Source organism: Strigops habroptila, chromosome 2, assembly GCF_004027225.2.
Source record: "Strigops habroptila isolate Jane chromosome 2, bStrHab1.2.pri, whole genome shotgun sequence".
NCBI lineage: Eukaryota > Metazoa > Chordata > Aves > Psittaciformes > Psittacidae > Strigops > Strigops habroptila.
The window spans coordinates 10,000,001-10,110,260 of NC_044278.2; the positions used below are offsets into that span (position 1 = coordinate 10,000,001).

A 110,260-nucleotide genomic window follows, 5' to 3' on the forward strand; every position below is an offset into this window, starting at 1 on the left:
TTCTGTAAAAGAAAAAAGTATGTGGCCAAAAAAGCCCTAATTCCACAATCAAGAGGAAAACTTTTGGTAAAAGCTCATCCTGGGTTCAGTGAGAAAGTCTGTGGGCAAGAAGGAACAATGTAAAAAAAAACCCAAACCAAACCAAACCTGAAACATAATACATGGAAAAGGAGAAGGCCAAGACAGCACCCGACAGAAATGAGCCATTATTAGAATAGAGAAAACTGTTCAGGAGAGCTTTGTGGCTAGCAAAACCACTTAACAGGGGAAATCTGGTCAACAAATACTTCCAATTCCATATTCAGAAAGAAACAGGATGTGAGAGTCACATGAAAACAGCAGCTTCTATCCAGTACCTTAGTATCAAAGTAGGAGATTAGGCAGCATCTACTAGGGATGTGTATTTTTAAGCCAGCAAAGAAACAGGAATCCTAAAAGAGTTCACTAACAAGCTCTCTAGCCCATTGATTCTGATTTTAATTAAACTTGGGGTATTAAAGAAATACCTTCAGACATTCATGACAGTGCTCCCAAAAGGCAAATGAAATGACTCAATGTCAAAATGATGGAAAAGCTGTTGAGATGAAGAATTAGTGAATGAAAAATAAAACCTTTGACCCAAAGGTTTTATGAAATACAGGTTTTGTAGAAACACCCCCCTCCCCAACCCTAATTTCATCCTTAGATGACATCATTATACATTTGGTTTAACAAAGGGGACTGCATAGGTGCAACATACTTAAATTTTTGTAAGGCATTGACCTAGCACCATAAGTCAGAAAGATTTACTGTACATAATCACATACTAAGAGGATTAAGAAATGCCTAGCCTGCAAGTCTCAAAAAGAAGCTAATAAAAAGTTGCACTGAATGATGCTTTTCAAGTTAAGGTAGGTCAGATGCAATACAGCATTTTCAACCTGGATCTGAAAGTAAAAAACAACTGATACAGTTTGTGGGTGACAAAACTGAGAGAGCAGCGAGTAACATGGTCCGTCAGTAAGCCAGATGGACTTCACACAGACTGGGCTTCAGTAACAGCCTCATGTTCAGTATCTAAGAAATAAGAACTCAGACCATACCTGTAGAAAGAGGGAAACGCTATCACAGAAAACTGAGACTTTGGATGATCCAGGGATCACACCAGACAAGCAGCTAATGTGAGCTCCCATATAATGCTGTGAGAAAAGGGCAAACGCAATCCTCTGCGGACTTAAGGCAAAGGGGCAGGGGGACCCTGGCCATGGCACTGGGGCTTGAACACTCCATTCTGAAAGGGACGTTTTTACAAGATGCTGAAAAAATCTGACAAGATGTGGAAAGAAAGGACAAGAATAATTCACGGGCTGGAGGAAATCCCTTACAGTGGAAGACTTAAGGAATTCCGTCTATTTAGCTTGTATAAAAAATGGATTGAGAAGTGACATTACAGCGTTTAAATACCAGTCCAGGGGAAAAAGCTCCACTGTGCTTTAAGGCTCTCTGAATCCGCGAGATGGATGTATCCAGAACTAGTAACTGGAAACCAAAGCCAAACAGATCCAAAGGAGAAATTGGGCTTAAATATTTCAACAGTGAGAACATAAAGCCCTTGCATCAGGCTACCAATGAAAGGGATTCTCTGTGTCTCAGTGCCTCAAAATCAAGCCAATGCATTTTGTCAACACGTGCTTCAAATATATATTAGTTCTTGGGACTCAATACAGGATAAACAGGTTGAAATGTCACCTGTGAAATGCAGGAGCCAAATCAGGCAGCTTCTTCTGGCCAAATCTATTGATCTAACAAAACAACCATTTGCAGGCAACCCTGGTGACTAAATGCAGAGAAAAAGGTTTCTGCTGCAGGCTCCAGAGGTGCAGAGCACAGAGCTGCTCGCTTTCCTTGTGTGAACAGCAAGACTGCCCAAAGGCAGGCCACTCGCTCGGGACACACAGCAGCAAGATGCTCGTGCAGTGGGTCTGGTGCAGGGGGAAGGAACACACGTCACAGGGGCAGGGTGCTCGCAGCAGCACCTTCCAGGAGCCTTTTACACCGATTTATTTCTATACAGGTGGTTAAAAAAAAAGCCCCTATTGGTTGTTCATACAGAAATCTGGGATTCTCTAGGCTTTGGGTGGGCGATTGATTTTAAATCCCAACAACACATGCTTTTTTTCCCTTGCTTTCTCATTCTCTTCCGAGTCAGCCTCCATGATCCAAAGGAACTAACAAGTGACACACAAGACTAGTAGTCATGTGGACCAGTTATATATCAAAAAAAAAAGGGGGGGGGGGGGCGAGAAGAATTGAAGACGAAGAGAAAGGGAAAAACAAACAAAGATTGAAAATAAAAACTCGTCAGGATAATGCGTTTTATAAACACAGAGATAGAAACAGTTACAGCAAGGACAGAGCGGGCCAGGGGTGGGGAATAGATATTTATATATATATATATATATATAAATTCAAGGGGCCTTCAGTTTATTCTTGTTGGCTCCCCCTTCTCATTAGATTGGTCTCTCTGTGGGGATCTTCATCCCCTTCTCTCCACTGTCCACCTTTTGGGGATTCTGTCCCATGACCAGGGTCCAGAAGAGGCCACCACTGCCATGTGAGTCCAGCCCGTCTTGGCAAGAGGGAGCCTGGGAGAGCGCTCCGCTGGGAGGTGAGCAGGAGAAGCTAGCCTTTCCCTGCCTCCTGCTGGCTCCTTTTAAAGACTGGGCTATTCCTCCTCCTCCGCCTTCCCTTTGGGAACTGGGGCCAGGACAGGGGTATGAGAGTCAGAACTGCTTTTGTTCTGCCTTTCAGGAAAGGGAGTAGAGAGAAGGGTGATGATTATTTTGGCAGTCTCTTACCCTCCCTCCAGTTGCTTTTTGGTTTGTTGTTGATGCCTGCAGGCTTTTCTGAGGGGAGGAGTGGGGAAGCAGGCAGGAGGGAGAGGAGGAGGAGTACAAGCTGCTAGGACATCATCCACAACGGGCAGGAAGAGCAATGAGCAGGAATCCACATTCCTACGGGGCCTTGGCCACCATGCTGCTTGGACAGCTGGGAGAGAGAGGCAGCAGCCAGTTCAGACAGACTCCTCTCTATTGCTCTCCACCAGGGGAGGAGAAAGAGTGCAATACTCCACAGCCCTCGGGCAGTGTAGGCACGGTCCAGCCCAGAGAACATGCCTCACCTCTCCCCCCACACTGGTCTCACCTTCCTCTGGGGAGAAGGTTTCTCCCATCCAGTCCTTGGGGCAGGACGAGCAACCCCTCCTCCCTTTCACAAGCAGGAGGGACAGGAATGGATATTTCTCTCTTAGACACTCAAGGAAATCCTCAAAGAACCCCATCCAGCTATGAACCCTGCCACATTCTTCTGTGGCCTGCTGAAAACATGTGTCCGAGCCCCTGTACATACAAGGACCCTCTCTCCATCCCATCCACCATGCATGTCTCAACACGCACCCCCCCTTCATACACATCCTACAGTGAGAGAGAAGGCAAAACAGGGGCCTTTCTTTGGGTTTGAAAGGAGGGGCTTTTGCATGAGGAAGTGATCCCAGCACAGGAAAGGGGCTCTTGCACAAGGAAGCATCCTCCTACCGGGCAGGCTGTTGCACAGAAGGAGCACCCCCTTGAGACAGGCTGTTGTTCAAGGGGGTGCCATGAACAGGGTTACACGGCCAGAAAAGGCTGTTGCAGGAGGAGAGGCCGGAGACTGTTGCACGAGGAGGGCCGCTGCACAAGCGGTGCCCCTGGGCGCAGGCTATGCACAAGAGGCTTTCTGCTCCCTGGGTTGAGGTCTCTCTAGGAGCTGGAGAGGTGCTCCACTTGGATGGCGCTGGTGCTGACAGTGAGGCAGATGTCCTTGTGATGCTCTGAAGTCTTGTAAGGAGTCAGGTCAAAGGAGCACTGGGGGGGAGGGTTGGGTTGGTTAGTGTCTCCAGAAGGGCCCCCTGCTGCCCCCCCGCCCTGCGGCTGGAAGTGCTGCTGCTGCTGAGAGGCTTGGGCTTGTGCCTGAACCACCTGCTGCTGTGGGTCAGGGATGTTGTGTTTCCGCATGTGCTTCATCAGGTACGTCTCCTGCAACGGGAAGAACGGCGGTCACAGGAGAGGAGGACGTTCACCAAAGCCAAACCCAACGGGAAGGCACATGACAGCCCAGGCGGCTGCTCCCGTTGGATCTGGAGAGGGTACGTCCAACTCCTGCTACTCCCCAGAGCAGCAAACACTCACCGAGGTGTAGGCCCGGCTGCAGATGGAGCAGGTGTAGACCTTGGCGTGTTTCACCGTGTGCGTAGCCAGGTGTACCTCCAACGAGGCAGCATCCGTGTATGCACGGTGGCAGTTGTGGCACTTGAAAGGTTTGTCTTTGTTGTGCTGCCGTCTGTGGGACTGGGGGGCAGCAGCACGGTGGAGGGAAGAGAAGGCAAGCACAAGGGAGGAAGCGAGTATTAGTACCACAGAAGGCTTTACCTCCAATACCCTGTTCCAGCCAGGCCCCAAGCTCCCTGGGTCCGCCACCTGCTGAAGGAGGTTTGCCTGGCTCCTGCTGCAGGGGACAGAGCTGCTCCCTCCAGCCCACCACATCTTCCCCACAGATGCCCTTTTTCCTCAGGCATATTAGGCACTTGAAGAGCAGAGACTCCCAACTCTCCACAACCCCCATCTTCTCAGCCCCCCCCTAACTCTTTCTCAGCCTTTTCCTTTTCTCTCCTCTTTTGCCTCACTACACATTTGCTCCCAGCATCTGTCACTGCCCTTCAGGGCAGGATCTGCTTTAACTGCTCACAAGCAGTTTACAGCTCTTTGCCATTTGGCACACGCTACAGTTCCCCTCCTCCAGGATACTGCAACAAGACACACACCACCTCTGCTTCCCTAAATCCCTGAATGTCCTCCGTTTCATTGCAAAACAAACAGAAAACCCAATGAGATACCCAGATTTTATTCAGTATGACATTTAGCAAAAGTCTTGCCCCAGCTAAGTTAGAAAACTCTGCAGAACAGATGGGAGGAACTTTACCAAGGTCTCACTGCTTTCGAGTCAAGTTTACAATATTACGGGATGTAACTCTTTATGTGACTTCTTTGGGTCACTAGCGCTACAAAAGCCAGCAATCTCTCCCCTGCCTAGGGCTTCAAGAGCTTTTCTGTATTCTTACACTCTCCTCCCAGCTGCCCCAATTTCTCCATCCATTCTACCACAGGTGAGCAGCCTCCCCTACCACTTGACAGCTGCCCTTGCCATGCCCTTGCACTGGTGAGCAGGACAAGCCCGGCCCCTTACCTGCAGGTTGGAAAGCTGGGTGAAAGCCTTTTCACACCCAGGGTGAGCGCATTTGTAGGGTCGGTCCCCGGTGTGGATACTGTTGAGAAGGAAGAGCACAAAAAGGAGGCAGTGAACAGGCAGGTAGGGCAGACTGCCAGGGCCTGCTGCTGTGATCGAACCTCAGAATCACTCAGGAAAGCAGGGAAGGGGATCATGTTGCCTCCAGATGCTGTTCTATCTGGACAAAGAGAGCTCTGCCCAGCTCCTGTGTCCAGCTAGAAGTTAGAGAAGACAGGCAGTCAAGCAGATTTCAGAGAGTGACTAGGACCGAGGAGCAAGAGCTTATGAATGCCTGGCCAGCTCGGCATTATGTGCCACCTGAAAATGGGTTGGGAAGGGGTCTGGAGGTCCAGGCTCCCTGCTCCAAGCTCAGGAGGCCCATATGGCCAAGAAGAGTCTGTTCTCTTGCTTCTGCAGTGCCAAGAAAACAGCTCTGTTCCTTCTCAGGAACAGACACTCCAACACTTTTCCCTTTATATTATCAAGCTGAGATCACCTACAGCATTCATCTGTCCCTGTCCCCCTGCAATGCCAGGAGAAGCTTCCACACACTCAGTCCAACCCCCATGGTGCCAGGCTGGGATCCCCTATGGCCAATGCCTCTCTTCTCTATGGCTCTCTCTCTCTGTGCCCCCCGCGGTGCAAGACCAAGGATGCCCCAGGGACAGCACGTGCCCACCTCCGCCCTGACGTGGTCAGTGTCTCCTGCGCAGCCTCCACTCCGTCCACTCTGGGGGGGTCACCTCCTTGCGAGGGCGCAGCCGGCCGCGTTCCCCGCCCGCCCCCCGCATGCTTGGCGCGCGTGCTCCACTGGTGCATGCCGGCAGCGCGGGGGGGCCAGGGCCAGGCCCCCAGCCTCCTCTGGCCCTTACCGTGTGTGCTGCTGCAGGTGGGAGAGCTGGCGGAAGGCCTTCTGGCAGTAGCGGCAGGTGTAGGGCTTGGCCCCCGAGTGGATGCGGAGGTGCTGGGCCAGGTAGGATGTGTTGGCGAAGCTCTTGGAGCAGTGAGGACACTTGTGCGGCTTGACAATCGCCGTGTGGAGCTTGGAGTGGATCCTGCCGAAGAGGAGGAGGAGCAGCAGCAGTTGGACATGACCGCCATCTGGCTAGTGCTGATGGAATGAGGGCACAAAGGGGGTGGGACAGCACCACTCTATCTGCTACACGGAGGAACTCCAAACACGGCATGAGCTCGCTCGGTTTCAAACCGTGCTCCTCTTGGATTCAAGAGACCATGGTCTGTCTGCACCGGGGGAGGATCCAGAGAGAGGAACTATAGAGTTTGGACTGAGGGGCATTGGCAGAGCTGTGTGTGGGAAGCCTACAGCTGAAATAGCAGGGGGGCTGCAAGCCTGGACTGAGACGTTTGGCAGCACTACGCTGGGGTGACAGGGAACAGTCCTCCTACACCCACTCTCACTTTGACACAACCAGCCCTACCCTCCGTCAGAAAGCATCACTCCATTGCAGACACCCCTTAGGGTGAGCAGTGTTAACCTCTGTGCATACCCAGCCCCTCACAGCGAGTGACAAGTCTCACATGTCAGATACCACTACTGCCCGTTTGTTGTGTACGAGACCTGACCAGCCTGTGGGAAACAAGCTTGGTCTCCCCAGGCAGTCGCCCACTGAGGGTGCTCACAGCATGCTGGGATGACGGCAACATGCAGTGTGGAGGGCCCCCAGCCTCCTCTGGCCCTTACCGTGTGTGCTGCTGCAGGTGGGAGAGCTGGCGGAAGGCCTTCTGGCAGTAGCTGCACGTGTAGGGCTTGGCCCCTGAGTGGATGCGAATGTGCTGGGCCAGGTAGGAGCTGTTGGCGAAGCTCTTGGAGCAGTGAGGACACTTGTGTGGCTTTGTCTCCGTATGGGACTTGGAGTGGATCTGCATCTCCGACTTGGAGTAGAAGGTCAGCGAACACATCCGGCACCTGGGACCGGGGCGAGGGGAAGAGACAGTGTCACATGGGGGTGAGCCCCAATATGTATCAACCCTAACTGGATGGGGTCTTCCACACTGAGTGAAGGGATGTTTTCTTGCTATGTGGCTCTGGGGAGGTTTCACCCGGGACACTGTGCTTGGCTGCAAGTACTCCAGTCCCAAGGGGACAAACTTAAGCTAGGAACTGGCAGAAGAAACCAAACAAAACCTTGCAGCCAGACAAGTAAAGGTCTTGGAAGAATCAAAGAGGTTAATTTATTAGACCTACAAGGGAGACAGGGCAGCACTTTGGAAATTTTCCAACAGCAGTCTGAAGGGGACAGAATAATAATTCCCAGACAAAAACCACTTTTTGTTCAGCTATGATTTATTTCAGTCAAAAAAAGGTTGGAAAACCTGGAAATCCCAGGTTAAGGTTCATTTTCATCATAAAAATTAACTCCATGTACTGCGAAGTCTGCAAAAGCAGTTATGACCAAATCCACTTAACTCTGCTCCCATTTTTGAAGAAGACACTCGAATATTTAGAACACAAAATGCTGACACTAACAACAGTGCTGCTTTCCTAGTAGGTGTCACAAAGATACTCTGGATATCAAATGTGGGTATTTCACTGGTCTAATGGGCTTTCATAATTTCAACCTTACTGATGTGATGCAAAATGTTTTGTCTAGGAGCTTGGATCCATCTGTTCCCATAATGATCAGAAATGTATTTGGTAACACACAGACTCTTTGAACAGGAAGAAGCAGTTGGCATCTATCTGCTACGGATGCTGCTGTTAAAAACTGTTCCTCCATCATTACACCACGCTGTTAAGAGAAGCTTGCACTGTTTTACAATTCAAGATGGTAAAAGCTTTTGTGGATGATAATATAACAGAGAGATAGCAGCAGCAGCCAAGTTACTGGACTTTTCCTTATCTTCCCCCTCCCTCCTCTCCCATATGTGTGCCAAGCAATGGGCAGAGTTAAGGTTTCTTTGAACTTAAGTTTTTCCATTTGCAGACTTTTCAATTAAACAAGACAAAACTGAACCTGCACTTGGAACTTTCAGGGTCACAACTGAGAGTCTGGCTAACACAAATTCAACCTTCACAGCAGGCTGACTGCAGTTTTTGTCTGGGAATTTCCTCAGGTTTTCAAGTGTTTACGAAACTGCTCGATGACAAAAGTCTCTGCAGAGCCACAGAGAATTATCCTGCTCTTCCCCATATCCATCTCCTCCCAGGAAGATACTTCATTACATCTGCTACTGTGACTGTTTACGCTGGAGCCAGAAGCTTTAGGAAGTGTGCAGTCTGATTAGCGTATGTAATGTGGGCAGTATTTATTCAGCACCTCCTTTAACTTCCATAGGCCCTTCCGAGCCACAGCTTGATTTTAAGCCATTTAGGTGGAAGCCATGCCTTCCTAGCAAGCACTCTACCACACACTTGCCGTAACACTTTCTTCCAGTCCATCCCTGTTCTTTTACATTCATTATCATCTCTAACAGTTGTTTTCATGTTTCCTACCTTCATCTTTCTCTTAATCCACTTTAATTGCAAACCCTAACAGAACATGCAAGCTAAATGCATCCTTACGTAGATCTCACCTCACACACACAACAAGCCCTTCTGGAATCAACAACCAGAAGCAATTTGGCTGTTTAGGTCTATTTGAGATACAAGGAGTAAAAAGGAACATCAGAATCGTTTGGTTTTTTTTTAAAGGAGCCATCTTTAAACACTTGTGCAGTTTGTTCCAGACTTTCTGACATGTTTAAAGCTAGACTTGAATACAGCATGTGCATTTTGCAGTTATCAAGTCGTACTTACAGGACAAGGATTGTATCCTTGAAAGCAGCAACGTTAGACAGAACTTTGAGCTGAATACTGAACTGAAAAACACATCTGAGTGCCCAAGTCCAGTTCCCTGCTAATGCAAGCAATTATGGCATAACCCCATCCATGACTTTCATCAAGCTCCTCAGCAGATTCTTACTTCGATTACTCTCAGTTGAACTCTGTTCCACAGTATCAGCCCTCTGATAAGGAACCATTCAATTGAAAACAAGCTCCCAGTGGGATGCTGTGCTAATATGGCTAACCATACCAAACCAAAGGGGAATAGCAGGGATCGTTTTTGTAAAGAGGACTAGTGTGACTGTTCTTGCAACAACGTGTCTAATTCTGAGGTCCATGTAAGTCGACAATTATTGAAAAACTCAGACAAATGCAGCAAACTTGAAGAATGCTGGCGTGTGGAAAATCGACTTCACAGTGAAGATTCACTGAGCACAGCCTATCTAGGTTTGGAGAAAGGCTTGAAAGATAGCTTGGTCAATACCCATATAAATCTATGTAGGCAGAAAAATATCAATTACTAGGGGCTTGTTTTATGAGCCAAGAAAAGAGAGAATGAGAAACAAGAACTGACACTAGAAGCCAAAAAATCCAAGAGGAAACAGGATCTTTCCAATGATGAGAATAATGCATCTTTGCAACAATGCTCAGAGGCTATGGTATGGTCTTAATCACTTGTCCCCTCCAATCAGTAGTTTGAAAATCCATCCACCTTTCTGAAATACCTTTCTGAATGTTTTGCTGTAGTTTAAATACAATGCTGGGCACTTATCTCTTCTGTGCTGCACACATGACTATATATTTTAAACAGTCTATTCGGGTCTGAAAAATTCATGAACTTTTCTATGTCATCAAGTCTAAGTAGTCCCATGCATGAAACCTGTACTGCCATAAAGCCATCTACTTTATGGTCCATAACTTCTTGTGCATCCTTTCCTTTACTTATTTGCTTTGTCAGGTATCTGCCTTCAGGTCAGAAACTCCCCAAAATTAATGAAGAGAAATAGACTGAATGTCCTTTTCCATTATCAGAATAAAAGGATAAAGAAGGTAGTTCAAAACCTCTCTTGCACTTGCACAAAAATGGAAGATAAATCTGCCTGTTAGCAAAAACACCCTCCCTGCACTCCCCAAACCCGAACTCCTCTTGGCTGAATTCAGCCGCTCTCGACATTCTAGTACTGTTTTTCAAACAACATTTAACAAGAAAATCTTGCAAAGACTCATTTTCCAATCATCTAATTAGCATCAGCCCTGAGAGGGCAGGAACCGTTATGTAGCATTAACAAATTCATGAGCCTTATAAGTTAAAAAAAGCCCTGGAATACAGCAGAAAGCTGCGTTTCAGAGTTTCGCATTGTGTGGCATCAGGCATTTTCAAGGGAACAAATGATCCATTTAATTAAGGGCTTCGCATTCTGCCTCAGACAACATCAAATATTAAAGGGGAAGATGCAATCAGCCCTCTAGTGGGCAAATACAGATTCAAAAGATGTTAAATCCATACGGATAATGAGAACATTGCAGCTGACACTAAGCAGCGTTTCACTATTCTACTTCAGTGGAATCCTCCTGGCTCGGAAGAGGAAATGTTGGGAGTGCTCCTTGCTAAGCATGAGCAAAACTCTATATGAAATAATTGATTTTTTTTCCCTCTGCTTAATATCCATTTTTAATCTTTTCTCCCCACTGTGCCTCTAAACTACCACTACTTTCACTGTATTCTGAGAGCAAGTAACAGAAATGACTGCAGCGTTCCCGTCAATAGTGTGATACAACATCCCTATAGCTGCTTGTTATGGCTCTGCAAATTCAGACAGCCTAGGAGAACATATTCTTAATAACACAGAGGTTCATATAAATAGTTAATTTAGTACCCAGCCATATGCCAGAGATCAAAAGTAACCCCTTCCAATGTTGATAATCCTTTCTTTTTATAGGGAATCTGCAGGGAAATAAAGTGAGACATTCAGAGAATGTTCATGTTAGACAGAAACACCCTCAAAAAATCATGAAATGCCAGTAAAAGGTGGATGTACAATTCTAATTCTGCTCCCATATGAAAGTCATCACGATGACTCATAAACAAAATGATGCTTATAGCAACTAGACTACAATTCTGTGGCCCACAGTGCCATATTTTTTTCCACTTTTCATGGAATGTTCCGCTTCATTCATCAGATGCTGTTATGAGATAAAATACCATCTGAAACACCAGCTCATAGTAAAATTTGCCCATAGTGGATTAACAGCATTCTTCAATCAAGTGCTTAATGAATCAGTATCACAGTTGTGAAAACTATGCAAGCTTTTACACGGCTTTGAGAATTCAAATTCCTAGTATCTACTGAGATTAGTCTTAGTAGTTAATTGAGCCCTTGCTCCTTCTTTTAGTCTATAAATACAAGTCTGTATTTGTATTTTTTCAACTCACAAGTTAAAAAAAAAACAAAACAAAAAACCAGCCAACAAATCAGGAAGGTCTGAATTTAAACTAGATGATAAGAGTAAGTTTAGGCTGTTGAAGTCAGCAGTTCATTTAGCAAGGAAACAAATGTACTACCTTTGCAATGCAGAGTTAATGAAGTAACTAATGCAACCAGAGCATAATAATGGATGTACAGTTCATGATAAATGCTATTTTAACCCTCACATTCCCTGATTTATTTTGTTTAAAGCTGAAGTTAAACATTTTCTTGCTAGTATTTTCAAAGAGGCAGTGTAAAGGAGACAGAATTAGCACACAGCTAGAAAAACTGGGTAAGAACTAAATAAAGCTGGCGAGCACAAAGATGCCAAATGCAAGCACATGAATTGCACCTCTGCTTCCACACTTCTCCACCCAGCACCAACTCCTATTCAGAAGTTAACACTGTGCTTCCTTTTACCATTTTACACTACTGGCACGTATACTGCCAAATCTATCAGCTATGCTCAGATATCTTAGTCAGCTTGCTTCCACAGTCCTTCAGTCGCTTGGTGGCTTGCTAAGGCTACAAAAAAGCATATTCTCCTGGCCGGGCAGCAAGTGTTTTTAAATGCTCTCACCATACAGCACTTTTCCAGTTCTCAGATTTTAGGGCATTCCTGCATTTTGTCCATTTGTTCAAATGATCTTAAAAATACCAGACCCAGAATGTTATGGTATTTCAGCATGCCTCACAAGTTGCCTGTCTTCTTTTAATGACTCCGTCTATGCTTTTAACAGTTGCATTTACCCTCTTCCGTCACAGTCTCGCACAGGGAGCTCACATGATGTCACCCCATTCCTAAAAGTCTTTTACAGTCATTGCTTTCCAGGATACTGTTTCCCCATGTTCCTTATCTTTATATCAAAGACATTCAATTGCATCTAACAGGCCACTTCTGTCTGACACTGCGCTGTGCCCAAACACCTAGGCCTCAATCCCTGACTGCTGGAGAATTCCAAGTATTATCCAAAAGGCTAAGTCTTCCATTGGGCTGTATTAAAATACATTTTGCTTGAATAGTTCCAGTTTAGCAACCACATAAAGCTTCCATATTTTTTTTTAAAGCTATCCACCAGCATTGCTTCCATCTGTAAATTATCAGCCATGACTTTCTGTTGACCTCCAAATCATGGAACAACATCAGGCCTAAGACCTTGTCTACCAATTTTAGAAGTCAGTCACCATTAGCATAAAAGACCAAAGAAACAATAAAATACAATAAGGTGTTTCCTAGCAGAGTGATAACATGCAAAAGCTAAACCTAAAAGAATACAAAAGGCCCATGAGAAAGCACTAGCTTTGGAAACGCCAGAATTAAGGTCACCTATGGCACCATAATTTGGCTCCGCAATGCAGATGCATTCTAATACAGCCTTATTGACTGTTTCCACAGAAGTGCATCCTTATTATGTTGCACAGATATTTAACAAGCAAGCGTTCAGGTTCTTTAATCTCCACTGTGTACAACCTCAAGCCTCGTCGACCACATGCAATTCCAACCTCATGAAGCAGAATCACTCATCTGTTGTACCCACCACACAAGTATCAGTGCTCCATAAGCACTCATCTACCCCCACAATGTCCCTGGGATTGACAAAAGACAGGAATGAAAACACAGAGGTACCCACTAAGCCTGAGTGGCCAAACAGATACCTCTGACCACTTCCTTTCCTTTAAAGGAAAAACCATATTATACACATTCAAATTACAGCTCCTATAGATTTCTATGCTACAGCTATGAGATGCAATGCTTCTGCGAAGCAAAACAGGATCTGATGTAACAGAGGATTGTTCAATAATGTTTGAGGAGAGATTAAGAGTTTTGGGAATACCAAATGTTAGTTATTTCAGGATAACTGTGGTCATTTTTAGCCTGTGGCAAATGCAAATCCACAGGCTAGACCTAACTCGTATTTGCACACGCTTCAAGGCAAGATTATCTGCAGGCCTGAACCACATGGCGGTAGGATACCACAGCACATCTGCAGCAGAGGCAACCAGAATCTACAATTCTTCAGACTAGCAGCCCAATAAATGCCCTCCCCAAAATCATCCTCCTCAATTCTGCAACGCCATGGTAATGGTTTGTGGGGTTTTTTTAAATAAAAATTTAAATTTCGGATTCTCTGAGTAAACATGCAGGACTCTGACAGGCCATCATGTACACAGTAACTACAATCACACCATCAAGGATGGTATCAAGTACCTTGACTCAATAGGGCCAAATTAAGGTGTGATCAGATGTGTGACAAGAGTTTTGAAGTTCTCCCTCCCCGATTGAAACTGTAATGGTCCCCCTCATTCCATTGCACACATTCATTCCATTGACATGTGCTAAAATTAAAACTCATGACTGCAGAACCTTTACTGTTAATTCCCTCTGCTTGGCACTATGATGAACTGAGAGCGCGCGCACACGCACAGCTACAACATCTCAGCAGAAGAGAGAGAACTTACCGTAACCCAAGTGTTTACCTCATTGTACTCTGAGGCATGTGGTCAATCTTAATTCTGACATTTTCTAACCTCCAAGCACAGCATTCACATACAAAGCAAAGCTTATGTGTACAAACTGCATGTGTGTCTACGGATGTGCATATGCACCTGTGCTCCTTAAAGCCAATTTCAACCAAATCTGGGAAAGGGGTAAGGATCTTAGGAGTCACCACAAGTCTCATAATAACATACAGCTGAGGAAAGAAGAGAGACCCTCTTGGAGCCCCTTGCTGAGGGAAAGGCTAGGAAGCTCACCCTTGATTAGACATCAGAGAATCCACACAGGAGAGAGCCGCTGGAAACCAGGCTTCATTAGTTCCGCTGCTCACGGAACTACTTGTTAAAAAAAGCAAACAGAAATTCCAACATGTGGCATCATACTGACACCCACGTTGGTCATCAGCAATCTTAAGATCCACTGCACAGACCTCTGTCACTGCAGCTAAGATGATAAATGATAGCAATGGGAGTTTGTCACCTTTTCCTAGCCTTAGAGGGGGATGAGGTTCTTTGCCAGAGGAGGTCACATTCTTGTGCTGACATCAGAGACGTGGCAAAATTTGCGTTTAATATTTCTAGGCTTTGGAGGGAATGTGGTCAAACTTTCTGCCTGATACTTCAAACTTAATTCCCCCGTTGCCTTTAGCCTTCCAGCCTGTTGCAATCCCCTCTCTCCTGCACTAAGACCCAGGCCCAAACGCTTTACCCACATGTCCCAGTCTCTTCATCCTCTATTGCAGTAGCTCTTACCTATTTCATTCCCTCAATTACCTAACATTTGTCTCCTCTCCTCCACGCTTCTATTTGTCTGTCCATATCCCATACTCTTGTCCCCAACTCTTTTGCTAACTCTAGGTATCTCCTCACTTTTCAGCCCCTAGCAGATCTGGTTCTCCCCTCACTCTTGGCCCTTTATAGCTTATCTTTGCGTCGTCCCTCCCTTGCAAATAGGCTCCCATCACATCCTCTCCTCCATTCCCTAGTTTGTAGGCTCTTATCTTTTCTCTCTCCTCCCTTCTGATTCCCATCTCTGCTCTACCAGTTTCCAGACTTCTGGACTCAATCAGCGAGGGTTATCTCATTCTCGTCCCTTCTACATTTGAACCAAACAGTGTCTTCTCCCACATTGCCTTTGTGCCCATCGGGGTGGGAGGTTAATGTCAACACTGGGCACAAAACACTCCCTTCTGAAGCAGAAGGAGGAGCACTTGTGACTGAAGGAAAGGCATGATTGGCCCTTCAGCACTAGTCTAGATGATGCTTATTGCTGCAGAGAGACTATACATGTAGTTCAGCCTCATATAGAGGCTGAGAGAGGTTAGAGTGTATTTATCTCTTCTGTAGAGACAGATACTCTGCTCAGTGCCTGGAGTTATACAAGCCTCAAGAAATGTCAAGGAGGATACAATCTTTGCATATTTCAACTACCAAACCATAAAGCATCAAAGAGCACACTTAACAGATATTTTTCAAGCTTACAACTTGGCCAAATTTGACCACATTTCACAGATATATGTGGCTTACAAAAGCCACAGCACCAGATTTCAAATCAATCCAAAACTACGGGTAGTTCAGCAAACAGCAATGCTGAATCCAGTACAGGGTAGAAAAAGCAGGCTTCAAATGAGACACGTATGAGAACATGCCCACCTGCTGTAATCAAACCACCAGCTCCCCTTGTGTGCCTAATGTCCTCACAAAGCAGGCCTCCATCCAGCTTCTTCACCTTCTACAGCTCAGCTCTGCTTCTTGCTAAGACTTCTAAGGCTTCTGTACACTTTTGCACCCTACACTCATCTCAGAAGCTTCCTGTGTCCCTCAGCTGCTATTGTCTCCCGCATCCCCTGCTGTTCCTGCAACCCAGTCAAAGTAGGGAAATGCAGAACCAGGGGTGGGGAACACAGTGGTTTTTGGTTACAATGAGATGGCAAAGCCCTTCTCAAGCCTACGACGTTTCTGTTGGTATCCTGGGCTCTAAAGCACAGTTTGCAAAACTATTCCAGACTATAAACTGATATTCATCCTAGCTTTTACAACCTTAATACTGGAACCAAGCAATGCAAAAAGACAGCTCTCCTCCTCTTGCAAAGAAGAAACTATTTAGAGAACTGCTCATCTAGAACTGATGATCTGGCCCAAACAGGCTGAACCACTTCATCAGCCTTGAAGTCCACTATTTGCACCACACCACAAACTTCTAGAAGTGCACAGGAACAGGCACCACAACAGTACCAAGAACGGTATCACTGTCTTCAGGACCTACACTCGCTCTCTCTTCCTCAGCATCTTTTAAAGCACAGAGGAGAAGCCATGTGCTTCTCACTGCCAGCATCTTTCTAGAAAGGCTCTTGATGCCAAGCTCATTTTCAACAGAAAAAGAGAATTCTACGAAGATGCCAGGGAAGATTAACAAAGAGCTGACAACGAATCCGGACACAACTAAAGTGACATTACTCATGAAGGACAATGCTTCCCAGGATTGGATTAGATGCTGTCCCCTGGAGGTGCAAAGCATTCTTCTGATAGCACAAAGCAAAGCACCGAGGACTCTGCCAGACTAATCCTAAGGCTAGATGTCCAAGATCTGCAAGCAACACCACCACTGATAAGGCAAAAGCCTTGCACCTTTTCTTACAATGAGAAACCTGGTCACAAAGATTCTTGCACCACTTTTACAGCAGACTATGATTCACTTCTAGAGATGATACAGAAGCAAAACAGCTGCCATTTGCAGGAGCAGGAATCTCTACATTCAGTAGAGAATGGGATGGGCTGTGATACGCATATCACCTCTGTGCTCCAATTCTTTCCAAGTCTGCCTGGCTGTGCTGCCCATTGCTTTGTCTTCACCAACACACTGGGAGTCAGGAATTATGGCAACCAAACACCTGCTCAGGCACTCAGGACAGGAGAGTTCACAGAGCTCAAAAAGAAACTTACAACCAACAAATGATTAAATCTGACAAAATAATCCTAGGCTTTAGCAATTGGGTATTAAAAAGATCCCCAACTCATATTGATCGATGTAGTACAACTCCTTCAGGCACCCGACTAGCTTGTCCTCAGTGTATCATCATAAGAATCAATGAAATCATACAAATGCAGATGTATAAATACCACAAGCAACTCCTCCTCCAGCCTGAGAAGTGAGCAGGAGTAGATAAACCTCGCCCAGTCTTAATTTAGCTCGGATATGCCTGCATACTGTAGTAACGGGAACTGCCCAAATCATGCTCTAGAATACAGCAGGAAACCAGGAGTCCTCAAAGTTTTAACTTGCAAGTCTGTCCATATGCATATTATGGAGATACAATTCTCCTGTATTTCACAAAGGTTTTCTCTGCCACAGCTCCAAGAGGAGATAGCATCTTCCTTTATTTTTTCAACCCTCACTTTTAGTTCCAAACTTGCACATAGAAAGCATCAGCTAAAGAGGAGATCCCAAGGAGGGCAAAAGTGGTCTTCCATAAATCTCAGTTTAGCTACCTTGCACTGCAGCACTTCTCAAAGGCTTGCTGGGGATGGTGGCTGGAGAAAGAGGCAGAGGTACCCCACTCAGACTGAACACGAACACAGGAAATCTTCCTGATTACATGTTCCTACATACAAGCTCATTCGGGTTTTCCCTTTTTCATGAGCTGTTACACAGACGAAGCATGTTCATAAAGTTTCTGCTGAGTCACTCCACCTGGTCTTGGGCATTTTTTTCCCCCCAAATTTACAAGTAAACAAGGAGCTATAATTAAAGCCTTAGTTCAGCTTTAATTCTAGTGCTCACTGCCAATTGTGTCCCCTGTAAATACACATTTAACAACCTAATTAGCAACCCAGACTGTAAGCAGCTTGAGTAGTGTGGAATTGTGGCTAAGGCCCAAAATAAATGGTGGGATTACAAATAGCAAGCTACCTAACACTCCCACCCCTCTTCACCATACGCTGATTATATTTTCAAAGTGGAAGAACTGGGACATTGGCTAAGAGAATAAAAAGGATGAGCCAAGCTCTGGGTTTGTACTCATTTAACTGTATTGATTTGAAAATGTAAACATTGAAAAAATAATACAGTTAAAAACGAAACAGTGCCTGGGGTGGATGCACTGATCCTGGATAGATGCCTTCCTATTGTTACGACTTAATTCCAGAAACTTAACTAAATCTGTATGAAGAAAGAGGGTCTAGGATGGTAAAAGGGAAACCGAGACAGGATCGTGGGCACATAGCAAGGAAGTGAGAAGAGCTAGGGACCATCTTCTATTTCTGTTTCCATCTGGCTACTACTTTGCCTCTTCCTGATCTTAATCATCCCTCAATAAACACTAAACACCCATCACTAGATCACCCATACACGTTCCTGGTTCCCAACTAAGAGAGACCATTGCATTCCATCCCTAGCACTTGCCTGCTCTGTCCGGCTCCCACCTTCCCTAAAACACCTACACTCCATATGCTCTGGTTTAAGTATTCCCTCCTGGTTAATCTCTCCCTCTTCCACCACTCACCTGTGAACTCAAGCCACATCCCTCCAAGCTCAGAAACCCAACCTCAGGGCTCAGAACTCTCCCCGTTACCTCAGGGCTCAGAAACACTCTTATACCAAATTCAGAAATACACCATTTTTTTTCCCTGTTTTGTTGGGAATGCTGAAATAGGAGATCACAATGCACACAGGAGCATCACAGTTCACTTCCTGCTCTGTGTGTCTCCAGTTTGTAGTATTTACACTGGACAGACTGGAGTCTTCATTCACTGGGATGCTAGGGGTCTCAGCTGCACGAGACAGTACTGCATTCTGCAGCACACCAGCCATATTACCTGGCTGTGGCCTGAAGGGTATGGTTTAGCCTCCATAACATCCTGGTCATTAACTAACCTGGTAACATTAACATCTGGATAGTCAGAAAATCAAGGCTGTCCACTAAGGAGATCTTTAGTTTTGGGTCAACCCACCAGCTTGCAAACATTCCTGATAAGAAAGAAAAACTCAACTCTTTCTGCAGCTGAAAGATTCTCTACTCAGGGACACTACATGGAAAAGGCAGATCTCTCTTCTTCCCCATGTAACCCTCTGAAGGGTAAAATACACCCCCATCCCCATGCAACGCTACAGTCAAGGTTTAAACCCGCTCCCACCTGTATGTCTTGCCATCCTTGTGCTGGTCCTCATCATCCTCGTTTGACAGCACAAAGGGGTCGCTCATCTCTGGCAGCCCCGACTCCTGCAATCGTTTCTTCTTCCGGCCCCGAGGCGGTTTGGGGGCAACTCCCCCACCCCCGCCACCCCCACCACCTTCAGAGAGGGTGGTTGTCCCTTTCTTGGACAGGTCAGGAACCACCTGCAGGGCTGCCTGGGAGCCAGGGGGTAGCGCAGAGACAATCATGGGAGCTGAGATGGGAAAGGTTTGGGCAGAGGCGGCTGTGGTCACTAGGGAACCTGATGGGGAAGTTATCACCAGACCAGGACCTGCAACAAAGAAAGATGGAGGAAGTCAGTTATTATATCTCTATTTATGTCCAACCTCCTTATCCCACAGAAGCAACCTTCACACACCTACTTTTGACTACAATGCAAATGGAAGAGTAGCTTACCCTCCCCAACACATTCCCAATCTCCATTGCTGGAAGTCAAATTTCCATAAAGAGGGTGAAGGAGTGCCTAGAGATTCACCATGAATCATGGTGAAACCATGCCAAGGCAGTCCACACCATCAGTAAGGTTAGGAATAATCTACAGCCCAAAAAGGATTCTCCAGGACCCTGTCCCCCCATCCCAGAGTCTCCTTTGGATGCTGTCAAAGTCCTTGGAGTCCCCTACCTGCTGTCATGAGCCCAGCAGACTGCACTGGTACCACGGTGATGTTCTGAGTCACAGGGGCTTGGCTGTGTGGCGTCAGCTGCTCCGGCTTGGTGTCTGAGTCCATGGAGATACCAGTGGGTAGGGCCACGGAGGTGGGTACTGTCAGCAAGGCAGGGTAGTGGGGGGGAGCCAGGCTGCAGCCCTTCTCTGTGGGCAATAGCTGCTCCTTCATCTTGTTAATAAACATGGTGTTCTCAATCTAAACGGGTGGGAAGGACAGCTTTTAGCATACCCTGGCTGACCAAGAAATGCAACAGAAATGCTTAGCATGCACGAACTTCTAACAGGAAGCAAGACCAGCACCATAGGTTGGAAGACAAAGATCTTACCTGTCCCGAGACGGTGGGCACTGCTGGCCAGAAGTACGGGGAGGAGTTGAAATGAGATTCTTCCATCCTAGCTGGGCACAGCGGGGAAGAGGAAAGGGGAAGGGAAGAGGAATGGAGGAGAAGGAAGACGGACAGACAGACACACACACAAAAAGAACATTAAACCCAAAGAGACTCCAACATGGAACTGACTCAGTCTAATGCTGTGACAGTTCCTTAATCTCCCCTGTCTTATTTGAGCAACTTCTCCCCACTTTTGAGCTATCTGCCCAAATCCAAAAATTATTTTCAGAGGAAAATGGTGTCTGCTATTCCCACAGGCTTGGGTCCATCTCAAACGCCTCTTGCCCAATAGTCCTCCATGCAAAAAAGGGACTGACTACAAACGCAGAACACCTCCAGAATTCCCCAATTATCATCCACCCAAGTACATGGCATTAATGACGAAGTCTGTGCATCTGCAACCAGACAAACACAGCTGAAAACCATTTTTCACTGTCACAGGCAGCCTGAGCCCATGAGCAGTGAAAATGTTGGACTTTGCCTGTCCTTCCACCCCAGCTCAACAGTAAGGGCCCAGATGCAGCAAGGGGACATTAGCATTATGTTACACAGGAAGAAAGACAGGCAGAGAGAGAGGAAACAGACTTGCCCAAGATAACAGACAGCCACAGCAGAACAAGAAGTCAAACTGAGGGCTCCTAACTTCCTGCTGCCCACCGCGTTGCCCACCCAGCCCCACTCTCAAAAGAAGCCCGGAAATATCACTTAATATTCCTGACAGGCAAGATCCTCTACTCTCATCCCACTGGATGAGACGAGGCAGTGGGGAAATAACCTGACTACCCTGCTCCTAAGATAGCGTCTTCCCAAGTGAGATCGCGTCACAGCTCTCTATTGCCCATTTCTATTCCCTTCTTTGGGATGGGATTCTGTAGGATTCTGTCCTCAGTCAAGTGCCCACTGCTCCATCTCAACTCTTTATGCAGCCGAAGGACCAGTCAGACACCAAAAGTTAGCCCTCTGAATACAGAGGCATAATCTCTTTAGGAGCACCTGGCTGAAGAAGCCCTTCCCTTTCTAAGCCTTACACTCCCCTCTGTAATGGTATTAGCAGAAAAGTTTGTTGCGCTCATGAAAATGCTATTCAAAACTTAAAGAAATGAAAGAAAAGGGAATATTTCCTGAAGCAGAAGACACACCTATTCCTGAACGAGCACAGCAAAACCGGTAGGTAAAACACATACGATAAAAAACGATGCTCAGAGAACATCTGGCAGGGCAAGCTGCTTAGAGAAAGCAACCACTGTAGGTTTCTCATGCAGCTACCTGCAAATTGTCCCACTTCTATTCCTGCTCTGATGTGGCAGTAGTCTAATTAATGAGTAAATATTGTTTCTGAAGGGCCTATTTCAATCATCAGATAAGCCGAGGAGCATGCCCCGAGTAGCATGAAACACTTACTTTCCAGAAGTATATTAGGGCAGAATAAATACATGTGGAATTGCTGTGGGTGAGCCAAAATGCAAAGGTAATTTTCCTCTATGTGAAGCAGTATTTAAATGAACCAAATTACCTGATAATTTTGTTTTTATGAATTGCTCACGCAACAGCAAAGCCAAGTATTCCTGCCTCGCTCACTCACTCCAAATCAACCCATAAACACACTTGAGGATGAATTATTTACCTTGCATCGGTGGCATGCAGTCAGACTGCTAGCTGCCTGCCTGAATTATTCGGGATTTACACTGCTGTGATTCAATCAGGACCTGATGGAGCAAGACTCTTACCTTCCTTCCTCAGCTTTCTTTTCTGAGCCAAATTAATTATTAAGTACGCTGCCCACAGCAAGGCCCTATGTATGCAATGCTTAACTACATGACTTTTTTCTTCCACAGGATGGGCACACGTGAAGAGATAACACACTCTTGGCAGCCGAGTACCTCTTGAATCAAGAGAGGGGTTTTGTTTGGATTGTCAAGTTTGGGTTTTAGGGGGTTTGTTTGTTCGGGGGTTTTTGTTATTAAAATAAGCAAGCCCTTACTTCCTTCACTTCCACATCAAAACCATCAAAGTGAACCTGGTTCTGTAGAAACATAAAGTCTCATATAATCATCAGATGCATTTCCCAAATAAACTTGTCCAAGACTCCCTTGGATTCAATGGCAAACTTCAGGCGTGAGACAGAAAGATGCCAATTCAAACAAAAATCTCACAACAGCTTTCTTATTTAAAGAGTACACGGAATGAAAGGCAACTCCACTTCCAGGTTCTAAAATCCACACTAGCACACGCCAGGGCACTCAGTCACTGTCTGTCTCCATCTACTCCCCTACCAGAACTTCGCAGAGCACCTAACTTTTGTTTGCCCAGTTTACAAAGTATGCAAGTGAAAATAAGGCTCTTATTGATTCTCAGAAGACGACTACGCTGTTTTCCTTAAACTCTCTTAGAATCCACTTCCCCATCCAAAAATCTTCCTGCTAGAGCAGATCTCAGGCCTCAAAACTTTCGGCGTGAAGGGCTGAAGTGTGGTGAAGTTATAAGAATGTGGAGGGAAAGGAGAAATGGTGTAAGAATTGAAGCTTTCATGCAATCTCACTAGCAAGCCAGTCTTCCAAAGGGAGAGAACAAAGGTAAGATTCCTCCACCAAACGGCTGCCCTGATGCCCACAGCCGTCCCTCCCCTTCCCCGCCTTTAAGGCCAAAGGATGTTTTGAGAACATGCACCCCTGTTTGCAGCCCCCACTTTCACGCTGCTCACACTTACTTTACCAGAACTCTGCACGTAACCCTTCCAATTGCTCTATAACTACCAGACATGGGCTGGAGCTTCAACCCTGTACCACCGCACGTTCCCACTGCAGGGCCTTCATCATCCCAGCTTCCACAAACAGGCCAGAGATGGGACCTTCTTCCTATTCACCAGTCTAGTATCAGACAGATGTCAACGTACCCTCCTGATATAAACCAAAAACACCTTCTATGTACAGACCACAAATGTACATACACCAAATAAACAACCAGAGTGAACCAGAGAACTCACAAGGGACAAGGAATCTGGAGTTTAGCTCTCAGAATACTTCACAGAATCACATACTTAACGTGCTGGACTTATACTTCTTTGCAGGTCATCGCTTTAATCATAAACAGAGAGATAAAAGCACGTGCAAGTATACGGTGAGGTAGAGGCTGTGTTTCTGGAAGGCACAATCAAGGTTGGACACGCAGGTTTTTAAAGATTGACTTTTAATGCTTTTTTTCTTATTATTCTCCAGATCCCTAGCTTGTATTTTCTGTTGGATATGGAGTTTTCAGCTGACAAAAGGCCCCGAGTATGACACTCGGGAATGATTTACAATGTCATTTTGTGTCTGCCCAAGATCTTTGTTCAATGACAAGGAGCTTTCAGGCTTAATCACTGCAAAATACTAAGGATGCTGAAGGCCACGCAAGCTGCTAGATCAAATGCAAAAATGCTTCCACGAAGCTCAGAAGCACCAGAAAGTCCAAGCGCTGCTACATCTTTAGAACAAGTACATCTGGATGCACATCAGGAGTACCCCAAACATGCCGGACACAGCCCTGAGCCCCAAACCCGCACACCCAAGCTAGAACAACTTTGGTGTCGTTCCCTGACATATGCGCAGCCTTCACCCAGACAGAGCAAGCCTCTGTCTGCCGGGACAGGGGCCTGGCAGGGGATGTTCCCTGCACCTCAGCTCCTTCTGGGCAGTCCAGCACCTCTCCAGCACGCTGCAGCTCAAGCCGCTTCAGGCCCCCAAGGCTGGACCTGTGTCCCACCCCACCCCACCGGCGCTGTCCCCCCGCAGCGCGGCCGGAGGGAGCCCCCGAGGCGGGGGTCAGTTCCTTACCCCTCTCACTCTCCCTCCTCTTGCATTTCTCCTCCTTCCAGGGCCGTCTCTGCAAACAAACCGCCAGGGTTACCGGGCCGCCCGGGGCCCTGCATGACAGCGGGCGATGCAACACGGGGCCCCGGGACCCGCCGGCCGCCTCCGGCCCCCACAGGAGCGGCCATGGGCGGAGGAGGGCGCTCCCCACGGGCACCGGCCGGGATAGGGGAGGGGGGGGCCCGGACCCACCTCCCCTCGCGGAGCCCCGCGCACACACGGCGGCGACGGCCGCGGACAGGGCGCGCCGCCCGGTCACCCCCCGCGGGGCGGGGCCCAGCCCGGAGCGCGGCTCCTCCCGCGGCGGAGCCCCCGACCCGCCGCCGGGACGGGCGGGCGAACAGACAGACAGACAGACAGACAGCCTCCTCCGTTTCCGCTTCCGGATCGCCTGGGCCCCGGAAGTGCGGCGGCCCCGGTCCCCCCCGTCCCGCACACCCGCCCCCCCCCCCGCCGGTTACCGGGCACCTCCCCCAGCGGCGACCCCGGCCCGACTCCAGCAGCGGCAGCGGCCTCCTCACCGGAAAGAGGAGCGGCGAGTCGCTTCCGGGTCAGGGGGCGGGGCGCGCCTCAGCTCTTCCGGGGCACCGAGCCGAGCGGAACGGCGTCATCGGGCGGCTTCGCTTCAAATAAAGGCGGAGCGGCGGCAGCCGCCGGCCCGGGGCGAGGATCCCCTTCAGCGGGGAAGGCGGGGGGGGGGGGGCGGCGGAGCGGAGGCACCGGCGGGGCGCCGCGGGACCGGCGGGGGCAGTAGGCGGGGTGGCGCGCGCGCTTACCGGAAGCGCGGGGTGGCGGGAGCGCGGGCTGGAAGAAGGGCGGAAGTGGCGGGGCGCGCGGCGGCCCCCGAGCCCCCCGCCGCGAGACCGCTTCCGGCCGGGGCGGCCTTCCCGGCGTGACGTGCGCGGCGCGGCGGCGGGGGGGGTGTGTGGAAGTGGGAATGGCCGCCGTCATTAATATTAATGAGAGCTCATGAATAATTAATATCCTGCTGCCGCGCTTCCTGCGCTCGGCCCGCCGCCCTCCCCTACCTGCGGGCGGGTGTCCCTCCGGCTCCCGGCTGGGCGGGCGGCGGTGCCCGCGGCTCCCGGGGTCGCTCCTCCGGCCCCGCGGCCGAGCGCCGGCCTGGCCTCCTGCTGTGCCGGGGTGTCTGCGGCCGGGCCCGCTGGCAGCGGTGAGGGAGGCTCCGGCTCCGGCCCGGCGGGATGGGGCAACGCGGTTGTCGCAGATGAGTTGACCTCAAGGCCGGGTGCCAGCACCTGGGGCGGGCCCAGCCCGGTGCCTGCTGGCTCTGGCGCTTCCCCGACCAATGCTGGACGTGTTTGTCGTGCTAACCCAACAGAGAGGGCTTGAGCAAGCTGGTTCGCTGCCAGGGCGGCGAACTGGACCGCAGAAGGGAACAGGAGAGCAAGGGCAGGTGCAGCAGGGAGCGGGGTAACATTCCTTCCACAGCTGCAAGCCGGTGTCTCAATGCTAATACACCCCAGTACTAATTCATTTTTAATTGTATTTGTAACCGTTCACAAGTTGACCCCAGACGGGGCTGCAACTCACCGTCGTTCTCACTCATTGAGAATTCAGTTTCACAGATTCAACCCACCTCAGTTTTGGCTGGCGGTTTCCCGCTGCCTCCCGTGCGCTGGCACTACCAGGCGTGTTGCTGCGCAGCGTGAGTTACTGTGCTGGAAGCAGCAGGCAGACCCCGAGCCTTGGCCGTGGGGCAGGAAGCGCATGAGGCTGTTCCTGGAGAAGACAGAGGTGCTCTGCAGGGCTGCTGAGGCACCCCACGAAATCCCCAAGCCAAGCGGGCTCTGTGGACTCTTAAAATTTAGGTGGAAAGAGATTTTTAGATACCATCTACTTCATTCCATCACTTGTGGCAGGGCTATCGTTGGCACTGGACCCACCTGCTTGCTCAGGTTAGATTACCTTCCTCACCCTTGGCGTTGGTCCCTGGGCGTTTGGCTGAGCTGTTTCAGTGCTCTGACTTAGGAGAAATCTCCTTTTTCAATCGTTGCATGAGTTTTCTGCCAACTTGGCATGCTGGAACAGCTCTTCCGAGCCAGCATGAGTAAGAGGGTGGGACCAGGGAGAGCACGACTGGAGCAGCCAGCGGTTAGATCGGCTCCGGCGATCGTGGAACCGCAACATCCGGAGCAGTGGGCAAAGGGAAATGTGGCTGCTGAGAACCGCAGCGCCCGCCCGTCCACACAAGGTGCTGGGGTATTGGTCATCCCAGGCAGCACAAAACTTCCTCCTGGGAGGAGCCAGGATTAGCTCTGAGCTCTTCAGCAGGAGTCACATGGAGGCAATTGTTGATTTATTTAAATAAAAGGAGTTGGCAGCCTAATCAGTTTGGAAATTAATTTCCTTGTTAATTCGGGGGTTTTGACTTGCTCATGAATATTCACAAATGCTCATCTCTCTGTTTGTGGTGGTTTGTTTCTTTTTTTTTCTCTCTGTGTAATTTATTTTTGTGATTGTCAGATCACCTCTGAAGGTGACATTTCCCTCCTTGTTCTGCAACGCAGCAAATGTATTCAACCTTATGCCTTGGAAGAGGAACTCTGGCCTGGCGCCGATGTCTCTTTTGCCTCTTCTTTGCCCCTGTAGCCTCTCAGCTCTCCTCCTTCCTCTCTGTGTGCTCCCTAGAAAGAAATGAGACTGAGAGTCTCCTCCAAGAAGAGGGCTGGTAACCAGGACAGCTTGTCAAGATGCCCTATGCTGGACAAGGAAAAGTGGTACTGCAAGCTGAGGACAAAGTGCTTGATTTTTTATTATTGTGCCTAGGGTTTTCTGCTCCCCCTCCCGCCCCACGCTGCCAAGCACCCTTCAGCAGCACGTGAGGCAGCGTGACTAACATCTGTCAGAGACGCTTGATTTCTCTTATCTCCTTAGGAGGAGGCAAAATCAGAGAAAACACGGGTGTGTGTCTCTGGAGAGTAGAGCTCATCTCTTCACCTTCTTTCCCAGCTCTCTTTTGCCTCCCTTTACTTCTCCTGCCTGCCCTGCCTCCTCCTGCACGCCAGGGAAGAGCATCCTGGCTGCCACCGCTGTTTTCTCCAGGATGAGGTGTGCCTGTATCCCACGTGTATGCAGGGATTCTGGCATTTCATAACACCTACCAGCTGGGCTTGACTGAGGACTGCAGCGGTTAAAAGCATGGGTATAACCGCTGGTGTTGAGGGCATGAGGGGCAGTGTGGGCAGCAGGGGGATGAAGAGGTGCCCTCCTTCCCCTATGCTTGTGCACAGGGGCAAGCTTGGCTGGGCAAGTAGCATGATGCACGTAGTGGAGACCCCCCTATCCTGCTTCCAGACTGGCTTATTCCTTTAGAAAACTCAGCTTTGATACAGTCTCCATCTATACAACTTGTTGTTCAGAGCGTGCCATCGCAGGGCTGGGAGCTGTGCGAGCCGTGGGGTTCACCCAGTGGCACTGCCAGCCCAGGCTGGGAGCTGGAAAAGGGGTGACTGAGAGAAGTTTACAATTGTGTGGCAAGAAAATAAGCCAGCAGCAACATAAAGCAACTATAGGAGGTAACTGAGCCCTGGAGGGGGTGGGTGGTAGGTGGAGGTTAGTGGGGCCTCCCTCCTGGGAGCTGGAGCATGCAAATAGCACCGCTGGGTGCCCACTTCCTACTGAGTGCACCAGCTCCTAACAAGCTCAGCTGAGCCTCAAGTTACCACAGCAGTTGCTCTCACAGCCTTTGTAACAAGGTCTTCTACACATCTTTGACCCAGGAGGGTGGCAAACACGCACCTCCACGTTGGCTGCCTGTTCCACCTCCCATCCTTGATACCTCCTCCACAGTCACATCTGACTGTCACGTTCCCACCTCAGCTCTTCCCTTCTTTTTCTGCTCATCCGATTTCTTCCTCTCTCTCCTTGCCCGCCATACTAACACAGGGCACCTACCTCTAGATCTTCAATAATGATTACACACCATCCACTCACGGTGCTGTTGTATGCCCTGTGCTCAAACACCTTTTGTGTGCTGTGTGTAAACTGCACTGTTCACGGTGGCCATCCCAAAGATAGAGGTGGCACTTTGTGTTGTGGGATCCTGCTTGGCTGGGAGACCTGGCCTGACATGTTCAGTAAATTGCTTCTGAATTTGCTGGGAGTACCTGACCAGCAGACAGAGATAGATGGGCTTGGAAGGTGTGATGATGTAGTGACACACGTTTTAAGGATGGAGGCTGTTCATTCTTGCCCAGATTTTCGTCTGCTTGTGGGACAGTATTAGGTTTATCCTGAAGCTGATATTTTAATCTTGTGAGTACATTTCTTAGCAAGGCGTGTTGTCCTCACTCTTTCAGGGAACTGACATCTTTTTGGCAATCGGCTGATTAAATCCCCTGGCAGCACACAGCACAGAGCATTTCAGCACGTCATTCCTGCCTTTTTTTTTTTCAGCTGCATGGAAATAGATTGCATCTTGCTTAGTAACTTCTCTGCTTAGCGTTGTTTAAGGTTTGAGAAATACACGGTAACAGAGTTGTGCTGCACATATTTGCTTGCCTGAATCATTGCATTATAGTGCAAGAAGCAGAAACCACACACCTGGGATACACTTTGGAATTGGAAGCGCATGCAACAACAATCCAGTACTTTTGCATTGAAAGAAGTAGGTCGCTCTGGAACCGGGGACATGGGGGTCCCTGTTGGGCAGGAACATGGTAACCTGGGATTGATCAGCTTTAGCCACAGGCAAAGTTCATTCGGCCACTGCAGTAAGGACAATTAGTTACCTGACCCGGCCAATGTGCCATGAATACAAATCCCATCATTTGGAAGGAAGAAAAATTATCAGTGGATGTGTCAAGATAGCTGGAGGGGCTGTGCCTGAGGACCTTCAGCACAGGGCAAACATCACAGCCACATCAGAAGCGCCTGAGGGGGATCTCTCTTGCATGGTCACAGCCAAAGCGCACCACATGGGCACAGGCAAAACCTGCTCCAGTGGGGTGACAGCTTCTCTGTGGCAGTAATGACACAACAGGATTAAACCAAAATGGATTTTATTAGATCACCACAAAAAGCCTCAAGAAGCATTTTGAACATGATTCAGCAGCCAGCCCTTCCAGCAGTGAAGGATCCCTGCAGCCTAGGCTGCATTAGCAAAAGTGTCGTCAGCAGATCAAGGGAAATTATTATTCCCATCCACTTGAGAGGTGTAGGGCCCCATCTAGAAGATTACACGCAGTACTGGCTCCTCAGTATAACGTGGGTGATAAAGAACTGCAGCATAGCCAGCAGAAGGGCCCCACAGTGGAGGGCTGGAGCACACAATGCACAGGAGACGGCTGGGGGAGCTGGCTTTGATTAAGAGAGAAGGTCAAGGAGGAATCTAATTGCTGTCTGCTCCTACCTAAAGGAGAGTTGTAGAGAAGATGGACCTCACCAGCTCACCTCCATGTGTGTGTTTCTTCAAAACTGGCTGAGGAAACTGCAGTTTTGGGAACAAAGATTTGCAGCATATCCATCAAATTCAGGGTAAGCATGCCAGGGCTGGAAAAAGGGAGCTGTATTTCAGGAAGAGAGAAAACAAAGTACTCTGGGCAGCTGCAAACCCATTAGTCTAGTCTCAATAGAGCATAAGGTTAAGAACGAATTACAGAAGGAAAACAAAATTAAAGCTACAGCAGTAAGTGGAAAATGGAATCAAATGCAGAATGGGTTTATCAACAAAAGCACTGTATGCCCTTAACTTGATCCTTTTCTTTACCTCCTTTCCCTTACCTGGATGGAAAAAAAAGAACTCAGTAAATCTAATCTAGCTGGATTTCACTAGGGCATTTGGTACAGTAAAGGCTGGAAGGCAGCTGGACCAGCTGAAGGGAAAGGAATTAGTAGGAGAATTTTAGGTGCTTAAATGCAGGGAAAGGCAGATGATGTGTGGAGTCTGAAGGGAACTGCCACCATGGAGGAATGTTGCTGGCCTTGGGAATAATTCTGTTTGCAGTAATGGCTCTAGCTCAGCAAAAAGCACCATGAAAAAGAAGTTTGCTGATTAAATGCATTTAGAAGAATTACAGTCTGGAGCGGAGAAGTGTGAGGTCCTGTTCTTCGTTCCTGCTAGCAGGCATGTCTTTCACAGAGAGATTCACTGGTTAGAAATGACAGAAGGAAAGACAGATCTGAGTGCATTTATCATTCACAAGATGATTATAAAGCTCTGATGCGATCACAAAGACAACAGCCTTAAAGAGATCATTACGTTAATCTTATTTAGGATGCTATATACAATTTGTCACCCATATTTGGAAGCGGGCTGAGGGCTGGAAGCATTGTGGGGGAGCCAGAATAACAAAGTCTGTCTCCGTGCCTCCCCTTGCTCCCTGTGTGAGTGGACATGGAGAGGGCTTGTCTTCTTTAGCTTAGCAAAAGGCTGAAATGGTGAACTTCTCTCTAAAAATCCATTTTATATACAGGGTTGTGCCCAGCGAAATGAGCCATTAGACAAGGGAAGGAGCTTGGCCATGATTGACTTGGGTAGCCCCTTTTTCTTCAGAGTTTGGCTCTTTTTAAGGCACAGATTTACCTCTTTCTGCAATTAGCTTTGCTTCCTTGGCAGGCAGAGCAGGTCAGCACAACGAGAAAAAGTGCTCAACACAGGCCCACAAGCCCACATTGTCCTACCACATCTCCTAAAGAGTTTTAGCTTCGAGGGTAAGAGAATAGTCCAAATCTTAAGTTCTCTATGCAGGTGACTGCTTGATGTTTCTCCCACATAATGCCCATTCCCATAAGCCCTCTGAAGAAGGAAATGTGAAAACCAGCAGCTCAGAAAAGGCTTGGTTCTTTGGAGAAACACACAAAAGCCCATCTGAACTACATGTACCACACAGGCCTGTGCAGACAGCAGAGCTGAAAGGTTTCATCGTGCTGGTTTTCATCATCTGGGGGCGTGGGGGTGTGGGGGGGTGTGTGAGTGATAGGTCCTGAACGTTGTGTACACCTGGATGGGGTTAATGCTGATCTGATGTCTGACTTGGGGGGGATGCAATGAGGACAGTTTGCTGCGGCTTGCTTCTGCCAATGGTTTCTGAGGTTTATTTAATTTAATTGGGGGACATGAAATTGGGACAAAACCTCGGGCAATCCTCTAATTCATCCTCCTGACCCAGCGACAAGATTAAGTAAGCACAACTCATCCCTGACAGATATCTGTTGAACCTGTTCTCAACAGCCTCCAGTGACAGGGCTCCCTTGGCCAATCTCGTCCAGCATTTTATTGCTCAATGCTTTAAAAAGCTTTTCCTATCACACAGCTTAAGCTTTCACTGATGAAGATGAATCTGTGGATTTCCATGGCCCCATTGGAAAGAGCCTTCCCACTCTGACAGCGCAACCTCCCCAAACTAGCTGCATATTCTTTTTGGCAATTGCATGCACCTTTTGGCCATTCTGACTGTGGGGGTTTTTCCATAGTTTGTTTATGAGAGCTTTGTGCCTTTCACTGTATCAAAAGCCTCAAAGTCAAGACATATCACATCTACTACATCCCCCCCAGGTCCACGAGGTCAGTTACCCTGTCAGACAGCGAGGTTAGATGGGCTTAACATGATCTTCTTGATGAATTGACATTGGAGGGGGTTGTTTTCACATTTGAAGAACACGTTGGAGGGGAAGCTCGTTTATACATGCAGCTGCTGCTGACAGGGGTGCGAAAGGGGCTGCGGGAGAGAGGCTTGGGGTTGTGGGAAGGTGAAGGGGCAGGAGGCAAATCCAGCCAGGATAAAATGCAGTGCTGGGATTCTGGGCATAACAGGGTCTACTAGGAGCCCTTTGGGTAAGCGCCAAAAGCGTGGAAGGATGGTCTGCTGCAAGTGTTTTAACAGTCTGTAACATCAGACACGCATCAAGTCTGTGCACTGTGAACCCCTCTGGAATTCACTACGGACTCAGACACACTGCCTGGTTTTTAGAGTAACAGGCTTGGGCTGCAGCACTCTGGGTGGCTTTACAGATTTCAGCAGCTCTTGCCCCTTTGTTGTATCCCAGATTTGTCCCAGCATCTGGAGCAGATCCCTTTGGGCAGGGCTCCCAAGTTTCAGGTGACCATAATGTTCAGGGAAGTAATTTTTCACATGTGTTTACATCATCAGGGAACACTCACCGGCTGCTTCGCTTCCTCTCACTGCACCGTGGACAGCTTACCTCCCAGGATTACTTCATTGTCCTCCTCATGCCGTAGTTCCCTCAGAGCTAAGCTCAGCAGCAGTAGTGTTACCTTGTCACAGCACATCTTGCAAGCTTTCCACTGTTTCTCAACCCGTATCACATACCTGGACGCTTCTTTTTCCCCAATAAGGCAAGGCGTGTAGCTGTATAGCAGGAGCGAATGGCTGCTGATGAGAAGCAGAGCAGGTTACAGCTTCCCCACCATCACATTCTTCTTCCCCATACCAGCTCCATCCTTCCCTCGTTCCACCTGCACTGGGGCAGGAAGTCACTCTGCTCCTACTGCAAGAAAGCACAACTATGGGCAGCCTCAGACTGCCATCTCCTGAGCCGTGACTGTATTAGTGCTACAGAGTACACAGCCCCGGGACACCGGGCTGAGTGGCCACCACTGAAAAGAGCCTGGCTCCTTCCTCTTTGCACCCTCCCTTCAGGTGTTTATACACATTGTTAAGATCCTCTTGAGCCCTCTCTGTTCCAGGATGAACAGTCCCAGCTCTCTCAGCCTTTCCTCACAGGGGATGTGCTCCAGGACTTTAATTGTCTTAGCAGCTCTTCATTGGACTCTCCAGTATGTCAATGTCTCTCTTGTACTGGGGAACCCAGAACGGGACACAGGACTCCAGGTGTAGCCTCACCAGAGCTGAGTAAAGGGGAAAGATCACCTCCCTTGACCTGCTGGCAATACTTTGTCTGATTCATCCCAGGATACCATTAGCTTTTTCTGCTGGCTCCTGTTCAACTTGGTGTCCACCAGGACTCCAGGTCCTTTTCCGCAAGCTGCTTCCCAGCTAGGTGGTCCCCAGCATAACACAGAATCATAGAATGGTTAAGGTTGGAAAGGACCTTAAGATCATCCAGTTCCAACCCCCTGCTATGGGCAGGGATGCCTCACACTAGACCGTGTCACCCAAGGCTCTGTCCAACCTGGCCTTGAACACTGCCAGGGGTGGAGCATTTACCACTTCTTTGGGCAACCTGTGCCAGCACCTCACCACCCTCACAGTAAAGAACTTCTTCCTTATGTCTAACCTGAACTTCCCCTGTTTCAGTTTGAACCCATCACCCCTTGTCCTATCGCTACAGTCCCTGATCAAGAGTCCCTCTCCAGCATCCAGTCGGTGCATGGGCTTGTTCCTCCCCACATGCAGGACTCTGCACTTGCTATTGACCTTCATGAGGTTCCTGTCAGCTAATTTCTCCAGCCTGTTGAAGTCCCACTGGATGGCAGCGTGGCTCTCTGATGGATTCCTACTCCTCCCAGTTCGGTGTCATCAGCAAACTTGCCCCATCAACCACATCATCAGTGAAGATGTCGAACAGGACTAAATCCAGTATTGTTGAGCCCTGGTGTACAAGGGGTCAGTAGTAGGTACTGGCCTCCAACTTGGCTTTGCACCTCTGATTACCACTCTCTGGGCCCAGCCATTCAGCCAGTTTTCAATCATCTACCTCACTCTCTGCTTAGCCAGCCCATACCTCAACAGCTTGTCTGTGAGGATTTTATGGGAGACAGTGTCAAAGGCCCTACTGAAGTGGAGGTAAGCAGTATCCCCAGCTCCCCCTTTGTCTATTAGGCAAGTCATTTCATTGTAGAATCTTATCAAGTTGGTCGAGCATGACTTCCCCTTGATGAATCCATGCTGACTATTCCTGATGATTTTCTTGTTATCCATGTGCTTGCAATGGTTTCCAGGATTATCTGCTCCAATATCTTCCCAGGGATCAAGTTGAGGCTGAGTGGCCTGTAGTTCACTGAGTCCTCCTTCTTGCCCTTCTTGAAGATGGGAGTGATGTTTGCTTTCCTCCAGTCTTCAGGTACTTCTCCCAGGTGCTATGATCAATCAAAGATTATTGAGAGTGGCTTCGCAATGACATCTGCCAGCTCCCTCAGCACTTGTAGGTGCAATCCATCAGGATCTGATGTGGTTCTTCTGTTTCAGTGGCAAGGAAGTCCAGCTGCCTGTATCTATAAGTGTTTTCTGTCTGTTTGACAGAGCACTGGCCTTTTCTCATTTTGTACACTCCATCTTTATGTCACTCACACTTCACAGTGCAGTCTGGTTTCTGGGTAGTTTTCCAGCATTCAAGTTGAGCACACAGTAGTTGCAAATTTGTTTCTGGGGCCTTTTGATAGACCCAAAAGCTGAGCTCCTGGATTATTTACCGTTTCTCCAAGTGGAAGCACCTCTGACTTTAAACATGACTTTGGGGAATCCAGAAGTTGTCAGGTATTCTGCCTGAAGGGATATGGGACCCAGAGGCACACATTTCCTGCCCAGTGCCTCATCAGAAGCAGCAAGTCCCTGGGTCAGGCTACAGCAGTTAGAGCTCTGCAGGTCCAAGTGCCTCCTTCCCATTTGGCATGGCCAGCTGCTGGGTCAGCAAGGGCACCATTCTAGGCAGAGGGCAGTTCCTACATGTAAAAACCTATGGAAAGTAGACAATAAATGTAAGAAATTTTGCTTGACATCCCAAAACTACTGGAGGTCAAGAGATCAACACAAAGTCTGGTTAGACAAAAGGACACTGAGCAGCCTGTCTAGGGCAGAACCTGATTTGTGGGCTGCACTTTGTACTGAACCTCCTGTAAGACACCGCTTAGGAAAACGTATCCAGCAGCAAAGACTGTCAGAAACTTGTTTAAGTATTAGGAGTTTCTAAAGCACTAATGGTTTAATGCGGTAAAGAAGGTGAGCTGGAAATGGCAGCAGCATGGATAATTGGGGAGGGGTGTAGAGAGGGAGTCCCTCTAGCCATTAAATAAAGGCTTCTGTGCTTGAAGTTTCTGCAATCACTGTGTATTAAAACTGCAAAAATTTTCAGCCCTGGCTCTTGTGTGCATCTCTGTGGCCCTGTTACCAATTACCAGTCCCGGCCTGAATTCCCTGCTCCTAATATGGAGAGCCCAGGATGGGGCTGAAGCTCACGGCAACCTCCTAGCATCCTTCACCTTAGGCACAGCAGCCTCCATGGTAGAAACAGCATGGTTTCAACTGCCCAAAAGGGCAAACAGCTTGCTGCTGCCAGGAATCGCATGAGTCCTTCTCTCCTGTGGGAGAGCCAAATCTGCTGGAATAGCTAAACTTCTGCTGGAGGCGGCTCTCCCCCATTCCCGTGCCTCTGCAGTGCAGTGGGTTGGGATGTGTTCTCTCGGCCAACACTGGGGCTGTTCTTCCCAGAGCGCTGATGCCACAGCTGTGGTTTTATGAACTGACGCCTGCCTGCCGGTTCTTCCTTTCAGTGCTGTTGCAGAATGGAGCGCCTGGTGAAATCTTTACCCCAGGACGTCCTTATCACATGTCACATCCTCTGTCCTTGGAAGTGCTGCACTGAAAAGTGCCTGAGTATCCCATGGACAGAAATGTTTTGCCTTTCGTCATGGCGATGGGAGTCAGACATGCCCCCATGCCTGCCCTCAAGGGACTGGCTCTCCCCTCCTCGCTCATCTGCTCCGGTGCCCTACATGTCCTACAACATGTCCCACAACATGTCCCAGGTAGTGCTCCCTCCAGTTGTCGCAGAACACTCTATACTTGACGCAGTGAATGCAGAGGGAGAGCTGGCAGTCCCTCCGGCAGAAGTAAGGTTGCCTGGGCATGTAGTTTAACTCTAAATGTCCTGTTTTTCCACAAGTTTGCTTTTTGATGAACATAATGTTCTGGGAAGGAATGAGCTATCAACCAAGCAACATTAACTCTGTGTTAACAAAGGGTTTTGACATTGAATTTAAGCCTGAGGACAATGTTGGCACAAGAATAAATTCTCACAGGCTGGGCCATGGCTACACTGAGGTTGGAAATCAGAAGGAGCTTGCTACCTGCCAGTGCAAGGATCTGGAACAGCCTTTCAACAGCATCAGTGCGGCCAGGAGGGTGAACTTGTTTTGGGAAGACTGGAATTCTCTGAGCAAGAGTGTGCAATGGGGCTGTCACAGGCCAGGAGATCTCTGCCAGTCCCCCCTCCTTATGCAACTGCAGGACATTTTCATAACAACTTTGCTCTTAAAGCAGCACAAGCCAAGCCGGGTGCCCGCGGCTCACCTGGGAATGGTGCTGGCTGGCTGGGGTTGTGGGGGTGCAGTGCTGGGAACACTGCAGAGAGTGCTGCAGGGCTGCAATTACCCGATGAGTGCAGGATGCGCATCCTGGCCGCCTCCAGCACACAGCACAGAGATTGGAGGGGACAGTGTGTGACAGGCAGGCCCAGGAGTGATTGCCTCAGGAGACGGCTGGGTGCTTTGCAGATCTGAGGGCATTTCTGCTGAGTAAAAGAGGGCTCCTTGTCACCGCAGCCCAGGGGAGTGTGTGCCCTTATGAGCTGGGTGCTCTGGGGCTTTGAGGCCAGCTCCTCCACTGTCTTCACTCATCTTCTTCAGCTGAGGCTTAGTACCCAGCCTGGGTACCCATCATTCACCCCGTTCCCAGAGAGGGCAGTCAGTTGGATGAGACCAGCTTGGCACAGGATTGCCAAAGGAGATGAAAGAAGGGGATGCCCCAGGAGCGGCTGTCAAGGAAAGATGTCAGCAGTTCTCCCAGGCCAGCCACAGGCTGGGTGCTGTAGTGAACCAGCTGCATCTGCCTTGGAGCACCTCCTGCCTCGCTCCCTCCTGATGGCAGCCCTGGACACCAGCAGCTCTGGACACCAGCAGCCCTGGGATACGGCACACAGCTCCCAGCCATCCCTGCCTGTAAGCACCCATCTACACTCAACTGCCCAAAGCAGAAATCCTTGCATCCTTCACTGCCGGGTCACAGTAGATGATACAAGGCAGGGATAAAATGGGAGTTACAGCAAACTCAGTGGTTGACTGTCTCTTCTCTATTTTTTATTTCAGTAGAAGATTAAGGCATTGCCAGAGTGACGTGTACATCTTCCTCAATGGTGAAGGTTAGGGGTTTCAAGCCTAGCTGCTGACTCATAACCAGGCAGAAGAGAAAAGGGAAAATTAGCATGAAGAATGTTGCTGAGATGGCTTGTATGTGTTCAGAGATTAGTGTAGATATTGTATCACTGCCTGTGTTATGGCTGGTGTGTTTAATAGATGTTTTTAATGAAACCTGATCTTTTTAAGAACATGGGGCACCTGTAAGTAGAGCATTTGCCTGTATCTGCAGATTCACTGCCATAGAAGGCAGATCTTTAAGAAACAAGGTCCTTCAGAAAGCAACTTTCATTCATGGAGTTGTAACACCATCCTTTTTTCTAAGCCTAGATGCCTTTGGACATTTTAGTGAGCTATTGAACCCCTGGATGGCATTTCACTGTTTGGAGTCTAGCCTGGCTCTGCAGGGATTAAAAATCATCCCCTGTGAGTGCTTGTCTGCGGACCCTTCTGGGACACGAGTCTGGTGTTCCAGCTTCCCCATTAAATACTTGCTCTCCAACTGCACTAACCGGCCAACTCAGCAAAGGCCTGGAATGTGACCTTCATCTAAGCCGCATCACCTCCAGTGCACGTTGCCTCTGGATCAAGGCAGAGGCAGGCGGGTGAGGCTCAGACTGCTGCTCCGGAGATAACTGGAAGGATCAGGAAAGCTGGGTGAGTGCTCAGCCTAAACAATGGCTTCGGAGTCAGAGCTGTGATCAGACTCAAATTAACTTCAAATATGCACAGGAACACAAGAAGCAATTTGCATAAGACGTCACATGGAGTCGCCTGCAATTTCACATATTTAAACAAAAAAAAGCACAGCTCGGGTGGGATGTGAAATCATCGGTGCAGCGAACTGTGCAGGGAAATGACCTGGAATTACCAGAGAAGAAAACAAATGGCATCAACCACCCAGGATGCAAAGTCAGCTCAGAAATTGTGAAACACCAGCCTCTTCCTTCATCTGCCATCCTGATGGATGCTTGGATTCACATTATCATTACATGAGCTTGTGCTACTTTTCACCAGGCCCTTCTGGTGCAGAGGATGGTGCTCGCTGTATCATGTCACTAGTCACTCCTTCACATTTGCATCCTTGGCTTCATCTTTGCAAAACACTTTCCTCATGCGTCATTCTTCCTGGGCTTTGCATCTCCAAGTCTGAGGAATTCCTCTTTCATCATGCACCACTCCAAGTGCTGCTGGTCTTGCCCTTTAGTGGTAACGGCCAGAGGCCAAAATAGTGGCTCTAAGAGCCCAAGAGCAGACACCAACTCTCTCATTTTTGGTTGTCTTAGTGCCGTGTGTGTGCAGAGTGCAATGCCTGTGGCTTAGTTCTTGGTGTCTCTGCAGATCAGATGATGTGACCTCCATCTCAGCTCCTGGAAAATGATGACCAAAAAATTGATATTATAAAAGGAAACTGACAAGAAAAGGGAAGCATCATCCTTCAGGGTGAACATCAGGAGGGCTGAGACTTTTAAACCTGAAAAAGGGACTTTTACCCCCTGACCTACATTTTATGACAATCCTGTATGCCTGACACGTGGGCTGGGTCTGCACTGCAATAGTGAGGCTGAGCTCTGAGGGCTGAGCTATGAGCATGGACAGCTGCATCTGCTTCCCCTTCCCTCCCCAGGAGGCAGGCAGGAGAGGATCCGGCTGCTGCTCCTGAGGCAGCTGAAAGGATCAGGGGAGCTGGGTAAGTGCTTCACGCTAAACCAGGGCTTTGGCATCAGCATCACCCCAGTACCCATGAGCTCCCAGACCCTTGTTTCACCCATCTTGTCTTCATTTACGCAGCTCTCTTAAAGCCACCTAGTTCTCAATGTCCATCTTGATCCTTCCTGTGACCCTACTTCCCGTTCCTGTCCCTTCTTTTAATCCTAGCTACAATTTCTGGTTCTGCCCACTCTCTCTTCATCCTGCCTTTTCCTGTCCTCCCTCATGTTCTTGCTCCCTCATAACTCTTTAGGTTTTCGCTTGACAGCTTCAGCTCCTTGTATTTTAGTTAGGCAATTTGTTTCTCTCTGCAGGACTGCCTGAGCATCAGCAAAGAACTGTCACCAAAACCCTGGAAGAGGCAGTGTTGTGCTTCATCACCGTTTCATCCCAGCCCTCCTCTAACTTGCAGGTACTAGGGAAAATGTGTCTCTTCCTCATTTGCTGCACTCAAAATTACTGCACCATGCAGTTAGGTGCAAGTAAGCTGGTCAGCGTCAGTAGCTACAAGAAATCCCCTTTTAACCAGGACGGCCTTTTTGGTCTTCAGTTTGGTCATGGAGACCTGGATGCTTGGTGTAAGAGAAATCTCACTGTAAAGGAAGGAATGACACCTCTCTACCACCTCTTACAGTTCCTGCTGCATATCCGGCCAACACGAGGTAACACTAAACAGAGCCTCAGCCCTCATTTGCGTGATGTTCACTCACATGCAATATGTCACACAAGAAAGGAACTGGCAAAGCAGAAAAAGGCATCAAAAAGAAACCCGTTTCAGGCTTAAGTATCTTATCCTGGTGTTGCCAAATGGGTCTGTATCAATGTAATGAGACTGGCACAAGCCTCCACTGTAGGTGTGTTTAAGCACTGCACTCATGTTTTGGTTAATAAACAGATTCAACTGAAGCTGTGTGTGCTCACAGTGCGCTAACCTGGCTAGACTGATTGATTCCCATGACACTAGCAGAGGACACCCTCCACTGACTGCTGTTGGGTTCGGAAGGGTGCAGAAGCCTTTCTGGGTCACTTTACCAAGGCTCGGATGGTACCCGGGAGAATTGCAATGCCTGCCCAAGCACCCTTCCTTAGGCAATCTAACTGGGAAACCAGCTGTCTCTTCAGCCAGGCCAGGCTGTAACAGAGGTTTGACCTGTGCATGCTGGAGACATCAAGCTATGTTCTTCTGATGTTCAGAAAATGAGTCACACAGGCTTGCTTGCTTGCTTGTTTGTTGAACCCTCGTGGTATGTCCAGGCATTGATGAAATCTGGGCTTCAAACTAGATGGGCTGGCCTAGAGCATCTACTCTCCTGCCACTGGAGCTCTAACTAGGAGCCACAGAGATGCAGGACATGGCCCCAGAGCAGAGACTGGCATTTGTTTCCCTGCCAGATCCCTTGTGGGGATTGATCTGAAGTTGAAGATGGTTTTGCTTGTATTCTGGTCACTCTCAGATAAAGCTGGGCTTTGGATCAATGTGGAATGCGTCACTGAATGGCCTATTATTCACTGAGTGCAATGTGCACTCAGAGACATAGCAGCCCTCAATAAAGATTCAGTTCTGCCTCTGAGGATCAAAGCAGGAGTGAACCAAGGGAACTACTCAGCTTCCTTTACATGATGCTGAAAAGAGTGGTTGCTTGTTTCAGGGCGATTCTTTATGGCAGTTTCAAGTTGTGCATTGCTCCTAATTAAATGGCCATCTACACAGCCACATCCCTTTAGAGGGTATGGAGATACCTCTAACTTAAGCTGTCCATCCCCTCTGCACTGAGGCTTACACTTGAGTTAGCACAGCTTGTACATGCTGCCATGCCCAGTCCGCACCATGGCCCCAAGGAGCACAGGGATGGCCACAGCTCCACGGTGCTTTCCCACCACTGCCCTCATTGCCCACAGTGTCAGTCTGGCTCTCTTGCTGGGCGTGCTGCGATGGAACACCAAGTGCAAATAACCAACAGGACAGACCTGGGGAGTCGGGCAGAGCAGGAGCACACAGAGTCCTAACGTCCATCCCCAACTCTGGAGAAGCATCTTGAGCAGGGGAGGCAAGCGAGCGCTGTAGCTTGCTGCCAAATCCCTGCACTGACAGGCGCTTCCAGCTGACAGTTGCCTGGGTTGGGGTTTTTTTTCCTCTCATAATGGGATAATTTATTGCAGGTTATAGAAGGCGCTCAGCTGGAGGGAATCCCAGCTTTGGGAGATGTTTTCATAATGTTTTTCTGAAGTGCTTTCTTTCTCAGGAAATCACAGTGGTCAGCGATACCTCATGCTGGTTTTTGACCGTTTGTTGGGTGATTTTCCTATGTCTTGATGTGGTTGTACAGTTTTTAGGTGTTCTTTTTTGATTTAAATGCTTGCATCAATTTCTCCCATCTCTGCTCCCCTCATTCAGCGTGCAGCTCTCCATTCTAGCTCCCTGCTGGAGAACAGGATGCTGGAGAGATGCTGGGGAAGGAGACAAAACTGGAGACCAGGAAGGAAGGGAGATGCTGGGGAAGGAGGCAGGGCTGGGGCCAGACTAGAAGGATGGGAAGTCAACAAGGGCAGGTGGGCAAGAGTGATGTAGAAGGGAGTGGTGATGGGAAGGGACTAGTCCAGGAACTCAATGTTTCAGGAAGCCAGAAGAAAAAGGGGGCAGCTTATGGAGCTTCTCCTGTGAGGCAGGGAGAGAGTCCTGGTGAGGAAAGGGAATGTCTGTCTGAGCGCCTGCAGCCTCAGCCTGTGCGGAGAGGGTACCGGAGGAAAAGCGTTTGATGACAGAAATCAGCAGGAAGGGCTGAAGCTCTGGCTGGAAGCACATGAGGTTAGTGCAAGACATTTCACTGCACTGATGAGTACATGAGTCTGTAATGTCAGCACAGTGAGAATTTATTGCCTTCTCACTCAAGTCTCTCCAGCCTGCTCAGCCCCAGAGCCGCTGTATGTGCCTGTCTGCAGAGGATCAGCCAGGGCAGCAGGTGACCAGCCACATAAAGCACCAGGGGTGAGGGATTCCATCCTCCCACACTTGACATAGGGGCAGAAGAGGTGCCGTTAGCCTCTCAGCCTTCAGCTCACACAGATCCTGCCCAGGGCACAGGGTGCCATGTGGAGGGTTCTGGCCCTCTGCGGGCGGTGGTCCTGGGTCCTTCCAGTGGGCAGAAACTCCAGGACAGGCCTGGTCTGGGGACCCTGCTCCTTCCTCCAGCAGTAAAGCAAAGGATCCTTCCAACGCCCAAAGGAGTGGGACACCAAGTGAGAGGGAGCAGGGGCCAGGGACCAACCCCAGCACCCAGAAACCCTCCTGCCATTGCTGGGGAGTGGCCCTTTGGAGTGGCCACTGTGCCTGATGCTGGTCTCCAGCACCCCCTCTGCACTCACCCCAGCACCAATCATGGCGGGGCTTGCAAAGTGGAGGAGTTGCAGGAGACAAGGATGCTTAATTACAGAGCAGCCCTGGAAACCAGCAGCAGCAGCAGCGCTGTGGCCAGGAGGGGAGGCAGCAGGGCTGTAAATAGAAATTGCGGAGGCAGCCGCGGGGAACAGAGAGGGAGGCTTCTGTGCCTGCATTGCTCCGTCTCCCTACCTTCCCCTCAGCTTCTCTCACCTCTCCTGGCCACCCTGGCTCCCAGCATGAACCTGCATGTGACAAGAAGCCCGAAAATGTGGCTGGGATGCAGCAGCTCCGGAGGCAGAACAGCTGCTCTGGGTGGAGAAGTGGGTGTGCAAGGCCTCCTCCATCAGCGGCCACCTCCTGTGGAAATGCATGAGGAGGGCCAAAGCGCCTCTTTGGCCAGCAAGAAGACCATGGCAAGATGGACGTGGGACCAACTGGCCCCATCCACCACCCCAGAAGAGACTGTGGGTTGCCATATGTCTGAGCCCCCATCCCAGAGGGGGCTGCCCAGGGCAAAGTCCCTCTCATCCCACCCTGACATCTCCATTGCAGCCTCTTCCACAGCAGCAAAAACTGTGCTTTCAGTATTTTGCAAAGGTTTATTTAAAAATGTTGAAACTAACATCCCACAAGAATTGAATATTTCACCACGAGGAGAAGAGAAATCCTACAAAAATATATATCACAGCACACAAGGGCAGGGGAGGGTGAAGAGCGAGACTGAACGGGGAAGCAAGAGGGAGGACAGAGGGGAGGATGGGAGCCGCAGCAGAACGAGACTGAGTGGCAAAGGGAGAACAAGAGAGGAGTAAGGAGAGCGAAACAGTAGGAGAGCGGAGATAACCAGGAGGGAGACCATGGTACAGGACAGGCATGGGAAATAGGAAAACAATGGGAGAGGAAAAACAACGGAAAAAAGGAGTAGAGAGCAGCAGTTGGTGTAGGAAGGGGGCCCCCCTCTAAGATCTTGCCAAGGTAGGGCCAGGACTACAGTGAAACATCAGCAGGGATGCAATCAGGGAGCTGGAGTTTGGCCCAGGGCTTTTGTGCTGCAGGACTCGGCTCTAAGGCTGTGCCATAGACGTGGTTTGTCAGAGTGAAAAAACAAAACCACAGTTTAATTCAGAACAGTCTGGAGGTGATCGTGTTTAAGAACTTGCAGGGAATGAACAAACCGTTCCTTTCCGAGCATTTTTCCTTATCTGGAAAGGGAGTGGGGAATGAAGGGACCAGATTTGCAAGGGCACTTAGGTGCCATTGAGGAAGAGGTAGATAGCCCTCTCAGAAGTTGTGGGGTGCTTGGCTGGATGTGAGTCCCTGGAAACTGGACCAGAAGAGTGGAGTGGAAGCACACACTGGAGGTCTGCTCCCTTGTCTACCAGTTGTAAGCAACCAGATGGGAAAGCCCAAGCAGGATTTGGCTTTGTGACCATACCACTGTTGGGTAAACAGGGGGAGACTCCAGTTCTTGCTCCAAAACAATAAAGGGCAGAGGGGAAAGATTCTCCCTCTGGTGTTCCCACTGCACTCACAAGAGAGACCACCCTTGTGTTAACAAAGCCAGGACCCTCCAGGAGCTCAGCAGAGATATGATTCCTTCAACTCACCCAGCCCACCTGGACTTTCCCTTTTAATTGCACAGAAATGTTGGGTGGGCTCAGCACAAGGCCAAGAACATTTTCAGTCGGTTTCCCCGCACACCTTTCTCTGTAAAATTTCCGCTGGAAAAAATTAATCCAGATCTTTCTCCTCCAGTCAAGTAGAAGACAGGGAAACCTGATGGGCTGTGACTGAGAAGGTGCTGGCCTCTGCCCTCGCTTGGTACTTGGTGCTGTCAATCCGTCTGTAAGTGCATCTTGTAGAGTATTAGCCTGTGCCAGGGAGGACACTGTGGGCATGCTCTGGCTCCAGTCTACATAGGGGAAGATGGTTTGTAAGGCTCCAGCCATGGAGAAAACAGATCCAGTGAGATTATTTATTGACTGGAAGAAGCTTGTGTGTCCACACGTGTTTTGAATGTTTTGTTCCAGGGACAAAGAGTAGCAATGAATGTTTGGGCAGGACAATGAAGTTGTTTCCCTTACCTAAGCTGTTTTGTGTGGGAGAGTGAATGACTGTCATAAAGACATCTTTGACTAGAAAAAGTGGTCTTGGAAAAGATATTTAGCATATCCAAGCTTCTGTCATTGTAAGAGTTTTCTCTACAGCATTCCTCAGCTTCCCCCTTACCACAGTATCCATGGAAGGCTTCACTGCCTGGAGATACAAAAACAGAGATGTGTTAAAGGGGGAGAAAAAACTCCAAACCAGCAAAATCTGATTTGTTCGCAGAGTTCACAAAAGCCAGGCCAGCAGAGCACAGGGCTTCCCCACATCAAGTGTTGGAAAATGTTTTCACTACGCCTCCTGCAGTGCCCTGGCACTTTCTTACAGACCTTCTCCCCACGCAGCATGTGGAAAGGGAAAGTCCAAGGACAGCCCTTGAAGTGCTAGAGTCTAAACTCTGGCCTTGTTTCAACAAACACTATTGATCAAAGAGCAATCTAATTAATCTGGCCTGGAAGATTACTTAAACCAGTTCAAGGCATTATATTGTAAACTGCCCGCAATAAGCAGTGCAGCCTCTTGCAGACTGCATGCAGATGTCCTTCCCCAATGCTGATGTGCCAGCAAGAGGGGGAACAGTGGGCAGGAACAGCCATCTGCCCCCTTCTCTGCCCATCCGCAGCTTGATTGCCCACCAAAACCTTGAATGGAGCCTGAATAATGAAAAGGCTCAATAATAGACTGATCTACGGTAAAGCAATAATATCCGCTGCTACAAGCGGAGGCTCAACCTGTGCTTAGACTTGAGACCTCCGGAGTCCTTTTCAGCCTACATCTTTTAGCCATTCTGTGCTCTTAATAAGCCAGTAATTTTATTTGACCTGTCATTTTCACCAAGTCTCTACTGGTTTTTGCAAAGCTTATTACAATTTACACCCTCATTTAAATGTCCTTTACGGTGAGGCAGATGGGACTGGAGATCACCTAACAGTTCAGCTGGGTAAATGGGCAGAACCAGGCCTCTCATGAGATTCCCTGTGCTTTGTCCTATAAAGAATAGGCTTTTACCAGAGAGATAAAAGGTGAAAAGAGCCATTTCCTTTTCTCCAAGATGACTTTTGTCAGGGACCTTGTATGGTGCATTAGGGCCTTCATATTGTGGGTGAGTTTCCTGTGTCTGGCCACATCTGTGCAGCACCTGAAGGTGTTTGTACAGTATAGGGGCAACTTAACCAAAATCTGCATCATTTCAGTTCAGTGACTGTCATTGTGGAGTCTGTGACCACAAAAGCCAAGCAAGAGCAACTCTTGGCATTAAGCTGAAATTTGCCATTCCACCCTTCCTCAAAGTGACACCCATGGGTCCACACATTGGAAGAGGTTGAGACACACTGATCTTGCTTACACAAGTAACTGACAGTGTGGCTGCTGGCCTTACAGACCACCACAGCCCTGAAGTACATGCTCAGGCAACCAGTTTGCACCGGCACCTGTGCCACTGGTTTTGTTCCCCAGCCAGCTGGGGCATAACTTAGGAAGGTTGTCCCCTCTCTCATGCCCTTGGTGAGCGTTGCCTCATGGGTCCCCAGTCACCTTGCATTCCAGGAGAGACCTATCAGCATTACGTGGCAACCCTTCAAATATTCCCAAGGTCAAGCCTAAATTGTTCTTTGTCATCCCAGGCACAGAGAGTCACGGCTGCTGCTTGTTGCCTCTGGCATGAGTGTCTAGATGCAATTCCCTGCCTCAGCCCAGCAACCCTCAAGTCCTTCATGCCCAGCAGTATCTGCATGCCATGCTTCAGCTGCTTCAGCAGTATCCCAGTGTACAGGATGCTTCCTAAATAACATGCTGGGCAGAGGGCTTCACCTCAGATTTTCTGAAGAACATCACCATAGGCTGATGCTCTTCAGGAAAACCTTGCTGAAGGAGACTGAGGGGGTGGAGGGGGACAGCAAGGAGGCTTCCAAGAGATCAAAACATTTGGAAAGCTAAAGGAATCTTTTCCAACTTTAACTGGCAAGAGAAGTGGCAGGGGGAGGAACTGAGAGAAAAAAATTGGGGACAGAGAGATGACAAAATATACAAGCTGAAGAGAAAAAACTGAAGAGTGTTAAGCAGAAAGAAAATGGAAAGATGTGAATATCTTCCATCTAGAGGGGAGATAATATTTCCTTCAAGGAAGTGGGTTGCTGAGGGGGCCCAGGTGCTGTGTAAGCCTCTTCTGCCCAGGCTTCACCCATCCTTGGGACCCTCGGCAGGGCCAAGAAGACCCTGCCATCACCTGAGTCCCGGCTGAGGGGAGACCAAGCCCCGGCGGGCAGTCCTGCAGCCACTGAACTCCAGACGTTCACTTCAAAACACACGACGCGGGAAGGGACACACAGAGGGGTTAGGGCCCATGGGGACAGGGGTACGCCTTTCCACCTTGCCTACCCCCAATGCCAGGCATGCACTGGTGAGAGAGTCACGGAGATCCAAGTGTGTGTGCTAGGAGATGGGCCAGGGAGGCTGAGATTTCACACCACCACCAGCTCTCTTCCCTCCCACCATCCTGCTCTCTCATCACCCTGTCCTAAGCAGGCCGGGGGGGGTGTGTGTCCCCAGCCTTCCCCCAGCAGGAGGCTAAGGAGGCCCAGCTTGTCCATTTGCCCAGGCACATCCTGGTGGAGCTAGTTAATGATGGTGGTGGTGGTGGTGGTGGTGGGCCGTGGCACAAGGAGGTCATTTATTCCTGGGGTAGCAGAGGCGGCGGGAGGCTGTGCTTGCCAGCTGTGACAAGAGGGTGTGGGGAGCCAGCTCTGCTTCTCCCGTGAGCATCACAGGTTCACCAGTGGGATTCTGGAGGGAAAAGCGAATCGGAAATGAATTAGCAACAGGCACTTATGCTGCTCCACCGTTCCCGCTAATCGACCGGCACCTTTGTCCTGCTCAGCCTGCCTGTCCTCTGTCCCCTGCCACCACCTCCTGCCCCAGCTCACCAGCCACTCACCGGTTCAGCTGGAAGGCTGTGCTCTTCCCGTGGCCCCCCAGTTTCTCCTGGCCCTGCCTGGACTCCTCCGCCTCGGGTGTGGGGGCCAGGGAATCACCATATGGCCCCAGGATGCTGACAGTGGTGGGGGAGAGGTCTGCGAGGGGCTGCTGGCTCTCCTGCTGCCTCCCACCGCTTTGCTGCCCCGAGTGACGCCGGCGTTTCTGGTTGCGGTCCCAGCTTTGGAAAGAGACAAGGGGTGAGGTAAAGAGTGCTTCCTCAGACACTCTCCAGCCCTTGATGACAGAGAGGTTCACGGGACCCATCTATGCCCAGCGTTAGAGCTCAGCCATGTGCCAAACCTCTCCAGGGCTTGAAGCACCAGACCTGTACCCTTGGGACAAACGGGTCCCAAGCCCACAGTCCTCCTGCCTACCCATCTGCAGACACCAGCATCATGAAAGCCTCCATCAGCCCAAACCCCACTCACCAGAACTTGAATATGATCCCAGTGGCAACCAGGACAATGATGATGGAGATGGTGATGGTGACGTACAGCTGGGGGTCCACACCTGCGATAGAGAGTGGGAGAGGGGGGTGTGATGGCCACCACCATCGGTCCCCGGAGAGCAGCAATGCAAAGGGGGGTTCCTGCTGGAGCCCCAATGAATTCTGCAGAGGGACGTGCCCCTGCGGGGTGGGGGGTGAAAGAAGCAAAAGGCAGGTTTACCTTCCCCCCGGGGCCCAAACAAGAAGGGCCGCAGGGTGGCTGGGGTCTCACGCAGGTTGAGCCCCGCGTTGTGCAGGAGCGAGTGGGAGTTGGGCTGCGCCGTTGCCATCCCATGCGGCGAGACGAAGGTGTATCCCAGCGGCGGGAAGCCTGGGTTGGCCGAGTTGGCGTCCCCTCCATCCTCATCTGACACCGTGGGGCCCCACACAATGGCCCAGGGGTACTGGGAGGAGGGCATGCCGTCCTCAAAGCCAGACGGGGTGGCCGGGCGGGCGCCCGCCGCCTGGCGCCTCAGCCGCACGACGTGCCGCAGCTCTCCCCCCCGGGGCGGCAGGGCACGCTGGCGCGGGGCGAGGCGGGAATCCCTCTCCGGCAGCGAGGTCCTGTCCCAGATGCAAATGGGCCGTGGGGCTGAGGGGCTCCGACGGGTACAGAGAGGCCGAGTGGCTGCCGGGCCCCGAGAGCGAAGAGAGCAGACGCCAGGAGGAGGGACGGCCGAGACCAGGAGGAGGAGATGCCAAAGCTGCAGGGAGTGGATGCAGAAGAATGGAGGCATCCTGCTGCGGGGTCGGGGGGGAGGAAGAAGAAAGCCATGTCTGAAATGTCCCTCCTGTCGAAAGGACAAGCCCGGAGCAGCCGGGAGCATCCCACCACCCACACTCCTGTTGTCTTCCCGCGTCGCCAGCGAACGTGGGAAGCTGTGAACCTACCAGGCACTGGGCTCCATCTCAGATGGCACAGCGTCTTTGCTCAGCAAGGATCCTGTCTCATCTTCTTCACTGGCAAACAAAAGGGTGAGGTGTCAGTGTCCCTTCACCCAGCGGCAAATGCTGTCTCCCTGGAGGCAGTGGGTGCCACCATGCGCAAGCTCTCTGTTAGGAAGGGCACCTGGGCACCCATGCACCCACATGTGCACCCTCTCCTGCTTTTGTGCTCTCCTGCTCGGAGGTGCACCGTCCTCCCGACCCCAGCAGCACACAGAAACACACGCGTTAGCGTATGCACACAAAAGCAAAATGCCATCTCTGGGGCACACGTGCAGAGGCACATGTGCAGCTTCCCAAGGGACTCCCCCGTCTGAGGGCTGAGAGGGGGATTCAGCATCTTTGTTTGCTTATCGCTGGAACAAGTTAGAATCTTAATTCCTGTATTTATTTATAGTGTAGAGCGTGTAATCCATTTATTAAAAAAGAGCCTCTTCATTGTGTGCCAGAGTGACGGAGCGAGAGGGGAAGCACGAGAGTGATAAACCAAGAAGACTGAGAAAGAGAGAGTGAATCAGCGAGAAAAGTCCAGCCTTGCTAAAGCGTTTAAGAGCAAAAATATGCCTATCAAATATTTAGTATTTACTTACATCTTAGCTAACATGGAACTACCTTCCCGCACTCCTTATCTTAGTGTCCTCTGCGCTGTCCCATCCTTCCCTCTCTCCCCTATTCCTCCCCTTTCTCTCCCATTCTTATGGCCGAGCAGCACTAGGAAGCATCGGTAACACGGAGTAAGGGCTGGTCCCCCCGGCTGGATTTCTGCACCGGCCACACGCCACCCTCTGGCTTCAGTCGAGTGGTAGCACGTCTGCCCTTCATGCTGCCTGCCCCTTCCCTTGGCTGGGCACAATGCAGCGCCAGCCCTTCCCTGGTGAGCTCTTATATGCCTGACCTGGGATCCTCTCCACAAGAAGACCTCACACACACGCACACACACACAAAAATAATTCAAGATATTCAGCTTGCTCCTTCATCACGAAGGGGAAAGCATGAACACCGATAACCCATGGTCATGCCCTTCTGTGGCTGCTGGGATGGGGAAGAAACGGGGATGCTTGGCCGAGGGAGTCAATGCAGAGGCCAAGACTGCACCTCCAGCCCTGAGCCAGCTGCGTTGCACCTCCTCGCTCCCAAGGGGTTACTGCCGTTCCCTCCCGCTCAGCCCATGCCCTGAACTAAAACTGCAGCCCCTCCTGAGTGGGAAGCTTCCTCTTGCTGGGGGAAGAGCTTGCTGTGGTAAGGAGACTCACGGCCCTGATGTACACCTGAGGAGAGGGGCCGGGAGGAAGGGCACCCAAGAGTAAGTAGCTGTCTAGCTCCTGCTGCATTAACCAGGGATATTTTTAGTTTCCTTCTGTTAAATATTTAAACAAAGTTCACAGAAAAAAAGGAATTGTCGGCTAATGTGCCCTGCCCTTCCCTCCAGGGCAAGATCAGTCTCTGGAGGGATCCTGAGATGAAGATGAGGAGAAAAGAGCAGCTATTCTCAACATTTCTTTGTACTTTGCTCCTGAACCTCTAAGCCTTGAAGGGGACTCTATTAAAATGCAGCTCTGCAGGGAGGCAGCAGAATGGAGCAAGTTTCTTCCAAAGCCAGATGCTGGTGAGGCCTTGGCCATCTGGATTATGATCATGATGCCATGGAAGATCATGTCTGGCAATGCAAATCCATGACAGAATTTCTTTTGGACTTTGGAAAGGGAAGGAATTCCAAGTGTTGAGGAACTCCATGAGTAAGTCCCTGGGCTAGAGGGCACACAAACCACCCAACTGTTTTCAAGTTGGCCTGGAATGCCTGGGGCTATGCCTGGGACTCATCATGGGATACTGGTGGATCGGGGGCTGTGGGATGTTTTACATCAGGCAGCAGGAGATGTGGATCTGGACAGTGCCATCCCAGGAGTGGAGACCTCCAGGTGCAGGTAGACCTCAGTGCCAGTCACACAGGGAAGTGTGGTACCTTAGGGGTGCACATGTAACCACTGGCGCTCCTCCTAACATGGATGGCTCCACTGGCAGAAATGTGGGGGTTGCCCAGCTCACTGTGCTCTTCTCACTTGTTGGGATGTTTCATAATGGAGACCTTCCCAGCTGAGATTGTGAGCTCCAGCAACACAATCCTGGACCATAGATTCCCAGGGTCTAAAGCCTGGGAATAAGAAAACCTACAGAGAAAAATCCTGACTTGCTTTCACACCTAGTGATCTAAATTTCAGCCCTATGGAGCAGGTGACTGGAGCTGAGGGGAAGGAGTGAGCCCCAAAGCTGACCTCCTCGTGGACACATGATGCTGTGGAAGCAGCAGCCAGGACATTGGGTGTAAGCCTCAGACCTGAGACACTGCTGTGCACAGGTCCTGCTGCCAGCAGTGAAAAGCAGGTGAATCATCATGCCCCTGCCTCAAAGAGGGCTCCAGGTGAATGCAGGAATGAGGCAACATCCATCAGTCTCAGTCAACACATGCTGGTTTGCTAATCATATTGTGGCTGGAGACTGAGAGTGCTCCCTGCACTAGCACACCCAGGCGTGGTTGTGGAGGACCTGAGGGAAGCACAGAGGTGTCTCCTATGGCATGAATGCCATGAGAGCAAAGGAAGGTTTCAGGTGGAAGTGCCAGCCAGTGAGGGCTGGACTCCACTGTGCACAGAGCACTCGTGTTCAAAACAGAGCATGGGTGTCTCTGTGGCATATTGACAAAGCAGCAGATAGGGCACGTCTGGGGCACTCTGCAGTTATCACTGACAGTGAGAATTGTGTCCTGGGCACAGATCCTGCTGCGTTGGAAGGCAAGTGTAACAAATGCCCTTCATTCAGCTCTGTATGCGGCTCCTGGTCTGGATGCTGAACAAACCGGTAGATCTTCAGAGACGAGGAGGGGATGCCAATGCTCTTACTACCTGGATGTATAAATCCCAGTATCTATGCGCCTTAAACCATTCAAGAGGCCTTCGTGTACCAGAGCAGAGAGACTGGATTTCTGCACCAGTACCACATGGCATGGCTCTTGCTTTCAAATCTATTTCCCAGGTCTAATTGTGATAAAAATAGACAGGGCTTCTCCCAGGGTCCAAAGATGTACCTGTGTATTTTCACTCTAGGTACAGAGCCTTCATCGCAGTGTTCCAGTCCTGTGATGCACAGATGACAGAGTGTGAATGACAAAGCTATTTCCCCAGGGCACTTCATTGAGCTCAGTTTGTGAATCTTGGTGCTTGAAAGCTGTGAGTAAGAATTACACTGCTCTTGTACTGCTCTTGTACTGCGTATGGACCTCACTACTGATCCAGACTAGCGATCCCTGGGGCTAATCTACTAGTAGCTACTTTCATTGCATTTGCAGGATGGAAGCACGTATCCTGCTGCTGTTGCCCAGCATCAGGGACCCAGCCGTGCTTCCTCCCTCTTTGTAAGTCTCCCACAGCATAGACCCACCGCTGCTGGGACATGAAAGAGCGGGTCTTGGTAACCATTCCCTAGAGCATGTATCCCCATTCACCAAGGGGGCTGGCAATTTACATCCTAACTAGTGGCTAGGAGCAAAGCCTGCTGCACTCCTGCTCTGAGTACGGAGCACAGATTAAACCCTGAATGTGGCACCCTGAGCTGCAGAGTTCAGATGCTACCGTGCCCCGGGGAAGCCCTAGGATTTGCTGCCAATAACTCCTTCTCCATGCCCAGCACTCCTGTATACCATGGTCCCAAAGATAAATCCTATCCAAATGTAAAAGCTATCACAGGAATAAAAGAGCCAAGATGCCAGCCGTGTGCTGGCAATATCCACGTTGTAGCTCCCTCACAGCAAATTCAATCTGTAACCTTCTGTTACAAAATGCTGAAGTTTGACAAATTCAAATGAGGAACAATACTATTAATAAAGAGGGTCACACTCTAGCACAATTCACCTAGGCAGGTGGTGTATTCCCTACTGCCTGGAGCCTTCATGTGGCTCTATTTCTAAAAGAAACGGCACAGTTCCACCAGAAGTTATGGGCTTGACGCAGGAAATGAAATTGGTGAAATTCTCTGGCCCATGCTCTGCTGTAGGTCAGAGTCGATGATCAAAATGGTCCCTTTGGCCTTAAAATCTGAGAATCTCTCAGCTTTCTCAATGCCTAGCCGAGATCAGTTCTGGCTGAAGAGCAATCGGATGAAGCCGAGCACACACAAGCCGTGTTAGTGAGAAGTGGGTAGAGTCTCCTTCCACCCAGGGATGGGGAAAGAGTCGCACCCGATCCTGGCTGGCTCGGCTGGTAGATGATGATCTATCTGTATTTTTGTTACATCTCCAGCTTGACTGCTGTGATATTGTGCCTCTAGGAATGAAGCTGTCTGCTCTCAGAGCGCTCCAGCTAGTTCAGAATGCAGCAGTCTGTTTGCTCGGCGACTCAAGCTGCCGGGAATGCATCACCGTGCCCCTCTGCACCCCATATCACCTCGCCTTTGAGCACAGACTCCAGTTCAAGGTCTCCAAGACAGCATTCAAAGCCCAGCATGGGACAGGCCCCAGTGACCTAAGCAATCAATCACCTCTCCTTATGCAGCGATGACCTCACATGACGGATATATTCCACTGGAACAATGAAATTGCCAACCAGTTTGGGGAGAGGGGGAAGGGATGGAAGAAGGGGAAAGACGCTGACGACCCTGAGGAACAGAACATTCACAGGAGCAGGGCCAAAAATTACGGAACTTAACTGCCGGCTGAAATAATGCTCACCATTAGCAACCCTGCAGCACCGAGAGCTTCATGCAAATCCTTTCCTTCACCCAGCTCCCCCACGGCAATGATCCCACTCAAAATAGTGATAACAAAATCAAAACAAACCTGGGGAGGACCCAGCCCTCCTAGCAGAGAAAGAACGCTAGGTTGGCTGTCATTTTTTGACTCCCAGCCAATATTAAAGGCTACGGTGACAGCTCTGATATGAGACTGTGATCTGGGACCATGGAACCTAGCAGCTACCTCCAAGCATGGAGCACAGCGAGCTCAGGCACTGGCAGTGAGACCCCCAAACACACCGCCTGGCACCCCAGGCACCCTATGCCTGTATTTTTCTCAGTAGCCATGAACATCCCAGAGTTCATGGTCCAAGAGGCAGAGATGCAGTCATTACTGGTTTGGTAGCAGGAAGCCTGAACCCCCCAGTGCTGGTGAAAAGGGATTATATATGTCCTGCTGTATTCAGCTGGGTGGGGATGAGGAAAGGGAGGAATCCCAGAGCAGCTGCCCCAGGGAGGTAATTCTGCTACATCCGGAGGAGTTTCCTCAGCTGGGAGCATGAATGTGAATGCTGGTCCCCCGGGGTGGGAGATGCCAAGCCCATCTGGGGAAAGAGTTCCCGCTGTGCACGGGGCCAGGGACGGCAGCTCGCAGAGCAGGCTCAGTGTGGGGCTGGCAGCCTGAATGCAGTAGCTCACATCAGGCTGCTCTACCTGGTGTCTGAGGCTGGGAGGGTTGGAGGCAGTGCCCATAGGGATCCAGCAGGACCATGGAGGGGCTGACACTGCTCGCCCCGTGCCACTGCGGGTCGGGCAGTGTTTGGTGACTGCCGGTGGGAATTCCTATGCCAGGGTGCCAGGGTGAGCCCTTATGGGCTGGGTATAGAAATCCTGGGCTGGGGCAGAATCCAAGGCTGGAAGGGTGGTGGTGCATTTGGACATTTTGGTAGCTAGGTAATGGGTCTGTGAAGCCCATCAGTGGTCCTCTGAGCTTCAGTCTCCCTGCATTTGGGAACTGTGTGGCCCCATTCCAAGCAGCACTCTAGGATGCCAGTCCCCTGCCATCTAGTGCCTGCCTGCAATACATGTCATGAGTCTGCCAATCTTCTGCCTCCCAGTTTCCTACTGTTCCCGGGCATCCGAGTGCTTCAAATGCTGAGTCTCCACGTCTGAATTGCTCTCTCTTGCATGGTGCACCCTTGGCCAGGCAGGAGGAGGGATTGACCCCTCCGTTTCCTTTCTCCAGCTGCGCCAATTTGGCTGAAGTCGCCTTCCTCAGCGCAGGCTCCAGTGCTCCAGCACAACAGGTCTGTGATGGAGCCCAGAGCTGGAGGGCAAGAGGCAGCGATGCCTCGGCTGTGCCCCCTCCCTCCCAGCCCCTCGGGTATCTCCTGCCCCAGACTGAAAGAGCGGGGGGGGGGGGGGGGGGAGGGGGGGAGAGGAGACAGCGGCTAGAAGGAGACTGAGCACCTAGATGGGGAGAGGGACAAGATAAAGGGGGGGAAAGGACACAGGGAAGGAGATGGGGAGAGATGACTTGGAGATGGGCACGCATCCCTTCCTGCCCCTGCAGCCCCATCCCCACCCCGTTCCCCAAGCCCGGGCTGAGAGGATGAACTTACCTTGCGGGCAGACGAGTGGGGCGCAGCCGGGGCGGCGGAGCAGGGGGCTAGGGGAGCACAGCTGCTGCTGCCGGTGCCTCTCATGGCCAGGACGAAGGAAGGAGAGGAGGAGGAGGAAGGTTTGATGAGGCTGAGCCCTGGCTGCGGGAGAGGGAGCGAGAGATGCCTTGAAATAAACAGCTGCCGAGGACTGGTCCAGCCCCTCTTTCTCTCTCTCTGTCTCTGTCTCTCTCGCTCGCTGCCTCCCGTTAACCCCATGGCTGCTGGCACGGGCGCGTCCGACACCGTGGCCCCGCTGCAGCCGGAGGGGCGGCCGGGGGAGCCGGGCTAGGGCAGCGGCCGGGCGGGGGCACCGCGTCCCCCCGGCCCGGGAGCCCCCTGCCCCGGCAGCCGGCGGCGAAGGCTCCTCCCGCTCCCTGCCCGCCCGCGCTGCGCTCCCGCAGCCCCGCGCCCGCCGGACCTGCCCCCCGCCGCCCGCCGCCGCTGCCTGCTCCGCTCGGCTCCGCTCGGCTCGGCTCCGCTCCGCTCCGCTCCCCTGTCTCGTCGGTTATTTCGGGATCTTCACAGGAAGCGATTAGGTTGCCATGGAGAGAGGTGTCTCCAAGGGACCAGCCGCTCCAGCTCGCTCCGGCGAATGCCACCCCCGGACGGGTCCGTCCTTGGGGGCGGAGGCCCCCCGGGATCCCCCTCCCCCGGGCCGCCCCCCGGGCTCACCCCCGCCGCCGCCCCGCAGCAGTCCCCTCGGGGAGATGCCACCCCCCGGCCGCCCCTCGCCGCCGCGCCGGTCCCGCCCCCCGTCCCCGCATCCCGCATCCCCCATCCCCGAGCCTCGGTGCCCCGGCCCCCCTGCGCGCCGCGGTACCGGGCATGGGGTAGGGGGGGCGGCAGGCGGGTGCCCCCGGCAGGGCGCAGCCCGGGCGGGCGGGTGGCGGGGTCCGGGCGATCCTCAGGGGCAGAGTCGAGCTGCCCACGAGTGGGCTGGGTGGGAGACGGGGGTGCTGTGGGAGCAATGGGGGGGGGGGGGGGAGGGTGCCCCCTCAAGGTGGGTTTCCGCGCTGAGGGATCACCCAGGTCGTTTGAACGTGTCCCCAAGCGTGTTTCTGCCGGGGATCGATGGGATGCATCTGGAAATGGTAGGGATGTGACAGCGAAATTGAAGACAGAAGCAGATGTGCCTTTGAAGGGCCGGGTGTCTCACGGGGAAGATCTCATCCCACCATCAAGTACCAAACAGAAAGCACAGTCCAAATCAGATGGGAGCAGCTGAGCAACCAATGGGTGAGAGAAGTAAGTCAATGGCAGAAAGACAGTTTCCACTCCAGGGTCTGAAATATGAGGAAGCAAGAAAGTAATTTCCTCAGATTCTCAGAAACAATCAAACTTTTCATCATAAAGCAATGAGGAAAGACTGCGACTGACCCTGAGAAAAAAGAGAGGAATAGCAGAGACAGTGCTGAGCTGTAAAGCAACCTGCCACTGCGTCAGGAATGGACACAGATAACAAATAGACACACAGTACCAAACCTGAGCACAGCAGGATGCCTGGAACACATTGTACCAACTTTGGACAGACACCTGAGGGGGCTGAGTCTATGGTTCTTCATCAGGCCTCCCGCGAGCTCCTGCGCTAATGAATGAGGTGGATCCTTTGGAACAGTTGAGTCTTGCGCGTGTTTCTATGAGTCTGTTTGGGAGAGTCAACAGGTTTTTCACCATGTTTGGGAGTAATGTTGTTGTATGTTTGGACATATTGGCATGGGGATAAGGTTGTGTTAAGGCTTATGGTTAGTGGGAGGCCAGGGCATGGGATAACAGCACCGACAGGAGAGATGTCACAGTCTGGGTTTGTGTGAGATGCAGCGCCATTGTGTGTCAACAGGCGAGCACACGGCTGAGCCCCCCGGCTTTTGTCCCCCTCATGTACATGGGGCTTTATGTCAGAGATTATCTAGGCTTCTGTTGCATTCTCCAGCCTTTTCATCTCTAGCCCTCCCGGGAGTTGTACTAGCGACCCGTGCCAAGCTCGCTCACCGAGCCCTCTCACACTCATACCAAGAAACCACCTGCACAGACACAGCCGGGGACGCAGCGGTGAGTCACGAGCCGGTGTTCAGCTTGTCTTGCCCTCTGTGCTTCTCCTCCTGCTTTCTCACCTGGGAGCAGCAGAGGGTAGAAAGCTCTGGAAGGGGCTCTACATCAGCCACACGGGCTCTTTCTGACCTTTTCAAATCCTGACAAATGTGTTTAGAATAATTGGGAAGCACAAAATAGACGAGAAAATTCAGCCAGGGAAAGGTCAGTTAAAGGGTGAAAATCCAAATGACGCAAACACTGAAAATCCCCCTGAAGAGCAGAACTACAGAAGGAAGCAAAAGGAGCCAGAGATATGAGAGAGAAAAAGGAGGAGGATGTTGTAGGGACCAAGAAAGCCCTGAGGCATGGGGTCGGGGAGTCAGGAAAGCCATCAAGGTGATGGGAACAGCGAGCACAGGGGCTGATGTTACTCATCTCACTCTTATGTGATATAAGGGGAATGGCTTGTTTGGTTTGGAGCACAGGTTGAGACAAGCATAGTTTTAGTGGCAACTGGAAGTGCTCTGGATGGGGTGGGCTCAAAAGAAAGCTAACATAAAATTACAGGGAAATTTGAGGGGAGAAATGGAATCAGATGGGCTGAAGGAGGAGACATTGGGTAGCTGTGGAAAGAGGATACAAAAGTATGCCAGGGATAAAGTATTACTCTGAAGGTGTTCAAGTGAGAGTGATGTGGTGACGGAAATAAGATGGAAATGTAAAAAAAAATCTCTGGCCAGGATTTGGACCAGGATCAGTGTATGTCTTGTGTGGACAGTGAAGTACCTCCCTGCCCAGCCATACCATGGAAGGAGATGAGGCCGTTATTTCTGTCATCATGTACAGACCATTTGCACCCAAGAGTCCTGAGGCCAACCAGAACACTGCTGCTGTTTTTAGTGTTGTTTTCTAAGGGCAGAGAGACCTGTGTGGTTGCCCTGCTATCTGCAGAACTGTCTGTCTGTCTGTTAGTTGCCATGGTTTTGACAAAAGAACCAGAGTCTAGAAGGTAAATAATCTCCAGTAAGTTATATGAAACCCAGCAGCCTGATAGAGGAGGGAGATGCTGTTGGTGCCTGTGCTGGTAGAGAGCCCTTAGCCATGCTGCTGGGCAAAGCCCCACAGGTCCATCCAGCAGGCCAAAATAATTAAGCAGAAAACAGTGGGAAAGCTGTGTTTGATAGAGAGTGGTGGAGGAGGAGACTATAGACCCGGGGAAAAGGGCTCACAGATGTGGCAGGCTGTGGAAAGGGTGTCATCAAGATACCCCAGTGGAAGGTATGGTATAGTATATGGTATATACTATATACTTCCCATATATGGTATATAGGGGAAGTATAGAATATACGGGAAACAAGTCCATAGAGAACCCAGTTTCCTCAGCTCTGTTGCTCACCAAACAACCGGTTAATAAGCTCTGGAATATCAGAGACGTCCCAGAAGGCTGGAAGAGAGCTGTGCCCTGCCAATATTTGTAAAGAGCAAACAGAAGACCTGAAAGTTTCTCAGCAAAGCAACAAAGAGCCAATATGAGATTCTCCAGTTAATGCCAATCAGCCCAATTTGGAGGAAACCGATCTTGCTGCATAGACTTGTTTTGTTCTTGTCAGTCTTTGATGTGACTACAGGTTTGTTTGGAAAAGGTGATGGCTTAGATCTATCCAGGCTTCTGGAAGCATTAATATCCCAAGGCATGCCATGAGAAAAAAATAGCATTATGCAATATTAACAGAGCAGGAGGTTAAGTGAGCTGGTTGACTCCATTTAACAACCTGCAAACACGAAGGAGGTCATCCCTGAAAGCCCACTGTTGGGCAGCAGTGTTTCTTACATGGATGCCCAGGAAGGAGTCCTTGGTCAGGTATGACTCACCATTTTATTCTGTGCTTGGTGAGCAGATACAGTTCATTCTGACACAGTTTACTGAGGTCACAAATATTGTTAGAGTGCTAAAAATAATGAGGATGGGACCAGCACAGAATGACCTCCCACATTCAGTAAGGCTGTCATTCTCATGAAACTTCTTAGAAGATGGTTGAGAGCAAATTGCACAGCCATAGACAGGGAAAAGTGTCCATATACACAGAGAAAAACTTCCAGTCCTGAAAAGAGGTGATCTGGAAAGGTTTGAGAGATCCTGACAGGCAGAAAACCCGACACAAGGTCAGTGGGCCAAGCTGCAGCACTGGATCTGAAGTGATCCCTGGCCATGCAAAGACAGAGGGAGATGATTAAACCTCTCTCTGTGTCTGGGTAAGTCCCATGCTGGAAAACGGTACGCTGCTCCATGCCCCATATTTTAAAAATAACTTTGAATCAAAGGTGACCCAAAGGCTGGAGATCTCAGTAATTTAAAGAGGTCAACCTGTTTAATGTATCGAAAAGCAGAACGAAACTTGCTTGCAGTATCGCTTCCTTCCTGGGGAAAAGTTTACCAGGTATTCTGGCAGAACATAACAGGAGCCAGTCACTGGAGAGAGATTGATCACAGAAACAAACTACCAAGCGAAGTGCAAGATCCTCTCTTCTGGAGTCTTTGACTCACAACTGGAGGCCTGTCTGGAAGAGAGCTGCTTGTTTGCAAAATCCATAGGGCTGTGAGAGTAAGGACCCTCAGGAGGAAGGAAGAGTTACCACACAGTTACCCTCTCTTTAAAGTCCTCTGTAAGCACCGGATACCAGACTGCCTTTAGGTGTAAGGAGGTACGGGTATCATGACTCTGTGTGCATTAACCCAGCACAAGTTATAGGTTTGAAAGCTTTCTGGACCATGCTGGTACTCGAGTGCTTCACCCCAGCCTCCCTCGTCCTTTGTTTTTGTCTTAGAGTCTGTGTTACATACAGTTGTGAAAAATCATCTCAGAAGATGTGACCCTCGCTATGTTTAGAGAAGGACTGGGGAAAAAATACCATCAGTGTTTTGACAAGTTATTTGGATTCTGCGGTGGTGAGGAGAGAAACAACCTAGAATGAGCCAATACAGCTCTACAGGCTTTAAAGTGGGACAGTGAGCACGTAGGAAAGAAGGTGGATCTGTAGCATGAAGAGAATGGAGGATTCTTTCTGGAAAGATCAGAGAGAGATCATAAGGGAGGGATGATGCTAGGGGTGGTTACAGCGAGGATTAGAAATCCCAAACATTCAGAAATAACCATGCAGAGCCTCCCCATGCCACAAGATTTATCTTGAGATTATGAAAGGTAAAGACTTGCTTTCATCTCACTCTTTGCCTCCTACTTTCAACTCTTTAGGTTACATGAAAACCACTTTTCACGGTTCCCCTGTGACCATAAAAATAGGCGTTTACTTTGTGAACAAAGTGAAAGTATGGGAGTTAATGGCTCCAGGAGTCTGGAATTAAATCTCAACCCCCAGCACCCTGATCCAGGGATGAAGCATAGACTTTGCTACATTACAGGGATGTTACCATGCACTCCCACAAGAGTTTGCGTATTTTAGGAAGAAGATGGCCTTCTTGTTTGGAGAGCTCAGGATCTGATGCATTCAAAGGACTTCCTGGTCTTTGCCCTTGGTTTAGATCTAGGCAGGGCAAAGGGAGCAAATAAAAACGTGGGGACCCAGCACACAGGACCTAGGGGTGGGAGCGGAGAAGGAGGACAGAGAGACCATCATGTAGCTAGGATGCTTGGGCTGCCTTGCTTTATCTGCCTAATAATGAAAGGCAGCAAGTGTGTCAGAGAGTGTGAGGGAAACAGATCAATAGGGAGATAAAACTGAGATGGAAGGAGCTGGCAAGGGGGTGGGGAAGAGAGTAATAAGCCACTACAAAGCAGCAGGGTTACATTTGAACCCGATTTGAATGCACTCTGAGCTGGTGTAAGTGAATACAGCAGGCGTAAGGCTACAGTGAATGAGACCTAAATACAGAACAGAGAAGGGAAATAAGAAGGAGGTAGTCCTCTTGTTAATACTGCCCTGCAACCTGCCTCCGCAGCTCTGGCCCAACCTTACAAGCCCTGCTTCTCCTCTAATCCTGCTGTATGGAGAATCCCAGACCTTGCTAGCTCTGAAAAGAGGCATTGATAGTCTTTCCCTGCTCCCGTGGCCACCATGATCTTCAGCCCATCCTGAAGATGTGTCCATTGGGTAAAAAGTGTCTCAGTCACATTTGACCCCACCAAGCGCAATGATCCTTACCACCTCGTTCAGCGGGGACCCAGGGCAGGACAGCTTCTGACAGTGCCCTAAACCAGTGGGTTTGGGCACTTTTCTACCAGAGATGATACAAAAGCTGACCAGGGAAATCTTTTTGCTCAGCTCTAGGTTTTGGAGGCAAATGACTGAACATCCCAAAGCTAAGGGGGGCATAAGAGCATGTAAATGAAAATGTGCTCTAGCCAACCAGGGCTGAGGGTATGTGTGCCTTCCCCTGTTTGCCTCCCTGGCCCAGGAGCTCAGAGCCATTTTGCTCCTTCTGCCTGGAATTAGTTTTGAGGGACATCTGCCTAATTCTAGTGGCACAACCATTAACACTAGAAGTTCAGTTTTCCATCTCTGTCCACACCGCTCCCTTCTTCTGTCAGCAGCCTCAGCGTGGAGACCAAGCACCAAAGAAGCCTCAAGGACCGAAGGGAAGGCATAAGGACAATGCATATGGCTGTTCAAATGAGCTTGGATTAACCTCTCACTGGGAGACAAAATGACCTAACTCCCCAAGGCAGCCATGGGTTCTATTTCCTAGCTCTAAAATTGTACAGTACCTCAAAGGAGCCTTCTCCACAACTCAGCCACAGCAGCTGTGTGAGAAGAGCTAGAGTCAAAGCAAGCAGCGAGGAGAGACTTGTTGATACTGGCAAGTAAAACCTTAACAAACTTAGACTTTACCCAGATGAATATTTCAAGATGTTATGCTTATTTCAAGATGTTACGCTTACAGAAGTCTGGCAAAGCACAAGTCAACTGCCTTTAATTACATGCTAAACCAATCAAGCTGAAGACCGATTATCTTGCTGGCAATCACGGGCTGGAGTGAAAACTTGTCCTGGCAGCACTAAGGTTTTAACATGCTCAAACCATGTTGCCTGCGCATGGTTTGGGCTCCCATCAATGTGTTGCCTCCTTTGCTTTCATGGAAAAGCATGTCTGATTTCTAAAGGAGCCAGCCATGAGGTTGGTGCTGGACTGGAAACTCTTGGCCAAACACCTTAAATACTGCATATCGAAATGAGTGTTTGTGACTGCGCTCCTCCCAGTCCCCCTCACAACTCACTTCCACCTACCGTGTGATTTACACAAGACAAGGAAAGCTAGGAAGGGGTTTTTATTTCCCAAAATTACCCCCACTTTTTATTTCCATCGTTCTAAAAACAGCTCTTTCACGTAGCAGAGGGAAGCGTGCCCTCGGTGATGCCTTCTGATCGCATTACACTTCGTTTGCCCACGAAGAGATACTTAAAATACACCATAAACATTTCTGTCCTTGTGGAGTGTTTAAACTTATCTTTTTATGGCCATGCCCTGCCTGCACTAGGGATGCATTTCTTGGCAAGCACGATGGTTAATGATTCAGCAGGTAGTAAAGCGATTTTTCCATAAGAATGAATGCTGTAGAGGAGGGGATGCGCACAGGGATTGATGAAATGCATCGCTTAAATACCTAAGTACAGCGCTTTGCAGCATAAGGTCTTTTACATTTACATATCCCCAAAACACTGCCCAAAATAGCGAGATCTTAATGGTGTGACAGCAGAGCAAAGGCTGTGTAGGCACACACGAGGTATTTGATGCACCTCTTCATTCTGGCGTGGTGCTTGTAGGATGTATCACTGAAATAGAAGAAAGATGGTGCCATACACAAGGGTATCTCTTATCTCATGGGCTGTGTTGACACGCTGCACAGATAAAGAGCAGATATTCCCCAAAATGGGTGCAAAGACCCACAAATGCGGGGCTGGGACACGCGGCGCCGATTCACCGCTCCGGCCGGCGGCGCACACCCCGCCCGGCAGGGGGCGCCCTAGCGGCGGGCCCGCCGCGCCACTCGTCCTTCTGACGGACCAATGGGGAAGCGGCGGAGGCGGGCTTTGCCGCCGCCTCTACCAGTCGGAGGCGGGGCCGGGCAGCGTCAGCACCCGGAAGCGGCCACTCTGCGCTTGTGGTGCCATAGAGCAGCGGTGGCGGGGCGGGGTGGGGGCTGAGCCCGGCGGCGGGGCTAGGGCCTGCGGGAAGGCGATCGCGGCGGGGCCAGAGCCCCGCGGGGGGCGGCGGCGGCAGCGCTATGGCGGCCGAGGGGAAGGTGACGGGGCAGAGCCAGGAGCAGTTCCTGCTGCTGGCCAAGGCGGCCCGCGGCGCCGCCCTCGCCAGCCTCATCCACCAGGTGCTGGAGGCGCCGGGCATCTACGTGTTCGGGGAGCTGCTGGACATGCCCGCCGTCCGGGAGGTGAGACCGGACTCGCGGCGCGGAGCGGCCCGCCCCGGGCACCAGGCCCGCCGGGCCCTGCCCGGAGCGCGGCGGAGCCTGACCGTGTGTCCCCGCAGTTGGCCGACAGCGAGTTCTCCCCCGTGTTCCGGCTCCTGACCATCTTCGCCTACGGCACCTACGCGGATTACCTGGGTGAGGCCCGGCCCCGGGGGCGCAGCGCGGTTCACCCCGCCGCCGGGGGTGGTCCCTCGGTGCGGAAACCGAGCCGGAGCCACGGGCCCTGGTAGGATCTCCCTCAACCTGCTCCCTGTGCAGGCAGGGCCGGCACACGCCTGGCCGCGGCTTGAGCCCCACACCACTGGGGTAGTAATTAATAGCGCTGGCAGTAATTAATGCTCCATTTGGCAGCGGAGTGGGGAGTTTTGAAGAACCTCTTGATAAAGGCGTTTTTGAGGGGCAAAGGGAAAGATTTGAGTGTCCTCTGGGATGCGGGGACCCGTGTAAATAAGGCACAGGACAGCTAGAGAGGATGCCTTGAGGTTGAGGGGAGGAAAGCTGCTCAGAAAGGGTCTTTTGAGCCGAGAATTAGTGGGGATGGCTTGGCAAGACAAAGCATTGTTTGGGGGATTGGTGTGCAGATGCTTTAAGAAATGGGTACAGTGCAGATGCTTCTGTGCAGGGCTGGGAAATAGAAAAAGAGGCATAAATTCTTACACCCTGTTCTTTCCCCTGCCAACAGCTGAAGCAGCAAACCTCCCTCCCTTGACAGAGGCTCAGAAGAACAAACTGAGGCACCTGTCAGTCGTCACTCTGGCTGCCAAGATCAAGGTAGTGGCTCTATTTTTCCCCAGTTCCCCCTTCCACTGGGATTACCTCATGCTAGTTACCACCGTGTTTCCACAGTGCATCCCCTACTCGGTGCTGCTGGAGCAGTTACAGCTGAAGAACGTCCGACAACTGGAGGACCTTGTGATCGAGGCCGTGTACGCGGATGTGCTGCGAGGGAGCTTGGATCAGCGGAACCAGCGCCTGGAGGTGGATTACAGCATTGGGAGGGACATCCGGAGGGAGGAGCTAAGCACCATCACCCGCACATTGCAGGAGTGGTGAGGAGGAAGCCCCCAATACTAACACCCAAAAAAGGTTGCAGGAGTGGCTGGGTGGCTTCCCCGGATCCTCTGTGTGTCGCTGGGGGGTACTGTTGTAGGGGATCTACTCGGTCCCCTTTCCCGTACTGCAGTGGGAAGTAATATTCCAAAAGTAATTTTCCAAATTCCTCTGTCTGTGGCTAAAGGGGTGACGAGACTGTAGCGACCTTGGCACAGTCCTGGCTGCTGGCGGGGGGCTTTCTGAGCCTGCAGTTCCTAAGCTAGTATCACGTTGTTCTCTGCCCCCCTCCCAGGTAGTAGCGTCACGACGCACATTATGACATTGGAGTCTTGCTCCCGTGTCCGCCCTGCCTGGTGTCACTGACACCTCCTGGTCTTCTTGGCCTCTAGAGTTGAAAGCTGCCATCTTTCACGTCTCTTTCTATGCCGTGTAAATTACCCGGCCTGTTCAGTTCCACATCTTCTCTGCAGGTGCCAGGGCTGTGAAGTTGTCCTGTCAGGCATTGAGGAGCAGGTTAGCCGGGCCAACCAGCATAAAGAGCAGCAGCTGGCACTGAAGCAGCAGATAGAGAGTGAGGTGAGTGGGACGAGGAGGGAGCAGCCAGTGCCCCTCACTTTCGAATAACTGGGACCAGTACCCTGCGGTTGTTACAGGCTTTGCTCAAGTAAGGCATTACCTTTTCCCTAGGCCAGGCCAGCCTAGGGCATCATGCCTGAAGAAGAGTCCTGAATTAGCGTAACATTCTTCTGCAGTGCAGGGGTCTGGGCAGCTCTTAGCTCTTTTATTTGACCTGAGCTTGCAGCTCTGAGCTCCAGAACTTGGCTTAAAAAAACCCCAAACAAACCAACCCAACCCTCCTTCCACCCCCCCAAAAAAAACCCCCAACAAACTAAAGCAAAAAACCACCACAACAAAACAAAGTACATACCTTGGATAATTCCTTGGTTCTTGTTTTGCTGCTGCTGCAGGTGGCAAACCTGAAGAAGACCATTAAAGTGACAACAGCCGCTGCTGCAGCAGCCACATCCCAGGACCCGGAACAGCACCTAACAGAGCTCAGGGAGCCGGCCCCTGGCACCAACCAGCGCCAGGCCAGCAAGAAGACTTCCAAAGCCAAAGGGTGAGGAGTGGGGGCACATGAACAGAGCCACTCTGTGTGTGTGTGTGTGTGTGTGTGTGTGTTCAGGATGGGAGCTGAGGGGAGCCCTGTTTCAGGGCAGCGAGGCTGCTGACTGCAAGGGTCTGCTCTCTGGGCAGGCGATGGTCAGAGATGTAGTCCCAGCTGAGGTTTTCTCCTGCTCACTTGAGGGGAAATCTGTGTAGCTCTTGACCTGAAGCAGAGTTCATAAGCCTTCCTTGTGTTCTGCTTTTGCTCTTTGTGTGCATTTAGAGAAGGAAGTTGAGGATGAACCTGAGTGTCCACCCTGATTTTTTTCTTTCCTCTCTCTGCAGGCTGCGGGGCAGTGCGAAGATTTGGTCTAAATCAAACTAGTTGGATCTCCCTTCACAACTGGGAGGGTGAGAGGAAGAGATATGGGGGATGGAGGGGTGACAAAGGTCCCAAGTGTGATGCTTCTGAGCTCTTCTCTGAGATCCATCTTGCCAGCTAGTTCTCCTGCATGTTTGTTCTCTTTCCTATCTTCTTTACTGACTCTCCAGGCAGTCTCTCCCACCTTTTCATCACAGCATTTCACACTCAAAGCTCCCAGTTGTATGTGTTGCTGTTTCCCCTACCATTCCAGCCCCCATCGCCTCGGCCATGTGTTTCTCTCTTTCTCTCTCCCTGTCTTCTGACAGGTCAATTTAAAGAGCCATAAAACCGTGTCAGTCACCGTCGCACCCACAGGGCATCACAGAAGCTTGGAAAGAGTGTGCTGGTGCTCAGCAATCATTTTGGCTCTGAGACCCCTGGGATACTTTGCTCCAGGATGCAGCTGCCATCTTTGATTGTTTAATCTTCGTTTTGCTAGGTGGGAGGGTAGGTTTTGAAGGGATTCTTTTAAAAATATATAAATATATTATAAATATATATAAAACAATAAAAATATAGATCTATGGACATATCTGTACAAACTCCTGCTCCTGTGATGATGTCTCTTTGTCTCATATACTGATTCTGGATGTTCCAAAATAAGTCATGATATTGAAAGCCTCTATCCCATTTCTGGTTGGAATATCCTCAAAACATTCACTTCCTTTTCCGAGGGCAATGCCAGGGTAGCTGTCCTGGGATGAGAGCCCATAAGTCAGGAATGAATCATAAATCTTATTTAAGGAGTTTCTTGTGTGATTGATTTGCACCAGGAATGTTCAGAAGAGGTGCTTTTCAAGTAGTCCCAGAGTCCTCAGAGACTGAGGGAAAAATGGAAAGTGATGTGGGGACTTGGCTGGCAGAGTTAAAGGTACCGGAGTCCGTGCCCATCTGGGTGAGGTTGCACAGCATTGATGATTGATCGCTTTTGGGCAATGCTGAAGCCTGGCTGAAACAAGAAGTTGCAATGAAAGTGGATCCTGTGAGATGCCCAGGAAAAACCAGCAGGTTCTTCAGAGGCTGCATCCTCGAGACCGGCTTGAAGCTGGGTCAGACGGACATGAGGGTAAGGCCGCTGGTCCATGAGGGTGTACACTGGTGCTTTCCACCTCTGCTTGGTTCTGCCTCTTGTGCCAGTGCTAAAATGGATTCCCTGACTCTTATGTTTCACTGGCCTGGGTGAGCTTTCCCCTGGGTCAGCTCCCAGTGCAGGCAGGTGAGAGCTGGCGATGGGGCAGTGTTGGTAGGAGCCTCGTTCAGGCTGTGGGGAGGCGGGTGAGATGGTGCTTGTTGCAGTGGTAGCCGGGTGTGATGCCATCGCAATACTCGACCACCCCCAAGTGCTGGTTTGTGCAATATTGCTGGTTTACTAATTCCAGGCTGCTGTCACACAGCACTGACGCTCAGTGGGAAGCCCTGTCACCTGAACCCATGAATCCATACAGCTTTGAAGCAGCTTCCTTCCCCGTGTGTAAAGTCACAGCACACCAGTCGGCGGTGCTGGGGCTGTGCCAAGCTGTCCCAGGGTGGCTGCTCTTACTGGCTGAGGTCTCCAAGAGCTACAGCAGCCCACCCGTTCAAGGCCCTTGGCTGTAGTCCTCTGGCACAGAAGTGCCAAGTAGGAGAGGTTTGGCATGAAGCTGTCCGGAGGAGAGAGGCAAATCTGGCTCCAGGAGCACATAGGGAGGCAACTGAGCTGGGGTTGTCTTAACCCTCCTAGAGAGGTCTGACTGATTGGCAGCAATAGGGAGTCTACTCGATGAGTCCTGTTTTACATAAGTTGCAGGGAAGGGATTGTGCCAACACTTCCAGCTTTTGTTTAAATTACCTTGAGCCTTCCTCCCTTTGCATCACATCACCTTCATCTGTCTCGGTGAGGAAAGTTACTGTGCTTGCTGTGTTTGCGATTGTAAGAAGCAATAAGGTCCATGCACATCAGATTCTAGCACTCCGTTGGAAGGGAGGTGCCAGCAGAAGAGGTGGTACCTGGCAAGCCCCAAGCACCTGCCAAATGTCTGGCACCTCATGCCCTGTGCAAGAGGAGCTGCTTACAAAGCTGCTGGGGTGTGATGTGAAGGAGTGAGGAGAATCTGCTTGGGATGGAGGTGAGGAGCAGGACAAAGTACATGTCCTAACCACCAGCTGTGGTCCAGTGGGAGCTGGGCTGGAATGGTGGCTGTAAGAAGGCTCCAGGGAGTTGAAGTTACCAATAATGGAGAAGGATATCTGTGCCCCATAAGAGTCCTGTTGCTGAATAAGAACAGCTATAACAGCTCTTTGTCCCAAGTGTTGTGGCTCCCCTCTGACCCGTTGGGCTTTGCTCTCTTTAATTGCACTGTGGCTATTGGGCACAAAGGGTCTTTTTAAATACCCTGAATCCACAGTTTAAATCCAGGCTGCAAATGCTGGGAGTGGAGTTGGAAGCATCCCTGAGGCAGCATTGAGATCTCCACTCCAGTTGCGTGAGTGCCCTGCACAGTACGTGGTAAGGCAGAGCAGCACCTGAGCTCTGTACACACACTGAGCACAAACCCTATGAGCAACCAGAGTGTGGATCAACACGGGGTGCTGCAGGGACCCACCACACCAGCCCTAGGCTGTGCTGAAGCCCCAGGCTCAGATCTTCACAGCTAAACCACAGTCAGCACGAATCTGCTGCATCCTTCTGCCATAACCTCATTTTGTGACATTTGGCTTGAGCCCCTCTCTGAGGTTCAGCTCAACTCTCCAGTAGTGGCATCTTCTTATTTGCCACTCTCAAGGCTGGTTATGTTGTGGATTTCAGAAGAGTTTGGGATTGAACGTATTTGACTAAGGGGCATCTGCACAGGTCTTTCATTTCGCTCACTTTTCAAAGGGAACACCTTTTAAGACCTCCATTAAAAAAAAGAAAGAAGCAGGAGGTAGCACATAAAATGCCTTCAGACCTTTGTTATGGCTGAAAAATAGAGTTGTGCGGTGCAGAATAAAAACACTGCTGCAGATTGCCTTGTCAGATGGCAAACAGAGGGCAGGAGCATAGGTTTCCCTTTGCCCTTCACCTGAAAACCACAGGTTTTTTTCCTGCTCACTTCAGCTGTAATACTGAATTTCAGAGAAGATGTGAAGATTAATTCATTAGTTAACATTTATAAATCACTTTGAAGATGGCAAGAGTGAGCTAAGTACTGAGCATCATTATTATTATTAGTTTTCATTTTAATTTTAAATGTCTTTGTTTTTTAACCCTGTTTTTTCCTAAAGAAAAGGCTGAGAAAACAGAGCCTGAGTAGAGCAGAACAGAAATACCTGGACACATGACAACCTAAGCCAAGGAATGAGGTTTAGGGAATTGCAGAAGAGACGGTATGGAGAAGTGTTCATCCCAGCTTGAAGAGCAGGAGACCTGCCAGCCCTAGCATGGAAACTGTCATGACTCTTGTGCAGTAATTCATTGCAACCCCCTCTTTGGATATTTGGCTTCCACATTTGGATTGAGGAAAGGGAGGAAGCAGGACACAACCTGAATAGCTTCATCACTGGTGTCTCACTTTTGCCAGCCTCCTCCAGCCATCCTGTGCCAAGAGGTAACCATGGACTCTTAGCTGGGGTAATGATGGTAATTTCTTCTTACTGCATTACTGGGGTACAGTTTCTTCTGTGCTGGGGGTGTTGGGCATCATGCTGCCCATGGCCCAGCACCCGCTGCAGTGCCCATCTGTACCTGGCGAGTGAGGAGAAGTGTAACTGGCAGGCAAGCACCCTGCAGGACTTGTCCCAAGGTCTCCCCATCCTCCAGTGCTTTGTGCTGAGGGACCTTTGGAGGGAGACATGGTCTTTGTGCTTAACGGCCCTCAGCAAGGCTCCCCTCACAGAGCCAATATGTTGGTTACTGAGGGTCCTGAGGCTGCCCTTGTCCCTGTTCCCCAGAGGAGGCACATGAGGAGGGTTTGGTGTTTGGTGAATGGACAGGCTGGTGTGTATCAGAGTGTCTGTCAAACGTTACCAGGGCTCCTTTGTGCTGGGCCCCTCTGGCTGGGGAAGGGGGACGTCTCATGACATAGGTTTCCCCAGGCTGGTCTGGGGTGGTGGCAGCCCTGCCTCTGCCCAGCAGCAGGGCACATACCCACTGCCTCCATCCTGCCGCTGGTCCCCAGTGCCAGTGGAGGAGTGGGTGCTGGGATGCTGCAGAGGTCACAGCGACGCCGTGCTCCCCTTCCGTGGGATGTTCATGAGGCAGCATGGCCCCCCAGAACCTCATGTGGAGCCTCACCTCTGCTCCAACAAGGCGTTGGGTCACCTCCCCTCTGAAGGCTTGTTGGGGGAGGTGGGTACCTGGCGATCTGGTCTGTTGGATGAATGGACACAGACAGATGCGTGTCCCGCTTCCCATGGGGCCGTGCCTTCTCTCAAAGGCGCCCTGCCAACAGCAGCCACTGAGGGTTGTACCTGTCCCTGGCTGGACCAGCCCCTCTGGGATGATGGCTCTGTAGGGTAGTCAGAAGAATCTCACAGTCCATATCAGCAGCTGCAAATGCATCTCTCAGATCACTGACATCCTTCTTGTCTCCTTTTTATGCCCTGGAATAGCTGCTCATTTTCCTTCTATGACCCCTTTCCCTCCCTGACATCCTGTCGACTGCTGCCTGTGCTCCCACCTACAGGGCTCTTCGTTCCTCATCCCTTTTCCTAGTACCAGTCACTGCTTGGCTGCAGCACTCAGAAAACTCACCTGCTTTCTTTCCTGGTTCCTCAGCCACCCACCCTTTGCGTGTCTCTCTTTGGGACTGCTGCAGTTTTCCAGGAGCATCCCTGCGGGCGCAGAGGGGAATGGGGCTGGATTTGTGTCCGCCACCTCTGCTGGTGGCAGGCTCTGCCAGGGAAAGGAGTTCATTTGCAAGAATTCCCTGTGCAATGTGCATCACATTGCGAAGAGTTCAACAGATACTGAAACAACAGCTGGATTCAGGAGCAGTGACCATCATACAGGTAACAAGAACGTCCAGAATCACTGCAGCAGTTGTGTGTGTGTTAAAAGCAATTCTACACTCTCTTGTTCCAAGGCACGAGCGAAGCCCCAGCCTTTTCGAATTCTCTTGTGTCGGTGCCAGTGCAGCTTTAGCTCAAGCTGTTCTTCCTCCCTGCTGTTTATTTCCCTTGAGTATAGACTTCAATTTACTTAACTAATCGAACCAGCCCCCTCATACACTGGGAGCTCTCCCTAGCTTGCAGGCTATCCTACAAGCTTGCTCTTACCTGCACTTCGAATTAAGCTTTCTTGGCTAGAAATGAGCACAGTTCTTTTCCACAGGTGAAGTCTGATCAGCACCTCGCATAGCAACAGCAACGCACATCTGTAGCTACCAGAAATGCCTCCAGGACTGTGTGTGTCTGCTCCTCCATGCCTCAGCAGGTGCTTAGTTACTATATGATTCACTGGTGACCCTGAGTGTTTCTTGTTTTCTGCTGTTTGTAATCAAAGAGGCTTCAGTTTACAGCTAAGAAATTCTTGATCTTGGTCCTGTGTGCCTTTTCCCTTTTACTTTGTGCTACTCACTTTAGCGCAAAGTAAACTAACAGAGTCAGATAACAGAGTCCCTTTGCTCTTCCTGACACCTACAAGGCCACCTCCGTCCTCCTGTGTGATACCCTCATCCAATTTGGCAACGTGTCTGGGTTTTGTTTATTTACTTTTATACTTTTTGCAATCTTTGTTCTCCTTTTCTCTTACTAGTAAGGGATGGATACCGTGAGGCTGGTACCTCTGCTTCCACCTTACCTCGGATCAATAAGGCACCAGCAGCTGAAGGCAGGTAATGTCTATTCTATTTCCCTTCCTTTGTATCTCCTTTTTTATCTTGCTTTATATCCCTCCCTAAGTTTGTATTAAGCACCCTCAGGATTTCTAAACCCAGGCAGCCAGAACAGGTAGATGTGAGGAGAGAGTATAAGTAATAATAACCTCAGTGGAGTTTCCTCACGGGGACATTTTTTGAAGTACTGTCTTTAAAAAAGAAAATTCCCAGGAGGAAGAATAAAAAGTTACATTTAAGACAGGGATGAAAAATTAAAAAAATAAAATCAATTATTTTAGAGTGTTTCATAGACAAGTAGAAAAAGGTTGTAAAATCAAACGAGATTTTAACCTAGACCCTGTATTGAGGTCTGCATTAAATCTTCTTGTTCCTCAACACTGGTTTTGGTGCTGCAGGACTGGCATTTGCCCGTGGGATTTTTCAGTCCTGCCCCATGGAATTGCACGTCTGTTTCCCCAAAACAACATTGTGCCCACAGAGAGCTCTGGTTCCTGCAGCTCACTCTGTGTTCCCATGTGTTTTGAAGTCTCAGCCAGGTCACCAGGTCTCTTCTTCCTCTTCCCACCCTCCCCTGCAGTCTAGCATGGTGGCAGCCTGCTTTCCCCTCTGATTCAGAAATGTTAAAGCCTGAAGGGACAGCTATAACCACGTCATTTGGCTTCTCAAGTGGCCAAGAACGACCTCATCCCGTTCCTCTCCGTGCCCTCTCTCCAGCTTCTCTTTGAGGCATCCCAGCTAGGTTTGGAGCAGTGAGAGCTGGAAAACCCAGGTGTGCTCTAATCATCACGCTCTCCCATGAAGATCTGCCTCTCGTTTCCAGCTCCATCATTAGGTAGCAGCAGGTTTTCTGCTAGGTTGAAGAGCCCTCTACTGTCAGAAGCCTCATTCCCACATAGGTAGCGCCAGTCTGTGCTCGCGTGGAATGAGCTCAGGCACAAGAGTCTTGATTTCGTGTAATCTTGTAGCACCAGTCAGTGTTTCCAGGCTTCAAGTCATCCCTGTTGCTCCCTTCTTGGGTTCTTCTAATCTTTGGTGTCCTTTTTAGTGTCGTATAATCGGATTTCACACAATGGGTTCACTGTTGTGATATAGGGGAGAAACTTCATCTCCCTTGTTGGTGAACACAGGCTAATGCATCCTAGCGTGGCCCATTTCCACAGATGAAGAATTATACAAGTACCATTCATTTCCTTGGTCATCTCCTAATCGTCTAATTCTCTGTGGATTTGCCAAAGTTTCCTCCAGAGTCTCCAGAAAACAGTCCAACGTCTTGAAAGATCACAGGCTATGTTTGTGTTCCTGGATGCATGTCCTGCTGCTTTCAGTGCAGCCAGCAACACTGTGTATAAATAAGCATCACACCAATACTTAGGGACTGCTCTGTGCATCTCATCTTCTTCCATCATTTATCACTTTAATTGTTCCTTGGGTCCTCTGAAAGCTTCATCAGCCCTGGTTTAATACCTTCTTTCAGGTCATTAGTCAAGTTACTAATGAGCACTGGTTTCAGAACAGCTACTAGAAATAATTCTATATTCTGGGGTCCCTTTTCCCCCTCATTACTTGAAATCTATCAGTGAGATAAAATTTATAATATTGGCCCTTTGGTTGTTTTAATAATTCTTTATTTATTTGAAATCAGCACATAGCCTTGTGCGGCTCAGGAGGGTACCTTGTGCCAGTGCAACCTTTCACTTTAGGTTGCTCTACTGCCTTTGTTAGCCCAATCTATTTTTAATCAGAAAATATTACAGCTGATAGACAATGTTGAGAAAGTGAGATCAAACCCATTATAAAGACTGATCTATACAATGCATCCATTTGTATTTTAAAATGTCGTGCATTTTCCATCTCTCATCTTGACTTAATGCCTGGTTTACAGCTGTGGATATCATCTCCTTTGCTGTTTACAAGCCTTGGCACAAGGTTGGCTTTCCCCATTACTCTACAGTGCTTTCAGAAGTGCAGCAGAAGGTGCACAGAGCTTCAGGGCTACTGACAAAAACATTTAAGAACAAAGTTCCCAGTAGCTCCAATGGCTCTTGTTTTCACCATACATTTTCAAAAATGGAAAAGTGAATATACAACAAACCAACCCCTTCGGTTTCTATTGTTCTATTTGCACGTAGCTAATGCACTCTCACCTGAGGGGATGGCACCCATCTTTCCGGCAGTATTCCCAGCTTCATTCTGCCCACATCTCCTTCCCTATTACCCCCATTTTAAGCATGGCAGGCCCCTCCATTTCACTCCAGGGGTCTTACTTGCTCCTTAGGAAGATCCAGAAGCACCACTGAACTGCATTGCTTTGGTGCTTCATCTGGTCCCATTTGAAGGTGACAACTGTGAGGAGGAGTGAGAATGGATTTTGCCGCCATCGGATGGATGAGGATGACTTGGAACCACTCCCCATGCATCTTAAACAAACACTGCTTTGCCTTTCATGTTGGGAACATCCAACCTTCTCTTTCTCCACCCTGCTGGAAGAGCTGTCACAGACATCTCAAAGTCAAGAGACTCAACCCACAAGTCCCTTTGTCCTGACTTTCCATGCTTACTTTTTGGTTTGGGATCTCCAAAACTCTTTCCCGGGCTCCTGTCTCTGCTTCCCAGCCTTCACACAAGGTCATCCTCTAACTGAACCTCTTTTCTGTTTCCCTAGACCACCACAGCCTCATCACAGCTGCAGGAGGCCAAGATCTTGGAACCAAACGTACAGCAGTTAGCGAGGCTCAAGCACCGGGTAAATGACACCCCCGCCACAGAGGGGAAGAGCATGTGAGAGTCCCAGGTCCATAAGCAGGGCAGCACTCGACAGGGTGCAGAGGCTAAATTCAGATAAAAGGATTGGGGATTAGACCAAGATCAGGAATTCCATGCCCAAAGAGAAATGGATCCCCACATCTTAAAGGTCCAAGTTAATCCCCACTGCCTCCATGCCCATCTCCCTGTTCTCTTTCTCAGACATTGCCTCAAAGAATGGCCAGGACTTTACAGCTGATTACCACCACTGGTTCGATGCTGTGAGCACCTTCCTGAGCTCACCTGGTTCTTCACTGGATCACACCACCAGGTCCTACATCTTGTACCAGCTTAAAACTACCACTGAGATGGCCGCTGCTGTTGCGCCAGTTCTTCCTTTCAAAGTCTGGCAACCCCAAGATGACTTGTCTGCCACTAAACCTTCCCCAAGCCCTCCTTTTGCCAGTGCAGCTCCATTAGCTACAGCTCTGCCCTGTGCTTCCTCGAAGGGTGAAACACACACAAACTCTGCCTGAAGTTTTCAGGGGCTGGTTTCTGCATCCCTTTTTCAGGGCAAGTCCTCTGCCCTCTGTTATTGCCCATATGAGCAACATGTGGATACATGGTAAGATCCCAGCACACCGCTTCGAAATTTATGTCACCCATCCTGCCTTCTGTTCCAAATGAATTGATGGAAAAGTTTCCATAAGGGTGTGTGATGGAGCAGAAAACCAGCCCAAGAACCCAGAAGATGTCCCCTAGTCCTGTATTCTTAATGCCTCCCATTTCAGCTAATACTGAAGTTAAGAAAAAGTCATTCCTAACAATGTCAGCCTCGGCTGCAGAGAAATAAGAAGAAAATAACAGAAATATTCCCTGGCCATAGAAGAGCCCCCGAGGCCCAATTCCAGGCTGCGCAGATGGCCAGGCAGCAAGAAAGACCAACCAATCTCCTTGGAGTGCACAGCAGAACTACAGCTGTTAAAGGGTATTGTTGCCAATGGTGGGTTCCTCCATTTCCAAGTTGAGCATTATCTCACTTTATAACTCTATGGGAAAGCTATAAAGCTATTTTCTCTAAGAAAATTAAGCCTCAGAATTAAACACCAAGTTTCTCCTCAGCAACGTCCCAAGGATATGAAAGAGGTTACTCAATCCCACAGCAGGCACCATCAGGTCAGCTGAAGGTAAAGACTGATGCAAATGATTCTTTACAGTTTGTTTCTTTATTCAGTAAACATCTAGTTACAAGTTTCACAAATTAAAAAAAGTGGGGGAGCTGACTGAAGAGGTGTCGGGGGGCCCACAAGGCTGATCCAGCTTTTGTTCTGCTCCTCCCTTCTCTAACGCACACATCCTTCTGCTTCTCCATAGCTGCACCAAGGAGCAGGAGGGGAATCGAAGCCTCTGTCCCAGTGAGGGGACTGACATGGGGTTCTAGCAGAATTCCCTCCTATTTCTTACACAGGGGACTAAACATAAACGTCAGAACCAGCCCAACCCAGCACAGAAGAGTGGAAAGGATGGAAGAGGAAAGGTGGCAGCTTCTCATGCTCACCACTACCGGCAGAAAGAACAGAACTGAGGGAGAGCAGAAGGGGAATGGGCAATGAATGCGTTCCTTGCACATTGGTAACATTCCCCACGCCCCACTGCAGCACCCGAATGGGGCAAAAAAGAGCAATGCAGAAGATTAGTTGCTTTGTTTCAAATCTTTAAGTGGGAGGGAGGTTAATAACTAAATTTGAGTAGGGTCCGAGTGGTGCTTTGAAGGGGCTTCAGAGTTTCACTGTCTGTACCTGGAAGGAAGGGAAACAGAACATGAGAAGAGTTAAGTGGTGATTAGGAAGCAGCACAGAGTATCAGCACAGAATACAGATAAAGACATGTTTAAACCTGATGTCTAGACACTAAGAAAAAGTCTCTTTCCAAGCACTTGATCACATCCTAGTGAACCCTATTCAAAACACAGGAGAGCAGACACTGGCACTTCTATTTCAAACTGGATTGGCAGCAAATGGTCTCTAAGTTCTACAGAGTGACAGTATAAACACTCCACAGATTGCGATCCTACATCATTTCATACCATTTCAATCATCAGTTAAGGACGACACCACACTTTCCTGCTGATGACAAAGTAACTTACACAGCTTCCACCATCCCATTCAGAACAGTCATTTCTCAAAATTCACATGTTCCACTGCTCTCTAGATTAAGTGGGAAAACCCATTTCCAACCGACATTTCAAAGCAAGATTGGTGCCCTGAACAAAAATAATCACATGGCTAAGAAACAACCACGCAGTAGAAGAAGAGGATAAAAACCTGTGAAGACTTACAAGAGCGTGTAGGTAGATTTGGGGGTGGCCACACTGCACCCCCCACAAGGTCTGCTCTGGGTTCACCAGTCATACCGACGGGACTGTCTGGAGGGAGAATCCTCAGGGCCCTGGATTGCAAGACGAGTCCCTTCAGCCCGACGGCCGCTGCCGCCTTCGTGCCGCCGGTAATCCAGCCCCCGCTGCGCCCGGAAACGGGACGTCTCCCGCCTCCACTCGTCGTCAAACGCGGCTGCATCACCTATGTAAGGAAAGGTGGAGCTCAGATGGGGAGGTGGTGGGGAAGCGGCACCTGGGCTCGCTGCGGGGAGCACACAGGCAGTACTCACTTTCATCCATGTTGATGTAGTCCTGCCTCTCCTCCTGGTCACCCGTGCGATGGTTCCGGGACCGCTGCATGATGTGTGCCCGCTCTCTGATGTGGTGTCCAATCGACATCTGTTCCAAGCCGCTGTCCGAGTCCCTCACAGTCCGTCTGGTCTCGCGGATCTGAGGGCAGATCCCCAGGTAGGATCACCATTCTAATTCATTCACCCAGCCCCACACGTCACTGATTCTTGCCTGCAGTATTTCAGTCATGTTGCACTGCCACCACTCCCAGGATGTCAGACACAACATAACGAAGAGACGGGAAATGGATTCCCCCCTGCCAGCACTTCCCATCCCCTCCCAGTGGCCCTCAGCATGGTTCAGTGAGTCACAACGCGCTCCTCAAACTGCAACTGACTGCAAAGCAGAAGTGCTGTGGGTGGCCAGCACTGAGCCACCAAATGAGGACTACCCACCCACAGCAAACCCAGCAGCCTCGTGCTGGGAAGACGCGCTGCAGCCTCCTCCTTACCCCGCCAGGTGCTGAACGCATCTCAGAGGTCTCTTGATAGACCTTGGGCCCATCACCCAAATTGGAATAGGAGATGACAGTTGAGGAGGTAAATGTCTGGCAGTTAGCACCACTTGTCATATGCTCCTGCAAAAAGAAATGGGGAACGGTATAAAGAAGGAATGGGAGGGAAGAAGAGATGGCACTTAATTCTCTCCCTGTACAACAAAGTAGGAAGAAATTACAACAGGAAGAATATAAACCCCATGGGTCCATCTCTCTGGAGAGCACATCTACCTTTAAATCTCTCTGCACTCAGAGGGTACACCTCAGGAACAAGCTCCCTACCACTGAATCCTGGTCACAACAGAAGGCTTAGAGCCTCTGCCACCTTGGCAGCTTGAGCACAGCCCATACCAAAGCAGCACGATTAGATGGGAGACATTAAAGGGGATGACAGGAGCATTCTCAGTACTCCCCTCAATACAGACTCATTTATGGAGGGTTCTTACCATGTTTCCAATCATGTCGTTCATCATCCCAAACATATCTATAAAGCCACCTGCCTGTTAAAAGAAAAAGAGAACACAAGAACAGTTGCTTTGGAATGATACAGGAGGAAAGAACAATAAACCATCTGCAAGGCACAAAAACCTGCTGCCTAAGTAGAAAAACCTTATTATTTTCCCTTTCTTTCAGTAGTGAATAAAAAAACCCCTTGTTTTTTTCCTGCTGCCGTTCCCTCAGCTTGCCCTGTCCAAGCGTTCTGGCTCTCCAGCTCTCTGGATACAGCAAGGATTGTTCTTCTAGTTAAAGCCTGACTCCCGATGCACTGCGAGTCCAGGCACTCCACAGAGCTAAGAGAAGAAATCTCAGGATGTGCAATAACAGCGACCTTAACCATAGGACACTCAACCTCGACGATGTTTTCACCTCATCACTGTCAACTCTTAATTTACACCACAAGGAAGTTTCCATTGGTTCTATTTTTTCCTAACATAATAACAAGTTTTCTTCTTTTCCCTACAAACACTGAACTTTTTAATCTTGTACACCTAAAGGCTGCAGCAATCTACTGGGCCAGCAGGTCTCACAGGTTACTTGTGCAATATGTAAACAAAATTACTATGTCACTTTAAACTTGCTGATATTTTTGTTTCCTCCAGTAGCCTCTTGTTCCTTTTTCCAGCAGAGCAGCACACATGCAATGCTATTACCCTTTGAAGTCTATTTGTTTGTATCCTTATTAATCCTTTCCTGAGTTACAATAAAGCCAGGACGCTCAGTCTCTTTCACTGAGGCAATCCTGAAGAGCGAGCCAGCTGAAGTTGCTGGATCTGGAATAACCTATTTCCACTGTATTATTTTAGTAGATGATGGAGATCAGTGTGCTCCAAGCGCGGTGTCCTCACAGGCACAAAGCCATTCTCATTCCAGTCCTGTTCATCTGAAGTATTCTGCAGGCTTCCTCATCTGCCATTGCTGGCAAAGGAGGTTCAACGATCACCTCTGCCTACTGATGGCCAAGTCTCTTCCTCATGTTGCCACAGTTTCTCCACTACCTCCAAACAGGTCCACAGCTTCTTTTTAGACATATGAGGTTATTAAGAGACTATCTTCTCCTCTCAGATACTAACTGTCCCAATTCCTAGGAAATATTGTGCTATAACAGCTTTAGGGCTCTTCTCTGGTCAAGGTGGAAATACAACCTCCTGATACAGAGTTAGAATCTCTCCTCTAAAACAGTTCATGGACTAGCTTAAAACCTTAGAGGGGAAACAAGAGAAAGGCCTGAAGTCACACAGCAACTTAATGAGCGAGATCCAAGCGAGACCAGCTGCCTCCAGTTCCAGTTCAATACCCTCTTCTACATTCTGTTTACTATAAATCTAGAGCTCATTCTGGTCTCTTCACACCTTCCCACCCTCACTACCAGTTAAGATGGATGGTCTTGCTCACAGATGGCTACATTTTAGCACCAGCAGCACACAGCGCTGATGAATCTTAGTATGGAACCACTACTTTGGAAAGCCTCTAATCTGACCCAGAAAACCAGAGAACTTACCATGCCGAGCATCCCAAAGGGTGAAACAGCTCCTGCCTGCCAGGACAACAGAAAAACAGAACAGAGAATGACTTTGCAACAGCCAAACAACAGATCCTCCTCAGAACCACAACTAGGAACACACAGACCCAACAAACAGATCAAGGAAATGCCCCACAGACTCACAGCAGTTCAAACCAGATTACCCCTAACAAAACCAGACAGGTGATGCTCCTAAATCAATGTAAGTGGAAGAAATTTATGTCCTGGAGAAGTAACATGCGTTATTTCTTCCCTTCCTCCCATTCAATCTAGAACACAGCTGTGTTCAATGTGTTAATGTGGAGTAAAGAGAAGGAGAAGAGCACCACGGTTTTAGAGAGATCATTTCTGTGCCCACCATCCACATGAAGGGGAGGGACGTGCCCAGCCCAGTAAGGGTGGAAGACAGAAGCTAACAAGGCAATTTAAGAAATCCTGCCCTGCACTCAGCACCTCTTTTACCTGCATCCTCCGGCCAGGCTGGCGAGCCCCAGGGGTGGTGCCATCAGTGATGCCGAGGAGCGGGCCGAAGCCGAAGCTTCCCGAGAGCATGCGGTTCATGTGCTGCCGGTGGATGGCAAAAGGGTCCCTTTCGGAGAGGGGGAGAGAACAACAGTGAGGAAAGGATGATGGAAGACAAAGCCCCATTTGTCTTCTATCATTCACTTACGTTATGCAAGTGTACACTCCTTTCCAAGCTGAAAATCCAGAATCCCAAAAACTCAGTGTTGCTTACGGTGATCCTTAGTGCTGGAAAGGACTTCTGGATCCCATTTATTTCTTGTAATAGAAGATACTGCACCACAGAATCCCTTTCAGGCACTAACTGATGCCTGTTCAGAGCAGTTTGGTGTTCTGCCCCCACTAACGCTTTAGGGCCAAGTACAGCCAAGGCCATTCCAGAACCTCATTGCTCTAACTAATGGAAGTCACTCCTCAGACCTGCAGTTCATGTACCACCATCATTTCACATTCATTTCCTCTTGTGCCATCAAACCCCTTTACATTAACAGATCTGTGACACAACCAAACCCTCCTAGTAGGGCACTTCTTCATTCTGCAGGGAGGTGCACGAAGACCCTCTTGGTTGCAAAGAGAGGACTACACTTACTGGACCAGAGAGCACGTGATCCTAGATACTGCCCTCTTACTCCTCCACACACATGCAAACAAACATGCTCAAATACCAGACTGAAGCCTCCAGAATGGGCTGTATGGCCTGACACTGTGTGACATCCCTCTGCCCCAAGCAACCTTCATCTGCTATTTTCCTACAATGTTATGTATGCACCTGGCAAGAGATTGAGACCACATACAGGTTTTGCAGATTTGAGAGGGAATGGGAAAAACAACTGCAGTCCCTAATTGGTTTTCCTTCCTTTGCAGCCTTCACTTGGAAGGCTGCACACATTCACATGTGCTGGAGGAGCAAGGAGAGAAAAAGGAAAATAAGGACAAATGGCCACAGAATACAGTGGCCACAGTCTGGGAAATACCACAGCATTTCCATGTGGATCTTACAGCCTGCACTCATCCCTCTTGAGTGCAAATAACCTCCGCAGCATAGAATACTCCTGAGATCACAAACGTGCCTACTACAAACCAATACTTTGCTGTCCTTACTGGAAATGCTTCCCATAATAAAAGTTAGACTCATTCCTGCCACATCAATGAGCATACACCATCATTCTGTGACTAACTGCGGCATCAAGGTTTCCTTTCCTGCTAATTTGGTTAGAGCTGATAAAATTCTTACTTATTACCAATTTTTCAAGCAAAACCCAGACTTCATTTTTCTACATATATTAATTCCACTAAATTTCTAGTAGTGCGATGCTTAACATAATCCAATTCTTACTGTGTTACAGTCTATTCCTTATCCGCTTTGGCAAGGACAGCCAACTTAGTTTCACTGCCAAAATTTATCAATAGCATCCAATTTCTGGAGTGCAGACAGCAACAAAAACAGCCAGAAAAAGGAATCCCAGGAAGAGTTCTTGGGACCTTCGTTAGATTTCAAACCGCTGGCCGTCTTCCCCTAACTTAGTTCCTTACAACTTGACAACTGCTTTAGCAGTCTTCTCCAGCTCCATTAATGATGCCCTGCGCAGAACAGCAACAAATACTGGCTGGAACAGCAGATTTTATTAGCTACCTGAACTGAAATCCTACTTGGCATGAGAAAGCACAATAATCCTTACGCAAAGAAGAGGATCAGGTATTCCAGCCCTCTCTCTCTCAGACAGTTGCAGTGCCTTTTGGCCTACTTTATTTAATTACGCCTTCCTCTAAGACCATGCTCTAGTATTACAGAAACCAGACCAAGGCGAACCAGGTTATTCCCTGCGCTGCCCCCTTCGTAGGGGTCCTGTGTGTTCGTGGTTTCCCGCAGCCGCTGCGCTGCGGCATTCCCGCCGCCCGGAAGGCCCCGAGCCCACCCGCTCGGACGGGAGGGCACCTCACACCTGGCCCCCCCCCAGCCCCCCGAAGGGGCCGCAGCCTCCTTCCCCCCTATCCCGAGCGGGCGCCCGGCTCGACTCACATGGCAAACATGGGGTCCTCCGGCTCGCCATCCCTCATCAGCCGGAACATGCTTCCCTCGGTCGGGGGCGGCCTCTGCGGAGGGGAGAGGGGGTGAGCAGAGCCGAGGCGGAGGGCGGGGAGGGGCGGAGCAGCGGGGCCGGCCCTCCCGCGCCGCGCCTGCCGCGTCGCCCCCAGCCCGGGCAGGTGATGGCAGCGCTCTCCCCGCGGCGCCCTAGGCCGCGACCCCCCCACCCCGCCCCGGCCCTCCCGGCCCCGGGCCCCGCCCGCAGCCCCGTCCCCATGCCCTGCCTGCGGGCGCGCCGGTGGGTGCCGAGCGGCGGGCACAGCCCTTCCCCGTCCGCGGCAGCAGCACGCCCGCCGGCCGGTCACTCCTCCGCGCCCATCGCGGCCCGGGCCCGCACTCGCCGCCGCCGCCGCCCCGCCCGGCCAGCCGGCTCCCACCGCGCAGGCGCCACAGCCCCCGGGGAGAGGAGAGGGCGGCCGGAAGGTCTGCTCGGCAGAGCGCCCCCTGGCGCCCGGAGAGTGCTGCGCTCCGCGGCCCCGGCGCTGCGGGGCTCAGCCGGGGCAGGGCGCCCCGGGCCTCGGTGGGCGCAGGCCGAGCGGCGGGTCCCGCAGCACGGCTTACCGCCGGGGAGGATAGCGCCAGCCGGCCCGGCAGTGCCTGGTGGGTCCGGGAGCAAGCTGCAGCTGGCAGCGAGTGAAAACATGCCCCAGGGACAAGGGGCTATTGTTCCTGGAGCACAGGCGGTGGCGGACGGGCAGCGGGGGTGCTGCCAACCTCCCGCCTCGGTAAGGGGCGAGGAGAGTGCTTGGAGGGCCGGAACGAGAGGGAGCGCGGCCATGGGTGCCTGTGCCACGCTTACCGGCCAGGGGACAGCACAGGGAACGGGGCAGTGCGGCCAGCGCTGCGGCTGTGGTGGGTCGTCACTGCCCTTAGGCAGCCACCGGAGCCACAGCCGAAGCACAGGTACGCAGTGTGTGTGCAGGGAGCTGCCATGCATCAGTGGGGTGACAGCCTCTGTCGCCATCCCTGGGGAATGCTAGTTGCCTTCAGCTCCACTGGATTGAAAGGAAAAGAGGGGGCTGGCTCGTTCCAACCTGAGAGCAGGGCACGCTTCCCTAGTGGTGATTTTGTTGAGTGCCGCATCTGTCCTGCTGTGTGCGGGGGCCAGGCTAAACCCGTGCCAGAGGCTGCAGGATGTGGTTGAGAAATTGAACTCCTGAGTTGTGGCAGGAGCCATGTCCTTGGGTTTCGGAGTCTGATAGAGGAAAGTGAGCCGGTAGCACACTTCATGTGGTGGAAGGCACAGGGGACTTGGCAATACTTCTTGCTACAGCAGGTCTCAAAACTGCATGGTGTCCAGGAAGAAGACCTCTCACTGGAGGCCTGTGTGCATGCGTAAGACCCTTCAGGTGTCCCTCACTGCATTTAGTAAGTGCATTCTTCAGAGGCTGCAACTGACATCCACAACACGGAAGCTGTGGATGGCGTGGTGGGGCAGGATCATGTGGTTGAGACAGATTCTATGGGCAGGGCATGGGCTGTGCCACCACAGACCTCTTAGGCAGTGCTCCAGTCCATAGGTGAGCTGCTGAGCTCTCCTGTCACCAGCTCGGAATTGATCTGTGAGCCCTGAAGATCACACAGAGCTCCTCCTCGGTCCCCTGCACTGCTTTTGCAACCTGGAACATCTTTCAGAGACCTCCAGTCTGGAAAGCCCTCCCTGGCTGGGGTGTTTTCCTTTTGCCCTGAGATTCTCCCTCTGTTTGATTACAGTGTGTGGAGCTGACCTCGAGTGGCAGCATTCAGAGACAGGCAAAAAGCTGCTTGGATAAGAATGTAAGCATCTTTGGGGGGGGAGGGGAGGGAAGTGTGTCCCAGATCTGGGATAAAATGACTTGCTGTCCCCCAGATACCAGTGATCCTCCCACTCCTGGAATGTCCTAGAGATGGTAGGACTCCCTCAGTTTTTTCCAAATACCAAGTCAGGCATTGCTGCCTTCCAAACATGGAGCTAGGGCAGGAAAAGAAGAGAGTTTGGAATGAGTACTGCTTTGCAGAGCCTTTTTCTGTCCCTCATGCTGCTCCTGTGTAAGTGGCCTGTGGCCCAAAGGGCTGAGTTTATGAGGCTGGGGGCTGAGGCCGTGTGTCTCACTGAACGTTTCTGCAGCCGTTACTCTTGCTGAACCTGTGTCACCAAAGACTGTGTTACCAGTAGTGTCACCAGCTCAGCAAATTGTGAGGGCACCTCGCTTGCAAAGAGTAGTGCTGGTGGCAAATGCTGGGTGAAAGCCCGGAAGGAGGAGTTGGAAGTGCAACCTTTTCCTGGATCAGGGACAAGCCCACAGTTCTGAGGAACACAGAAGCTGTGTCACTGTGCTGTTTGCACATTTCTCTATAATTCTCACCACATTATGCCTAACATGCACTGAGGGGATGGCCATTTGCTATGTGAGAATAACAAAGCACGCGGGGGGGTGTGTGTGAATGAAAAGCAGAGACTCCCATCTTGCCCCTGTCACATTCTCTATTTAGGCTGCTTCTGTTTTCATCGTGAAGAAATGCCATTAACTACGTCTCTCTGTTCCCTTTCTTTTTAAGCTGCCCAGGTTGTGCTGAGGCGGTGGAGGATGGGGGGGAAGGGGAGGAAGAAGGAGCTCAGCATCCCGGAGGAGGCGAGTGAAGGGCAAAATGGAAGAGGGATGAATGGCGCCACTGCCCTCAACTCCACCTTCTCCCGCCTACTGCCGGCTGCTGCCAGGCAGCCTCCCCCAGCATCCCCCTCGCCCTCAGTCAGCCAAAGGGCAGCCACAGCGGAAGCATTTTAAAAGCAAACCAAGTATCACGTGGTGAAGGTAAATAAACAGCACGCTGAAAAATCATGCCTTGTTACCTGCTGCTTCCAGGGACCCATCATTTTGGCCAGGAAGACACAAACAGCTTCTTAATGCATCCAAATGCTCCAGGGCCCCTGTGGACACCCGTAAAACAAAGAAATCCTCGTTAGCAGAAGTCAGAGCTACCCACAGCCATTTCCTCATTGGTTCCCTTCATCTGTGCCTCTTACGTAATCCCCACCCAACAACTAACTCTGACCTCAGCTGAAGGGCACCCGAGTGAAGGACAGCTCCGATCTGAGCCTCAGACGTGACAGTTCACATCTGGGATGCCAGAGCCAGTGTGCGGTGCCTGCAGCTTGTGCCGCGCGGCAGCGGTCGCTTTCAGAATGTATTGCTCATGTTAAGTGTGTCTGTCACACTGTGAGTGAGAACCACGACCTCCATCTGTGCTGTGTTGGCAAAGAGAGGCTCACAGAAATCGCGATTGAAAACCTCCCTCCCCTTCCCAGTCTTCCGACAGGCTGGTGTCACCCCTCGTCACTCCCATCTACTCTTCTTGCCTACTCTCATTGTGCTACCTACCACAGCCCGCCGCAGTGCTTATTTCAATTTGTTATCTCTCAGGAAGCCATTTCCCAATGCAAAGTTGGCCAGGGGTTGAATTCTTGGGTATTTCCTCTTGATTACAGGATACAGCATCACAAAAGAAGAAAAAAACTGATTATCTGCCTGGATTTTTAACAGAGACAGGACAGAAAGGTGAACAGTATGGATTAAATCATAGAATCAGAGTGGTTTGGGTTGGAAAGGACCTTAAGCTCATCCAGTTCCAACCCCCTGCCCTGGGCAGGGGCACCTTCCACTAGACCAGGTTGCTCCAAGCCCCTGTGTCCAGCCTGGCCTTGAACACTGCCAGGGATGGGGCAGCCACAGCTTCTCTGGGCACCCTGTGCCAGCGCCTCAGCACCCTCACAGGGAAGAACTTCTTCCTTATATTTAACCTGAACTTCCCCTGTTCCAGTTTAAACCCATCACCCCTTGTCCTATCGCTACAGTCCTTGATGAAGAGTCCCTCTCCAGCACCCAATAATAAATACACAAATGCATCCAAACACGTCCCCTCTGCACACTGAGATATTGCTAGCTTCACTGTAAATGAAAGGACAGATACTCTCTATATCTGAATTTATGTAAATCTAAGAAAAGTTAATGCAAATACACAACCTCCTCCTCTTTTGTCGTTCAGCAGTTTGAAAAAGTTTTGGAACCACTTATCAGTTAGTTCACAAAACAAAATTCTTGAAGTAGCCAGTATTGTGGTTTGCTTTTGCTCAGAAAATGGCTCAGTTAGTTCAGCCTTCAACATAAAAAAGGCCCTGTCCTCCCAACAGAATACAGTGACAAGACTAGCAAGGTATTCAAACCAAAAGCATAAATATTTCCTTCCAGGTGCGTGCAGCCGGCATCTGCTGGGAGCACTGAAATACAGAGCACCCATGAAAGCCCAGGTACATGTGCAAGCACATGCTCACGTATGAAGACACACACATGCAAGCTTAACACACGCCCCGGTAGAGAAGTACCATACTGTCTGCATGTGCTACACACACCTGCAGAAACACCACACAGAGCACAGCACAACAATTGTAACTTGCTGTACAGAGGAAATTACATTCATGCTCTTGTCCAGGCTTCCCGAGCAATGATGAATCATGTAACTCCTGCACCTCCCTCATTTCCTCTAAGGACATAAGACTCTGAGAAGGATGGAATATATTCCGCTGAGTTGGCAAAGCAACTTGACGCCAAGATTACAGAACATACTGCAAAGGGTACTCGCATCTGCAGGCTGCGTGACAAGTATACTTGCACTTGCAACAACACAGATGGGAGAGGGGAGGCAAGAAAAGCTGCAGATCCATCCACCAGATGAAACGCAGAGTGGCACAAGTTGGATGGAGGAGCAGAAGACACAGGGAAGAGTTAGTGAGACAGCTAAGGGATGCCCTCAGGGTGTGAGCAAAGGAGCTGCACGCTAGAAGCCAAGGAAATCTCACCATTAGGATCTCAAGAGCAAGAAGAGCTGGGATGCGGAAACGCGCATGTCACAAGGCACGAAGAAGAGTTTCATTTATTCAAGAGGAAAACCATGGTTGATACAGGCAGGCAGGGTAAAACGGAACGTGAGGTAAACAAAAGGGGGAAAGCAAGATGAATTTTGTACATGGGATGAAGGAGGTCACAAAGAGAATCCAGAGGGAGAGCCATAGGAAGACTGCTGCCAAGAATACAGGTAGGAGGAAGAGCTGAGAAGCAACAGATGAGGCAAAAATAGCCAAGAGGATACAATGGGGAGCAGGGAAGGGGAAATGCGAGACTGCACCCTGCAAGTGCTGAGGCCACAGGCGGCACACGGATGGCAGGGCTGACCCAGCCCCATCCCACAGGCTGCTGGAAACACCTTTTCTCCCTTCCCAGCAGCAGGAGCTCGCCTGTTTGCATCTGTGGGTGTGCCGCCTGTGCCAACAGCAGCTTTGGGCACAGCCACATCACCAAACACAATCCTCCCTTTCTCCCCTCCAGGATGTTGTGTCAAGGCCTGTGCATGCATTAATGCAAAGGTGTCTCTGTCAAGGGATGCCTGTTGGTGTAGTTTTGCATTTTCAGTAGTTGAGCATGTGAAGGAAAGGATAAAAACCCTACATTGGTGAAGAGAACAGCAGAGCCATGAGCCACACAGCTCCTGACAGGCAGAAGCAGAGAGGAACAACTTCTGGCCACTTTATAGATTTTTGGCTATTTTTGGGTGTAGCTCCAGAAATTAAGACTTTCTTCTTGTAGAAGAGAGGGATTAAAGAGGAGCACTTGAACTAAACCAGGGCCTGAATGCTGATAGCAGCTAGACCCAAGAAGATTGCCAGAGGGGCTTTGTGAAAAAGGGAGGCAAGGGGAAATTAATGCATGCATTTTCATGATTTATTATTCTGGTAGCAGTCTGGATCTGTGTGTCTGGGTTACATGACAATTTCTTTGGGGCAGGCACTATGCCTATTGTGTGTAGCTACACTATTGTGCATACACTATTATTGTATTTGGGGCTACACTACTATTGTGCATAGCTAGGAATAACATAGATTAGTCAGATCACAAGAGAAGCATCTGTAGCTGTGGAGGAGACGAGATGAGGTAATCGCTGGACTTGATGATCTTAAAGGTCTTTTCCAGCCTAGCTGACTCTGTGACAAGGTGGTGATCTCCTACCTTCCCGTCACACAGATTGTAATTTGCCCAATGTCTTTCATGCTTTCCTTTGGGAGATACGTACTTACTGCCCTCCCTGTTCCACAAGTACCAATTGCTGCTTCTATTAAATGCTCAAACTGACACACATTTGAGTCAACTCAGAGCACGAGCTCTAAATCCTGACTTTGCACAGAAGCTGAGTTTTTATCAGAAGGAGAAGGGCTTGTGTGCCTAAGTATATTTTCCAATCAGATAGATTAATAACCTTGCATTATACCTGTGAGAATGGCTGTGTACAAGCACACATCCGTATGTGCTCATAGAGTGATTTAGATTGGAAGGGACCTTAAAGCTCATCCAGTTCCCACACCCTGCCACGGGCAGGGACACCTTCCACTAACCCACGTTGCATGCATGCCTAATTTTGTACACAGGCTTGCAAACACATGCAGATTCTGCGTGTGTGCCTGTGACTAAGAGTGGGACAATATAAATCTGGGAAAGGTAATTTAGTCATCCCGGTCTGCTCAAGCTGATAAACAGTGGTCTAAAGCGCAGCTCTAAGAACTATCTATTAGCAACAAATCCCCGCAACTGCAAGACGCAACCTGCCGCTCCGCAGAGGGGACCTTTGCTTACTCGGCGCTGGGCGGCGATCCTTTCCAGCGGGCCGCGGGCGACAAGAGCCGGGCTTCCGAGCGAGGCAGGCGGGTGGGCAGGGCGCTGCGGCAGGCTGCAGGGGTCAGTGTTGCACACCGATTGCTGCCCGGCCGAAGAGCGCCACAGGACCGGCCGCGGCGTCCGGAGGACTGGTGCTCACGGCGGGGGGGGGGAGAGGGGGAGCCGCAGCCCTAACACCTGCCGCGGCACCGCGGCGCAGCGCACCGAGCGGCGGCCTTGGTTTAAGCACCGTATGCACACAACGCCGGGCCCCCACGCTGCCCGGTTGCCTCAAAACAGGCCCCTCTCCTCAGAAGCCGCCCGGGACCGCTCCCCCGAGGGGCGCAGCTGCAGCGCGCACAGAACAGGAGGCGGACCGCGGGCAGTGGCAGGACCGGAGCCAGGCGGTGCCCCACAGCGCGCACCGGCTCCGGGCGCGCCGCCGGGCCCTCGCGCGCCCTCCCGCCGCCCCACGTGCCAGCAGCCCGCCCTTCCTCCCTGCAGCAAACATCCCCCCCCGCCGCCAGAGAGCCTACCCCCGGCAGCCAATAGGAAACCTGTTGCCAGGCAGACGGCTCATTTGAATAGCCCAATCAGGCGCCTAACCCATTAATCCCTCCTTATATGGGGAACCGGGACGCGCTCGCTAACCTTCCCCCCCCCCCACCCCCATTGCCGCGCCGGCGCGCGCGCGGGCCCGGGCCCGGCCCCGGGCCCGGCCCCGCCCCCTCTCTCTCCGAGCGCGGGAAAAGCAGCCTCGTTCCCGCCTTCCTCCACCCCTCCCACCCCCCCCGGTGGGGGCCCAGCGTCGGGCGGAGGGGGCCGGGCCGCAGGGAGGAGCCCCGACGCCGGGAGCGCTTCCAGCGGGAGGGAGAGACAACGAGGGCGGGGGAGCAACTGGAGTGGAAAATTCCAGGCAGGAGGACGCGGGAGCGCTGCTGTCGCCAGCGCTGCCCTCCCACACGGCTTCGCAGGACCGCTCCTCGCTCACCCCGGCTCCCTCCGCCCAAGCCCGCACGGGCGGCTTCCCCGGCCGCGGGCGGAGTGCTCGGCTAACCCTGGTGCCGCGGCTCGGCGGGAGTAGGGGTGCGGAGCGGGGCTTCAGTGCTTTGCGCCCCCAACTGGCGTCGGCGGGCTGGGCGGTGCTGCCTTGCCTCGGGCTGCGGTGAAGCCCGCTGCCGGAGCGCCGAGCGCACATTGTTCTATCGGCCGCGCTCCCCGCGGCGCGGCCCGTCCCTCTCCCCTCCCTCCTCCTCCGCCTCCCGTCCCTCTCCCCTCCCTCCCCAGGTCCCTCCTTCCCTCGTCACCGGGCGCTCTATAAATCCCCTTCCCCGGCGTATCCCCACACCGCGGGAGACCCTGGTACTTTGGCCCCTGGGGCGGGAGCCCACCACCACCGCCGCACCGCCGGGACTCTGCGCTCCCGCCGCTCGCCGCCTTTCCCCCCCCCACCTCCAAACCCGCCTCACTCTTTCCTCGCGGGGCTCCCTCGCACGGTTCACACCGGCCTCTTCCCTTCGCTACCCGAGCCACAATGTCGGAAAAACGCGTCGAGGAGGCGCCGGCGGAGCTGAGCGCTAAGGTGAGTGAGAGACCCCCTTCCTGCTCTCCGGCACCCGGCTTGCGCCCGACCGGGTTGGGGTGGGGGGGCGCCGGCCCCGCGCTCTTCGCAGCGGTGCGGAGGTGCCCGGCCAGCGGGGGGCGCTCGCAGGCTCCAGCGCCGCCGGGCCAATGGGGGGCGGGAACGGGGCGGGGGGCGCCTTCGCGCCCCCCGCCCCGTTCCCGCCCCCCATTGGCCCGGCGACGCGCGCGCTGCGTTCGGCTATGCTCGGCTCCACTCGGAGAGTGGGGGGGGCGGATCGTCCGCCATGGCGGGAGGTGTCAGAGCCGTTAGGACGGACGGTTTAACCACACGAAGGGTTTAACGGCACGGACGGTTTAACTTTCTTCACACACACACGCACCCCGCCATGGGGCGGGCAGAAAGCTGTGTGGACACAAAGCGCGGGGCCCTGGGGTGGCGGGGAGGGAGCCGGAAACGGCTCGGTGCTGCGGACAGGGTTGTTTTAAAAGCCATTAAACTCTACGGGACTTGTGTTTTTCCGCGCGTGTGTGGTCTGGGAGTAGCTCTGACGCGTTTACGCTGATTTCTCTTTGTCAGGGCAGGCAGATTTAAGGCCCGAGACCTTTTTCTCATCGTTATTCTGCATCTCCTCTAAACTCGCTTTGTTTAAGTATCCCTTTTATTTTCTTGCCGCTGACCGCCGGAATGCTTTGGGTTTTGTTCTCATCTCGCATATAGGAAATGAAAGAAAAGAAGGAAAAACTCGAGGAGAAAACAGTCCACAAAGAAAAGAAGAAGGAGATAGTAGAGGTGAGGTCCTTGCGATGGATTCAGAAGCTTTATAAGAGGTGGTTTACCCGGCTCGCTGTGGGTAATGAATAGGAATACAGCAGATTAAGAAAGAAGGCAGCCCAAGGGAGCTCATAAGGGAGAGGGGCAAATGAAGAGCGAGCTATAGGATAATTGTGGAGAATGAGCCTTGAAGGACTCAGCGTAGTCAGCATAGCCCAGTGAGAAGAAAAAAAGATCAAAGAAGAAAATGGAGACAAGATTAAATAGGAGAAGGTGGCACAGGAGACATGGTCCTGCGCCCGCTGAAGGACCATGTATCTTGGGGTGCAGAAGGGAGTGTAAGATGAAGGAGGTGGAGGAGGAACAGTTGGGAAATGCACAGATTGAAGGTCAGAAGGGATCTGGAAGCGGGTATACTATGAGCATAGGCTAAGTCATTGCTCTGTAACCAGAGAGATGTTCTAAATGTTGGGATAGGATGGCAGCAGCTTGTTGGGATGTAAGCTTGCGGAAGTCAAGGAGGTTCACATGGGGGGGCGGGTCTGGAAGGATTGGTTTTGTAAAGAGGGCTGGTTGGGAGGAGGGTTTCAGCTAGGATGATGGGAATAACAGGGTCTTAGTGGCGGTGCAGAGGTCACTCAGTGCACATTTGAGGCTGGAGTCTGAAGTGGCTGGAGCCGTGGAGGCTGTTCCTGCACTTGCAACAAGGAACATGTGGAAATGTCATCCCAATGCCAGTTTCTGCTCTGACCAGTTTGTTTTATTCAGGATGAGGAAAATGGAGCTGAAGAGGATGAGGAAGAGAATCCTGATGATGTGGATGAAGAAGAAGGTGGTGATGAGGATGAAGGTAGGAATAATTGGTATAGGGAGAATGGGAGATCATGGAGGGAAATTCCTTCCCCGAGCCCTCGTGACTGTCAGGTGCATTCCCTTAAATGCCACTTCAGTTAACCTGTGATTTCCTCTCTTGCTTGTGCTCAGAAGGAGACGAGAATGGGCAAGAGCAGGATGGTCATGCAGAAAAACGATCTGCAGAGGAGGAAGAGGTGAGTGATAGTGTGAGAGAAACGGCAGTGAGAAGGAACGAGGTTACGTGCTATGTGCTGACCAAATCCATGTAAACGCCCCGGCCTCAGGTCTCATTGCTTCAGCAGCAGATGGGTAAATAAATCTGATGTGGCAAGGGGATAATAAACACCTGTGGGCTCCTTGTAGAGGATCCTTGTAGGGATCCTGGCCCTTCCACGAGCGGTCACAGTGCTGAGTGTTAGAGAGTTAAGGTGCTTGAGATGGAGGGGTCACCTGTGACTTCAGGGCTTCAGGCCACAAGATGGACTTGTGAGGGTGGATCTCCGGGCCTGTCTGAAGTGGTGTGAGCCTGGGCTTCATATACCTCCTGAAAGTAACTTGGCAGGTATCCCTCCAAATGGAGCTGCCCACATCTTAACCGTGACCATCAGTTGTGTCAGGCACTCAAGGATGCTTTGAAGGGGAGTGGATTTCCATGTGGAGGGAGGAGCAGCAGTAAGAATTCTGTGGAGGAAGTATGTGCCTTGGTGTGGTGACTGATGGTAACTCCTTTATGTTCCTCTATGTCTTCCATAGGATGAAGTGGATCCAAAGAGACAGAAAACAGAAAATGGGTCTTCAGCTTGAGTCCTTCCCTTCCATCTCCTATGTTCCGTCCATCTCTCCTCTTCCATTCCAGCCTGTGCTTGCACTGTCTGTTAGCCTCTGGCTTCACACAATCTCAGATGAGGAAAGATTAGAAATGCTCTCTAACAGGGAAGACAGCAGTTTCCTTCTCGCCCGAAGACCCAGCCCACCCTTGACATTCCCCAGCTGAAATCATTCCAGCCCCCCACATCCCTTCAGCTGTGCCCCACTTACAAGTGATCCTCTTCCCACAGGGATCTCACCATTTCCTGGGGTGCAGTAACCTTGCCAGGCCCGAATGCCAGGCTCCTCACGTGGCAAGCACCTCTGCTTCCCTTTCCACTTGCCCTCCTCTTTTTGTCACTAGGATGACTGAGATTCTTGACAGCTTCTGCTCCCCAGACGTGCTGTCAGATCCTCCCCGAGCACGGGGGGTTGCGGGCACAGATCTCATGGTGCGTTTTCCAGTCCTAAGCCGCCTCTCATCCGCTTTCCCACTGAACCCTGAGAGACAAAGAATATTACAAGCAAATAACGGTTCTATTAAACCACACATGGAAACAGAATTTATTTTAAGCTTTTTTTTTTTTAACTCAAGTTTACATGACAGCAAGCTGGCCCTCGTGAATTTTTCAGAAGATAAGCCTTGTTTTTATATATGAATTTCATCTGAACTGTGTACTTTTTTAATTTGGAAGCTTTTTTAAAACAAATTGAGGGAAACAATTGGGGACCAAACTTTGATTTCCATGTCGTTGGGTTGTTTGTTTTTTTTTCCCTTCAGATTTTCTTGTGACCGTTTTTTGTAAATTAAAGGCAATATAGCCACAGCATTTTCTATGGCACAGACATCACGAGGATGATAGATATAAATATATATATTGTTTTCAACTAGCACTGTAAATAAAAGCGTTTAAAAAGATTTGAAACCGCTTGTGTGGATGGTTGTGTCCGTACATCCTGGGTTATGTTCCGATTGCACTGGTGGAAGTTGGATTGCAGAAGGAGGAGAGGGGGCATCTTCACCAGCGGTGGGTAGGGAAGGGAAGCCTGAGTTAGCCTAAAGACCTGTGTGAGGTGTTGGAACGGTGCCTGTGTGCTGGAGACCAGGCACAAGGTAAAGCTCCAGTTCAAGCTCTTGAAGCCACAACCGGGCCGTGGCATCAGAGGCTTGGAAAAGGACTTCAGCTGTGGCTGCTGGAGGCTGCTCTCACCACACGCTGCCCTGCGACTTCCCAGCCCTCCTGTCTTCAGGCATGGCCCACGCAGCTTCAGTTGCAGCAACAGGGAAGTGTTTTAAGAGGCAAGTGCTTCAGTTCTTTGTCCTACCAGCTGCCTGGGAGACGTGTCAAGCATTTGTCCTTTTTATCTCTGCAGGCCTTTAAATCCGCTGTTAGCGTTTTTCCTTTTTAAACTCACTCTGGCAATCGTACAAATGAGCCTCCAAGACCAGGAGCTGTAAATAATACCACCTTTTGTCCGAATATCAGTGGCTTTCTGCTTGTCCAACTGCAGCAACAGATCAGATACTGGAAGTGCAAGCAGTTGCTTGGCTTAGAGGGGCAACGTGTCAGCTGTCGTCTGGCTGCAGGACTCCCCAGGGCGCAGAGGGACATGTAGATGCGGTGCTAAATGGCACCGCTGCTGCCCAGGCCCTTCCCATGTGCAATGTCTCTGGGGCTGTGTGCCTGCCTGGTGGGATATCTCCGCTCTGCAGGCGGTGGGCGCACTGCTCACCCTGCACCCATTCGCTGGTGGAGCCTTTGCTGCGTCTGGACCCATCTCAGCGTTAGGGGCCACTGCAGCCCTGGTGCTCCTGCCTTGGCCCCTTCGCTCCTTCCCAGGTCGGTGTCAGGGAGGGGTTTTGGGTGCTTCTCCAGTGGGGATGGACCTGGTTCAAACAGGCCTTGGGCCATCTCCAGCTGGAGCCATGTGCTGGGCTCTGTGCTGGGGGCCTTTGCAGCGCAGTTGTTGCACCCATGCCCTCTCTCTGCTGCAGCTGCGGTCACCGTGGTCTCATCCTGCCCTGCACTGCTTCCCCCTGTGAAGAGCACTCCAAAAGCGGGCGGGTGCAGCCTGGGATTGCCTTGCAACACCCCTCCTGCTGCCGCCTGCCTTGGGCACTGATTGATGGGCTGCTTCAGCCACGTGTGCCCTTAGCTGAGCTTTTGTAATCTTGTATTCCTACTATTGCTCTGTTTAAAGAAATGATGGATTCTACTGTCTGCTCAAGATACTTTCACATTGGAGCAAGTGCTCAGGACTCCCCCAGGCTTCCTGCTGACCAGTTACTTTTTACTGTTAGGTGCTGAAGATGAACTATTAGCAGATGGTACAATCTCTGCAGAGGCTGATGACAGTTTTCACACCTCTTCCCCAGCACTGCAGCAGTGCCTGACTACGGGTAGTGAATATTGCCAACGAGAAGTTGTGGAGAGATAGCTCCATCTCTGCTTCTATGTGGATGCAACACCAGTACCTCTGGTTCTACCCAGCGGGTCATCCAGAAGGAAGTGAGGCAGCACCTGATTGTTAGTCCGGTTCCTTAGATCTGCAAAGATCCATGCTGTATCTGATGGTATTTTAGCTGACAAGCTGATCACAGCACGGAGTTCCAAGGATTTCCAGAAGTTGTTGACGCTGCAGAGTTTTGTGCTGCACTTTGTCTCAAGCCTGCCCGTGACCTTCATTTGCATCAGAACCTGCAGATGCTTTTTATCATTCTTCTTCCACAGTGAGATCAATCATGTCACACTGGCGTCATCAAGGTAAGAATAAAGCCCATCTTCACCAGTGATTCCTCAGAAGTAACGATACTATTCAGGGCCCTTATTCACCTTTCTTGGCTCTGCACTAATTCTCCGCTCATTTCATTTCATTCTTGTGACCATCCATTAACCTCATCAGCTGGGGGCAGAACTCCCTCAGCTGTCCCCTCCTTGCTTCCCATGGTACCTGCTCCAAGCTTCTCACAGCTCTGGTCCTGCCAGCCAAGCAGCACCGGAGATTTCAATCTTTCTTGTCCTCCTCCAGGGCTGCTTGCTCTGGGAGCTGTGGAGGTGGCGCAGTTATGCTCCTGCAGGCTCTGCTAGACTGGCAATGTCTCCTTCCCTTGGCTCTCTGTGTGGCTTGGGAAATCAAACACAGACACCAGTGCAGAGAGCAGGCAGAGCTGCCCGCTGGGTCCCTGTCCTAGCTTGGATGAGCAAGTGTCTCCTTGGCAGGGATCACCAGGAGGTTGGGCCCTGGACCCACCAGGGTGGTGAGCTCACCTCCGGAAGGCTGTGGCCGTAGAGGGGGGTGCCAAGCCTACCAGGGCAGTGCTGGTGGGATGCAAGCTGGGGGACCATATAAGTGCAGCCTCCTGAAGAGGACAGCTCTGGCTGCAGATGGCAGCATTAGAGGAGGCTGCTGGTCTCTGCGTTGGGTGAATAAAACCAGTTAACAGTTCTGGGTAAGCAGAGCAACCTGACCTAGCTTCGGAGTCAGCTCTGCTGCACCCAAGGGGATTCAGCTAGAGATCTCCAGAGGTCCCTATCCACCTACATCTTTCTGCAATACATGAAGAAATAGAGGCCTGCCATGGAAAATTTGAGCTGAGTCTGGAGATATTTTGAAGTGATGAACCCAGAAATGAATGTTCTTTGCATCTTATAGCTGTCACCTCCTCATTTCCTCTCAGGCAAATGATCCCCTCTGCCCAGCCTCTTTGGTCTTTTGCACCAGTTTTAAGCCAATAAATGAAACAAGACCAGTGTAATTGAAACCATCGCATGGGCAGAATCGTGAACCTGGAAAAAGTGAGCCCTCCAGCCACTGCTGCTCTGGAAGGAAACCCCTTCCTGCTTCAGGAAAGTCCATAATCATCCTGGTGGACTAGCTTTAACAAAGATTCATTACTTCTCCCCCCACCTCTTCCTCTGGGATCAGGGTCTTCTTTAGGCCCTCTGGATAGGAGACGCATTGCTCAGCCACTTCCCATACACCATATGGGAAACTGAAACAACTTGCCTTCCCGGATCCTTAAGAAGCCCGTGTACTTTTCCCTCCCACCTCCCTCCTTTATTTCAAGGCTCGTTCATGGCTGCTCCAGCCCGTATGTTCTCGCAGGGAAGAAGCCTGTGGTTAACTGTGTGGGCTCATGCTGAGGACATGTTGCAGATGGACAGGGCTGGAGCGCAGCGGACCATCAATGCATGAGCGGATCATCAGTGCATGAGTTTGGGGTTGGTTTCTGTGCTGGGTTGACCCTGGCTGGAAGCCAGGTGCCTACCAAAGCTCTCCTCACTCTCCTCCTTAGCTAAGCAGGGGAGAGAAAGCATAACGTAAGCCTCGTGGGCTGAGATAAGGGCAGGGGGAGATCACTCACCAGCTACTGTCATGGGCAAAACAGACACGGCTTGGAGAAAATGACTTTGATTTATTCATTCAACCCGTTAAATCAGCACAGGGTAATAAGAAATTAAACCAAATCTTAAAACACGTTCCCTCTACCCTGGCCTTCCGCTCAAGCTTAACTTTACTCCTGGTTTTCTCTGCCTCCTCCCCACCAGCAGCACAGGGGGATGTCAAATGGAGGTTATGGTCAGTTCATCTCAGATTGTCTCTGTTGCTCCTTCCTCCTCAGGGGAGGACACCTCACACTCTTCCCCTGCTCCGGTGTGGGGTCCTTCCCACGGGAAACAGTTCTCCATTAACTTCTCCTACGTGAGTCCTTACCACGGGCTGCAGTTCTTCATGAACTGCTCCAGCGTGGGTCCCTTCCATGGGTGCATCCTTCAGGAACAGGCTGCTCCAGTGTGGGCCCCTTCCATGGGGTGCATCCTTCAGGAACAGGCTGCTCCAGCATGGGTCCCTCTACAGGGCCACAGGTCCTGCCAGGAGCTGCTCCAGCATCAGCTTCCCACAGGTCACAACCTCCTTTAAGCATCCCCCTGCTCTGGCATGGGGTCCTCCATGGGCTGCAGGGGGATATCTGCTCCACATGGACCTCCATGGGCTGCAGGGGCACAGCCTGTCTGCACCACGGGCTGCAGGCAAATCTCTGCTCCAGCGCCTGGAGCAGCTCCTGCCCTCCTCCTTCACTGGCCTGAGTGTCTGCAGAGTTGTGGCTCTCACACATTCTCACTCCTCTGCTCTGGTTGCAATTGCTGTCGTGCAGCAACTTGTCCTCTTCTAAAAAATGTTATCCCAGAGGAAATACCACCATCACTGATGGGCTCAGCATTGGCCCGCGGCAGGTCCTTCTTGGATCCAGCTGGCATTGGCTCTATCAGACACAGGGCAAGCTTCCAGCAGCTTCTCACAGAAGCCACCCTGGTAACCCCCGCTACCAAAACCTTGCCATGCAAAACCAACACAATTTCCTGGTGAGCTTTTACGGCTTTAGCAAAATATGGACAGTCACAGGGGTTAGGAGAGACCTAAGGTGTTAGTGTTCAAGGGTCTCAGGCACACAAGATGGCTTATGGACCAAGTGTGGTTCCATCAGCTACAGCTTCACTCTTGTGGGAGGCATTTTCTGTCAGCCACAGAAGAAGATGCTTTCCCATCTCAGTCTGTTCAGGAAGCCTGAGTCACAGCTGGAAGTATCTGTGCACAACAGTAGTTCCTAAGCGGAGCCTCAGAGAACTGGGCTATCAGAGCAGAGATGCTTCACGCTGTGGGGTGTACCTGTGCAAACTATGGCAGATGGCTGGGTGACTTGCTGCAAAGCATCTAACAGAGAGGACAGAAGAGCACACACTCCATGTCTATTGGGCAAGGGTTTGGTAGCAGGGGGGCTACATGGGGTGGCTTCTGTGAGAAGCTGCTAGAAGTTTTCCCTATGCCTTATGGATCGTATGGGTGCTGTGTGTGATATCTAGCTGATGCTACTGGTCATCAGAGGGCTGTAGAAGCTGCACAGACTTTAGACCTCTGGTGTTTTCTCTAATGACATTTATTGTTCCCATTCTTTACCATGTATCTTAAACACTTTGTCTCAAGAAGTCCAGTTCACCATTTCCAATGTCCTAGCAGGGTTCAAGATACTTTATTCTCAATTTAGTCACTTAATCCATGAAGCAGTGTCACGTCAGCAGGGTGTTTGGCCACATGTCCTGCAATGAATCTTGTCCCTAAGTCCAAATTGTCACTGGGGCTTCGTGCATCCGAGGTGGAAGATCCTAAAACCAGCAAAGGCTGTAAGATATAGGAAAAATAGTCAGCTTCCAGAGCTCTATGGTTATATATGTCTGTCAATACCTCTCTGGCAGCTCAGGCAGAATCATGCCTTAGACTTTCCCAGGTCTCCATCCATCATTTGAGATACATTAATTAGAATGCATAATGTGTAATGAAAATTTTCCAAGCCTCTTACCTGAAGCATCTTTCAGCAGCTTTACTGTTGTTGCACATCCAAATGACTTCATGAAAGGGTCTTCACTAAATAGTGCTCCATAATAGGAGCTCAAGTGGCACTCTGTTAGGCTCCTCCATAAGCACACCAGAAATGCTATCTGAAAACTTCCAGCTGGTTGCTGTTTTCTTATCTGAAGGGCAGTTTCTTAAATGGCACCTTTTCTCGTGTCAAAACCATCTGAGGCTGTTGTATATGCTCCAACAAAGCTCCTGAGCTTCCAGGACAGCAACATGACTGATATGGACCCAGATTTTAGTGGGGAATTTGCCAGTTCTCCACAAGGTAAATGTCACAGAAGATTCAGTAGAGAAGTTTGAGAAAGCTAGCCTTGTCATTCAAATGAACCATGAGGTTTTGCTCATCACTAGAGAAAATACGTTCTTCTTCAGGGTATGTGTAAGAAATAAGCATTCTTGTAGAGCCCTGCTAACAGTGTTGACTGTAGCTTCTCATTCGGTGAGGATCTTGTTCTACCCTGTCTGCTCTGTTTTAAAGGGTTTCCAGATCAAATTCTGACTTAAGGTCTCCCTTCTGTGGCAGGATTCCTATAGGTGTTCCTGGTATTCCCTATTCCCCAGTGCTGCTTTTGCTTTTACTTCCAAAGGCGAAAAGCCTACAGATAGCTGCTGGGATCCCAGACTGCAGACAAGAAGACAGACTGCTGTCATGGAATTGGGATACAGTAGTGACACTTGTGGTGACCTGTGGTGTCCCAGTTACTGTAGAGCAGAACATGTCAGTGCTGCATGTGTTCTCATTGCTGAAGACTCTAAGGGGACCAAGTCCTTGTGCATAACTTGGGCCACAAAGGCTAAGCCCCAATCTCTTCTTTCAAGACCTCTGCTTGGGCTGAAAAAGAGCAACATAGGCAGCACAACAAAATGTAGCTCAGACTGCTACCTCTTTCAGCTTGGAAGGTGCACCCTATACTGCTTTTCTTTGTCCTCATAAACATAAAGCTTTATTCCTGGGAGAGGAATCACTGGAGGCCTGTACAGAGGTCTACAGCTTTCCTTCTTCAGGGGCCCCCTGGTGGCGCTAAACTTGACATGTCTAAATGCTTGACTAAAAGATGGTGAACAGTCTCCGTCTGAGTTTCTCTGTATCTAAACCCAAGAGCACAGAGCATGCTGTGAGCTGTCTCCAGAGTGGAGGAACCAGGAATGGCGCTGATCACACCATCAGTGTTATGAGAGGCCAAACTGACACAAGAACTGACAAGTCTCTGATGGTCAACCAGCATCATATTTGTCTTGGCTGGATGTCCACAGGTTGATTTGCACACGCGAAGGTGTCTCTCTGGTTTCCAGGAGAAATGGTCCTTTGCCCAGAGAGTCCAAGGCAGGTCTAGGGGACCTCCACTAGAAAGGTACACATTCATGACATCTACAGTCTTCTCAGCTGTAGCTGATTCTGGACCCTTTCCCAGTAGCATTCCCTCGCGTATTGGATCCCCTAGTAGAGCCTTAGAGTTTGACTGCCACCCACTTAGGAAGTTAGGGGCCTGTTTTATTCTGTCTACAACTCCAGTTGGTTATCAAGAACCTACACTGGATGCCCAGCAGCAAAGTCAGGGTTTAGGACACTGCTTGGACAGCCCACTTCTCACAGAGCCATTTACAGACACCATCCAGCCACAGTATAATTCTACGTGACAGCAATGGCATTTTTATGTCCTTTCCACTCCTCAGCACAGTTTCTTATCCACACAGCTGTGCTGCAGCAGCTGCCTGTAGGAACCTGCCATGGGAGTAACTTGATTTGTTCCCTGTTCTGATGACACACTCGCCTTTTCTTCTCATCCTCCTTTTAAACCTAATGTTTCCATTGGTCTGATGGACCATAAAGGGCCATATTATCACAAATATTATGTGCAGGGCGGGTGAGTATGTAGCCAGGGGCTGTCATTCCCAGTGGCATCGAGACAGAAAGGCAAACCTGGAAAAGAATCTCTTGGATCAGTTTCCTCATGAGAGCAGCTGTAAGGTGCAATTCCATGCTTAAGCACTTGGGAAGGTTTCCAGGACACCTCTGGACCCTTCATCGAGCATTCCCCTTCACTTGGAGAAGTTCTGTGTTTTCCTATCCACTCCAAACAATTGGTTTGCACTGACCAAGACAGTCACCACCGAGCTGCTTTTTGGTGGTGGTGTTGATGTTGGGTTTGGGGTTTTTGGTTGGGTTTTGGTTGGCCGGTTGGGGTTTGAACTGTAGCCTCCTTTTCCATTATTAAGGCTTCTGAACTTTACCTTGGCTCATGACTGGACCATTTTGTCCATATTTCCTCCTCTGCACAAGCTGATCTGGTCTTACAGTTCAGATGGGGGACACACAGAACCCTTGAGGTAACCAGTCCTCCAGAGTGACTTTTATTTTGACTTAATAAGCAACACACAGAAAATGACAGTAACCAAAAAAACCCCACCCAAAACAAAACAAAAAACCCTCAAAACACATGAAACAAAGAGAAACTCCTTTATCTCCTTTGAGTCTGGAACAAGTGAGCCCTCTGGCTGCTTGTAGCTAGGGAAAAAACAGCACATCCCTGCTAAACTCAGGGGAAAGTCCACACACCCACAGGCCACTACCACCTCCATTCACCCAGAGGAGCCTATTCCTTCCTTTTCCCTGTGGGTTACGTGCCTCAGCCCAAGCTGCCTTGGCTTCCTCATTCCTGCAGAGATCCCCATACCCTAGGGCTGAGCAAGAGGATGCCATGGACCAGTTTTCATGTCAACAGTCTGCAGGTGGTGAAGTGGCCACCACAAGAGTTCTTCCCACACCAGAGCCCTGCTGTGAAAAAGATGTACCTCATTCCCAGCCAGATTTTGGGTTTAATTTCAAGCCACTGGTCATTCTTAAGCTCCTCTACTGGAGTAAAGAACTTGCCTCTATTTCACATCTTCTCCTCATGGGAAGAAAATACCAAAGATAGATTGTGAATGTAATAGCGTAAAAATGGTTGTGCTCTGCTATGGCTGATACAAGATCCCTACAGGAAGGCACTGAGACTCAAGGCATCATATAGAAGCTTCCTGTAAACAAGGGTCAAGGACATCCTGAGCTGGCAGTCATACCTAGGCCATCATATTCAAAAGCCAGTGAGGAATTGATCCTCCACAAATTTCCTAATCCTTATTTCAACTCCTTTATACTCCACAACATTCTCTAACAATAATTCTTCCATCTTTGTGACACATACAATGAATTTCCTTTGTTTGCAGTAAAATTGCTGCCTGAGCTCACCCCTGTTTCCTTTAGATCAGGTAAAATAGATCAAACACCTCAAGTTCTGCACGTTCAGAAGCAAGATCTCCAGGCCCTAAGTCGGGGGTTTTGTACCACTCTTCTAAATATTTTTCCACATTCTTTTTCAACTCATGGATACTTTCCAGTAACTTGCGTTGTAAACAGAGGTAACACAATCTGTTTGGTCTTTGAGAACCCATTTTATACAGCATGTTATCATGTATCTCCATCCCTGGAGTCTTGTCTGCCCAGGATACTGTAATCTGTTCTGGAAGTGAGATCCACATACTTTGTTGCTCAACATATAACTTTATGCTTTAATTGTAAGTGTGATTCTACCAGGGGTCTTAGGAGGCAGTTGTTTCCCATTAACCTTGCCAAATAGGAAGTGAGCACCATGCCAGGAGAGACAGTCACACCTGCAGAGCTGTGAAGCCCTCCTAACCACGTTTTGGCAGAGTAAGACAGCCATGGACATCAGAAGGCAGTTGGATGTGGCATCCTAGCACTGGAAGCTCACCCAGTCTGGATTTCCAGGATGCTTTCATCTCCTCAGCAAAGGGTCTGAAGTATTTACACAGGACACAACCATTAGCTGCTTTATCTTCTACTCTCACCCATGCTGTGCAGCTAGAGAAGTTCCTTTGGTCTTCTGTGGCTTTATGAGCAAAACCTGGCAGAGGAGCCTGTTACAGTGGGGGCAATGCTGCTCAGCAAGGCCTGTTCCCCCCATGGACAATGGAACCTCACCCAGGAAATGGCACCAAACCCCAAAAATCCAGCTTAAACCCATGTTTTCCTCATGCAGCCTTGATTGTACCCCAGTGACTGACTCCGGGCAGAACTCACTAATATTGGAGCTCTATCCTGGGAACCCAGATCTATCCCAGTCCTCATCGTGACTCGGGCAGTCTCATAGCCTCAATTCTTCTTTAGGATTTTTAAAGTCCCTTTACACACAAGTAGAATTCCATCTCTTTGGTTCCAGCCTCCTTCGAGTCATCCAACTTTACACCAGCAAAGCCTGTTGTATGTGCCATAATGACAGCCAGTGCTCCTCCAGCGTGATGAGACAGGGGGACACCTCCAGATCCAGCAGGATCTCTTTGCTGTGCTGAAGGCTAGCCAAATGCTGGGCTTCATCAGCAGGAACACAGCAAGCAACGGTTAATCCCATCTTCATGGCACGTTGAAAAGCCACATCTGCAATACTGTGGGACACTGACACACTGGAGCAAGTCCAGCAAAGGGTCCTAAGATGGCTGTGGGTGGAGGACATGACAAAGGGGAGTTAACTGCTGCCTGCTACTACCCAAAGTGTGGTTAGAGGGAAGATAGAGCCAGACTCCTCTCACAGGGCCACAGAGAAAGGGCACAAGGCAAGGAGCACAGGTTGCAACACATGAGCTTCCTATGGGACACAAGGAAAAGCCTCTCCTGTGAGGGTGTTTTAGCAGTGGAACGGGTTTTCAGAGAGGCTGGAGAGTCTCCACAACTGGAGGTGTGCAGGATTGGCCAGGCCCTGAGCAACCCAGTCTAGTTTGAGCCACCCTGGTGGGAGCAGAGGGATGGAGTAGAGACCCCAGAGGTCCCTTCCCATGGATCTTCCTGTGATGCTGTGACTAATAAGTGGGTTTATTTGACTCTGCGTTTTTTCTTCATGGTGCAGTAGAAGAAGTAGCCTTACAAAATAATGCAGGCTGCTACCTGCCATGAGGTGTCAAATGGGGAGGGAATGGAAAGAACCAGCTCAGCTGCCACCACACTCTGAATTGCAGCCTGTCACGCAATCATGTTAACCCAGCATAAATGCGTAACGTTGCAGAAAGGGGCAATCCCATCTTCCCTTTCATCTTTCCTGCTGCCTTTCTTTTGTCAGCACTGATAAGCACCAGAGAATTGATCCAACTGAAAACTAAACTATAGAGAAATAAATCCATTTCTATTCACAATGAACCCTTTCAGTTTAAAATTCACCATCTCCCTCCCTAGCGATTTTTGCTCAAAGCAAAGTGGTTGGGGATCACCAAATCAGAAACTATTCTTTTCAGGAGTATTCTGGAACGCTGCTGTCCCCTTCCTTGCTGTGCCATCAACCACATGAACCTTCCCAGGGGTTGTATTCTTCTGAAAATGATTTCTCGTAGCATCACATGTTCCTTTAGTTACACTCTACTTTTTTTATATCTAGCTTTCTCACTACGAAAGAAGTAACACATTCTTTATTAACAAGTAATTGCCTGTAGCTTCCAGAGCTCCAATGTACCACAAGATATGGGCTCATGATCTCCTGCCATCATGCGCCATGAAAACACAACACATGGACCAGATCTGCTTTTCCACAGTTCCTGAGGACACATGCAACTAAGCCTAAAGCCAGACCTTTGTGTTTGCTGCGCGATGCTCATACTCCAGCATCAGAAACACATCAAGGTGCCTCTTCTGTGTCAGACAAGATTCATGATGCTGCCAAGAATAAGACATAGAGAGACACAGAGAGGATTTGAGCCCCTTGAGCAGAAGGCACATCCTTCTGTGGCATTTCTTTGGGGGCGGCAGGAAATACTTGCTGTATTGCCAGTTGAGAGTAACAGCAGTAATGGGGATCTGAGCCTGGCATACGTGGGTCAGCCTCTCTCTTGGCAACCAGGAGACCATCGATATTCCTCCATATCAGCTGCTGGAAGGTCTTACACAAGCAGACACAACCCATATCTGTTCTGGAGATCCCCCAGGACAAAATAGACCTACAGTCTCCGTGTAAGTCTCCAAGGGACTGGCAAACAGAAAGCAGCCACTCTTCAGGAGTTTGTGTGTGATCTATTATGGGACCCTGGGCACGCTGGTTTCTCTAGGTGTCCAGCAACCTTCTCCCAGCCTGTCCTGACATCACTCTCACCAGCAGCCTTGGTGCTGACGGCTCTTGCAGAGGTCTTGTTTGCTGGCCCTTTCTACCAGTGCTCACGTGCTTTCTGCCCTACCCCTGATGTCCAGCACCAGTCTGTCATGCAGCTCTGCGGCTGGCACTGGAGCTTCCAGCCCTCCAGGGCCCAAAGATCCTGCAGGGTCAGACCCTTTCTCTCCAGCTACCCCTGGGAGAACCACGTTTTGGGAGTCCTCCTCTCAGACCAAAGTCCAGCTCCTATTAGAGCGCTCCTCAGCTCCTTTCAGCCCATACCTGAGTCAAGGGAATCTTATCGGACCCCTCTGCCCCAGTCACTCAGTGACACATGACACATGGAGTCAGTGCCTAATTCCTTCAGTTCAGTGTCAAGTCACTGGAACTGAGAGTTTTCTCCTCACAGTTTGCATGCTTGCGTGTGTTGGGCTCCTGGGTACCTCTTTGCTCTTGAGAAAACTCACTCCAGCCCTGGGATGTTTGGGAGGCTGTCACATATTTTTGTATTGGATTAAAAGTGTGGCATGAATGCTGCAATGAGGAGTCAAAATGTAACCTGGTTTGCTTGCATGGACTTTGGTAGTTGATCCACCTCTGTGTTGCAAAACTCAGAGGCTGTGACATCAAAGACATCCTGTGGCATCAAAGAGATTGCTTAAGTAGGTATTGGCCAAGGTACCGATATCCATCACCATCTCTGCAGGTAGCTGTGGATGTCCAAAGAGCATCCCATCTTTCTCCCAGGAAGGATCTGGAGGCCCTGTGAAAGAGAACACAGAATGCTGGCCAGATACAAGATGCTAGCTGCCAAATGTGCCCATCAATGCTGTAGATTAAATCATTGGCTTCCTGGGTTTTTTTAGCTGCAGTGCAGCCCACAGCTTCAGTCAGCATCCTCCAGTGTCATTCCTGACTTTCTAATCCAGGTCTCTGCGATATTCTGCTGTCTACTGAGGATTGTCATCCAAAGGTCACTCGCCTTTTAACACTGTAAATAAACAAACAGGCTGCAGATTTGTCCAAAGACTCCATAAAGCTATGATTTCCCAAACACGTTTCCATGGGATTCCAGGAAGCAGGCCTCCTGAGCTCCACATCAGAGACCTGTGGTGACTCGGGCACTTCCCATTCAGCTAATTCTCTAAAAAAGAGGATTTCAAAGGAGCCTCCCAATAGATGCCAGGAAGCCAGACATGCTGCTTCCTCCCAGCACTTCTGCAGAGACACGTTTTGGTTTTGCCCAAATCTACTAGAAGTTGTGAACTTTCTGCTTTCTAATCCTCTTCTCACCCCTTGTGAGGATTTGCCACCTCAGATAAATGAGTCTCTCTCCTATGACCACTCTGACACGTGGTATATCTCGGCCCTGGGAAGATAACATGCTGTTTCCAAGCACTACAGAAATCTGGAGCCACTGCTTCCTCCCGCAAGAAAGGCAGCACGTTTTGTGCCCACCCTGGGCTTAAAGCTGCACAATTTCATAATCGGAATGGCTCTCAGGTTGGCGCCTCGGTAGGAACCGTCACGGCCCTTTGTTGGGGAAGAGTGGCTTGCATTCCTCTACCTTAGGGCTGCCTATTTCGATGCCTTTCCACATGGTGCATCTCACACAAAGCCTGCCTAGCCGTGGGCACCAGCTCTTTCTGATTCAGGGTTCTGCTGCTTGGCCCTTCCACAGCCACAAGGTGTTAACTTGGGAACCACCTCATCTGCCCCGATCACCCAGAGAAGGGCAGCTCCACTCCTTCCCCTCTGGAGCTGAGCTTAGGTCTCTTTTAGCTCCCTGAACTTCCCAGTCAGTGCCAAAAGTCTTCCAGCTCATCTTCTGCAAACCTTGCTTCCTGTCCAGGCGCCTGCCCAGTGCTTTTGCTCACACCACGTCCCCTGCCAGACCTTCCCTTCTGTCTCCCTGGTTTCTGTTTGCAGTCCCTCACCAAAAGTTACCAGTTATCTCTTATTAGTAAGTAACTTCTTTTTGCTTGCTGTATTTGCTTTAGCTCTGGGCAAACAGCAATCAGGACCTTTTACACGAGGTCCTTTTGGTGGGTGCTCTATCTCATGAACACCCAGACCAGCTGATCTCAAGCTGCACGGCTGATAACCCAGCCATCAAGTCACAGCACAAGTTAAAGTCTGCAAATCAATTATAGGGCATGTCAAAATGTCAGCATAAAGCAGAAGATTGTGACTAACTTCAGACTTAATGCTGCAAGGAGTAAAATATGAAAGTGGCATCACTCAGAGAGAAACATGGTATCACAGAAATCTGGAAACAATGGAAAATTCCTTCTGCAAGACTAACTCAATGATTCTGCAGAATAGTGTTTTCTATTCCTACTTTTCTTGGTAAGTGTAGTTTGCACCCCCAAGACATGTCAAGACAGACAAGAAAAACAATGTATGAAGGTTGTGTGCGAGGTGACTGCTGCGGGTAAGGCTGGAACCTGGCTGAAGCTACCTAATGCCTACCACAGACAAGGGAGTATTTAGTGAGCTGGGCTTCTTCATCCCTGTCCTGCGCTACTCCTGTCATAGCCTGCCCCTCCTTCCTCATGGCTCTGCTGGCGTTCCACACGTCCCTGTCAGCCCCTCTGCCTGGACCCATGCAGGCAGTTCTCAGAAGATGCCCCGGTGCTGCTGTTGCTCCGGTCACTGTTATTTCTGTGGCGGGTCCTGTTCTGGGAGATGACGAAAATGCCATTTGAGGGAGTCAGCATTTCAAACGGGCTGTTTGAACGTCACAGGTGTCTTTGCTAAAGATAGCTGGTGCTGAGTAAAATGGTACCTCCAAACACTGCATTTCACAACGTGCTCACTCAGCGTAATAACCCCTCAGCCCAAGTGGCCTCCAGTATCAAGCAGCTCCTGGCACTTCTCTGAGCTCTCCATCCGTCCTTTGTGACCGCCTCCTGGGAAGCAGCAGCAGGATGGGAATAAGTGTCTGTCCTTTGCTGGTTCCTAGAAGAAAGCATTTCCTAGACAGAGATGTGGCGAAGGGTGGTTTTGGGGACTAGAAGGGAATAGTGCGAGTGTGCTGAGGCTCTGAGTGCAGAGTGGATCAGGATGGAGGGGGAGAGCAGTGAGTTCGGTGTGTCACCTGGGTGAAGCTAGAGGAGGGGGAGCTCATGATGCTGGGTTGTGGAGCTGTACGTGTCTCCCCACCATGGTTCCATCCCCCTTCTCTCTCTCGTCTTCATTCACCCACACTCTCACACCACTCTCGCACTGCTGATTCAGGGGAAAGAGAGGGTGGTGCTTTCTGCTTGGACTGGGCACCACAAACTGTTTTTCTTGAAGAAGAGGAAAAAACACCTTCTGCTAACCGTCACAAGTTCTCCCCCATCTTCTCTCCTCTCTTCCTCTCTCACACTATCCCATGGGCCGTGTAACACAGAGGGGCACCACAGACCACTTCAGAGCAGTTCCCTGGGGATATGGAGGCACACAAGGTTGTACTAGGTTCCTGTGCACCAATACAACTTTTCAGGAGGCTGAAGAGCTGTGCGTGACAAAAGAGATGAGAGCTGTCACCACAGCAGGGGCTGCTGAAATGAGGCGTACCACTTGCTCTCTTTTATCCTCCACTTTCACCACCAGCTGAGGAAAACTAGAGAGTGAGCAAGGATCCTTCCACAGTAAAGAAGTGCCTGCTCTGAGTCACGTCCCTTCCCTCACCCTCAGCCCACCCTCAGGACATGAGCTGCCAAGGGGCTTGGCTGTCTGACACCCCTCACGAAGGGCTGATTAAGTCCGAAAGAGCCAGAGTCAGTGGGTTGCTGGAAAGTGTGAGCCACAACAGTGGTGAGTTCTCTGAGGCAAAAAGGGGCCCCGGGCTGAGACACATGGATGGAAATGTATTGCCCTATGCAAAGCTTATCAGCTACATGGGAGCTGGGATGAGCACCCTCAGCACACAAGCTCGGGTGGGTTTTCCCCAGTGCTGCTGGAGGAGGAGGGTCCATTCCTCACCCCCGTCGCAGTGCCACAGAGTGCAGCCCCCCTTCTCCTTGCTGGCTGCTTCTCCTTTATGCTCCTCTCTGCCTCCTTGGACCACCTCAGCTTTGTCCTGTGTTACCCCTGGGCTCTGGATTGTTGGGTCGCATGTGCCCTGGTTGGAGGTCACCACAGTCTCTTTCCTCATGCTGCCTGCGAAATTGGTACATTTGAAGGATTAAATGGAGGGGGAGGGAGAGGGAGGAAAAAACCCAAACACAACAAAAATAAAAGAACAGCAGAAAAAAGACCAATGTGTTCTCAAAAGCCCTGAAACAATTAGTGAGAAGCTGAAAGAGGCGGAAAGATCAAACCAAAAAAGGTAAGAGATGAAAGAAAAACATGAAGGGCACTTGCTGGGAAGTGTCTTCTAC

General features: G+C 50.4%; 6 protein-coding genes and 1 long non-coding RNA gene across 32 annotated transcripts in view; 3 read left to right on the plus strand and 4 right to left on the minus strand.

Annotated features, from left to right (window-relative positions):
* Positions 1 to 3,476, minus strand: part of ING4 (inhibitor of growth family member 4) — a 25,025-nt gene extending 21,549 nt beyond the window's left edge. For both annotated transcript variants that reach the window (XM_030471886.1, XM_030471885.1), the window contains exon 1: positions 3,184 to 3,476. In XM_030471886.1, the coding sequence (XP_030327746.1) occupies positions 3,184 to 3,451 (268 nt within the window). In that variant the 5' untranslated portion in view covers positions 3,452 to 3,476. The remainder of the gene's footprint in view (positions 1 to 3,183) is intronic.
* Positions 1 to 24,948, minus strand: part of ZNF384 (zinc finger protein 384) — a 27,501-nt gene extending 2,553 nt beyond the window's left edge. Inside the window, exons 1-13 of one of the 18 annotated variants that reach the window (XM_030471868.1) lie at positions 24,608 to 24,686; positions 24,111 to 24,159; positions 23,282 to 23,435; positions 23,006 to 23,195; positions 20,236 to 20,302; positions 19,865 to 20,105; positions 19,183 to 19,513; positions 14,308 to 14,388; positions 7,004 to 7,228; positions 6,174 to 6,356; positions 5,260 to 5,338; positions 4,206 to 4,364; positions 1 to 4,052 (exon numbers count right to left, since the gene is read on the minus strand). The exon at positions 1 to 4,052 is cut by the window's left edge and continues 2,553 nt beyond it. In XM_030471868.1, the coding sequence (XP_030327728.1) occupies positions 3,777 to 4,052; positions 4,206 to 4,364; positions 5,260 to 5,338; positions 6,174 to 6,356; positions 7,004 to 7,228; positions 14,308 to 14,388; positions 19,183 to 19,513; positions 19,865 to 20,105; positions 20,236 to 20,302; positions 23,006 to 23,058 (1,695 nt within the window). In that variant the 5' untranslated portion in view covers positions 23,059 to 23,195; positions 23,282 to 23,435; positions 24,111 to 24,159; positions 24,608 to 24,686 and the 3' untranslated portion in view covers positions 1 to 3,776. Of the gene's footprint in view, positions 4,053 to 4,205; positions 4,365 to 5,259; positions 5,339 to 6,173; positions 6,357 to 7,003; positions 7,229 to 14,307; positions 14,389 to 19,182; positions 19,514 to 19,864; positions 20,106 to 20,235; positions 20,307 to 23,005; positions 24,041 to 24,110; positions 24,313 to 24,607 lie in introns of those variants that run through there. The other 17 variants (XM_030471870.1, XM_030471866.1, XM_030471867.1 and 14 more) reach the window with 17 other exon arrangements.
* Positions 24,949 to 42,886: 17,938 nt separating this feature from the next.
* PIANP (PILR alpha associated neural protein) lies at positions 42,887 to 55,912 on the minus strand. Of its 3 annotated transcripts, none has more exons than XM_030471893.1 (7): positions 55,623 to 55,912; positions 55,163 to 55,303; positions 48,765 to 48,833; positions 48,055 to 48,611; positions 47,815 to 47,896; positions 47,346 to 47,564; positions 42,887 to 47,194 (listed from the first exon to the last, which is right to left on the minus strand). In XM_030471893.1, the coding sequence occupies exons 3-7, from the start codon at positions 48,779 to 48,781 to the stop codon at positions 47,173 to 47,175; spliced, it is 897 nt and encodes a 298-aa protein (XP_030327753.1). In that variant the 5' UTR covers positions 48,782 to 48,833; positions 55,163 to 55,303; positions 55,623 to 55,912; the 3' UTR covers positions 42,887 to 47,172. The 3 variants fall into 3 exon arrangements, with proteins under 3 accessions (XP_030327753.1, XP_030327752.1, XP_030327751.1); XM_030471892.1 differs by having other exon boundaries at positions 48,055 to 48,614; positions 55,877 to 55,900; XM_030471891.1 differs by having other exon boundaries at positions 48,055 to 48,614; positions 55,623 to 55,894.
* A 7,383-nt stretch (positions 55,913 to 63,295) lies between these two features.
* Positions 63,296 to 66,800, plus strand: COPS7A (COP9 signalosome subunit 7A). Of its 2 annotated transcripts, XM_030471895.1 has the most exons (8): positions 63,296 to 63,635; positions 63,734 to 63,809; positions 64,357 to 64,445; positions 64,521 to 64,723; positions 65,198 to 65,303; positions 65,696 to 65,847; positions 66,180 to 66,245; positions 66,525 to 66,800. In XM_030471895.1, the coding sequence occupies exons 1-7, from the start codon at positions 63,474 to 63,476 to the stop codon at positions 66,217 to 66,219; spliced, it is 828 nt and encodes a 275-aa protein (XP_030327755.1). In that variant the 5' UTR covers positions 63,296 to 63,473; the 3' UTR covers positions 66,220 to 66,245; positions 66,525 to 66,800. The 2 variants fall into 2 exon arrangements, with proteins under 2 accessions (XP_030327755.1, XP_030327754.1); XM_030471894.1 differs by having other exon boundaries at positions 66,180 to 66,800.
* A 9,202-nt stretch (positions 66,801 to 76,002) lies between these two features.
* MLF2 (myeloid leukemia factor 2) lies at positions 76,003 to 91,014 on the minus strand. Of its 5 annotated transcripts, XM_030471896.1 has the most exons (12): positions 90,797 to 90,880; positions 89,307 to 89,400; positions 86,007 to 86,102; positions 85,478 to 85,555; positions 82,582 to 82,655; positions 80,502 to 80,628; positions 80,019 to 80,054; positions 78,466 to 78,519; positions 77,975 to 78,100; positions 77,463 to 77,622; positions 77,134 to 77,374; positions 76,003 to 76,594 (listed from the first exon to the last, which is right to left on the minus strand). In XM_030471896.1, exons 4-11 carry the CDS (start codon positions 85,499 to 85,501, stop codon positions 77,196 to 77,198), a joined length of 780 nt encoding a protein of 259 aa, XP_030327756.1. In that variant the 5' UTR covers positions 85,502 to 85,555; positions 86,007 to 86,102; positions 89,307 to 89,400; positions 90,797 to 90,880; the 3' UTR covers positions 76,003 to 76,594; positions 77,134 to 77,195. The 5 variants fall into 5 exon arrangements, with proteins under 5 accessions (XP_030327756.1, XP_030327757.1, XP_030327760.1 ...); XM_030471897.2 differs by lacking the exon at positions 89,307 to 89,400 and having other exon boundaries at positions 90,797 to 91,014; XM_030471900.1 differs by lacking the exons at positions 86,007 to 86,102; positions 89,307 to 89,400; positions 90,797 to 90,880 and adding an exon at positions 85,681 to 85,743.
* On the plus strand, positions 83,030 to 85,466 carry LOC115601622. Its single transcript, XR_003989423.1, has 3 exons — positions 83,030 to 83,247; positions 84,361 to 84,423; positions 85,186 to 85,466. It is a non-coding gene; the product is annotated as an uncharacterized LOC115601622 (long non-coding RNA).
* On the plus strand, positions 90,177 to 94,271 carry PTMS (parathymosin). The gene is made up of 5 exons (XM_030471902.1): positions 90,177 to 90,909; positions 91,630 to 91,701; positions 92,452 to 92,533; positions 92,668 to 92,732; positions 93,292 to 94,271. The coding sequence occupies exons 1-5, from the start codon at positions 90,862 to 90,864 to the stop codon at positions 93,340 to 93,342; spliced, it is 318 nt and encodes a 105-aa protein (XP_030327762.1). The 5' UTR covers positions 90,177 to 90,861; the 3' UTR covers positions 93,343 to 94,271.
* The last annotated feature ends 15,989 nt before the right edge of the window (positions 94,272 to 110,260 follow it).

Bases quoted from the DNA above. Each gene is read 5' to 3' on its own strand.
- PIANP (XM_030471892.1), bottom strand. The intron at 47,897-48,054 runs GTAAACCTGCCT...TCTCTATCGCAG, and splicing joins GTTTGGGCCCCGGGGGGAAG to GTGTGGACCCCCAGCTGTAC. The intron at 47,195-47,345 runs GTGAGTGGCTGG...TTTTCCCTCCAG, and splicing joins ACAGCCTTCCAGCTGAACCG to AATCCCACTGGTGAACCTGT.
- COPS7A (XM_030471894.1), top strand. From the start codon at position 63,474: ATGGCGGCCGAGGGGAAGGTGACGGGGCAGAGCCAGGAGCAGTTCCTG. The intron at 64,724-65,197 runs GTGAGGAGGAAG...TCTTCTCTGCAG, and splicing joins ACCCGCACATTGCAGGAGTG to GTGCCAGGGCTGTGAAGTTG. The intron at 65,848-66,179 runs GTGAGGAGTGGG...CTCTCTCTGCAG, and splicing joins AAGACTTCCAAAGCCAAAGG to GCTGCGGGGCAGTGCGAAGA.
- MLF2 (XM_030471897.2), bottom strand. From the start codon at position 85,501: ATGATGGGTCCCTGGAAGCAGCAG. The intron at 80,629-82,581 runs GTGAGTCGAGCC...CCTCTCCGAAAG, and splicing joins GAGGACCCCATGTTTGCCAT to GGACCCTTTTGCCATCCACC. The intron at 77,375-77,462 runs GTGAGTACTGCC...TTCCTTACATAG, and splicing joins CTACATCAACATGGATGAAA to GTGATGCAGCCGCGTTTGAC.
- PTMS (XM_030471902.1), top strand. From the start codon at position 90,862: ATGTCGGAAAAACGCGTCGAGGAGGCGCCGGCGGAGCTGAGCGCTAAG. The intron at 92,534-92,667 runs GTAGGAATAATT...GCTTGTGCTCAG, and splicing joins AGGTGGTGATGAGGATGAAG to AAGGAGACGAGAATGGGCAA. The intron at 92,733-93,291 runs GTGAGTGATAGT...TGTCTTCCATAG, and splicing joins GATCTGCAGAGGAGGAAGAG to GATGAAGTGGATCCAAAGAG.